Source organism: Bidens hawaiensis, unplaced genomic scaffold (genome assembly GCF_021521415.1).
Source record: "Bidens hawaiensis isolate Kalapana, Puna unplaced genomic scaffold, B.hawaiensis_p1.1 tig00002525_1, whole genome shotgun sequence".
Taxonomy (NCBI): domain Eukaryota; kingdom Viridiplantae; phylum Streptophyta; class Magnoliopsida; order Asterales; family Asteraceae; genus Bidens; species Bidens hawaiensis.
The window spans coordinates 1,470,428-1,614,606 of NW_027491138.1; the positions used below are offsets into that span (position 1 = coordinate 1,470,428).

The following is a 144,179-nucleotide window of genomic DNA, read 5'->3' on the forward strand; positions in this document are numbered from 1 at the left end:
AACTCGGCTTCAAAATAAAACAAATCATTAGACTAATAAACTTCTCATTCCTAACGTTTACGGTTCAATTTTGTGTTAATTCAATCGTTATTGATAATCGCCAAGAAACGAGGCATACTGTTTCAAAGCACAAACTGTATGCTGCAACAGCAGCAGCAACAGCAACAGTATTTTCAAAGATTAAATTGAAGTTTAGATGAGCCCGAAAACAATTGGAACCCTAGAAATTGGGAGTGGGACAGTTCAAGGCTCGTGGCTAAACCATTTTGTCAACAGTGCATCAGGTTGGTCAGTTAATTAACTAAGTCTCTTATATTTCAATTGAGGGTAATTTGGTAACTTTTTATGTTGTAGGTTTCACCTTCTTTCTGAGTTTGATGAGGGTAAACGAAGCTGCAGGCGTAGGCTTGCGGGCCACAACAGGAGAAGAAGAAAAACTCAACCAGAAGATGCTGCTTCACATGTATTAAACGAAAATAATAAAAGCAACTCAAGGTATAATTACCAAAATACCTTCTTCGTTTCTTTCTTCCATTTTTTCAATAATCTAATATTTGTGGTTCTTTAAATATTAGGAAACACCAAAAACATAACCAGGAGTTCTCCACCATTACGAAACAAAGACCAACTCATGCAAATCCTTAACAAAATAAGCTCTTTGCCTATCCCACCAGTTCCAGGAAAGTCAACTAATGTTGACCAACACAGTCAAAAGGTCAACACCATGGAGTTGTGATGGTTTACCATCAGAGGCGATGATGACATGCTTGGTAAGCATATATTGTTGTAATCATCAGCTTATTATTTTCTCAGTATATTTGCACTCTTCACGTGCCAAATTAATTATATTGCAGTTGATTCTTTAACATTGAAAATTATCTATTTACGTAGTCAAAACAAATGTGAAAGCATGGTATTAATGAATTTTCATAATTAATAAAGAAAATAATTATACCTCTGTTTAATTAACTACTATTAGTTTAAATTTTAAACATAAATTTGATAAATTTGGTGATATAGGTATGATTATATTAATTAATAGATACTATTAATTTAGTCATATCGTAATATATATGATTTGGAAACAAATTCTAATCAGATTATTTGTAGCTGAATATTAGGAGATGTATTAAATTTAATTTGTAGCTGAATATAATTTAAATAATTGATATTCCTTCAACAACAATAATAATTTAATTCAAATCCCTATTTAATCTATGGTGTATCTTTACCTATTATAAGTATAATACAACTCATACGGTAATCATTATCAATATACAACCATCCCAATCTCTGGTACAACCATCGATACCTTTGTTTCTTCAGCATCCACCAATACGTGTTTAAAGATCCAACCAAACCTTTCAATCTAGCTACATACGGTATGTTAGATTATAATATTTATATTTGCTGATGTTACTGTTAGTATTGTTGGTTGTATTATAATTAAAATCAGGGTATTAACCTCATGAATCTACATTGGTTAATCTATATGACCATGAATCACTTTGTTCGGTTCGGTTTTTCCAGTTTTAGTAGCAAATCTGAAACCGAATTGGAATATTTTTTTTTTTAAAATATGTTGAGTACCATGTAACCTCAACATGGTAAAACACCACTCTTTGCATGTTCTACACTTAGATAAAATTTGACTTTTAAGGTCAACCTTTTTAATATTTGTAGTTGAAACGAACACCATACGTCATCTTTTAAATTGGATCTAAACATCTTAATATGGATAGAATTAAATTTCACAGCAAAATCACTGCCATGAAACCTATCTGAAACCGAAATAAACCAAACTGAAAAACCAAATCGAAACAAAAATTGTAGGTTTGGTTTTATGTTTTTGTGAAGACCGAAATTGTGGTTCAGTTTTGTTTTTGTGTTAGTAAAAACCGATAAAATTGAACCGAATGTACAGATTTTTACTTTTTATTTTTTTTATTTCAAGTAGTTTATATGAATTTAATAAATATGTAACTCATATGTTTCTGGTGAAATTAATGCTTTGTTTAATTGTTTTACTCAACTGCCGCTTTGTGCTACTGTCTGTTGATGATGTAGATGTGAATTATGATTTTATTGATTTTAGAAGTTAGTTCGGTTTTTGGCTTCAGATGTTATCTGTGACATTCGTCAATTTTTTTGTTTCGTGTTCGTATTGTAAACCCGACCCGTTGGGTCGTTTCGATGTATTAAATATATTTTAATAAAGTGATTCCCGACATTTAATGTTCTTTATTCGTTGTTCGTTGTTATAAATTCCCGAACCTTAATGTTAACCGAACCGCGCGAGTAAAACGCGTAAATAATCCAAAACCGAAGACCTTATAATATAAAGTTTGGGCAAAAAGTGTAAACTCTAAAAACATATTATAGCTTAAAAGATATTAAACATCATTTAAAATGTTTATGAAACTGCAGGGTCTAAAGTGTAAATAATATTTAAATTATATTATTAAATTAACCCAAACCCTACCCGCCCCCCCCCTTCCTGCCCCGTTTTTCCGGCCACCCTCCGGCCGCCGGAATCTGCGCCGGAGGTAACCCAAACACCACCAAACTTCGTCGTTTTAACCGAATAAACATGTAAACGCGTTTCTCCGTCAATATAAAACATTAACCAACAAGTTAATTGCGTTTATTCGCCGTAAATAGACCCGTAATCGTCGCCGGAAATCACGGATTCACCATTAATGCAAATATCGCGTATACGCTCCACCCCGTAGTATAAATAGATGCCCAAGCTTCATTACAACTCGCTCATTCCTCTTAATCCCCCTCTAATACACTGAGTAATCTGTAATTGAGAATTCTTATAAAATTCTTTTCCGGCAACTGGGTTTCGGCCAAATCTTAACATCTAAAGGTAATTGATATATGCTTTTTAATGTCGTTAAACCAATAAACAAAACCCCTAAACTAATTAAAACGAACATGAAACAGATTCCTCAATTGAAATATTAGGGTTCATGTTCTTATGATGAAAAAGATGAATCTGAAATACTACACATATATATATTTTCTTATACCCAAGATGAATTGATCTTGTAGTCCAACTGGTTAAACCCGTACATCATAACCATGAGACCCGGGTTTCGCGTTTTTGTTTTGGTCCAATAACTATTATTAACATTATTATCAAAAATCATTTAAACTGTTACTATATTTAAAGAATGGAAACCATAACGTTAACGAATAGAAGACCCAGACCAGTTGGTTAACACTATAAACCTGTATCACCGAGACCCGGGTCAGACATATGCTTTTTCTTTTTATTAATTCAGTTTAATCAATTAACGATTTTAATCATTTAAAAATCATAATAAATTTATAAAAACCTTTTTAAATTAAATAAAAATTATGTAAATTAACTATAAAATATATCTCACCATTTTACATATAAAAATCAAGTTTCTCGTTTTCATAAGTCGTTATTAAAAATCGTGTAATAATCGCAAAGTAAACTTTTATTCTCTAAAAATCGTTTTGTTAAAGCAACAATTATATTTTCGACTTGTAAACAATAGTTCAAGCTTTTCGAACATATAAACTTTGTTTTCTCGCCATTAAAGTGCTTAAATTGTACTAATAACCAAGTCATCGTTAAAACATAAATAATAATATAATAATGTAAGAGCCATAAGATTCGTAATAAAATTATAAAATAATAACTAAATTCTAAAAATTTTTCGTGCAATTAATCAACTTTAGAATCCCGTTAGAATAGCTGTTAAAAGTCGTGTTTATTCTTATTTATAGTTTATACGGATTGACCGATTCGGTTTCCTTTGACGCCTTCAAGTTATTCTTATTCCTTTTTCACTACAACTACTAAGGTGAGTTTTTCACCACCCCTTTTTAATGTTTTAATGTTTTGGGGTAGCATATGTATCCTTATAAAGATTCAAGTGTTATTTCTTCTATTACAAAACTACAATTCGTACATGGACTTGTGTGTTACTTGTATTACTTGCACGATTGGGAAGCCTCATTAAGTATGATCATACGCCCCCCTTTGCACTCTGGTCCATTTGTACCGAGTGGAAAAGGGCCTCATTATCCAAGTACGTTGGTTGTTACCAATTGGAAAGGACCTTACTTGTGCGATTATCCAAGTACGTTGGTTGTACCAACTGGAAAGGACTTGCTCGTTTATCACATGTCTATGAATTGTATGGTTTTTATGTACGTATTTAAACTGTGGAAACTCACCAGCTATATTTATAGCTGACCATATTTTATACATATGTTACAGGTACCGTGATTAGAGGTTGAAGTATTGAAGACACTTAGATTACTTAGGGTATTTCAATAAAAGAACTATTGTGATGGTTATGTTTTGGTTTGAACTTGTATTGTTACTTTCGAACTTGTGTTACTTGACCTATTAAATGAATTAATGTTATTATGGTCACTTAATAGTGCCACGTGTGTTTGAGCAATCTGTACGTCACACTCGGACGTTTCCGCTTAAGCCGGGGTGTTACATTATCACTGTAGGTATGATCTAATATGACACGTGATAGTATAGTCTAAACATATATGATTAATATCTAAACATTTTAATATGGATAGAATTAAATTTCATAGCAAAATCACTGCCATGAAACCTATCTGAAACCGAAATAAACCAAACTGAAAAACCAAATCGAAACATGAATGCTCCAATAAAAAGGTTCAGTTTTGTTTTTGTGTTGGTAAAAACCGATAAAATTGAATCGAATGTAAAGATTTTTACTTTATATATTTTTTATTTCAAGTATTTTATATATGAATTTTGATAAATATGTAACTCATATGTTTCTGGTGAAATTGATGCTTTGTTTAATTGTTTTACTCTACTGCCACTTTGTGTTGCTGTCTGTTGATGATGTAAATGTGAATTATGATTTTATTGATTTTAGAAGTTAGTTCGGTTTTTGGAAATTCTTTTAGTTAAAAGTTTTTACTTCAACTTTGTCACTTCCTTAAGAAAATCTACATTTGGATACAGTTTTCTACTTTCCATTTTTGCCCAAAAATCAATAAAAACTCAGTGAACCATGATCTTAATGATGCATGTAAACTAATAATTACTCTCCATGTAAAAGTTGCACTCTTTTGTGACCTAAATCTTTTTACGTGAGTTTGGAATGTTGACCCCTTTCTCATAACTATTGATTTTTGTGATGAAGTTTCGTGGGTTAGTAAGATATGAAGAATTTGGAATTTGTATGTGTAAAGTGAATATACTATAATCCTTTTTTAACAATTTCATATTCCAGCACACATGAAAAACCAAAACTACACCATATGAACAATATGATCTCAGAATAACTCTTTTAAGGGTAAACTAAATAAACAAAATCATATTACAAAATGATAGTTCTAACAGTAGCTTTTAGACTAGCTATATGTTTGATTGTGTAAACCTAAACTGTATTTTAGACTAGCAAAAGTAAATCGTATGAGAAGAAAATTAATTTTAGATAGCAGAAGAAGAAAACATGTTTCAATGCCCAATACGGTCACATCATCAAATTCAAACGCTATGATTACTACCGGAACTTCTTCAATTACTCATTTAAACATAGGTATCTTAAAAATTAAATTTTATTAGCTTTTGTTGATTTAACTACTAACACGTTTTTCCCATACATTTTTAGGCATTGAAACAGACATCTCCGCGACTAAACAGAAACGTATAACTAGGAAAATAAAAATGGATGGCAAGCAAAGAGGGGAACGTTGTATGCCCGAGAATAACGAATTCAATGGAATTTCCAAAGGTTGGTTCACTTATGCGATGCTTTTACATTAATTAACACATATTTAGTATTAATTATCATTTTTAAATTTTTAACTGCAGATTACTTAGATCATGGAAACCAGTCTGTTGTGTGTGAGATGTGTCACGCTAAACTATGGGACGACGAGGCTAGAAGAGGCAAACGAAAAGAAATAAAAGTGACTTATAGTTTGTGTTGTCATAATGGCGCTGTTGAGCTACCACCACCAGTTAGATCGGACCCAGAGTATGAAGAACTATTTAAATCAAATAATGCTAAAAGCAAGTTCTTCCTGAAAAACATTCGTCGCTACAACTCCATGTTCTCTTTTACTTCTATGGGAGGAAAGGTTGACTCGTCAATTAATAAAGGAAAAGCTCTTTATGTGTTCAGAATGAGCGGTCAAAACTATCATGCTATTGGCAGTCTGTTACCAAAGGATGGGACGAAGCCAAAGTTCTCACAGCTTTACATATATGATACAGAAACGAAATTCAAAACAGACAAACCATTTTTAGGTAAACATATCAACATCTAACCATTTTCGGTTTTAAATCAAACCAAGGATTACGTTTATATTTATCTGTCTATACTAATACTAATAGATGTAATTTCGTCAGAGACACCAATGCCGATACATCAGTTGCCGAAAAGATGCTGGATACTGAGATTATTATATGGTTGAAAGAAATGCTTGATCGTCAAAATGTTTTAGTACAAACTTATAGAATGGCAAGAGATGTTTATAAGCAACAACCTGCTACGGATATGAAGCTACGCCTTATATGTAACAGGCAACAAGATGGCAGAACATACAACCTTCCAACAACTTCAGAAGTTGCGGCACTAATTGTAGGAGACATCGAGGAGTCGTACGAGCCACGTGATATTTTTGTTAACAAAGTGGGAGGCAAATTAGAATATATGAATGAGCTACATCCTTCGTACGTGCCTCTTTAGTACCCGCTGCTACATCCTAATGGTGAAGATGGTTACTGAACTCAAATCAAGCATAGAGGAGTTGAAGACGACGACGGTAGCAAACGACCTTATACTACAATGAGAGAATGGTTTGCGTATATGATTCAAGATAGGGTCGGCCAGTTCTCAAAAACTCTATACTCAAGAAGGCTATTCCAACAATTACTGGTTGACGGTTACACGATGATTGAAAGCGAAAGGCTTTGTTTTATAAGAAGTAAACAAAAAGAACTGAGGTCCGTAACATTTGAGAACCTAAAATCTCTAAAGGGACAGGGACGTTCGGATGTCACAAACGTAGGACAACGCATCATGTTACCCTTTTCATTTACAGGAGGAGCTCGGTACATGATGCAAAATTATTTAGATGCCATGACCCTCTGTAAGTGGTATGGATACCCAGACTTCTTCATCACAATAACATGCAATCCTAAATGGCCAGAAGTCAAAAGATTCCTTCAAGACAAAAATCTTAACGCATATGACAGGCCAGACATATTGTGAAGGCTATTTAAAATAAAACTTAACTCCTTGATGAAAGACCTGAAGAATGGAGATATCTTTGGAAAAGTTCAAGCAGGTACAAATAGTATACATCTTAATAACACAAAAAGAATTAATTATATGCTAATATATTATTCGTATTCCTACAGCTGTTTATATGGTGGAGTTTCAAAAGCGTGGTTTGCCTCACACCTATATTTGTCTGTTTATGCAAAAGGAAGACAAACTACCAAACGTAGAGCATGTCGATCCGTACATCAGCGCCGAGATTCCTAATAAGAACGAAGATCCTGAATTATACAACCTTGTGGCTGAGTTGATGATGCATGGTCCTTGCGCACATTATAACAAGCCATGATCATGCGCTATAGACAACAAGTGTTCCAAAAACTTCCCAAAGAAGTTTCAAGATGAAACGTCAATAGATACATATGGCTTTCCTTTATACAGAAGACGCGATTCAGGCGCAGTTGTCGAAAAATCAGACGTCAATCTTGTTAACCGAAGCGTCGTACCATACAATAAGAAACTCTTGAAACGATACCAGGCTCACATAAACGTCGAATGGTGCAATCAGGGTTCGTCTATCAAGTACCTATTCAAATACATAAACAAAGGCCCTGATTGTGCGACTGTGTACTTCTCTAACAGTGGAGAGGATGAAAAGAACACAGATCGTAATGTTGATGAGATTAAAGAGTTCTATGACTGTTGATATTTCAGCGTGTGAGGCATCGTGGCGTATTTTCGGATTCGATGTGCATTATAGAATACCTACGGTTATGAGACTGCCTTTCCACCTTCCTGGTAAACAACAGGTGATTTACGGTACCGAGGACGATATTGATAATGTGTTGGAAAAAACAGATACCATTGCATCTTCAATGTTCGAATTATGGATGAAATGCAACAGCGTTGATCGGGAAGCGCGTAAACTAACTTATTCAGAATTCCCGACGAAATTCGTTTGGCACGACAAACCGCACGGCTGGCAACGAAGAAATAAGGGATTTTATATTGGCAGAATCCATGCAGTATCACCCGCTCTTGGAGAAGCATACTTTTTACGAGTCCTTTTAACAGAGTGAAAGGACCAAAAACATTTGAAGAAATACGTATCGTTAACATCCATACATACCCTACTTTCAGAGATGCATGTTATTCCCTTGGATTATTAGACGATGACACTGAATACATTTAGGGAATTGAAGAGGCAAGCATTGCCGGAACAGGTGCTTACCTGCGTTCATTGTTTGCTACAATGTTGTCCACTGATAGCCTCTCTAGGCCTCGGCACGTATGAAACAGCACCTGGAAACTTCTGTCTGACGATATCCTCCATAGGCAAAGAAAGCTATTAAAATCACCAGGTATATGCTACTAATTACCAAATCATAATTAAAAAACAATATTTATGGAATTACATGATGTTTACCAATAACAACCAAATAAAACAACGGAATATCATTAGTGTTTAATCAATATATGTTACCTTCTAATTATTTTTAAGCATCATACTCTAAAAATAACTAACAACCTTTTACAGATTTACAGCTGACAGAAGACCAAATCAAGAACCTTACGTTACTCGAAATCCAGAAAATCCTACAACAAAACAACTTAAGTTTAACAAGGTATGAGACAATGCCTTTCCCTGATGAAGAGTCCTTATCTGTTATCAATAATTGCCTTGTTCTTGACGAGCAATCATACGATCAACAAACAGAGAGAACAGAATTTGAAAACCTATTTACATCGATAACCTCAGAGCAGAAAACTATTTTTGACTTAATAACGAAAGCCGTATAGCAAAATAAAGGTGGCGTCTTTTTTGTTTACGGTCACGGTGGGACAGGGAAAACATATTTACGGAAGACATTGTCTTCAGCAATACGATCCCAAGGTAATATTGTTTTAAACGTTGCATCAAGCGGAATCGCATCATTATTGCTATCTGGAGGTAGGACGGCACATTCCAGATTTCATATTCCGATTAATCTAAACGAGGACTCATCTTGCGTAATGGAATGAGGTGCGGATGAGGCTGAATTATTAGAGAAAACAAAGCTAATAATTTGGGACGAAGCCCCAATGACCCACAAACACGCATTTCAAGCTCTGGACAAATCTTGCAAAGATGTCTTATAGTCAAATTCGCTATTTGGAGGAAAGGTTGTTGTCTTTGGAGGAGATTTCAGACAGATTCTGCCGGTAATTAAGAAAGGAAGCAGGCAACAAATAGTAAACTCCTCTATGTGTTCGTCCTATATTTGGCATCATTGTCGTGTTCTGAAATTAACAAGAAACCTAAGGTTAACAATTGGTCAGCCATCGGCTGACATAGAAAAGTCAAAAAATTTTCAAAATGGCTACTAGACATAGGAGAAGGTAAAGTCGGTGGACCTAATGAGGGTACGGCAAAAATAGAGATACCAGATGATTTACTTATTGAATAATGTGACGACCCTATCATAAAGTTGATTCAGTTTGTCTATCCGGACATTCTAAATAGCAGCCAAGACCCTACATACTTTCAACACAGGGGGATGCTTGCACCAACAAACGATGTTGTTCATGAGATTAATGATCATCTTCTTGAATTATTTCCTGGTGATCCGGTCGAGTACTTAAGCTCAGATTCTGTAGCTAAGTCCGACTACATAAATGGAAATGTCGATCCGATTTTATACTCTACTAAAATACTTAACGGTCTTAAAATATCCGGACTGCCAAACCATAAGCTTATGCTAAAAGTCGGCGTACCCGTGATGCTTCTAAGAAATATCGATAAAAAAAAGGGATTGTGCAGCGACACTAGGCTTCAGGTTGTTTCTTTGGGTACGCATGTAATCGAAGTGAAAATTCTTTCGGGGAATAATAATGGTGAGAGGATTTCTATTCCAAGAATTGCCATGACACCTTTCGATAAGAACATAGCATTCACGTTTACAAGACGACAATATCCCTTATTGGTTTGCTTCGCTATGACAATAAACAAAAGTCAAGGGCAGTCATTAAGTAGGGTGGGGTTGTACTTAAAGAACGATGTCTTCTCATATGGACAGCTGTATGTCGCACTATCAAGAGTTACGAGCAAAAAGGGTTTAAAGATACTGATTCTTGATAAAAATGGCAATCAGACTAACAAAACGACAAATGTCGTTTTTAAGGAAATTTTTTCTTATTTGAAATAAACTTAATTGTTACCAATTACAATATTGTGATTTCTCAATTTAGTACAATCTCTTATTTGAAATAAAGTTAATTTTTATCACTTAGAATATTATGATTTCTCAATTTAGTACAATTTTATAAATAAAATTTTTTGAATTCATAATGTTTACTAACAAACGTATTATAAGGTAACGACTCAAACTGGGCTAAATTAATAGCTATAAAAAATTAAAAGTAACCCGTGTGACACGCAAGCAAAAAGCTAGTTATATGATATATTTGGATACAGGGTAGGAAATTGAATGAGAATGCTCTTATTCCATCACTTTAATAACTTCATAATCCTTTTTTAGCCTTCCTATGCAATATATAAACTTTGTATTTAAACGTCTAAGAATATTACCTACCCATCGATGGATGCCAACGAAGATTTTCTTGGAACAAAATTCCATACCTACCAAAAGTGGATTTAAATATACGTTCGGCAGGCGGCTAAATGCTACTCTCCACCAATACTAACAAACTCCCGTAAATAACTAGAATGCTATTAAGTGTTTTAACAAATTATTAATTCTCAACTCTCACTAAAATATGAACGGTTCACATCTCGTGTTTTTAGAAAGGGTTATATATGCGGGTAGTGTGGATGATTCCAACTGCTATCCAAGAAATAGATGAAAGGCCCTCAATTCCTCATTAAAGTAAAACGTAAGAGCTTACTTACATATGAATTGAATTAACCTAATTGCTTCCTCTTAACATAAAAACTAAACTATTTAACTAATCAACCACACAAACTTTTATAAAAACCAATTGGTTATAATTTATAAGCTTGGTTTTGATTCATAAGCGAACAAAATTGACCTGTAATCCCTCTTTACATTAAATTGCAACTCTACTTCTACATTACATATTTTTTTTTTGACAACAACATGACTTGAACCCTATTTACATTGATCTATGGGAATGCATGCACTTAGTAATTCAAGGGATAACTACCCTGTGAGGTTTGTGCAAAACGGTGGGAGAAAACGACGAGGCTCTACTTCGATATGTAAACATTAATGGAGGATAATAAATGAAAAGGGTTAATTGTAACAATATGTTACAGGACTAATGGTGTTCGCATGTAGATAAGTACTTGATTAGACCAGTATTCGCATATTCGCTTAGGTTTGTATCCACATACAGGCTAAGAGAATACTTGGAGCGTGCTGTACTAGCTAGATATGAGCGAATACTTGATGTATGCGTATACCAGAGATAAAGCGAATACTTGGTGTGTGCGAATCCTTGCATGCGATATCTTGTCCGTGAAATACCTTAGACAAACAAATATTAAGAGTATTCAAATAATAGAACTTAACAATTTATATATGAACTTTGCTCAAAGTCAGTGAGAAATACTGAGATTGCATTTTACTGACATGTGAGTTCTAGATATCCTTATTTACTTGCTTTGGGGTGGTGCATACTGGGAAGGTTAATGGTTGTACATTTTCCTAAAAATATGTATTTTTTAAAGTATGTTGTTATAACTTAATGCATGGTTTAGATCTATGTTGTCAAATGTGGACGTATGGTCCTTAGGGGTGCATGTTAACTATGACAGTGGAAAACAATGCCTTTGTGGTGTTGTTTGCAATTGTACAATTGTGTAATGTTGAATGATGATGATCATTTGTATGGAGGGGATTACGACCTTGTATGAAATATGAGTAAATTTAGACAACTAGACTTTTTGACTTATAACTTAAGGTATATATGCTTGAATGTTTTGTACTATCGTAGTACGTAGTTGTTATTTTTCCTATAATAACTGTTATGATTGTATGAATGTTATGAAAGGTAAAACTCACTCAGTGAGACTGCTTTTTGTATGCACATCTAGTTAGCATGTGTATGATCGTGAAGAGCATAGTTGGCATTGAGGTGGGGCTACTTGAATGAAGACTAGCACCCCAATGTTTTGTTTAAGTTTTGTTACGATTCAAACTATTTCTTTGGTTTGTGTAAGGATTATGTATTTTCAGGTAAGAATGATGTTTATGTCTCCGCTACAAGTTTATGAATTTCTAAGTTTAAGAACTATGCTATATGTATAAATCTAACCATTGAAACATCTCAGATTCGAGGCATTCATTAAGGGGAAGCTATACATTTGAGAGGGAGCTACCAAATCTCTACGAATATTTACAAGGGGGAGCTTCCTAATTTTTTATATTGACAAAAAGCAAGAGTCAAATAAAGTGAATCAAGAAGTGTGACTTGAAGAAGATGATGTTGACACGGCTCTTTTTTTTTTTTTTTGTAGGCATCAAATTGCTTAAAAGAGTTAAAATGACCGAGATGAAAATGGAACGCATCATTTTACGCATTTCAAAATACAAAAGGAAATCTTACAAAAACATTTTCATGAACAAATCTTGAAATTAATTTACATGTGTGGACAAAAGACAGAGCAAATAAAATGTCCAAGTTGATGATGACTAGAAGTCGACGGTCGATGGATCGACCGTGGAACCATCCGATCAATATTGGTTCATGTGTTTTGTTTTTGTGTCTATAAATGGAAGCTTTTGTTCTTCACCCCTTTTTCTCTAAACACACTTATATATACGTCTAATATTTCTCTCCATGGGTTCATATTTAACCATCAAATTGAAGAGGAGAGATCATCAACAAATTAGAAAAGTCGTGCAACAACTAAATATAATATTAATTCTTGTGTTGTCTTTGTGAGGTGATTACTACCATTTTTTTAGTGCTTACTTAGTGAGGGGATCACCATACTCGGATGATTTAAGAGAGATGTGATCACAACCTATTGAGATTAGGAAGACATTTTTACAAGGCGATCACATTTTTGAAACACTTCAGTGTCGGTTATCTCTTCTGTTTAAGAGAAACGTTAGCAGAGCAACTCTGAATTGGAGAATCAGAGGGATGACGAAATGTGTAATGGTAACATTTATTTGAACCTTTATAAATTAGCTTTATCCCTTAACTCTTTACATACTTGCATAAATAACTTCTTGAGTTCTAAATCGAGAGGATCTTCATTGAGTTCTTCACTCGAGTGGAGTTTTCTATTTGGTCGAAATTCTCTTGCTCTAGTAGATTACATTTGAAGACGATCTAGAGTATCAATCGTTGTCAAGAATTATAAAAAATTAAAGATATTATGAAGATTAGTTGATAAACATATTCTAAAATTAAAAGAGTAAAATATGATATTTCACTAAGGTGGTGTTTGTTTTTTGAAAAAAAATTTGCAGAAGCTTTTCTGCCTGTGCCACACAAACCACGCTCAGACATGAGTTTCTGCAGAGTGTTTGTTATTAAAGACGTTTCATTAAAAACATCCACGCTGAATCTTCTTGGTGCAGATCTGGACCAACCTATTTTACATCTTCTAACATTTTTCTGACCTCATAAACCATCGTTCTTCTCCACAGACTCCAACATTCGAGGCGTAAACCTACTGTACCCTGATTCACTACCTCTCGTCCCCTCTACTCTTGCTGCCGCCACCGTCTGTCGCTTCTACCGAACTTCGACGTTAACTGTTAGTGAAATTAGCAACCTTTGAATTTTTTATTTGCTACAATTTTTTAATGAATATAATTTCAATATTGTATAACTATTATTTAAATCTCAATGTTGAAAAACTCTTTTAAGTTTAAAAAATTGGTTTATTTAAATTTTAGTTAGTTTAGCAGTATGCAAAAGTTAAAGAAACAAGCAGCATTCTTATTATAGACTGCAGATCTATGGTTCACCTCTTCTTCTACGGGGGTCTGCAGATGTAGTCCACAGATTGCAGACATTTTACCTCTTAAAAACAAACTGCACCTAAATGAATATGTAATCTAAAATGAAATCTGACTAATAAATCTTTTAAACACACACACATATATCTTATATATATATATATATATATATATATATATATATATATATATATATATATATAAACGAAACCTTTAAAAGCTTTCTAGTTGCTTCCTACATTCTCTTAAGTCACCAGATTGTTTTATTTGTAAATGGAGGCTTCTCATGCATTTGACCCGAATTCACGGATATGGGTCTCACTAAACCAGATAACCCTTAAACGGGTTATAACATCTCATTATATTAAAAATTAATTTTCAGCAAATATTTGATATGAAAATCCTATAAAATAGAGATATACTAAAAATTAATATCCAATTTTTTTTTAAAACGATATTACTTATAATTAAAAAACAATTTTATAGTAAAAACAATAAACAGGTTATCGTCTCAAAAAACCCAGATGATTTTTAAACGGGTGATAACATCTCATTTATTTGTGAAACATCATCAAACCTTAAGTATATTATTAACTTCCTTACAATAAAAATAAAATCCAAAAAATATATAAATATTAGAAACGGAAAACGAAAACAACCACAATAATACGGAGAATAAAACCTTATGTATGTGTATGTATTTGATTGTTTTTATAGTAGTCATGTATTTCATTTATTAGACGATTGAAACACTTCATGCATGAAATCTAACTAAAATATTTGGGTTGCATTGTTGAAACATTTAATGCAGAAGGGAGGAGAAGTAGAGGCAAACCTAAATTGACTTGAGATGAGTGAATTAGGCATGATTTATTAGAGTTGCACTCTCTAAGGAAAAGAAAATGGTCCATGATATATATGAATTCTTGAAGACGTAAGATAAAGGTCAAAGATTTTTAAGAAATTACATACATGCGTTTTCGCCGTGTCAATGGGGTTCAGATTCTAGTACTTTTTAGTCGGACTCTTCACGTGATTATCTTCCTATATTTTTTATCTATATGCGTTTTATGATGTATGTATTTCAGTGTTTGCTATACTACGTCACCCTCAACTTTGCATTATTTGTTTTGTTATTGCGTGTGTGGATGTTGTTTGTTTTTTTGGAGTTGATATATATAAGTTAAGAACCAAGTGTGATCATTAGACGGTCCAATATTTTGATTAGTGTTTAAAATAAGAGCTAACAACTATTATTATTATTAACATGCGTGCCCATTGATTTGTATGTAATTATGTTATACTTTACTATGTGTTGTTATGGAAGGGGTTAGTTAATCAAAAAGTGATATCACATAGAAAGTGGAACATTAATTCACCAATTTGAAAAAACAAGTATTGGTGTATAGTGGAGTTAGTTAACTAAGATATTAAAAACAAAAGGATGATTGGCTTAAATGCGAAGTGGACCCCACCTTTTTGAGCCCTCTTAGGCGTTACCCGGTTAAAGAGAGATGGATAAGGAGGGCGGCGTCATGGATGTCTAATGGCTTTTAAGGTTGAAGGTTGTGTTATGTTGCAGAGGTGGTGAATTAATGTTCACGAGTCACCCAGCCTTCAACCTTAAAATCATTAGATAGGGCTCCAAATTAATTCATTCGCTGATAATAAGATGAACACATGTTTATTATATAATGTTTATATATTGTTGTCTAATTAGTTACTTTTTATCTCAAAAATTTAATTTAATAGTATAATATGATCATATAATTAGGGTGCTATATTACACTACGTATCTAAAAACTTTTTATTATATTTTCTCAATTTCTAATGTTTGAATGTTTCTTCACGCGTTGATTTTTTTCTTTTTTTTTTTTTTTTGAATGTTAATGCTTTCCTTCTACTATTTACATTAAACCGCCATTGTCAGGGATCGAACCCTGGACCTCTCACCCAAAGGCCAAAGCCTTTACCATCCCACCAAAGGGTTTACCAACTTTGACAAAGTTTCAAAATTTCAATGATTGTGAATTAAATGTGACTTAGTTTTTCAATCATCAAATTATATATGGAGATCGGATATTCGAGCTTTGATTAGGTGTGATTGTATGAAATTTGTTGTTATACGATTAACATTTTTTCAGCTGCGATTCTGACCAAGCAAGGATGATGAAGGGAAAATTTCCAAAATAGCCCATCTAGAAAATGAGTTTCCAACTTTTGTCCCTCTAAATTCAAGTTTCCAGTTTTGTCCTATAGTTATCTTGTCGCCGACGACGTGTTAGAGAATACCGACGACGTGTTACTAAACGAACCGGAGAACGACACGTGGCCGGAATCTGGCCGGAATAGGTCGTCGACGATGTGTTTCCGCGGCCATTTTATCGCCGACGATATTTTATATCACGACGTCAACGCCGGGCTGCCATATCTGACACCCGTGTTCACATCGCCGGCGACGGCTTGCCGGATCTCATGGCCGGCGACTTGTTAACAAAACATAGTGTTGAAGATGTATTTCCGGTGCTAACGTAGGGTCGAAGATGCATTTCTGGTGCTAACTCAGGGTTGAAGACGCGTTTCCGGTGCTAACGTAGGGTAGACGATGCGTTACCTTTTAAACCTAACAACTTCCATCTGGCCCATCTCTGAATTAGAACTCCCGCCAACCTTTCAACTTCCATCTAACCCATCTTCTATCACTTAACCAATTTGCGCCAAAGGTTGGTGGGAGTTTTAATTCGGAGATGGGCCAGATGGAAGTTGTTAGGTTTAAAAGGTAACGCATCGTCTACCCTATGTTAGCACCGGAAACGCGTCTTCAACCCTGAGTTAGCACCAGAAATGCATCTTCGACCCTACGTTAGCACCGGAAATGCATCTTCAACCCTATATTTTGTCAACAAGTCGCCGGCCATGAGATTTGGCAAGCCGTCGCTGGCGATGTGAACACGGGTGTCAGATATGGCAGCCTGGCGTTGACGTCGTGATATAAAATATCGTCGGCAATAAAATGGCCGCGGAAACACATCGTTGACGAACTATTCTGGCCACATGTCATTCTCCGGTTCGTTTAGTAACATGTCGTCGGTATTCCCTAACATGTTGTCGGTGACAAGATAACTATGGGACAAAACTGAAAACTTGAATTTAGAGGGACAAAGTTAGAAACTCATTTTCTAGACGGGCTATTTTGGGAATTTTCCCTAAGGATGAATGCTTGAGTCACCTTAGGCTATATATATATATATATATATATATATATATATATATATATATATATATAGGGTTGAGTTCAATGAAGAAATGAAATTAAAGTGAGAAGTTGGAGAAATCCTTTGAAGCAATCAGATTGCTTTTTTTTAATATAATTAATACCAGGGGCATATTAGTAGTCCTAAGAAAATTCTTAAATATGGTAAATATTAATTTTATTAAAACAATTTAGACTTCTCACATCTGGCCAAACAACATTCACAACCGGCCAAACAACATTCAAAACATTGTCGCCGGTTTATAACAACCTTAACCACCGTTCCTCATCTCCTTCTTCAACCTTCATCCATCATCCTTAAAGAATCTTCTGCAGTCTTCTTCTACAGCTCCACAATCCGCCTTTGATTCCTTTTTTTCTTAATATCCTTTTCTACATTCCCCATACGTGGCACTTTCATAACAAAATCATCATCTTCCCCGTCATTTGTTGTTGATGTCCCTTCACCGACTCTCCTATCACCACCTATTTTCATCCCAACACCACAAGAATAAAATGTTATCCCAACTGACTAAGCGTACTCGAACAAGTATTACAAAATTACCTTTAATGGACAACAATTCCACATCGTGTTCAATAGGTTATCAACTACATTATCAAATAAATACCTTATTAAAACATGTCCCAACAACACATAACAAGTTTAAAACACTAAATGCTCTACATTCATTACCTCTACTTCTCTTTTTACCACGACTATCACTTACATCCTTCGTCTTATTGGAAACCATTTCACGTTCTACGTACATCTGCATTACGTTCAACCAAAATATAAGTAATCGAATGCCATGCATATTGACCTTCACAACATACACACTGCTTTTTATACATAAGTGTTGTAACATCTAGAAAAAACCCATATTTATTTTGGACTAAGGTTGTCAATTTTGAAAGTTGAAGGATTAAAATAATCTCAAAATCAAGTAATGGGAAAAATGAGATAAGAAAAAAATTAAGCATCTTATGTTTAAGACCATCCTACATGGAAAGATGGAATAAAAGAGAAACATTCCCCATGGGTATAAATAAGGAATGAAATTTTCATCCCATACGAAAACAAACAAAGAAATGGAAGCTCTTTATAAGAAAGTAAGTTTCCACAGAAATGTTTTAATGTGGCTAACCACTCTCCATAGTCCTAGCGGAGGGTGCGAAGCACCCGATGCGCACGGACTCGGGCGATGGGCGTAATGTGGCGTTTTGATGGCGCACTTTGCACTTCGCACGCTCGCATCGCCGTGAGCCACATAAGGGCCGCTTTAGTATTTTTGGATAGTACAAGGACTGGAAATGAAAATCTGAAAACAAGCATCTTCGCGATACTCGAAGTTTCGGATTTAGCATCTTCCCGATACGCGAAGTTGTATCTCTGCATGCGTGACACATGGAGACACGTGGCAGCGCCTGGTGACACGTGGCAACCCTACCGCTGACTCAGAAAAGCTAGTGCATCTTCACGATACGCGAAGTTGCAACATTTCAGCTATAAATAGAAGGGTGTTCGGCACATTCCAACTCACACCAACCACTTCACTTTTCACACGTTTTGCATCGTTTTGCGTGCCAACCTCGAAAGGCGTACCGACCTCGTGAAGCGTGCCAAGCTCTGAAGCTCTAAAGGTTTAGTGGATAATGCGCGATATAGAGTATAAGTGCCGCTCGATCAATCATAAGCATTTAACTCCAAATAACCCATACGAGGTAGGGGTTCTGATTAAGTTATTATTTTATTATTATAATAGCTTAGACCATAGTCGGAGGTATAGCCCGAACCTTGATCACTGTTAAGTATAATATAGCTTTTCATAAGCACAGGTTATAGACAAAGTAATGTTATAATCTAGCTTGAAACAGGTTATAATCTAACTATAGTTTCTTCATGATTAAGTAATGTAATCATTTATATACAAAGGGTATAGTTAAAAATAGTATTTCTTAATAATTAAGAAATATACTATTCATTCACAGGTTATAAACAAAGTAATGTTTCTTCTTAAAGAAGAAACCTGATATAAATGTTTCTTCCTGAAGAAGAAACCTGATATATAATTAATAAATAAATAAAGGGACTAAATGTCCACATGTTTTATACAAACATTAAATTATCAAGGTTACAGCAATATAAAACAGACTACGAGGTCTGAAGCTAGATTGTAGATCTAGATATTTATACAAATGTTATTCTCGTACTATAGGTCCGAGATAACAATCAATCAATCAATCAGAAAGCTGAAAACAGAAACAGGAATCAGTAACAGAAACTGACTTACAGACAGGGGTCAGTAACCGAAATTGATCAAATATACATGAATCAGTGTTAAAAAACTGATTACAATCATAAAAGGTGAATACGCCCCAACCTTTTACAACTCTTTTAGAGTCTGAACTGTTTACATAGGATTTACGAATTCTTAAAACTTTGTGTTACAATAATGAGAAACGGGCATACTCAAATTAAAAGTATACATGTGTCTAGATCCATACATACATAGTGACTCGGAGTTCCCCGAGGCCATGCATATCATCAAACATGCCTCTGGAAGTCTCCGAGACTGTTCAGAGAAATGTATAGTGTATATGATTAATTGTACATGTACTTAGGTTAATTGTAACCCAATTGAGTTGGGTGCCTAATGAGTATTGTCACAAAGGTATTATTATTGTTTATGCAATGGTATTATAGAGTCAGCGTCATTCACCGGCTGTGTGCTGACGTATTTTTCCCCACATTTCAGGGAAATTGTAAATAATAGAACTGACAAGCAAGACTGATAGAAGATTGGAGACATAGTCATTAGAGGTGATCTGATGGCTCAGATATTTTATTTAGAATATTATTAATAAATTATATTTTCAAAAGACAGTTAATTAAAATATCAAACGGGTATTCTGACCCGACATTTTATAAATAAATATTATATTTTAAACGACTTCCGCTAATAACCCGCAACTTTGATATATTTTTAAAACAGATACCAACTAACGGGCATCGCACCCAGGCCCTAAGTCGAGGTGTGACAAGTGTGCTTACTAACATCACCAACACACAACTCATAGTCTACATTACATAAAACATAATTAGATTACCCACACATAAAAACCAGATAAAACGCAATATTATTGAATGACACGAATGTTAACCTTCACAACCTACACCCCGACTTTAATACACTAGCTTGCAAAGTAACACAACTATCATAGTCTACATATCCTACATCAGAATCTACGTTACCCACACATACACATCAGATAAAACGAAACTATCAAAATAACACACATAATTTACATTACCTTCACATACTATCACCTACATAAGCTACTAAAATGAGAGTCACTACAACCCTTAACAATCTTCCTACACAGAAACCCCACATCTCTGTTTCAAGCCAAAATAAGCACAAACATCATCTACAAGTACCAAAGCTAACTACCTGCACATACATGATTTCTTGTTTACAACTTTACCTTTTCCTTTGGACCCGATTTGCGACTTCACCCAAATTTTCTTTGAAACTCTTCTTTCACTACCACTTCCTGCATATAAAAATAAAATATCAGACTACATGTCTCTTAATTAATAACGAATCTGACTCAGTTATAGCTTCAAATAAATGTACCTTTCTTCGAGGACATCTTCTTCATCTTGCTGTTACCTACACATGGGAGAACAACAATTCATTTTTAGTAACACCCTACATTTTACACATACATAAAAACCACACCCGCACACACCATGTACCGCTACCGACTATCACCTTAATAACACTATTCAAGACGATCTCTCATAACAAACCGACTAAGAAATGCAGAATATTATGGTTGCATGCACGAAACAAAAAAAAATCATCCAACATCATTGAAAGAACAAGGAGGAACGAACGAAATCCCTAACCTTCGAAAGTCGTCGTAGATTGTCAGCCAAACAAAAAATAGGTTTTCAATCAATGATTTTGCTTTATAAGCTCTTTCAGCAACACTATTTTCTGATATAGAAAAGATTTCTTGCCACCGATTACAATGATTTAGTGGTATTAGCCGCTTGATTCTAGTGTGGGAAGATAATATCGGCAATTGACGGATGATCGGATTGATATGATGACTCTTCTGTAAAGTTGGGATATGACGAATCTTGTGTACCTTTGGAATATGGAAGGTCAAATGACAGTTCTCTTATAACTAGCAAGTTTCTACACAAAGGAGATAATTTCCTATGTTGATTTCCTCCATAAAATGACTCCTTTACCATTTTCCATTAAAAAATAACTCTTAAACCTCCATAATTAATTACAAAACTGCCACATTAAATGTAGACCTTTGATCATTATATATAGAGGTGTTCAAAAGTATCCGAATCCGAATCCGATTTATCCGATAATTTGTATCTGAACTATCCGAAATTTCGGATATCCGAACACCGGATATCCGAAAATTCGGATTCGGATAGTATTTTTGGGATTTTTCGGATAGTTCAGATATCCAAACTATTCGAAATATAAATTTAATATATTTTTATTTTTAATATATAAGTTAGATTTAACCCTAATTTGAAAAACAAACATACACCACTCATTCTTTCAGCCATTCTTTGTCTCTAGTCTTCATCTTAGATATCTCTTCCAATCCATCCGCACCTCCTCCACTGCTCCACCCCCGTCCCCCGGCACTCTTCCGTCATCAGTCACCATCTCCGTCCGCCACTTTAACTCTTCCATATGCACCAAATCCACCATGGCTTCAACATTTGTTTCTCCATTCTCCATCTTAATGGCTTGTATTTTGAACCAGGATGTTATTTACATGTTTAGTTTGTTGGATAATTGGATTGGAAAACCATGTTGTTAGATTTTAACAATTTTTTTTTCTTTTTCTTTTACAAGATTTTCTTTCGGATATCCGAATCACTATCCGATCGGATATCCGAAATTTCGGATATCCGGTTTTGAACACCCCTAACTATATATATACTTTGCCTATATAGGGTTAGGTTTCATTCTGTACTTTGTCTATATATATATATATAGGTAAGGTTAAAATGAAAACCCATTTGAGTTATGAAAACCCTATGTAACATTGTTTTTTTTTAAATGTTTTGTTATTTTTTAACATTTTTTTACTAATTTTTATATATGTTTTCAGGAGATAGAAAAAGTTATATTTATATTTACATTTTTTATTCACTTTAATTGTGGACCACAAGATTTAAACATTAATTAAAAACATGTGATTGAGAATAAGTTTCTAGAGTTTTCACAACACAAATGGGTTTTCATTTTATACTTAGCCTATATATATATATGGGTCACCACTGATATATATGTAAGATCGGGCAAGATGCCAAAGTCTAACACTATGACCAAGCTAACGAATATTTGTGACCGTCACTAAAGACATAAAAATCCTCTTCAAATATTTGCGACTCTCATTTCCTGTTTAAATATAATTAAATACTCAGATTATTTAAAATTAGGCTAAATATTTATACAAAGTTTACTAAATTTTATGACTTCTCATAATATCCATTAAACTTTTTATTTGATGTGACTTTCATCACTCATGTCAACTTCTCATCCGGAATTTCAGATCTCCCACTCTGGGCTCACCCCACATCACACCTCTTCTGTTTCTGGGTCGTTTGGAATTGGAATCTACAGACATACGCTTCCCGTTCCATAACACTTCCTGTCGGAGGAAAGCTCCAATTAACTAACTATATCCTTTGATTAGCGCAAAACGCTAGATTAGACCACATGCACACTTCGGTCTCTTCTTGATGATCAACCCCTTCGTGGTTTATGTGGGAAATTGAGTTGCCATTACTACGAAACAGTAGGGAAAAAAAATATTTTGTGCAAATAACTATATATATATATGTTTAAGTTCAGGAAAGAAGTCAAGTTATTGTGAGAAGTATGAGAAGTCTATTCAGCCAATCAGATTTTTAGTTTTTTTATTTTCTTTTATTTAAATATGGGGGCAGTATAGTAAATGAACAAATGTAATATATATAGAAACTACTTAATTATTTACATGTTTATATATTAACATTATATTTGACTTATAATTATTTAATTATTAACGTAATATTGACCATATCCAGAAATTAAAACCAGATCATATTGAAGATAATCACCCCTCAATTCTTATTGTTATCCACATAAAAAAACAATAAAATCTTTAATTCAAACACAATAATCCTACATTAAGAATCGTACAAATTCTCCGATAGATTGTATTGAACTCGATCTTCATTCACCACCATTTATCATCAAAGAATGTCCTCACCATACCTATTTTTAGGCGCTGATTGACATGGTAAGTATTCACAATACCAATACATTTACCTATACTCAACTACATTTAAGTTTTTTGGTATCACAATACCAATACATTTACCTACACTCAACTACACATGCTACATTTTTTATCATACACATCCTACACTACCATACATTGTCATATGCCATACAATAATAGTCCACATCCTACACTACAGATACGATACACAAAATTTCATACACATCCTACACTGCATATACAATACACAAAATTACATGCACATCCTACACTACCATACACTATCACACAATAAGAGTTCACATCCTACACTACAAATCATACACATTTTAAAGCAAACATTCACATACTATACAAAATATAAATATCCTACATTGCTACACACTAAATATCTTCTCTAAACACTAGCACATTTGATAAACATAAACATGAGAATCTGGAAAGTTTTTTAATTATTGAAACTACAACTAAAAAAACAAGTGTAGGTTTATCATGTAAGTGTAGGACATTTAAAAAAAATGTTTGGATTTTTTTCCCGTGATGCAGTGTACAAGTTCAACCAAAACAATATAAATTTTCAACTTTCATATATTATACTAATTTTATATAAATGCATTTTTGGCAACTAAGATGACAAAAGCATGATCAAAGGAATTCTCTTAGACAAAAAGTAGGTTTCTATATTTATTATAAGAAGAAAATTACAAGACTATCCTTTTTTTATTAAAAATCATTAAAAGCGGTTACCATTAATTACAAAAATGCCATAACCAATGTATTCATAGATCATTTTTAATCAACGGTTAGAATTCACTTCTCACAATAAAATGATTTCTCTCCTGAACCATCCCTTATGTATATATAGGCTAAGTATAAAATAAAAACCCATTTGAATTGTGAAAACTCTAGAAACTCATTCCCAACCACATGTTTTTAATTAATGTTTAAATCTTGTGGTCCACAATTAAAGTGAATAAAAAATATAAATATAAATATAAATTTTTCTCTCTTCTGAAAACATATATAAAAATTAGTAAAAAATGTTAAAAAATAGCAAAACATTTTTTTTTATGTTTCGATGTTTTGTATTAAATGTTACAACATATATTACATGTAAAAAAAAAAAACTGATGTTACATAGGGTTTTCGCGGGTTTTCACAACTCAAGTGGGTTTTCATTTTATACTTCGGGAGTATAAAATGAAAACCCACTTGAGTTGTGAAAACCCTATGTAACATCGTTTTTTTTTTGTTTTTTTTTTGTTACACACGTAATATATGTTGTAACATTTAATACAAAACATTGAAAACTAAAAAAATGTTTTGCTAATTTTTAACATTTTTTTACTAATTTTTATATATGTTTTCAGGAGAGAGAAAAAGTTATATTTATATTTACATTTTTTATTCACTTTAATTGTGGACCACAAGATTTAAACATTAATTAAAAACATGTGGTTGAGAATGAGTTTCTAGAGTCAAGATTTATAATATTCATTATGTATATGCGTTGTGTTCTTTCAGGAGATAACAAGTAGCATACACTACAGTTAAAATGTCAACACCCTTTATAATAAGCATAAACATGCTTATATTGGCATTACTAATTGTAGTTAGTTCTTTTGTGTTTGCCTTTTTTTATTATTCTAAAATATTATTTATTAGTAGTTGTACCGATTTAGTAAGAGAAAGTAAAGGAAGGAATCTACCTAATATTATTAAACTAACATCATTTTTAAACACTTAGGGGGTGTTTGGTAGAGGGATTTGATTGGGGAGAAATGGAATTAGAAATATTTCTTTTGTTTGTTTTCCACTTTTCATTTCTATTTCTCTTTCTATTTCTCTAAAACTAGAGAATTCCATTTCTCTTTAAAACAAAGAGAAATCCATTTCTCAGTAGCCTCCTCATAGCATGTCACCACCTCGTCTCCAGCCACCACCCCGTCTCCGGCCGCCACCTCCTCTCCAAGTCTGAAACCGCCACCTCGTCTCCTAGTCTGCAACCGCCACCTCGTCTCCAAGTCTGCAACCACCACCCCGTCTCCGCCATTCGCAGTAGTGAACACAGAGATGGTAACCGGTTGTAGGTTGCAGGTGGTACGGGTGAACGGAGATTAGGGTTTCAAGTGGTGGTTCGTGGTAGGTTAGGGTTTTCAGATGGTCGGGTGATTGTGGTCGCAGGTGGGTGACAGTGGTGGTGGAAATCGGCGGTGGTTGCAGGTGGCTTCTGATTATCATCATCATCATCGCCACCACAACCACCACCACAAAATCTCCAAAGAAACAGTGATGACAGATATGAGCCTCCTTTTTCTATATCTTATGTTCCAAAAATTTGAATCTTTTTAATTTCTTGTGTACTGTGGTTGAAGATGGGGTTTGGTGGCGGTAGCCGGTGGTGGTGGGCTGTGGTTGAAGAAAGGGTTGTGGTGGTGGTGCTGGTGGTGTGGGGCTGTGGTGGTGGTGGTGCTGGTGGTGGTGGGGCTGTGGTGGTGGGGCTGCGGTGGTGAGTGGTGTCAGGTTGGGTGGAGGTGGGGTTGGGTATGGTAGAGTTCTCTGTTTATTTTCTCGTGTACCAAACAAGAGAAATGATTCTCATTCTCCATACCAATTCTGTTTCTCTACAATTCCATTTCCATTTTCATTTTCATTTTCTCTCCATTTCCATTCTCTGTACCAAACACCCCCTTAGCATGTTCTTTTTGTTATATTGTTAGAGTTTCCATATATACTAAGCCATATTATAATATCTTAATAATTAAATAATTTAAAACTAAATAATTATATTTTCTGGATGACCTGCATCTCTTTTTAATAACCCGGATCATCGATTCAAGTTAATCGAATCTACCTTTTAAATTTAAAAAAATGTTCGACTATTAATAACAATAATAAATACATAAATTATAGGTTTCAACTCTCCTATTTTTGTTGCGTCTTTATGAAATCATTTTTACATTAAAAACCGTTTGACTATTAATAACAATATTAACTAGATTAACTTTCAAATTTTAAATTTATGTGCCAACTGATTACCTTGAATGACATTGAGAATAACTTTCATTTTGAAATTAACTAATAAAAAATATTTATGTTATTACTTCTCTCTATATACTTTCAGTTTTACAGAATAAATTTCACACCACATCTTTTCATCTATCAAATTCTGCAATTTCGCATTTCTTTGTAAGGTTCATTTGTATTACTCAAATTATTTCATTCATTCATATTATTGACATCGTTCATATATTTTAATTATTATCAATTTAATACCTTGTTTGCGTTCTTATTATTTTATTACAAACAACACAATGGAGCCAAAAAAAAAAGACAACCATGTTTAATAAGTTGGATATGCTTAAGAATGATTGTTTTGTCAAGGTCCGTATATTAAAGTTATTGCGTCTAAAGGCCAATAACAAACCCGGTGAATGTTGATGAAGGAGCGATGTTTGGCACGTTAAAGGTTGATATGTGATGGACGTTGGAGGCTCAAAATAAATGCAACACTTGAAGACCTTTTTTTTTACCTTTCAGTTTTAGTGTGTTTTGTTTTCTAAGACAATTTCTTCATGTTTCGAATTTGGTTTGATTTGTGTTGGATTTTTATATATCGTCTACATTTATGGTTTGCTTTATAATTTAGTTATTTTATGTTCTAAGGTAATATGTCAAAATCTAAGTCTTTAAAATACCCGGTGTTTGGAAAAGTAAATGTTTTTAAATTTGTTACACTTAATTGTTTTAATTATCTTACTTTTCAAAACATACTTTTGTAACATTTGCATTTTATTGTCTTTTTTGTGTGTTAAAAATTAGATTACTCATGTTATATGATTTTTCAAATCATTAATAATATTAAACATTTTATTAATGTCAATATAGTGATCACCTCGATAATTTGTACTCAACATGTTATCTACTATTTGCTAATCAACAAAAAAAATTTTATACTCACAAAAACCATGAGTAACGAAAATGGATTATTTATCAACTATAAGGTGTGATGTTTATAACAAATTTTTAATTCATCTTGGTTAAATATGTAGTCCATTAAGCCTTAGTCAATTTTTCTTATCAAACGTCTCTTTGATTTCCTAATTGAATATGAATATGAATATGAACTCATGGTAAACACATGCCTTGTTTTACGCTTACTACACACTTATTAATTTATGAATTTTAAATTTTTAACTTTTAATTGTGTTTCTAAACATTGTACTTCGTATCTTATTTTGGTTTATCTTTATGTCTGACAATAATTTCCTTTCGTACCAGTATTATTTACAACTAAATATCATGTTTTCGTCCTAAAAAACATATTACAAATTACAATATAATATAAAATTATATATGTTTCCTAGACGATTTCTATACGTCCACCCGTGTCGTGCACGGGTCAATAACCTAGTACTAACTATATATGAAACTGTTTTTTTTGCTTCTATATATGAAACTATACATTACAATTAATATAGTTATTAATTCTTTTTCTGCTTCTTCTTGATGATAATATACTACAAATAATAACTATGAAACTATAGGAAAAAAATAATAAAACGATTGAAATATACTACAAATAACTATATATAATTACATTACAATTAATATAGTTATTTATTATTTTTCTGGCTTCTCTTCTTGATGATTAATATACTACAAATAACTATGAAACTGTAGGAATAAATAATAATAAAACGATTAATATATATACTACAAATAACTATAACTATATATAATATTTTTCTGGCTTCATCCACGCACATCGATAGGAACACGTAATTAGCCATTACTTGTTTAACAAATAAAGGACCCACACATCGATCACTTGGTTACAAGATTTTCTACACAACTGGCATCCACTATATATGAAAACCAAAGATTCCACGTTTTAAAGAACAGCGGTTAATGCATATTGGTCAACGAAATCATTTTGAAATTTCACGAGCTGCCAACAGTTTAGCAGCCTCTTTGCATCTTAAACCTACTATAAATACATGCAACCAACATACCAATTCTTCATCATCTGAGGTTTATAATTAATAATTAATAACATTTTAAATATGAAGAACTTCATCACCTTTCAAGCTCTAGGGTTTCTTCTCATTCTTTTATCCATCCATTCAGAAGCTGCTGTTCTTAAATATACTTTTGTCGTAAGTCTCGTGATCGATCCGCTCCATATATTGGACTACATAGCATATGCATTATTCAAAATATGTTTTAGTTACTTAAATATATAATTAAAACTTTGTGTTTAAATATAGGTTCAAGAAACCAACTACACGAGGCTATGCAATAACAAGAGCCTCTTAACCGTAAACGGACAATTCCCAGGGCCAACCATCACGGCTCGTCGTGGTGACACCGTCATCGTTGATGTTATTAACAAGGGCGACCACAATATCACAATTCACTGGTATAAATAAATATATTATTTTATTTCATTTGTATGTTATTTTATTATTGAAATACTTTATATTTATCTATTTTGATGGTGTTAAAAATATAGGCATGGAGTGAAAATGCCAAGGTATCCATGGGCCGATGGACCGGAGTTTGTGACACAATGCCCGATCCAACCCGGGGCTAATTTCAGCCAACAGGTTTTGCTCTCCAATGAAGAAGGCACGTTGTGGTGGCACGCGCATAGCGATTGGTCACGAGCCACCGTACATGGCTTATTTGTCATTTTACCTAGGCTCGGGACTACATACCCGTTTCGACAACCTGATGAAGAAGTACCTGTTGTCTTAGGTAATTTTTACCTTTTGCATGTCTTAATTGTGTTGCTAACAATTTAATTAGGCTTGTTGGTTTAGAAAACAATTGAAATTATTTTGACAAAAGACCACAAAAGGTGAACCAAATGATATAGACAAGAGGGAAACTTCAACATGCAATTGTATAATTAAATGACAACTATTTTTCCAATTAAATCTCATAAAAATAATATTTACAGATGTGAAAGTTCCATCTTTTACAAGAACCATAATTTTTTATATAAAGGTATCACTTTTATTGTTTAATATGTATATTTTGTGTTTCAAGACATTCTAGATAACTTGTACTTGATTTTCTTTGAGATCGATGTTGATATTCGCTTTGACATAATCGTTAGTTTCTATATTTTATTGTTGTTTGAAAATTCGTAGTCTTAAAATATATATTTTTTGTCTGACCACAATGAAAGGATTATACGTTACTTTAAGTTAATCTAAACGTGCATACATGTTTGGTTATTCTCCTCCTCCTTAAGAAACCCTTCTATTAATTCATTTAAAAGAAATATAACGTTGAATTGTTTTTCGAAAATATAAAACATTTCAATTATTTTAAATCAGACGCAATAAAATAACAACGAAAAATGCAGGTGAATGGTGGCAAAGCGATATACAAACTGTGTTCGAAAATTTCATAGAAAGTGGCGGAGATCCAGCGATCTCCGACGCTCTTACCATCAACGGTCAACCTGGAGATCATTACAATTGTTCCGCTTCAGGTTTAATTTTTTGTTATTGTTGTTATTATTACTACTACTATTATTTTATTACTACTACTGTTACTATTACTATTACCATTATTTTATGATATCGAATTTTGTTTATAGAAACTACTAAAATAAAAGTCACTCGAGGAAAAACATACTTGCTACGAATGGTCAACGCGGCCATGAACAACCTCGCCTTCTTCGCCATCGCAAACCACTCCCTCACCGTCGTAGGGTCCGACGGCGCGTACACCAAACTACTTACCTCCGATTACATCACCATATCGCCCGGTCAAACCCTAGACCTTCTCCTAGAAGCCAATCAACCGAACAACCGCTATTACATGGCCGCAAAACTGTTTAACGGCCAACAATCCAGTAATTTCGACACCACCACCACCACCGCCATCATCGAGTACGCCGGAAACCACACTACCTCAACCCCTCCGGTTTTCGCAACCCTTCCACCATCCAACGACCGCAACGCATCCTTTAACTTCACCGCAAGATTACGCAGTTTAGCTACCCCCGAACACCCAATCGACGTACCATTAACGATCAAACGAACACTTCTTTACACGCTATCAATAAACGCAATCCCATGCGCGGCAAACCAAACATGCGAGGCCATACGAAACACCGCACGGTTCGCAGCAAGTATTAACAACATAACATTCGATATGCCTTCGACGTCGATCCTGGAAGCTTACTACCGAGGAGTAAACCAAGGGTTATACGGGAATGATTTCCCGGACGTTCCTGAGTTTAAGTTTAACTACACTCAGGAAAGCGGTTTGAATGCGTCGTTGAGGGTGCCGAAGGTGGCAACCGGAGTGCAAATGCTGAAGCATAATGAGACGGTGGAGCTGGTGTTTCAAGGGACAAACTTGGTGGCCGGAATTGACCATCCAATGCATCTGCATGGGCATAGCTTTTACGTGGTGGGGTCTGGATTTGGGAACTATAATAGGAAGAGAGATTCGGTGAATTATAATTTGGTTGATCCACCTCATATGCAGACTATTGCTGTTCCTCAGAATGGTTGGACTGCTATTAGATTCAAAGCTAATAATCCAGGTAATTAGTTTATATATAATCTTTATTTTCTACTAATGGTTTGTCTTTTAGTATAGATAATAATAATAGTTGACAATTTGATAATGGTACTCTACCAAACTTTTACTTTTACTCGGATTATCATCATGCATGCATGCACACACTTTTGATATTTATTAATTACAAAGTTGTAGGTAAATCGGTAATTAATGAGCTGAAATTTTGGATTAGTGAAGTTCAATTTGTCTAATATATATTTAGCCAATATTAATCTTTTACAATATTCCTTTTAATGGTGAAAAATATTTAAAAAGTTAAGGAATCAACATTGTTTTAGAATAATTACGAAAACTGACTATTAAATTACTAAGTATAGTAGTTACTTTTTTGGTGCCCTCCAAAGAAAAAAGTAAATTTGGTTAGTATTTTAACTATTTAAATTTCATATCCTTATTGAATTTTTTTTGTTATATATTTTAGGTGTATGGTTTATGCATTGTCATTTTGAACGACATGTGAGTTGGGGAATGGGGATGGTATTTATAGTAAGGAACGGTAAAGACATCAACGCTAGAGTTTTGCCACCACCTCCTGATATGCCCCCATGTTAATTAATTATATTTAAGCATTTATTTGGTAATCGTACGTATGGTTTGTGTGTTTATTTACTTCTATATTGTATTCTCTGCAAATAGTTTATTTCTTTTTCTTGGCATTTGAGTTTTGTTTCGAGTTGTAATAAGTTGGTACATTAGTTACGATTTACCAAATATATACCGAATTGTAATAGTTAAGTTGGTTATCTATAATATTAATTAATATAAAAGTTTGCATACAATCTCTTGCAGTCGATTAATCAAATTCATTTTCTTGCAGCAATAAATTAATATTTATGTGTATTAATCCGAAAATTGTAATTTGTACATGAATCATAAACCCCCGTCTCAGATATACAACTATCGTCTTTGAAATTTGAATTGCATTATAGTACTTTTAGTAAACTGGACTAATCCAAAATTTGTAATTTGTACATGAATCATAAACCCCCATCTCAGATATACAACTATCGTCTTTGAAATTTGAATTGCATTATAATACTTTTAGAAAACTGGACTACGTACTTTAGTAGCAATTATAAAATCATACAAACTTACTAAAATGAATTTAATTAAAATGTGTTTCATTTACAATAATTGCTCGATCATATAATGTATTTCGTATGTGAAAAAAAATGATTCATACGTGCATGCATAAATGACGAAGAATGTGAGAATCGATGAATGTGTGCCTAAAATTAAATGATTGGATGTGAAAAGAGTAACAAACAATGTTTTAAAAACCGGTATGAACCGGCCGGTTCAACCGGTATTACCGGATTTTGTATAGAGACCCGGTATTTTAAGCCCGGTTTTATTGAACGGTTTGTTAGATCTTTGAACCGCCGGTTTTTTTAAAATACCGGTTTGAACCATCAAACCGGTTTTTAGCCCAATATTTTTTTAAGTCTTTAACTGCTGTTTGTTGGGTTTGCGGCCCATTTTATTTAACTTTCAACCTAGTAATAACTGATAACTCATAGCGATTATAGTCTGAGAAGAGTAAACGTCAATTCCCTCATTCCCATTACAATCGATTGATAGCAAATCCAAGGTTAAATTCTAACCCCCTGTTTAATAATTTTGTATGTTTGATCGTGAGGTAGTATGAATATATATTAATGATATGAAAAACTGAAATTGATGCTTATTAATCGATTATATACAGTGCTCATGCTCAATGCTTACATGAGAATATTATATGAATTTTAGTGTACAAGTTGTGTTAAAGCATAATGGATTGACAGAATTCCGATGTCATAAATCTATTTCGCACATTTATTTTAAAAGAACTTTGTTTAAAAAATAATTGCTTTTTTATTATTTTTGAATATGGATTATCTCTTGGATTATATTTTATAATGGAATTGCATATTTTTGGGTTATATTTTTAGTTAAAGTTGCATTATATAAAATTATAGGGTAAACTATACAGCCCGGTGCCCCGGTTGAACCTTCTGGTACAACCCGGTTCAACCGGTCGTACCATTTTTTAGCCAAATCCGGTACGTATAAAATACCGGTTTTTAAAACATTGGTAACAAATACTTAAGTAGCAATAGTCTAAACGTTTTGTATATCAAGAACATGTTAATTGATAAAGATTAAAAATATATATTGCATAGGACATAAATGATCGAATCAAGAACAAACCTAAGGTGACAAAATTAGGTTGTAGTGTGTGACTGAATGAAAATGTTGTATAGTGAAGATTGATTATTAAAATTATTTAAATACTCTTTTCTTCTCTTATAAAAAAATCAAAAATATCTGATTCAGGCTACTTACTTAATACAACTTAATTAGTCAAAACTTCTATAATCACAAGTAAGCATCTTCATGATTGTTCTAATTAGTTCCTTCAACCTTTGCGACTTTCATCTCTAATCGGTGCATCTAAAACATCGTTAACTGGGTTGCAGTTGGAGCGAATTCATGAATTTTTGTTAAATGATTAGAATCATTTGTGGGATCGTTCTCCAGTATATGGTAGCTTCTTGTTTAATATAGTTCAACACATGCATTAGATGACCTAACTCAATCTAGTAAAAGAAAAAATTGGTGATCTGACCCGGTGAAAATCTTTCTTAATAATTACAAAGACTTGAAAGTTTGTGACGCCTCGGAGAAATTTTGCGAACTTCACAATTATCCGCATTTACTTTAGATGTTTTTTTTGAACGGTAAATTTCAATAAAACAACTAGCAAGAAGTTAGAAACCGAACAAAAGAAAACAAGACTACAACATAAAATTACACCAATCTTTCCACAACAAATTTTTGAAAGACAAACGATTTTTTATCCAAAGAAATCCCAACGATTTAATATCTTCCACGGTTTTTGCGAAGCAAACCGTCTTATTTGAAAAGATGACTTCATGAGAATGATCCCGTATAAAACCCTGTTTTTCTCAGTCCCCAAATTGCTAGTTTCATAATAATGTAGCAGGTCGCTTATCGAAAAAGGCATATATGGGAGGAATGTGACACCAATTGCTAAGAAATTGCCAAACTAATGTGGCAAAATAACAAGAGGTGAGGAGATGATCACTCATTTCTTCGTATTCTTCACATAATCTACAAGTCACCGAACTCACCTCAATGTTTCTTTTGGATAAAGCCACGAGGGTTGATAGTCTATCAATTTCCGTCATTCAAGATGAATGTGTCTTTGTAAGTTGTAGTTTATCCATTGACTTCAGATAATGTGTCTTTGTAAGTTGTAGCTAGAATTATACCCTTTTGTTGGCTTTATTATTGGGCACGAGAGCATGCTCAACGTGTTAGTTAAGATGCCGTTATTATTTGATAAATTATGAACCATAGGGATGCAATTAAAAGCTTGGATCTGAAAGTCATACGAGAGAATCCTGATTTTAATAATATAAATGAAACTAGTTTTAGAGCCCGTGTTACACACGGGATAATTCAAATTATAAAATTATAAGTAAAATAAATAATTACATGGCGTATATGAAAAAAATGTATTACATCTATGCTTGTATCTATACAATGTGTACATAAATTGATTTTATTTATATCACAAAATGGTTTTTTTAAATGAACTTAATAAAAAAATGTCCGTGCAAAATCGTACCCCAGAATGCTTCTTTCTATTGAAAAATTCATTCTCGGTGTCATATATGTATAATTGAAAGAATTCTGGTTATGAACCAATTTCGAAAATAAGACTTCTCATACGATAGTAGTTATAACCACTCAGCCTAAATACAAAAGAGACGTCACCTTTATTGATATATTTATCAATTTACCACCCATCAAAAAAAAGTAGGATATTAAATTGTAACAATGGATGTTCTTCAAGAACTATGTTTTTCTAAGCTACACCATAAAAAAAGATTTTGATAAGTTTCAGAGGGCTTCTCGCAATTGAAGGAAAAATTAATGTTGAGATAAATATTTGAAATTTGATAAAAGTTAGAAGCATTGATAGGCATGGGGATGGCATGTCGAAAATGTTTGCAATCTTTTCTTAAGTTTTAATAGTTTAGGGAAAAATAGTTAATTTGCCAAATCCCAAACCTTTTGATTATTTCAAAAAATGTCCTTAAAAATAAACTTGAAACCCTAATCAAGTTTAAAATTATAACTTTCATACTTTTGACAATTTAAAGTCAACACTTTGAACCCATAACAAATTTGACGATAAATCTATTTTGCATTCTCACACTTTTAAAAATACTTAAATTTTCATTTTTGACCCGTAACAAAATTTGACCTAAATGTAGTTAACTTACCAAACAATCTATTTACCAACTTTTAACCTATAAAATCAAATTTAACATCCACAAAAAACCAAAATAATTTTCATTTGAGAAACATGATTTGTTGTTAATTTTTAAAATTCACCAAGTATTTTGAAATATATAGTAAAATAATATGTTAATATTTATATTTATAAAAATATATAGATATTATATAAATATAGTGTAAAAGAAAATTGAATAATTATTGCTTTATTACATATATTAGGGTATATTAGTTTTGGATGAAAAAAAATTATGAGAATTAACCAAAACATAACAAGTGCCTCCATTTACTTTATTAGAATAAGTAGATAAGAGTCACATATATAAATCCCTTAAATACTAAATCGCTAAAATGAGAAACGTGGTGGTTTCAACATTGTTTTCTCTTTTGCATCATATGCAACTTTGCTAATACCAAACTAAGTCAAAACATATGACAGAATATTGTAAGATAATAAAAGACATCGTGTTTTCCATGACACTGAATCGCATACTCGTCTTCCCGAAAGACATCTTTTTTGTCTCTACACATGATTCTTGTTGAATTTGGTATAAACGAAACCGAAAAACCTTATCCCATCAGACGTCTTTTAAATTTAAGAAAACCATACATTCATCATTTTTATGTTGTTCCGGCTTGGCTAACATCACAACATTTGCTCCACTTTCACTGGTTGTTTGCCATTGCTTATTAAATCTGTTTATCTTCAAAATAAGTAATTTCAAACCACTTGTTAAAGCTGCTTAGTGTTATAGCAAAGCACAGTAAGCAGTTTTAATAAGCAATGCGAAAGATTATCAAAAGTCTTCATCGATCTTTCTTAAACTCACCACCCTATTCAACCCAACCCGACTTGTGTGCACGAAACAAGATTCCATAAGTAAAATTGTCGAGATTCGTATGCCAAGAATACAACTTTCAAAGGCTTGAAATATTTCGTCTTGTGCTTGCCTGCACATTTCAAGAAAATGTATAACTAAATAGACCAGCTGGCAATCATCACATGATAAAGATGATAACTTGAATGCTCTGTTATTCTTGTTCTTGATTTAGTTGTTAAAGCATTTTAATGCTATTTCGGTTGATTCCTTCTAATCTGTGCAAAAGGGGAATCTGTATATGATGGTAACCTTTTATGATATCTAATCTGGTTTACCGTACATTTTCTTCATATTATTATTGCATTTTGTTGGTGCATTCATTGTAAATCATACTTCACTTTCACTTAATGATAATCATGCATATTTAATCATACTTTGATTATGAGAGACATTATTGTTATTGTTATCCAAAACACATTTCTTGGATCATCCTACCATCCCAATCCTTGATCCACTTTTGGACCTGTTTCAGTTTGCAACATGACCAAATAACATTCATACGCATGCTTGCTTTATGATAAATGCCGTTTGTCATTCTGCTTTTAGATAAATACGTATTCCATATATATCATATGACCAAATACCATATGATATATAGGTACAACTTTAACAAATGCATACTTCTACATGATATATTTTTAAGTTCTGAGTTAATGTGTATGGATAGACTTTAACAAATACATATTTCCATATGTTGACTCTAACCATGATGTTTGAGATGTGTGTCGGTTTGACTTTAGATTTCCATCGGGTCACTTTAAGCTTCAAATTCTTATGGATTTAACGATTATATTGACAAAATCGTTAATAGTATTGTTTCGTGTTATGCTACCATGATATTCCTGTGAAAGTTCTAGGCTTGACATCCAAATTCAAACTGCAGTTTTTGATAACTTTGAACTTTATTTGACTCGATTGCTATGCAATGCCTTATTCTGTGAATTTGAATGATCTGAAATATAAATATATATAGATATCGATTCTATCTTGTATATTGACTTTAACAGTTTCTATACCGTTGTTTATACTTTCTTAATGTAGAATTCTCTATAAATCTCATTGTTGTTTTGACTAAACAGTTTTGACCCATTACCTGACACTTTTTAACAAATGCTCTTTTTTCGATGAAATGTTGGTTTTTTTCGTGAAATTAATTAGTTGCGAGGATAGGTAATCCACCTTTGGACTTCAATACGGACTTTAATTCAAGTTTATAAAAAATCAACATTTGAAAAAATAAAAAATGTGATACTCAAACTTGTATAAAAGTTTGAAATCAACATTTGAAAGAAAAGTTGATTTCTCAGTAAAAAGTAAACCATATACAAGAATCAAACCATACCTTCAAACGAAACCTTCCATATCACACAAGACGAAAGCCAACAATCTCCTGAAGACCAACAACACATGTGTGTGAAACACCAGCTTAAACACTTCTTTTCGCATATAAATCACCAATAATCCCCACAATTACAACCACCATCCAAAAACCTATGATACCTATTAACATCCCTCACTATAATCTCCCTCTCCACCACTCTGCTTATATACTTAAATGCCTCATGACAATCCCTACAAATCCTCAAATTCTTCACAATCCTCAATGCCTTTCCTTGTGGTGCCACGTCAACAACCAACCCAAACGCTAGCGCCAGTTTCTCACTGTGATACCAAAGTGCTTCTATCTTATCCTCTTTCCCTACGTCATGCAACATTTGATCACAAACAGGCACATACCCTAATTTAACTATTTTCTCCATTAACTCGTTTAGCTTCGTATAAATTTGTTCAGTTAGTTCGTGTCTTCGGTCTCCTGCTAAAAAGACATGAACTTGACCACAAACTTCAATCCAACTCAACCCACCTTCCTTTTTTACCCTCCTCTCTCTCATCAATTTTCTAACTTCTTGCACTTCATTCAACCTTCCAGCACCAGAAAACGCATTTGCAGCAATCACATAAGCCGAATCGTCTTGTGAGTCGAGTTCTTGTAGCCTTTGACTCGTTTCTTTGACCATTTCAACATCACCGTGATGTGCACTGACTGACAACAAAGATCTCCACATTGCAGCATCAGGTTTATGATTTTGCATTGTTAAAGCAATATTTTTAGCCTCGTCTAACCTCCCAGATCGACCCATTGCACTCACCAAACACGTGTAATGCTCAATCCACGGCTCTAACTTGTACTCCACTGTCATTTTCTTAAACCAATGTTCGGTTTCGTTAACCAAACCCTTATTGCAAAAAGCTGTCAGGACCGATAAAAAGCTATATTCATCAGGTGCAAGACCTTGAAACTCCATTAACGAAAACAGTTCCAAAACTGAACCTTGATCCCCTTGTTGTGCATAGCCAGACATCATTGCATTAAATCCTATAACATTCATAACCGAAGCAAGCTCATCAAACACTAAACGGGCCTCATTAACCATCCCACATTTCCCATACCCATCCACTAGCGCCGTCCCGACTATCTCATTCAAATCAAGCCCATTAACAACCGAATGGGCATGAACCATCCTACACTGTTCCAAGGCAGCTAGCTCCGCGCACGAGCAAAGCGCAGCCGACACACTATCAACCGTAGACCCAAAACCGCAAGCTCTCATATCATAAAAATAAGACAAAGCATCCACAGATTTGTCGTTTTGAGCAAGACCGACGATCACCGACGAGTAACAAACCGGGTCTCGTTCAGGCATTTCATCGAACACCTTACGTGCATTCTCGGGTCTGCGAGATTTGGAATAAAAATGAATAAGGGCAGAGGCGGTATAGGGTTTGGAGTCAAGGGAGAGTTTAATTGAGAGAGTGTGAAGCTGGAGGCCAAAGGATAGAGAGGCAATTGAGGCGCAGGTTTTGAGAAGAATGGCTAAGGTGCGCTGGTTTGGGAGAACTGGGTGACGGAGCATGGAGATGAAATGGGTTAAGGCTGCGGGAGTGTTGGAGTGGCCGGAGATGAGGGATGTCCATGAGACGACGTTGGGTGATGGGATTTGGTGGAAGAGTTGAATGGCGTTGGAAGCTTGGTGGGATTTGAAGTAGAGGTTGATTAGATTGTTCAGGTGGAAGCGGTGGTCGGAGGTGGTGGTGGTTGTTGTTTTGATGAGTTGAGCATGGATCCGGCGGTGATCCGGTTCCATGGTTTCCGGCTGAAGGAGTTCCCTTGAGGATATTTGAAACTTTATGGGGGTGTTTGGGAATTGGGATTCCTAATTTTTACATTTTACCTCATGAGTTTGAGATATGGTAAAAATAGACATAAACATGTATTTACATATTTCTCCTTGCTAAACTTTGAAATTACGTATATCTCTAAACCATGTTTAAAGAGCATTATATATTTTGCATTAAAAACTTATATTTTAGGAAAATACGTAATTTCAAATGTTAGAAAGGGAAAATATTTAAAAATCCCTTTCATAAAAACAATAGGAATAAATCCTAGGTAGCGTTTGGTATGCAGTAATAACAGTAGGAATGGAATGATTCATTACGTGGGAATGAAAAATGTGGTGTTTGATTGCTCAATGGAATGGAATCACCCATTACACATGGAATCCCATTCTATCAAAACCATTCCTTCCCACCCCCCCCCCTTCTTTTTATTCATTTCATTCCTCCTTCACCCTACTTTCTCAACACCACCACCACCTAACAACCACCACCACCACTACCATCGACACCACCACCAACTCCGTCGACACCACCACCGCCGGCACCACCATTTTCGTCACCGGAGTTACCACCATCGCCATTGTAAGTTTTTTTTTTTTTTTTTGGTTAAAAAGTATTTTGAGATATGAGTGTTTTTATTGTTTCTATTTCATTTCTACAATTTTTTTTGGATAACAAACAATAAAAATGAATAATTGATTTCATTCCCATAGGTTAACCAAACAAGAAAATGAAATGGTAATGATCCATTTCATTCCCTTGTCCATTCCATTCCTTCTTCAATTCCATTCCTCTCTTATTCCATTACCTCCCTCATTCCATTTAATCCATGAATCAGATTTACGACACATCATCAAATCACGTTAATTACAATTTTAAAAGGGATTGAGGATATGATTGGAATCCACTGTAGTTTTTAAATTTATTAAATAGCACATTATTATATTTTTGTCAGTTTCAAAATTTATCAAAATGCTTCAAATAATTAAATTATTTTTATTTTATCATTATGAACTTTGAATTACTAGTTTCCACTTGTTTTCCATAATAAAGAATGAAAAGATGATATTAATGTGTTGTTATTTTGTAAATAGTGTGTTGTTAGTAAACTAAAACAAAACTCACTTCATATAATCAAATTGCGTGTTGGTTTCATTATTTAGTTGTGTTGGTTTCATTATTTTGGTGTCGTATTGGTTTCATTTGTGCTGGTTTCGTTATTTTGTTGTGTTGTTTTATTCATTTTGGTGTTGTATTGGTTTTATCATTGTTGTTTGATAGAATAGTAAAGCTCGTCCTTTATGTTTGCATATTTTTTCAGTGGATGTTCTTTAGCCAAAAAAATGTCAGGAAACATCTTTCATGTTTAAATTTTATAACGGTTTACGTCCTTTGGTCTAGCGTTATTACAACCTTTTTCTTTTCTTTTTTTAATTTAACTGAGATACTAGTATCTAGCGTTACCCACCGCAAACTATTAAAAATCATACCAAGTAATTTTAGGAAAATAAAGATTAAATGGGCAACTATATAAAGATACATCAATTTTTTTGTTAAACTATAAATTTCATTAAAACAAGGTCGGAGCCAATAACTCGTCCACAACCCCGAGAGGGCCAAACTACAAAGCAACTTCATTAAGACATACTTACACCAATTGGACCAAATCACCGACTTACAATTGGACATATTTTTTAGCCGAATAAAGCCTAAAGACTTGATACCGTTAATTATAACTTCTATGTTCACCTGTTTACCTTCAAAAATCTTCTCGCTTCTAGCATTTCAAATCCTTCAACAAGTGATAATCACAGAACACGTCCTTATCCCCACGCCCCTAACCCAACATTCAAATTTAACTCTAAAAGTTCTCGAGCCAGAAAACAAACAAAAGACTAACAGAGGGATCTTACACCAAGCGCTTAAAGGATCCCAATTCCCAAACAACAAAGGCCACCATACAAGCTGTGAAAATATGATCGGACGCTCCAAGTCATGATTGCATAACACACAAAGGCGTTCTGTAACCTAAACATTTCTGTTATGTAACTTTGTTTTAGTTAGAATTTTACCTATCTTCGCACTCCAAAGAAAAATGTTACAGTTAATCAAAACCCATTTACTTCACTTTATCACATAGTTAAAGATATATCATAGTAACATCAATGTAGTTATTTATTCATTTATTTTTAAACGGCTAACAAGTATTGAATGCCTAGGTACTCCGTACGGGGTGATCAATGGCAAAAGGCCACTGCTAGCTGACAACCTAGCCATACAGAGCTCTTAAGCGCCTTCAAGTTATCTCTAGTTCTAGAGAAAACTCAATAAAAACCGGATACTCTCAGAATTAAACTGGAGTTCGGATGCCGGTTAGTTAGTTAAGTATTAAAATTTTACTCCAAATAATAATTTTAATTTTCCTTTTCAGATAAAGAGAAAGGGGGAAGCAAAACAATGGTTTATTCATTTGAGTGTTGAGCAGTCCAGCCAGCGAATCCACAACACACACAAGATTACAACTAGTACAGCTGTCTTCTACAGATCTGATTCAATTTCATGGATCCATTTTGACCCAAATCATCTCTTGTTGTATCATACTACTTGTGGGTTTAACAACCAACTAATTCAAGTTTAGGGTGATGGTGTTTTGGGAAGGTTATGTGAGCGATGAAGTGATGGGAACATTTGCTCCTATTGTGGTCTACTGGTTCTACGCTGGCTTCTTCCAGTTGCTTCCGCCGCTCGATAACTATCGCCTGCACACCCGCAAGGAAGAAGATGCCAAGAACTCGGTTCCCTTGAGTTCAGTCATCAAAGGTGTCTTGCTGCAACAGCTGGTGCAAGCAGTCGTTGCCCACCTACTGTTCTTGGTAATTAATTTTTACATAAAGCTTTAACCTTTTGCTTCATATTATGTATAGTTTCATACCCTTTTGGTTAATTTGCAGATGGGTGAGATTTTAGGTTATTTTTAGATCCTTAACAAATAATTTACACTTTTAGGTTAGTTTAGAGATGATGGTTTCATGATTAGAGTGTTAGATGTATGTTGAAGTTGATTTGTGTGCTAATGAGTTTTTAGGTTTATTTTAAGATTCTCGAGAAATCGTATGTTGTTTGCATAGGCAGACCGTGCTATATGTGTAACTTTTGTCCGGTAAAGCTATCCCTCTATGGTCAACGTCTACGCGTTTCTATAATTCTCATGTTTGGTGATCTGATAAAACGTGATCTTGATTGTTGTTAGTATTACGGTGGTATGCTTTTCGTGATTATAATCGTGTGCCACGCGAGTGCATTCTTGAACGCTTTGGTAACGTCTTGGAATCTTGCTTAGTACTGCTGCAAATCTGCAATTTTCTCAAATTATCGTTAACTTTAAAGGATGCATTAGAAGTCAGTTATTGGTAGGGATTTTATAATCTTGGAACATCTATTTCTGTTATTCAGATTGTTCTAAAAGGCAAAACCGACATGAAATTTTCACAAAGTTTATATTGCATTCTCTATTTTTTAGATTAAATGTCAACTCAACAGAAGTGAGAACAAGAACACGTTTTTAATTATCTATAAGGAATATATATCATTAATCAAACTATCTTTTTATGCTGATATAAATAAATCTGCAGGATACCAAATATTGTACCTATAAAAAGTTAGGATTTTTCATTTACATTCTTCTAAAAGCTCAAAATTTGATCTACAATCATATTTGCTTATCGAAAACACTAAGCATATCATATTTATAGAAGTTAATATTTTTTAGCGTTTCAAAGGATATATATTAAATGTTTGACATCTTTGTTCGTGTCCTATGTAGGTGACATCACAGACCGATTTGGTCGGGACTGAAGTCCAACCGTCGATCCCCGTTCAAATTTTCCAGATCATCATCGCCATGTTCGTGATGGACACATGGCAATATTTCGTGCATCGTTACATGCACATAAACAAATTCCTTTATCGCCACATTCACTCACAACATCACAAACTGGTTGTACCATATGCGATAGGGGCACTTTATAATCACCCGCTCGAGGGTCTACTGTTAGACACAGTTGGTGGGGCCATCTCGTTTCTCATTTCAGGAATGACTGCAAGAACTGCAGTTATATTCTTCTGTTTTGCAGTGGTTAAAACCGTTGATGATCATTGTGGACTTTGGTTACCGGGTAATCTTTTCCATATATTTTTCCAAAACAACACCGCTTATCATGACATTCATCATCAGCTTCATGGATTAAAGTACAACTTTTCGCAACCTTTTTTCCCAATTTGGGACAAGATTCTTGGGACCCACATGCCATATGATCTCATAAAACGACCCAAGGGTGGTTTCGAGGCAAGACTATCTAAAGACGACTGAGCCAACTCTGTTCATTACTCCATTTTATTATCCTGTCAAGACGTCGGTTGACCGAGGCGACTTGACATTGTTCTTTAATTTATATTTATTTTAAGGGAATCATGAAGCACAATCAAATGATCATGCTAGTAAAGTCTCTCAAGTTTAAACTCTTTGATTGTGCTTAGTATTTTGATTATTCTTTCTTTTTTTTTTTGTGTTTTTGTTGTTTAATTAGTTTATGATTTAACGATGTACTGATGGTTTGTAACTTGTTATTAGAGTATGTTGACTTTTGAGTAATCTAGAACTCGTGTGTCATTCGTTTGACATTTGTTCTTCAAATGGAAGAAGACTATTTCATCCAACGTTAGTAAATGTTCTGAAAAGGATACTAATATGCTATGTGACCTACTATCGTTAAATCTCAAAAAGAAAAAATATGAATTGCCTACTATTAAGAAAAACGGAACAAAATATAAATTTTCTTTTTGAAAAAATTGGACATGTATTTACTTTCAATGGTTACTGTTCTACAAAGTTAACTTTTTTCTATAATTGTAATAAACTAGTGTTAACCCGGTGCGTTGCGCCGAGCGGGCCGGTAAAACCCGTGCGATGATAAAAACACAAGTGTTGTCAGTTCAGATCGTTGAGGCGTCAATTTGACGCGAATTCGATTGGTTTCAGTTATATACGTTATGATACCAGGACTAAAACAAAAAAATATATGAAAATGGAGGTGGACCAATGGGTTGCCGTTATCGGTAAAACTCAAGCGTTGATTAGACCCGACCATTGTCGAACCTAGAAGTTGAGGCGACGAGTTTATGCAAATTTGGCCGGTTTCCATCATGTCGTTATTGTACCGGAACTAAAAAAAAAACAAACAGACAAACAAATACAATTGGCATTCAGTCGGTTTCGTTACATTCGTCACGGTACCGGAACCAAAACAAAAGGTGGTAATTCTACGTGAATTCGCTCGGCTTCCATCACGTTCATTACGATACCAGAACTATAAAAAAATTGATATTCGATCGATCGGTTTCGTTACAGTACCAGAAGTAAAACGAAAAAAAAAATGTCTTGACTAACATGGTGCCGCCAAGTAGGGATGAGATTGGGATGGTACCGGTACCGATCCCGAAAATCCCGATCCCGAAATTCGGAAATTGTTGGTATCGGTACCGGTATTTCGTGAAAAATTCGGAAAATACCGGTAACGTACCAAATCGGTACCGGTACCAATCGGTACCTGTACCGAAAACGCTCATCCCTACCACCAAGTGACCCAATGAGGGGCTTGACGGCACCAAAATTTTAAGTTATATTATATAATAATTATATTACAGTTTATTAAATGGATAATAACTTGTTCTTCTGCATTAATGCCTTGTACATGACACTTGAGTCGGGACATCGGAGGGTTTAAAGTCTAGAGTTCAAGTCCTACACACACAAATAAATAAATACAAAAAAAAAAGCTATTGTCGTTCATAAAAAATGCCATGTACAATTGTACATGAAGCAAATTGACCAAAATACCATTTGAGTTAAAATAACTCCAAAAGTGTTAGTGAGTAGAAATTAAAATGACAAAAAAATGAAAGCCAGGCTGTCTTGTAGAAGAAAAAAAGTAATAGTTTTAGCCAAACTAGAATGAAAGATGAACTTAAATCTAATTGTGACAACAATGTTAATTATTATTATTATTATTATTATTATTATTATTATTATTATTATTATATTGGAATGATAACAATGTAATTTCGTATAAAATTTAAGACATCTAAGACAAAATTTATTGCATAGGAATATAGGATACAAGTCATTTATGCAATAGTTTCTAAGTTACCCCGGTTTAATAAACTTTGCCTAACTAATACATTATTTAATGCATATTAATTCACTACATTAAATACAAATATTTATACACATTTAATAATAATAACTATTATTATTATTTAAATAATAATACCCAATTATAAACATTGTTTAAAACATGTCCGGTTAGATTATACTTTTACGAATTCATCGCGACATGAGGCCCACTAGTAATTGTAGAAAATGAATGTTCATGACTCCTTGATAAAAAAGACATTTTGAGTTAGGTTATTTAGCAAAGAAAAACTTAAGTTTACAATTAACAAAAATATTTAGGGGTTAGCTTGGCATTATTTATATATCTGAATTTTAAAGATTAAGTATTATTTTTAAAAAATTTTGTCATCTACTCGTAGGTACTATGTAAGACTTGAACCAAAGACCTTCCAAACCTTTATAACCTAAAAATGTTTAAAAACTTTGTCTTTACTAATTGACCAGCAATTAACCCCATTAATTTAAGCATTAATTATTAATCATAAAATAGTTTCATATCTTTCTGACGTTAATGCTTTAAAAACTAATAACTTTATATGTTTTCCCAATATGATTATTTTGACATTTAATTTGAATAACAATAAAAGCATAATTACTAATAATAAAATAGGATTTGCATATTGAAAACATATCCAATTCTGTTAAGTGTTAAGGCATCTCATATACAACTAATTAATCACATTTTGTATATTTAAGTTTAATTATTTCATATATATGGCACTTAAAATATTTTCCTAGATGCCCATATTAAATACAATGAGACACATAATCAGTTTGCTCACACTATATGTCTATATCACTCGGAACTATATAGAACTTGTGGGTTTTGACTTTTGAGTGAGGGCTCTGGTCTGGCTACGATGGTGTTTTGGGAAGGATATGTAAGTGATGAAGTGATGGGCACATTTGCTCCGGTGGTGGTCTACTGGTTGTACTCGGGGTTTTATCAGTTGCTACCATCCGAAATTCTGGATAAATATCGGCTGCACACAAGGAAGGAGGCAGATGCGAAGAACACAGTGCCAATGAGCTCGGTTATCAAAGCCGTGTTGGTTCAACAGCTGGTTCACGCAACGGTTTCCTACCTCCTCTTTTTGGTATGCTATGCTTGTTTGATGTTAGGACCCAATCCGAAAAACTAACCCGACTTGAAGAACCCGAACCCGAGAAAAGACTAGCCCGAACCCGAACCGAAGTAATTTGGGTTGGTTCTCGGGTTTGATTTATAAGTTTCGGGTGAAAAGGCGAATAAACTTTTAGTTTTGAAATTAAATATATTTTTAGGTATAATAGTTAAGTCTTAGCCACTAAAGTTATCAAAATCTGGCTTTAATCGGCTATTGTCATTCTAACTATTATAGATCGATTGTTTATTATTAATTTACGTTTTCCATTTATTACTAATAGCAACAGAAATCGAACAACCAAATCACGCCCGATTGAATACAATTATGGTTCGAGTTAGTTTTACTCATCTTTTGAAGTGTTTTATCAAGTTATGTTGGTTTGTTATTTGATTATTTGCTTTATAAGCAAAAAAGAATATGTTGTTTTAGTTTTAGGTTTTTTTTTATTTTTTTTATTTATAGGATACTCGAAACCCGATTAACCAAACCCGAAAAAACCCGAACCCGAATTACCCGAACCTAAAAAACCCGTGAGAGATTTGGGTTGGGTTACGGGTCAAGATTTAAAACTTTGAAACCCGAAAAACCCGACCCGAAAAACCCAAAACCCGAAAAACGAACCCGAAGAACACCCGTATAATGATGTTATGCTCTTGCGATTGTTTAGTTGTTTGATCATGATGGTTTCATAGTTAGATGTATGATGAAATTGACTTAATCTCTACTAATAATAAGATTTTAGTTTAGAAATCATATATCATGTTTACTGAAATAACAAAACATTATAATTGATAACGTAATTTATTTTTTACATTTTAAAAGGTGTAAACTGTGGTTTTCGTTAATGTGGTTTGTCAAAATCTGCAGTTTTAGTCCAATAGTTTCAAATTTGCGATTTTCGTCCATGTGGTTTCATTTCACTTGCAATTAAACCCGAATTCACTAATCCCGTTAAGTCTAGTCGTTAAACCCATCAGCGTGTCCTTCATGTGAGGGGCAGTTTTGTCCAAGCCACTTCGCGTGAGGGGCTTGGGTGTATTTTGGGGGGGAGGGGGAGAGACAAAACTGCCCCTCACGTTAGGAACACACTGGTAGGTTTAACGACCAGACTTAACGGGATTAGTGAATTTGGATTTAGTTGCAAGTGAAATGAAACCACGTGGATGAAAATCATACATTTAAAACTATTGAACTAAAACCGCACATTTAGACAAAACACATGAAAGAAAATCAAAGTTTACTCTTTTAAAAGGGTTAAATGTTGATATATATTATATAATATAATGTTGTACCACGTACAATCATTTGACAACTATGTTGGTGTACTATATTTGTAGGTGACATCAGTGACAGATTTTGTTGGGACTAAAAGTGAAATCCTGCAGCCACCCCTCATCGTACAGATCTCTCAGTTCATCATTGCCATGTTTGTGATGGACATGTGGCAATACTTCATGCACCGGTACATGCACACAAATAAATTCCTTTATCGACATGTCCATGCTCAACATCACAAAATGGTTGCCCCTTATGCAATAGCCGCGCTTTATAATCACCCCGTCGAAGGTGTATTTGACACAATCGGTGGCGCCATTACTTTTCTTGTTTCGGGAATGACTCCAAGAACCGCGATTGTATTCTTCTGTTTTGCTGTGGTAAAGACCATTGATGATCATTGTGGACTTTGGTTACCAGGCAATCTTTTTCATAAGTTTTTCCCAAACAATACTGCTTTTCATGATGTTCATCATCAAGTCCGTGGAACAAAGTACAACTTTTCACAACCTTTTTTTCCAATTTGGGACAAGCTTCTTGGGACCTACATGCCATATGAACTCGTGAAACGACCCGAAGGAGGTTTCCAGGCAAGACCAATATCCAAATACTAAGTTTACTATGTTCGTATTCGATCAAGATTTCGGTTGACCTGGCATTGTTCTTTAAATTATATTTATTCTAATGGATTGTTTATCACAAACAAATGAATTTGCTATTAAAGGTTTTCAAGTTCAATTATATGGGCATGATCAATGATGATTAATGCATTAGGAACATGATATTTGAGTGTCTATATATTGACAATTAAGATGATCAATGGACTGAACTAGTGATTCGGTATTTAAATGCTAGCTTGCAATGTTTTATGGCCACCATTATAAAGCTAGCTTACTAAGAGTATAGATGAGTTGAGCCGGGCCCAAAGTCGATTCTTTTAACTTAAAAGAGCTCAAGCTCCGCTTACTTCATGCTCTATGACGAAAGCTTGAGTTCAGTCCGTAAATAATTTTATGAATAATGGGTTTGCTTATATTCGTGAGCTTAGTTAGGGTTGGTGTGTGAAGCTTATCGAGCTAGCTGGTTTATGCATTGTCTGATTCAAGCTTTTAACGAGCTGATTTCAACTTTTTATATAGCTAACAAACAGCCTGGCTTGTTTGTTTATAACTTAATAGTCTACTGTTGGAAGAGTTTTGATGGGGTGTGTTCTTTGTCTCTTTTGTTGATAAAAATAGTCATATCATAGAACAGTTTATTCACTCAATGAGAACATAAACTTCTTAGATTAAGAACTGGACCATACAAAACTTCTGAATCAAATCTATGCGACCTTGGATTGTTGTTGCATATTCAACTCCTGTTGTAGTTGTGACTGCTGTTTTCTTGATCTACTCAATTGGTTAAGGAAGCTTTTCTGATGGTATGCCTCTAGGAATTTCTGCTACTTTCAACTTCATGATTGTATTCCAGGCTAAGCACAATATCCTTATGCACACATTTCACATGCTAGGCGTAGCTAGTTTATTCGGCGGCTCCCTATTTAGTGCTATGCATGGTTCTTTGGTAACCTCTAGTTTGATCAGGGAAGCCACAAAAAATGAATCTGCTAACGAAGGTACAGATTTGGTCAAGAAGAATAAACTTATAATATCGTAGCCGCTCATGGTTATTTTGGCCGATTGATCTTCCAATATGCATAACCAACCCTAAACAAAAACTATGCAAGATTTTAAGATCTTGTATGTAAACTAAAACACCAAAAATTGATATGTAGCAAGTAACTACAATATTACAACTACATCTGCATAAACTCGCACTTTCTAATCAAGATCAGTTACTTGAAGATTATCAGCGAAGGAGATGGTGATGTTGGAAATAACCCATTAGCATGGCCTTGAGTACGGTTATAAGTTTACCAAGATGGCATAACCAGTCCCTGACAATTACTTGATGGCAGTAATTGTAAACGATAAATACTTGAGGGGGAATTCTTGATTACATGTAAATACCTATTAATTGTGGAAGAGTTAAAGGAACTAAAACTAATTATCATTAGTATAAATATTTAGTATTCCTTAAGAACTTTATATAAGAACATCATAAGTTTTCTTCTTCATTGAACGATCATTCATCAGATTAATTAAGGTATCATAACGGGAATCAATCATGGCTTCATCCTCTTTATCAAAGATCACGATTTCCACAAGTAATTAAGTATACTCAGTTTTACGTACAAGAAGTACATTGTCCAATATCAACCAATTTAGTTTATAGGTAACTAGATATAAATTATTTAGTTGAATCATAATTACAAACTAATTATATAATGATTAATCTACATTAGTTGCTAATTAACTAATTTATAATCTCACTCAAGTAGAAACCATTATCATGTTCATTTCACCAAACTCCAGTGAGGATCGTTTTGAGTTATATCATATGATTCTCTAATTTAAGTCAAATAGTGCAAAACTGAAGTATCACTAGCTTGCTTCATGTTCCACTGGATTGAAGCATGAATTCAGTTGATTCTAAACCTCTCTGTACTTGAAATGAAATTGCATGACTATTTGTAATTTTATGACTCGATTTTCGAGGCATTTGTGCATTACCATACTCATACGGGACTTGAAATTTGTTTTAAGAAACGTTCGGCCACAACCGTCAATGATGATATGTTTGTTCTTGTAGACAAAAGATACTAAGAGGCATGGTTGAGGTTCTTGTTGAAGACAACGATTCAAGTAACTTTGTTTATACTGAGTCGTAATTTTATATTTATTATTATTCGCTTGTTTGAATACGATATTGCACAAAATTATTTCCTAAGAATAACGAGGGTATTATTATATTGTTTATTAATTTTAATAAAGAGAACCTGTTTTCCCTGCATTAACATATGTGCGTTTGATTTGCAAAAGATCTGTGGAATTGGAAAACTTTCATTGTTAGCGTCTTTGGTTCATAAAATTATTGGAATTTGAAATACGAAAATTGAATTGAATCAAAATGTTCCTTTATGTAAAGGAATTCAGTATTTTTTCCAAATTATGACAACCCTATTGCCGCCCCTCGCACACAGCAGTCACTGTTGATGCTACAACCCTGGAAAAGTTTATATTATAGAATGTAGAGTTAGCATCCTATAAAGGTTTACTTTCAAAAGGTTATTTACTTTCAAATCCCTACTAAGGTTGGTTGTAATAAAATATATGGCTGCTAAAAGAAATTCTATAAAGGTTAGTTCAAATTAAAAATTATACAAATGCAGAAGAAAGAAACGATAACGATTCATTAAACAAACTAGTTATTTATTCGCGCGTTGCATTGTGAATTCAGTCGGTATAACTCGGGCGTTGCAATGACGAGTAATCGTAAATTCGGTCGGTATTCGCTGTATTCGTTACGACACCGAAACTAAACCTAAATAAATACACTTAACATAAAAACAAAAAACAAAAAACAAAGTTTACGTCACGATGTTTATTCGGTCGTTAAAGCCCGGACATTAGTAAAACCTGAGCGTTGAAACTCAGGTGTTGGTAAAACACATGCATTGGTAAAACCTGAGCACTATGGCAGTGATTTGACGCAAATTCGGTCAGTATCAGTTATGTTTGTTATGGTATCGGAACTAAAACAAGTACACACATATATATATATAGGAGAAATATAGTTTGAAAACCCTCTTGAGTTGAGAAAACCCATGAAAACCCTATGTAACATCGTTTTTTTTTTTTGTAACACGTAATATATGTTGTTACATTTAATACAAAACATCGAAAACATAAAAAAAAATGTTTTGCTATTTTTATTTTACATTTTTTTAGTAATTTATATATATGTTTTCAGGAAAGAGAAAATGTAAGAAAACTTTAACATTTTTTATTAACTTTAATTGTTGACCACAAGATTTAATCTTTAATTAAAAACATGTGGTTGAGAATGAGTTTCTAGAGTTTTCACAACTCAAGTAGGTTTTTATTCTAACCTAACCCCATATATATATATATATATATATATATATATATTGATGTGAACCAACGAAGTGGTATCGGTCTGTAAAACTCAGCATTGGTAAAGCCTGAGCGTTGAGGCAATGACTTCACACGAATTCGTTCGGTCTCCGTTACATTCGATACAATACCAGAACTAAAATAATATAAAACAAAAAAGCATTGAAAAAACCCCAGCATTAAAGCTACGCGAGTTCGGCTAGTTTTCATAATTACTGAGCCCACAAAAGAAATGAATATAAGTTTAAAAACCTTAAAAACCAACACATAGGAAGGGGAAAAAAAGCTAGTGGAACTAAAGAGGCAAGTAGTTGCTAACCAACTCACCACCAAACACTCATGTTTTTTAACGTTAAAAACAAATCCTAAATACGAATACAACAAAATCAGAAAACCAAACTGTGACGCCAAGCTTCACTTTTACTATATATAGATAAGAAACCGATTTAAAATATATAAGATACAAAAAAAGTGAGATTTTCCCAATTTTATTTATTAATTATTTAGTTTCTCTTGATTAAACTTCTAAAATTATTTAGTCAATTTGGTACACATCACGTACCCATATTTATTATTTGAACCGGTATCAAAATTATTAGAGATTTGGAAGTAGAAAAAAATGAAAAGCTTTACAAAAAAAGGTAATGTATAGAATACCCGTACTTGAAGCATCTAGATTAGATGGTACGGTCTTCTTCCATCCCGTTCCATTTATTTATTATTATAATTATAATCAATCACTCTCCCTTGATAGTTGATACAAACCGCTTTGATATCCATTTTGCCAAATTCCAGTTTCAGTTAAAAATGAGGTATGCATCGATTTCATCTTCAATTGCTAATGCTATCTAATGCCGTTACTGTAATAATTCGATTTACAGGCGTTTATTATTATTATTATTATTATTATTATTATTATTATTATTATTATTATTATTATTATTATTATTATTGTAACTATCTGTTTTCACTTGTTCAACAATCGACTGATTCATTGCGGTGTAATTTTAGGGATTCTATAATCATGCTATCATGCTTGTTAATTACATACGAATATAATAAATGTGCGTGATTTTGAAGATCGTAAGTATCATGATATAGTTTTGATGTATCATTGAATGCTATGCCGAGTTGTAGTTTAAGTAGGTATAGTCAAACATTTTGATCACTGCGAGTATTATCCTCTGAATCGCGGTAGTTAATCTTGTTCTCTTTATAAAATTTTGCTAGTCGACATCCTACTTTGAAGTGGGCTCAAAGGGCTGATGTGTTGTTTATCACAATCGATCTGCCTGATGCTAAAGACGTGAAGCTTAAGCTAGAGCCCGAGGGTAAATTCTACTTATCTGCTACTGCAGGGGCTGACAATAATTTATCTTATGAAATCGACATTGAGCTTCATGACAAAGTGAATGTGAATGTAAGCATGATTGATAACTCTATTCAAATTTTAAACTGTTGTGGATTGTGTGTGAACTAATAAAAATGGAAATTGTAGGAGAGCAAGGCGAGTGTTGGGTCGAGAACCATTGTGTACCTTATCAAGAAAGAAGAGAGTAAATGGTGGAATAGGCTTTTGAAGCAAGAGGGAAAAACTCCAACATTTGTGAAAGTTGATTGGGACAAATGGGTAGATGAAGATGAGCAGGATGAAAATGCTTAGTTATCTTTGTGTGATTATTAGCACAATGTAAATTAGGGTACTATAAACGAGCCGAGCTCAAGCTCTCTTGAGTTAACAAGTAGAACACCAACTCGGCTCGTACATGTTTTGATGATAACCAACTTTGCATTTGCTGTCCATTTGAATATGCCAATAATGTGGTTTCTGAGTATGCAGTTGGAGCTGATATGGACTTTGGTGACGTTGACTTTTCTGTGAGTACAGCTTTTAGATGTCTTGCAAGTGATTTGTTACAACTTTGATGAAGCGTTTAACACGAGATTATATTTGCTTTTGATGCAGAAACTTAATCTAGGAGGCGGTGAAGCAAACGGTCTTGATGATGGTAAAAATTTCTTGTTTCATATATATTTGTGATTACCAACTACCACTCTTTATGACTAGATGTTAAATATTAGTGAATTGGTTATAAAGTTGCAGGGAGTGATGAAGACAGTGAGACGGAAGAAGAAACGATAGAAGAGGAAAGTATTGGTAAAAAGGAAGTCACACCACCTGTTGGTAGCCAAGTTGAGGCGGGAGCTTGAGCTATAAGATTTGGTTGAAAATGATGATAAAAGTTCTGGCTGTGCTTAGTTTTGAGTTTATAAATATCATGAAAGTGTTTGGATTTCATTTGTTTTTGTGTTTACTGTGGTGTTATTGCCAATCATTGTGAACTGATTTTCATTCCTTCTTGACCTGATTTTGATGTCACTATGATTCAACTTTTTACCTAAAATTTGACAACAGATTATAAAAGCCTCATGTTGACCCTTTTTTTTATAGTTAAGCTAGGCAAACTAGTTGAAACGGGTTCAAGTTAATACCTATTCTGAGCAAAATGAGGTTGGATCTAAAATTGGTCTTGGTCTATATGAAGTTAGGTTAAACTCAGCTTTCTTAATAAAGTGTATCAAAATAGATTCATCTATCATAGGCTTTTTATAGGGGTTAAGGTCATAATGTACTCTAACCCCTCTTAACTTCACATTAGTCATAAGCTTCTTATAGGGGCTAAGGTCATAATGTACTCTAACCTCTTTTAACTTCACATAAGCAACACATCATTCATTTTTCTCTCTTACACTCCATCTCACCCAAATAAAATGGTTTAATTTATAATTAATAACCAAAATCAATTAGTAATTAATACATATTGTTCCTTTTAACCCGTGAAAAACATACTTCATGGGCATTTTTAACAAACTTAACACTAGTGGGGAGTGAATTAATGCATACTTAAAGTGTCATGCTATCTTAACTTATATTGAACGCTAGAATATACCCCATAGCCTAATGGTGGTACGTGCTAGAAACAAAACAAAAGCTATCAGCTAACTTGTTCAAACTTCGAACCTCTTTTTAAGTTAACAAGTTTCATTGCATAGTTGTACATTTGACCCATTGTCTAAGTTGAATAGATTTAAATTGACTCATTGTCTAATTTAGGGCAACTCAAAAGGGACCTATATACAGTTTAATTTGTTCAAATCAAAGAATATCTTACAAAAACAGAAGAAGGTATCATAATATATGTATGCCACAAAAATCAAAACCATGGTAAACATAAACTCTCATTTGGCATCCAAATTTATGTATTCAAACACAACATAAAAAGGAACTTAACTTCATGACAAATCGACTACGATTTTCTGGCCTCAGGCAGGGCCATGGGCAGCAACTCGGAAGAGGGACGCAAGGTGCATACCATCTCCTTCGTTTTCCCAAAGTACACCTGGAACAAATTGCCACGTCAGCATAAATAAACAAGCTAATTGCCACCTCAGCATGTAATGAACAAACCATACCTGATCAAGTTGATTCCTCAGCTTTCCTTCCAATTCTTCTATCATCTTTCCCATGTTGCATAGATGACCATCTTCAACAGACAAGTCTGCTTTCATCTGATAATTAACATGATACATTGCTCTTATCAACAGACAAGTATTTTGTTACAATATTGCATGTTTCGACCTCAGATTTTAAAACTGCAATCTTAGTCCAAACATTTGTGAGAGGATTGCACGTTTAGGCCCTACTGTTTTCTCTTTTATTTATTTGTTCAAAACATAATGTTTAAACCCTAACTTGGAAACGCTCCAAACATGCTTGGGAGATATATATATATATATATATATATATATATAGAGAGAGAGAGAGAGAGAGGGGAGAGAGAGAGAGAGAGAGGGGGAGATAAAAAAGAGAGAGATGGCTATGGGTTTAACATGTGAGGGTAGTTGTGTCTTTTCAAATTCGGAATCCTAAATTCCAAATAAAATAACAAGAACAATGTTTTCTGTTTAAAACTACCAATTAACAGTAGGGACTAAACGTGTCACAAATGTTTAATGTTTAGACTAAGTTTGCAGTTTTAAAATTTGAGGACCAAACTTGCAATATGACAGGCCAGGGATCATTTTTGCAGCTTTCTCTAATAATAATATGAATTACCTGTCTCCTTATTGATCCTGACAAATTAAAAGTGCCAGATGTGTCACCATTTGTAGTTAATGACAGCATTACAGTACTTGTTAAACAGTAATGAGCCACCCCTTGTGCTTCTGGCCCCACCTGAACAATAAGCCAACAGTTGGAAACTTACAATGTAGTAAAAAGTTGGAAAATATTGTTTAACATAACAAATAATTAAATAAAGCAGATAATAATACCTGAATAACATGTATAGCATCCCATCCACCTTCATGGAGATAACCTCTTTTACCATGTGCATATTTTGATCCATCTTTAAATATCAACAAAATTATTGCAAATTAGTTCACGTTAATTATGCAAAAATAAAGTGCAATTGTTACATTTTAAAAAGTTAAGGAATTCAATTAGGGCTATAAACCAACCAAACATTCAGCTGGCAGTTCGGTTACGGCTTTACGTTCGTCCATTCATAAACAAACGAACATGAACAACGAATTCTGTCTGATTAATTATATAAGCGAGCTTGAACAAAGGTTACGTACCTACGTTCATTCATTTATGTTCATGAATGTTCGGTAATGTGTTTGTTAACATTCATTTGTCTACTTCGTTCATGTTCGTTTGCTTATGTTCATTCATTGAAGACTATATTCTATATATTTTAGTTCATTTCTGTTCATGGACGTTTGAACTCCGTAATGTGTTTGTCTGTTAATGTTCATTCATTAAAGACATTTTTTGTTTATTATCTAAGCATTTGAACAGTTCATAGTTTTTAATTTTTGTTAACTCACGATCATTCTCTGATGACTTTAAAGAGCCAATGTTGGTTATGAACATGATATCTAAGTATACATATGTTTTTTTGTTTATGATCTAAACATTTTAACTTTTAATGTTTTTAATTTTTAATTTACTTTTGTTCTCAGATGAATTTAAAGAGCTATTGTTGGCTATTAATGAATATTATGTCTAAGCATTTTTAATTTAAATTAATTTATCTTTTGGGTGGTTATGCTTAATGTTTGAGATTAACCCTGCTGGTTTTTTTTAATTTTTAAATCGATATATGTTCATTTGTGACTTTCGTTCGCTGTTGATATTCATTTTGTGTTCACTTATATTCATTTAAGTCCGTTTGTGTTCGTTTAAACTTTAAGTTCGTTAGTCTTTGTTTGAAAGGTAATGAACTAACACAAACAAAATCATTTCCTTGACAAGCGAATACAAACATAAAATTCGTTTCTTAGGTGTTCTTGAACCGCTCATTGGTGTTCGCTTAAGTTTGTTTATCTTCGTTTAGAAAGTAAACAAACAAACGAACTTAAAGCAGAAACTAAGTTAAGGACTAATGAAACCTTTTTTAATCAAGAAGCAGGCTGCAAAGCCTTCATTATCATCCTCTTCCCACAAATAAACCGATGATATACCCCCTTCATAATACCTAACAGACAGTTAAATCAACAATGACAACAAGCCATTTACAAAATTAGTCAGTATTAAGTCAGAAGCTGAATACAAATTAAGACGAGGTGAGTAAAGGACCTCACTGGTCACGATAGACTGTAAATATCTCATTTGCTTCAACTTCTAGCCTCCTTAACTCAGATGGTGGATAAATCCCCTCTTCCAATGGCGGATGGTATTTATTAGACCAAGGTGATCTGCAATAAAATATAGAAAAGAATAAATGACGGAAAACAATATAACAATATCAAAAAGTTAAAAAAATGTTCTAGAAACCATTGATGGTATATAATTGGATCTTTGAGGTGAACATTATCCTCACAATTATATAATTAAATGTGGTACAATTGATATATACAGAATCAATACAGTTGGTTACCTGTAAGAGTCAGCATCTCTATTGTACTCACATAAGATGAACTCTTTTGCATTATCCACATCACACAAGACCTGTTTCGCAGTGTAAAATGCCTTAGAGTTAAGTTGCAAAACAAAAGATAACAACAGGATTTATAAAAGTGTCTGCATTGATGCATATTTGTTAGAGCGTTATGTTTGACCTATTTAGACTTGTACGTATTAACTTGACACAGCACAGCCGAGCTTTAGCTTGTTTAAGGTACTACGCAAGCTCGAGCTAAGCTTTTGCTCATTTATTAAAGTATTTGTCAAATATATAAAAATAATTAAAAAGGTATATAAATTAAACTGTTGGACCGATTTAATTCAACAACACCTGCGCACATTCTATAATTCCTCAAGGACTACTACTATGACTGACATAAATAGAAATACATTTGCAAGCAAAGTTTTAATGAGCAGAGTATTATTCACCAAACACATTTCCATAACAACAGCAAAGAGGATTTAGAAATAAAAGCTCAATTGAATTGCATCTGATAAAATATCATCCATCATCCGTGAGAGTTATGAATTCCTAGATCTAAAGTCGGATTAGGAACCCTAGGAAGTCCGATATAGAAACCGTAAAAGAGTAATATGAAAAATAATAATAGTTAGGGTTTGAGGACCTGAAGAGGCTGATCGATTTGAGAGAGCAGATCGGAGGAGTGGTCCGGCAAGAGGCTGAGAAGAGCGGAGAGAGCGGTGTCTGTGTGCTTTGGAGGCATTCGTCTCATCAATCCCATTGCTGCCTCCATTCAAACTCTCTCTGTTTGTTTTGATCTGAAAGAATGGAAGAAACTTTCCCTGTCTCTCAACCAACCACCCACACCACACTACTGCTTCCGGCTTTTCTTTTTTTATTTTTCTTCTTTTTGTATATGTAAAAGGTTTAGGTCTGAAATATCTTGCAAAGTGTGTGAAAACTCTCGCAAATAAATCCTGAAAATGTGTATTTTGGGGATTTTTCCTTTAATTTTGTTCTACATTCTTAGCGTTTTCAACTTTCTGTTTGCCTTATAAAAGCTTGAGTTCAAGCTCTTCTTTTAAAGTTTAAGCTCGAATTGTAAGTAGCTTTTTAAGGTGAAGCCTGACTTGTGAGTAGTTTCATTTTCGTAGGTATTTTGGAGAAAAGATATGGCATTTTTGTATGAAAGATTGAAAATGTTGGAGATTAAATTTTTATTTTTTGGAAAGGAAAAGAAAAGGGCATGGTTACCAACAGTCATAAGATTAGAATAATAATATTTTTAAACATCAGTCGACGACCAGTTCATGTCGCCCCCTTATCGCCCGGGAGGGGGGGGGGGGGTTCTCGCCCTATGTCGCCTGAAATCGCCCCACATATCGCTTAGTACGCTTGGTCTTAGATAGTTTGCGGTGTAAGGAACATGCTTGATATATGATTCTTTTTTGCATTTAGAATTTAAGTTTTAGTTAGATGTAACTAAAAAATTAAATACAAAGAAAAACATAAAGAATAAGCATTAATGAATTATTGCAAAATAATGAATCAAGTAACTCACATAGTCATCAGATTTTTAACTTTCTGTGTTAGCATTGATACATTGCCATTTCCAACGTAACTTATGACAACATGGTTAAACTTTTAAAAACAACTTTGTAATGTAAACCTAACACAAAGGCGCACTATTTTTTTTAACAATAAACTTTTTCAGTTAAAGTCTCCTTAAGTTTGCAAGTATGATTTAAACTTACCACCTCACTTTTAAAGAAACACACACCATATTACTAAACTACTAGATCATGAGTATAAAAGCAAACTAATACAAGAAAATATACGAGAAGCCTTTGCTTTTATTGGTAAGTAATTGCAATAAATAATACATAAATGAAAAAAATACAGTTAGTGTGAAACCGTTGTACCCATTTTGATAAGATAATAAACTATACATTAGTAAACCTACAAGAGTGAATGAAGCGCTCATCCCACCCCAATCGTCTTGCTTCAGCCCCAAACGAGACAAGCTGGTCTTGCCGCCCACCCCAAGCCATTTGGCTCCAATTTGCTCAACTTCCACCTCTTTTCTTCTTTGCCTCCTCGAATCGGTGTGGTGGCCTCAAGCCAAGCAGCTTTTGTTCGGGCCCAAAGAATACCAGGCGGTGCCCCCGATGGTCCCGAGACCTTCACAAACTCACCCCTGATGTCACTCCGTTCACCCTAATATAATATGATAAAGGTCATTTATACCACTATAAAATCATTCATAACCCATAATAACTAGTACCTTACCCGTCAACATCAGCGCGGGAATGCAACGACTACTTTTAATTTATATTAAACCTTGTCTTTAATTTAGAAAATAGTAAATTTATTTTCCTAAATCCTCATGAACCGGAAAAACGACACCAAAATGAATCGTATTTTCTTTGTAAATCACAAAAACATCAAAATCATATTAGAATTTATAATTTCCGTTTACAATAGGTTACAGATTTTTGATGTTTGAACATATAAAGCAATTGTCAAAAACCATTTTTAGTCACCTTCAGACCAAGTTCATTCACAAGATTTGATGCTGAGAAACTCACCTTTGACAGTTTGACCAACTCCACACATATAAGGACACTACAAATCAAGAGGCGAAGAACATTACAATAAGGAAGGATTAGATTTTTTATTTATTTATTACAATAAACAGTTTAATACACAAGATATAAAATTGATTTAAGAATGCTTACCGGAATTGTAATCCGTCTATCATGAAATGCGAGATCAAATTCAAGGAAACATCATATAACATTGAAGCTCATTTCACATCAAATTCACAGCATAAATGCAAATATACTTACTAGAACATAATTACATATGTAACAAACAGACTTAAAATGTGTTAATATCAGAAAGTCAAAATAAAACAGGTAAAATTGAGTTCGTGCTATTTTTCAAGTGGATTAGAATGGGTTGGTGTTATTTTTCAAAACTTATCATAATGGTTTTTTCAAAAGGGTGAAAATGGCGTATTCCTTTCAGCCATAATCAAAGAATAAGTTGAGATAAAAGATAAGAACTTCTGAACATATCCAATGTCGAGCTAGACGAGTAATCTGCATCGCGTGCGCCACTCGGCACTGTTGGAAATTTTGGACAATAATTAATATTTATTAGTATTTGTTTACTAATAAATAAATTAGTAATGTGTCCAAAGAGTAAAGATGAATGCGATATCGATACTCTAAAGTGTGTAGTTGAGAACTTGAACATTGGTAAAAAGGGAAATAAGTTTATCCCACATTGGTAGAATGCTTGAAAGCCGCGTTAGTATTTTTGGTGGTTAGACCGGGTACTACGACAAGTGTCGACATGAGGAACGACCTTGTGAAAAGTGTTGGTTGATTTGATGAGTCAGCATGCCATGTGTCGCAACCAGGGAGTCAGTGTGCCACAACATGCCATGTGTCATGACTGAAGGTGAGTCAGCATGCTAGGCGTCATCTTCTGGTGGTCTGCGCACCACACGCTGCCATGTGTCCTGTGACTCATCACATGAGTTGCTATATATAGAAAGCTCGGGTGAGCAAATTTGGACACTGAAACACCGAAACCCGGATAAGTCACATCATGTATACATGATCGACCTGACCACACAACGCCGAACCAGTTCATGTTCTCAATTCCAACTCTCATGATCCCGAACTCACGTTACAAATATGGTCCGGGTGCTAGGGTAATCCCGACAGTACATACTGCTTTGGCTATTGTACCCTGGGAAACATACAGGCTCACGAAGGTGGCTCGAAATCTGTTTTAAGGGACCTCTGTTTAACAGAAATCCTCAGCCATAACCGGGAACCACAATTTGTTCAATCTTGCAGCTAGATGGTTTCAGGTGATCAAGATGGGTTCACCAAGCGAAGGGGCATACAAGAAGACATGACTCGGAGATGATGCTCGGATCTCGGTGAACACAAGCTAGACGATGTGAGCTTGGTTCTGGTGCGGTTTCAACACGATGATCAACTCGGCTTCGATCCAGTTTCAACTCATCCAAGAATTCGGCGTTCGAGCACAAGTTAAGGACCTCGGTATGAATCAAGACATGTATATTGTTATATTTGTTGATATTCTTGTTTAAATTTGTATACGGTATATGTACTACAATTTCCCAATTTTGTATAAAGAGATGATTTATTTATTTTACTGATATTGTTTAATAAAATCGTGACCCATGTCCTACAATCTTAAAACAGATTTTGAACTTTCGCAAGATTTTTTTAACAATCATAAAACCTTTATAAAGGATATTGGGTTCACAGAAGTTTAAAATTATTAATTGGATTTTTATAAATATTTGCTTTGGGAAAAGTTTTTTGTAGTACAATTGAGTAAGGATTTGTGATTGGAGTACAATACGTAATCCGAATACCGTAATACAAAATGAGTAATTTGATTCAACCGTTTGGAAACGATTTTTGTAATCGTATGTGCTCTAACTATAGTGTTAGAATGTTTTTTTAAGTCGCGGGGTTTAGTAGTTAAACCAATTTTGTGATCGTTTATGTCTAAATCAAGTAGAAACGGTTCATGAAAAAACGTACATTTTAAAACGATTTGAAGTGGTTTTTAGTAAACCATTCGTTCGTGCAAATGCTAATACGCTAATGTACGTTAGATCGAGTTTAATTTATAATCAATACGTTTTTTGTAAACGTTTCATCTCCTAACATGCGGGTAGGAAAATGATTATAAAATATTGTGGACTAAACGACTCGTTTCCTAACATGAGTGTTAGAAACAATTATTTTGTAAATAATTCAAATTGTTTTTTTAAACATCAATCGACGACCAGTTCATGTCACCCCCTTATCGCCCCATTTATCGCCCGGGGGGGGGGGGGGTCTCGCCCTATGTCGCCTGAAATCGCCCCACATATCGCTTAGCACGCTTGGTCTTAGATAGTTTGCAATGTAAGGAACATGCTTGATATATGATTCTTTTTTGCATTTAGAATTTAAGTTTTAGTTAGATGTAACTAAAAAATTAAATACAAAGAAAAACATAAAGAAGAAGCATTAATGAATTATTGCAAAATAATGAATCAAGTAACTCACATAGTCATCAGATTTTTAACTTTCTGTGTTAGCATTGATACATTGCCATTTCCAACGTAACTTATGACAACATGGTTAAACTTTGAAAAACAACTTTGTAATGTAAACCTAACACAAAGGCGCACTATTTTTTTTAACAATAAACTTTTTCACTTAAAGTCTCCTTAATTTTGCAAGTATGATTTAAACTTACCACCTCACTTTTAAAGAAACACACACCATATTACTAAACTACTAAATCATGAGTGTGAAACCGTTATAAGCAAACTAATACAAGAAAATATACGAGAAGCCTTTGCTTTTATTGATAAGTAATTACAATAAATAATACATAAATGAAAAAAATACAATTAGTATGAAACTGTTATACCCATTTTGATAAGATAATAAACTATACATTAGTAAACCTACAAGAGTGAATGACGTGCTCATCCCACCTCAATCGTCTTGCTTCAGCCCCGAACGAGACAGGCTGGTCATGCCGCCCACAAGCCATTTGGCTCCAATTTGCTCAACTTCCAGCTCTTTTCTTCTTTGCCTCCTCGAATCGGTGTGGTGGCCTCAAGCCAGGTTGCTTTTGTTCGGGTCCAAAGAATACCGGGCCGTGTCCCCGATGGTCCTGAGACCTTCCCAAACTCATCCCCGAAGGCACTCCGTTCACCCTAATATAATACCGGGCCATTTATAACCTATAATAATAATAATAATAATAATAATAACGCTATATAATATTCATCCAACATAATATCTAACATCACAACCGCACTAACCACTACCACTAACCGCTTGTTCGTTTACCGGCCGGCTTATCGACGATACCATAAACCACAATGGTGGAAATCGAAGAAACCGAAGAACCACCGAGAACCACCACCCGAGAAGAATCACAGCCACTGTTAAACAAATCAGAGTCAAAATCCCGCACTAAATCCGTCCGAACCAAGGTCCCGGAGGTAGAAGTCCACCTCTTCCGGTGCGGCGAAGGCCCGATCGATACCTTCAAATCGAGCTTAGGAGGCTGGGATCAAGATCAGCTTGAAGTTCGAGACATATTAGACAAGTATGGGTTCAAATCGGTGTATGCTTTCAATATTCAGTCAGGTAGAGGCGTTCCCATCAGGTTTAACCCTAAAAATGGCCGATCTATACTGCCGTACAAGGATGGATCCGTAATTCTAATTGATGGAGAGCCTAAGGTAATTTATTATCATTTTCCCCTAATTTGTTGTTATTTATTGGTGGTTACTGTTTTATTATTAAGCCCTAATTGATTGTTTGATAGAATTATATGTAAGCTTAATGTAAAAAGCATCATAGTCTATTATTAAATATATAGAGGTGTGATCTAGTGGAAATTAGGGCATCATTTTAAGTTAAATTATATAATTATCACATGAAAACCGGCAATCGCTTCCTGATTCCAACTGTCGATGACTTATCCACCATCTTTTCCAAAATCTACCTTCGTGCCGGATATCATTAAATACGCTCAGAAAATGCCTTTAGAACAGCAGACGGTAATTATGAGTTCCTCGTTATGCCGTTTGGTCTAACAAATGCTCGATCGACATTCCAAGCTGATATGAACGTATTTTTTGATGATATCCTCATTTATAGCCCAACACAAGGGCTTCATTATCAAAATCTATCTTTTGTTCTTCACACGTTGTTGGACGATTGCTACCATGCAAAAGCTTTAAAAAATATGTGTTTCGAGTACACCAAATTTACTTTCTAGGGACATGCCTGCTGGAAAGAAGTATTGATTTCACGTTCTTATCTAATCGTTGAATGAATGACAAAACACCGAGAAAATTCGCCCCATGTTATTCCGTCTTCTTCTTTTCATTCTTGGAAGACTTCACCTTCTCAAATAAGTTGTATGACTGAGTAATGAAAGTATCTTCTTAAATTGGAAAACCATGAATCTTATAGAGTAGTTCAGTTTTTTATATTAACCGAAGCACTAGGCAGTTATTAGGGACTATAAAATCAGAAATTAGAATAAACGTGGCTGCTGGAGAAAGGTATGGACCAAGGCCACATCAGAATACCTCTTGTTAGATAGTTTATACTATTATGGGGAAGTCGGGCAGAACTGCAGACTTTAGCTTAAGGTCTTAAGCGTGTTCTTATTTTGTATATTTAGCATATGAATACTCTTATCTTTTAACATGTAGGTTTTAAACTTGTATGCATTTGCACAAACATATATTTTTAGTACATGAATGGTTCTTTTCTTTTAGTGTTGGACATGAAGAAAACTGGAAACAGTACCTGGATTCGAATTTGCACTTCATCGCAAACATAATCTCAAATCAAGAATCAAAACTGGAACAGAGAAAAGCTTATCTCGGGCCATGAACTATATAAAACTAAACCCTCCTTGTACAATATTAATATCAATAATTAACAATTCGTATGACTGTATGAGAATCATATCTCCAGGGATAGACTCTATTAGATGACTTTACAGATAAAATAGGTGGGTGGTTTAGACTCAGCTCATATCCAACAGCCCTATTTTCTTGAGAATATTAGTGACTTGTGTGACATTGTTGCATGCCATGATGCAAGAAGTGAAAAGATGGACCAGTTCAGTAACAAATAATAATGTTATTATATAAATAATTAGAGAGATATCAATTTGCCTGTTAGTAAAATAATTTAGAAGGCTGTACACATTAAACCGACTCCCATTTCTTCTTGCTAAGCAAGCATTTTTTATATTAATTTTTCCGTATGTTTTTTGTGGGTTTGAGCAGGACTCGTTGATAAAGCCAATCACAAGGATCCTAGTTGGTGTTGCAGTAATAACCGCCCTGATAATACTGGTTATGAAGGAGACACCAGGATGGGCTAAAAAGTTGAACTTTACTGGCGTCAATTTTAACGTCCCACCATGGGTCCTAGCTTGCGTGGTTATCGTTTTCACTCGTCTGAGGAAGAGAACCCGTGATTTCTTTGCCAAACGACATTAGTTTATAATATATGTTTAAGTCCATGGTACGTCACCGCCATCATAATCTTAAAACAAACATTTCATAAGATGGTTTTGATGCAATTTTTGTGGTTTTTGCTTGAAAGAATCTTTGTTTCTGATAATTTGTTATGGTAATACTGGTTTGGGTTCATTTCTGGTTGAATTTGTCTTCAAGGGCGAGATTGGTAGTTTCTTTTCTTATTGGTCCATAGAAAGTTATTAAACATGCTATTGACTTTTGTAAGTAAACCACATTGAAAAAATTTATACCAGAACATAGATGGATTTAGTGTTACAGGTAGATTTAGTGTTGCAAAAGTGTATAGAATTTAATAAAGCGTTATTTGAAAACAAACAAAATATGTTACATCTGTTGAAACCTTAAAACAAACATCGACAACGATTCTAATAATCCCTTTTTGTTTTAGCGATGGGATCTAATTCAATAGCAGAGTTCTATCTTCAAGTTGGTTTTGCACCAAGCTTTACATAGCATGCCTGGTATTTTGTCAATTATATTTGGATCTAGATACAATGTATATTTAGTGTTTTATTCTCTAAATTGTGTTATGACGTTTTAGGGATTTCATTACCCATGTAAACATTTTCAGAATCTTTAAGACCGACAACATGTCTATCTTTATGTAAAGTTAAAAAGATTAATATCAGGATTCGAAATTGATTTGCATATAAGAAGAAGAAACCTATGCATGGCCCAACTGCAGATTAACATCCCACATAAATTTTTTCCGTTTGGCTCTTTTCCCATGAAGTTGTTTGATTCATTAGGTCAAGTCTTAATTCAAAGCTCAGCGAATAAAGTGACTTTGCATACATAATTACGTACAGGCTTTTAATTATTTTTGCATGAGCTACTCCTATTTTGATGGATTGCTAAGGAGTTTTACCTTAATTTTTTAAGAGTTTGCTTTGTCTAGCGTTGCGGGTTCGAGTCTTATTATATGTCATATTCTTGGATTTAAGCCCTGGTGAGCACTATTGGGTGGACTAGGCTTGCGACATCCTACCTCCTCGAGAACCAGTATTAAAAGAAAATTTTATTTTCTCATGAACTATCGGATCAAAATATTTGATTCACATGCATAACTTCTGCCTGAATAATTTTTTCACGTAACTTTCGTGTGGGCTAAATGATAATTTCGTTAAGATTATTTTATTGGCTCATGAAGCATTAATTAAATTCGTATTATTTCACATGCAAAGTTCATATCCCATCTCTAACTAATGTATTTTCTCTCCAATTAATATATATATATATATATATATATATAATTACACCAAACTAGTTACATCTCTAACTAATATAATTAATCAAATTGTAATAAAACACTATTGTATATATATGCAATACACACTATTGCATATACGCACTACATCGACGGTTTTTTTTCCTTTTTTAGAAACAATATCAACTTATAAGTAGGATGAAAGAAGAAAAGTTATAACATATCTTTTTTAAAAGAAAGTTAAAAATAACTTTTATTAAGTTATCGTGTTTTTTCTATAAGAGTAGTTTTCATCTGAAGCTTCCCCTATATATGTGTAACGTAAAACAGTATCAAATTAATAATTAAAATTCAAAAGACTTACAAATTAAAATTTTGTGGTGTAGGTAAGGCTGGTGCTGCAATCAGTCAAATTATTCAGGAAACTTGCAAAACAGTAATATAAACAAGGACAGATATTCTCAACCGAGAAAATAGGGGGAGATGACCGATATTTAGGAAGCCAATTATCAGTCAATATCGTCAACAATATTGGCACCTATATTTGAACCCATATTTTGCTTGGGGACCCATATATGACCGATATCTCACCGTTATTAACTGCATAGGATACCATAGAATAATTGCCCGTTTAATCTTGCTCAAGCAATAGACCATTCAATCGAAGTTACCGGTTTCTCACCAAACAGAGCGTAATACGAGCGCAATTTGTAAATTATAACTGAGCGTAATCAATTCGTTTTAAGTGACCGTAATTTGATAGTTTTAATCCAATAGAGCGTAATCAATTCGATTTGAAACCATGCGTAATTTAATATCATGATTAGATAAGCGTTCTTCAATTTATCATCAATTTGAGCGTAATTGATGATAATAGCGTAATTGAACATCGAACTTGATTGACTCGATCATTATGATGTTGAATAACATCAATTGATTTCGAAATTGACGAGACGAACTTTGAAAATATTGAATTGAGCTTAATTACTTTAATAGAACATATTGAGCAATTGATTTCATATTAGTTTTTTTGAGGCCGTTTATTTATAAAAGTTTACCGTTCAAAAAAAGGGTAATAAATCCGTTGAGCATAAATTAACTACTGAGTGGTAATTGATTATTGAACGTAAATTGAAAGATCTAGGCATGTGCCAAATGTAATTTGATAACAACCTAATTTGAGCTATAAACTGATCACAAAATTCAATTCGTTTTCTCCCATCCTTCAATATCAATTGAATGATACAAAATTGTTCGGAAATTTGCTGTCATCGAATCTCTATCTATATATAATATTAAAACAATACATTTTACTACATTTCAATTAGATGATTTTAGTAATTTTCATAAATAAGAATGTATTCCTAGAATTTTCTTATCTAACTAATATATTAAAGCAAAACCAATTTGTCCACTTGTCCTTCTCCTAGGGTGTCCACCTAATGTTCCATGTCATCCACTTTACATGCTTATAATTTCCACATAATTAATCAATTAATTTTAATCCTAATGCTAATTAACATTTAAACCAATATATAACACAAGCATTGGTCAAACTTAACATTTAAAGTTTTGAATTCATAACTTAACATTTTTAACCAACCTAAATATAAAAAATTTCAATGTTTAGATTACATCGATACAGAAGGCAAGCGGGCAACAAGATACGCCGCTACCCCCTTTTTGAATTGCAAAACCCAGTCTTTTAAAAACTGCATTTGCTGATCTCCGAGTCATAACATTACTATGCATGTCCCACTGAACACGGGTAAGTAACTCCACAGCTTCAGGCACGAGGAAACCAACAGTGTCAAAAGCAAAAAGAATAAATACATGTTGGTTGTCAAGACATGCCTTAATATTTACTTTGACTTTATTACATTTTTAACTAATATATTAAAGGAAAACCAGTTTGTCCACTTGTCATTCTCCTAGACCTAATCTTCCATGTCATCCACTTTTCATACTTATAATTTCCACATAATTAATCAATTAGTTTTATTCCTAATGCTAATACTTTTACTATACTGTTAAACAAAACAAGATATCCACATGGCCTTTAAATAAGATGTACATAAGATTACAAGGTTGCCATCTCTAGAATTGCCACATAATTCACTAATTAATATTTTTTAGAATCATAACCATACTAATTAATGTTTTCTGAAATCATATCCAACTATTTCCTTTCAAATGATTTAAAAACCGATTTTTTACTACAATTAATTGTTTATAACTAATTTTTGCTACCTTTTTAATATGACTATTACTTTAGCCATTCAATGATTTGTACATTTATACAGTTTCTCATTCACACCATTTATACATATTTTTCATACATCTTGTAGTGTTGCAGAAAACAACGTAAAGAATTCTTATGATAGCTATAACGGTGTGTGTGTGATGTTTGAAATTTTTTCCACCCGTATATAACACGGGCCACTATCCTAGTAATTTAATAAATGAAAAATAAAATTTAATATTCAAGAGTAGACGCCCTCTAAATGCAATCAAAGCTGGTGGTAAATTTCCAAATTTCCATAATGTCAAATTGGACCTCAAGTTCTACAGCAATAAATCACACATTCACATTAATTATTATAAATTAACAAAAAAAAAAGCATGAATATGTATACACACATATATACAAGCGCATTATTTGCAGAACCAGCAGTATATTGAGAACCGCATAAGACATGCACATTTTGCTTGAACGAAAAAATAAAATTAAAAATAAATAGCACTTACCCTATAATACCATTTTCTAAAATAAATGTTTTTGCTTTACACACTTATTTGATTTTTAAAATTTCATAGATTATATTTATTAATATGTTTAAAAAAAAATTTCAACCCTGTTTTTATATTTCAACCCGTGTCGTACACGGGTTAATAACCTAGTGATAAATAATTGTTTGGAAAATTCATTCGATTCACGTTTACAGTTTGTATCCATTTTAAAATCAAACTAAGCTCAAATATTGGTCGGTAATTTTACGCTAGCAATTTAAAATCAAAACAAAATTTGAGCGTAATTAGGAAGGGATTCATTTCAATACAATTTCTTGTTTTTGATTTTTTAATTTGAAACAAAATCAATTGTGATTGCCGAATAGAAGGTACTTCTTTACGCTCATATATACGGGAATCATCTGATTTTCTCAATTATGGTTTTGATTACGGTTGGATTGACATGTAATTTTGTATTACGCTCAATCAATCAATTGATTGTAACCGATTAATTAGCTTGCGAAATTAGATTTAGGTTTATTTACGAATCTACAACCACCTGATTTAATTTAAAGGTGGAATCTACACTCAATATTTTCTCTTACACAATGTACAACAACTTATCATTGTAAGGCTATCTGTTGTGGCCTGCCACCCATTGTAAGGCTATCCGTTGTGGCCTGCCACCCAGCTACGAGCAGCCTGGTGCGAGCCACGTCGGCCAAAACACCACGACGTCCTCACTTCACCACTTGCGCGAGCGGGTGCCACGACTCCAGGCGAGCGTTCTCGCTTGGGCTAAAGGAGGAAAATTAATGGGTTGGCTCGCAAATGGATGAATTCAGCAGGCGCAAACGACAACGGGGTGAATTTACCGGTGGTGTGACCAACAAGGGTTGAAGGGTTGGATCCAGTCAATGTCACGTAACACAATATGATTGGATGAATTCAGAGCCAACTTTAACAACAAAATCATCTGGTCTCTATATTGGGAAAAAAAAAAGTTAAAACTGTACTTTAAGAAAAGTAAAAAAAAAGTTAAAACTGTACTTTAAGAAAAGTAAGGATGGACTTAACTCTTGTCGCTTTTCACCTGCAGTCACTATTGACTTGTTTGTTAGGTATAGAAAGTAGACGTGGCTAGGTTGCACTTGTCGCTTTTGAATTGTTTGCTCGATGTGGTATTTATGATCTCAATGTACAAAACAATTACTTGTTTATTATATCTGTGTCCAAGGATATGTTCCTAAAAAAAAAACCAAAAAAAAACACACTAATTAATGTTGTGTTAGTAAAATGACAATTTTACTGAGGTCAAACTATCCAAAAAAAAAAAGATGACTAAGTTAAATGCCGTGTTAGAAAAATGATCAGTTGCCCCCCTGAACCCTCTCTTGGTTCTGTGGATGCATTCGCACATCTAGCACACATTCAATGCATAGAATATGTATAAAATAATTGCAAGTTTACAACAAATTGTGTATAAAATAGTTACTTCTACACTGTAAAAACTTAATAGTGGTTTCACTTTTAACTTTTGCACGTTGACATGATATACAAAATGGATTTATTAAACTAATTTTAAAAGACTTTAAAAATAAACAAGTTAGCTAAATATGCGCCGACTCAAACTTGTTTAGACTCAAACTCAACTAGTTCAGCTAATTGTGTTTGCGATTGGGAGCTGAATTTGACTTAAACTTGTTTAGACTAAATCCGACGTTGTAAATTTCGTGTATCTATGTTATAAGTTAACCATCAATTCATGACTATACTTACCAATAAAAATATGAAATATGTAATTGTGTGTTATCAGCCTATCATCCCTTGTAAACATTTTTAATAACTAAAAAAAAAGTATGTTCCATGTATTTTAGTTGAAATAACCTCTTAATGCGAGTAAATAATTAAAGGCATAATTGAATTTATATGTTAGAAAAGAATAAGTATGAGTTGTATAACCGTAAACTTACACTGTAAATTAAAGTAGACTACGAATTGACATTTCAACAATGAAAGAAATATGTTTTGTTATTTACTTGTCTTCTATTGTACATTATTGAATTTTTTTTGAGTCAAATCCTTCTCTGACAAAATTTCCACATGAGAATGAGCGCACATCCAGTGAACCTATTATATATATATATATATATATATATATATATCATCCTCTTTATTTTATATATCACCAAACTTTTTAAGACATGGTTGCACTAAAGGTGGCGATGGCGGCATCCACGGGAACCTTAGTGAGGACGCTGTTTACCGTGTTGTTTTGCGTGATGGTAGCTTCGTTTATTTACTTATTCCTTTTCGGCGACTACCTATCTTGTTTTGACTTGCATTCAAGGTAATTTACATAACAGAGCTTATATTATCTTGATATTAATTAATGACACGTATAGCAACAGTTCTTATTTCTCGACTGCGTGTTGTCGCTGAAGCCGGGCTACGAATTCATCTAATAATATTGTGTCATGCAGCGCTGACTGGACACTCGCTGAAGCCACTGCTGAAGCCGCCTGAGCCTGTTGTGGTCCAGGCGAACGGTGGCTTTAGCAAATTATTTGATTTTTTTTAATATAACTAAAAAACTATTTATATAATATAAAAAACATTAAACATCTTAATAACACAAAAAAATACAAATTAAAAAAAATTAAATATCCTAAAAATATAAAAAAATTACAAATTTAAGAGTAAAAATACAAATTTATTCCCGATCTCTGCCGTCTTCTGCTCTTCGCCTTCGTTCTTGATCTGCTTTGATTTCCTCAAGAACAAGCGCTTGTTCTTGTTCGAATACCTCTCGGCGCATGGGGTCAAGGTTGGTAAAATCCTTGGTAAGAAAGTCTAACTTCCTAAATCTGTCTTTTGAAACTTTCACCCTAGCCGCTGCCTCGATCCTACTCGATATTTTGTGTACATCTTCGACAAATTCCAGATCAACCTCGATACTTGTGGTTGATCTTTTTCCCTGGTCCCTTCCAGGTGATCGTCGTAGGACCTGTGGTTGATCTTCTTGCCTGAACACGTTTAGTTCGATCCCTACATGAGCATCTGAGCTACTAGATGAGACAGATGCACCGGACGAGGTAGATTTCATATGCTTTGTCATTGAACCACCATCAAGGTCCAATGCAACTAACTCGACCCATTTCGAGCACGACTTGAGTATTTGCCACAAGTCGTCCTTGTCCCACGTTTTTACCATTCCGTACTTGTTGGACACTTCGGCTTTTCATTCGTCGCATGCGAATTTGTAGACTTGAAGATCATCGCTCCCGCTCGGTCGCATACAACGATTGTTTCTGTTATGTAAATTTATAAAAAAGTCCGACAAATTTGCGAGTTTCGGATCATCTTCCCGATATCATATTGTTGTACGGTCCGCACTTAGCACCATCCTATAGAACAATTCTCGCACCTTTCCCTAAAATATACGGTGCTTTTGATAGTCCGCTGCAATTAAATAAAGATAAGTTCCAAACGAATTTTTAAAATTTTATACGAAACAAAAAAAAAGGTTTAAACCGGCTTGTCGATCTTCAGGTATTTCAACCCAAGCACGACATAAAGCCTTTTTCTCCTCTTTTAGCCAAGGAGTTGCTTTTCTTTTTTGAACGACTTCCTCGGCTGCTCGACTCGAGCCTCCCGCTCTTCCTTGGTTCTTTTTTTGGGCTCGTTTGCCCTTGGCGGCCTCTTTACGAACCACTTGTATCTCTGGAACAAAAAAGTCGGGAGACGGTGGTGGCATTTGACTCAAGTTTTGTTCCATCTCGGTGGCGCCAAACACGTTGTCGTTGTCTTGACCAAAGGGCATTTCCGGTCGGTAGCAACCAGCCAACCACCCCATTGTTCCATCCTTTTAAAAAGGTAGATGAGTAATATGGAATATATATTTTTTGAAGTAGTGTAGAGATAATTGAGAGTGCCGGTAATTTTTTAAACTTAACGGTGGTTTATATAGGTAAAAAATAAAAAAAAAAGTTTTTTTTTGTTCTAACCCAAATGCAACGGTCAAATAATGAATCCCGATGCCCAAAGTTCTCTTCAGCCACCACGACTCCACTCGTGGCCGCTCGCTCGCAGCTCCACTTGCAGATGGCCGTTGTGGTTTTCGCTACTGATGTGGCTAGTGCCACTCACTCGTGACTCCACAACACAGAGTCTTAGCGCCATGCAGGTAGTCAGGTACACCGCTGCCATGCGGGCAACTTCTGAAGTCCTCTATTTCGGTTACTTGTTTCCAATAAAGATGAGAGAGAGATTAAAGGGGAACACATAGTGCTATGTAAATGAAGGTTTGCATTAAAAAAAATGAAAAAGAAGGGCGTGGGCTGTTTGAAGGGAATGAAAAAAAAATTACTTCTGTTTTTTTTTTGAGGAAAGGAGTTAGCAATTTACTTTATAATTAAAAAAATTATTAACTCTACAATTTACTTTTTTAATTCAAAACATGAATTTTAAAAGTTGAAATGAAAAAGAAAACAAAAATATTAACACCTATTTTAAATTTATAATTTATTTTAACACTAGCAGCATGATCTAATGATGTATTCCCGAATTTAACTAATATAAAAAATATACTTTAAGTTATATATATATATATATATATATATCAAATCTATCAAATCATATATTAAATTAAGGGAAAATTCTTAAAATAGTTATTTTTAGATAAAGAAGTCCTAAAATAGTCCATTTTTTTCTTATAATTATTTAGAATTTGAACTTGAGAGAGACTTTGGGAAAAAAAAATTATTACGATGTAGCAGGCCAAATCTTAAAAGAAAGGGAGGGAGCATGTAAGATTTGAGAAAATATTGAGGGTAAAGTTCAAATTTTTTGAAATATTAAATGAAAAGTTCAAATCTTTTCTAAATCTTTTTTTCTTATAAAACAGTCTCACAAGACTGTTTTTTTACGTTTCCTACCTGTCCAGTTTATATTTTCAAAATCTTGAAAAAATATATTTTTTACAATTATACCCCTAAACCAGCATCACTACCTTGAACCACCACCATCACCGAGGCCGTCGCCCCCACCCCATCACCACCATATGGTAGTGACGGTGATGGTGATGGGGTGGGGGCAACGCGTCGATGATGGTTGTGGTTCAAGGTGGTGGTGGTTCAGGGGTATAATTGTAAAAAATTTATTTTTATAATAATTTGAAAATATGAACTGGCCAGGTAAAAAACATAAAAAAACAGTATTAAGAGACTGTTTTATGAGAAAAAAAGTTTAGAACATTCGATATTTCAAAAAATCTGAACTTTACCTTTAATATTTTATCAAATCTTACATGCTCCCTCTATTTCTTTTAAGATTTGGCCTGCTACCTCATAATAATTTTCTTTTCCAAAGTCTCTCTCAAATTTAAATTCTACATAATTCTAAGGAAAAAAAGGACTATTTTGTAAATTATCTCATTAAAATGGGTTATTTTAAGAAATTTTCTCTTAAATTAATGCCGTTCAAAATAAGTATGTCAAATCAATTTGTAGTCCACTAGTTGCTAGACATGTGGCAAAGAAATTTAGTTGCAACTGGTCATTTGGAGACGTAATTTCATGCAACTTCTGGGAATGGAGACTCGTCTAATTAAAAAACAGTAATATCTTATGAGAGCCATTTTAACTCATAACTATTTTTATATAATTCATTAATTTGATTAAAATACATATAGATTTTAAGAATTAATTTTTTTTTCAGAAAAATGATATTAGTAGTATTTTGTCTAAATGCCTAGTACACATATGCACATGTTCAGTTTTTTTTCCCGTCAAACATTTTATTTTTAATTCGTGCGTATAGCATGCATGATTACGTTCATGTGTGATTATTGTACTTTATACGTAATTTTTGTCCATATTTACAATTATGACATCACGTATTATGTTTATGTCACCATGCTTTTTTTAGTTAAAATCACTCTTGTGCATTTTGTATGATAAACAATTATGGTACAATAACCCACACACATATGGATTTATTTAAATGCGACGTAGAGCTTGCAGAATTAGTTAAAATAATTATAATTGATGTAATTTTGTGTGTCATTAAGATGAAACAACTTAATAAATTGAACTGAATATATATATTCTCAAATTTGTTACAGGTGGTCGATACAAGTAACGGCAGATTTTACAACATATGTTGTTGTCATAGGGGTATGATTGCTATTGCCTCTTTGCCAATTAATTGTATTTGTTTCATTTAGTTTACTTCCGCTAATACAAAACCGTAATTTTAAAAGCTTTTATGATTTAAGGTAGTCATTGAATAAAATTTATGCAAACACGTGTACGTCATTGACGTGGAAAAAGAAAACTTTTCAATATATATTGTATTTTAACCTTTTGTCGCAAATTAAACCAGTATATAAGACTATTAGGTATGAAAACCGTTTTGTCAGTGAAAAGCTGAGGTGACGGGCGGTGCCGCTGGCAAATACCACCCCTCCCTTATTGGTGCCACCCAGCGGTGAAGAAATTGGTGAAATTTCACCTAATAAAACACCGCTTAAATCATTGAGAGAGAAAAAGATGCCTGTAGAGGTTGAAAAAGGTGTAAGGTTAAATATGTCACACCCCGCCTTCGGGCTTAGGCGTGTGACTCACAGTTGGTACCACTTTTGTCAATTTATCAAAGTTTGTAGTGGAAAATGTTATTTTAAAATATTTACTTACATAACATAGGGAATTAAATACACTTGTTTGTTTTACAAAATTACTTGTTTAAAAACAAGTTTAATATATATATATATATGCCTCAATACAAAATTAGCTAAGCCACCAGCTGTAAACTATGTCTAGTGTTCTTCTATCTCTACTGGCATATCCTTCACTATTCCTTACTCCTGGTTACCTGAAAACAGTTTCAAAATACGTCAGCTATATGCTGGTGAATACGCTGACTCAATAAAACATTTCACAATTCGTAATGACACAACATCAATAGTGTTCAACGACTCAGTGGGTCTCAATCCCATTTCATCGGAACTAAACATACGCACAAACCACATAATCGGACTTCACTCGCCCTAGAAACAGTCACTTGCCTCATGGTCAGTATGTCTGTAGTGTGCCCACTACAGTACATATATGTAATGATCTAGACATTTGTATTTTAGTCTGAGTGTTTAGTACTACCTTGTATCAAAACGTTTTAGAGGATTTGAACCAACCCTCATGCAAATATTTCCATAACTCTTTTACATATGGATAACAGTCCATAGTTTTAAAGAGTAAATATCTTTTCAAAATATACAGTACATAGACGTATTCACGACATAAAACATTTCACACTATAAAAAGGTTTGGACGTATTTACCTTTTGATATATCAATGTATCTCACTGACAAATGCCTGCTCTTTATCTCAGACCTATAGTACGAGAATAATATTTCATAAATAACTAGCTCTACAAATCTAGCTTTTAGACCTTTAGTTTTTTTACATAATCTTTACCTTGATGTTCTTTTCTTTTAGAAAACCCATACGTATACTACGTTTCTTCATGTACGAGAATAATATTTCATATATATATCTAATTTCTTATTTCATAAGAAATATATTTACACGATAATAAAGAATAATATTTTATCCATAATCTTATCTTATAAAAGCTTATTACAATTACTTATCTGATCAAGGTATAGACTATATTCCTGACTAAGGTCTAAGCCATATAAAATAATAGCTTAAGCAGAACCCCTACCTTATGCGGGTATTTTATTTGCCTAAGCTTTGCGCGAGCAGCACTTCTACTTCCTTATAACGTACTGAAGCTTAAATCGTCAAAACCTTGTTTCGAACTTGCTTAACACATCTACGAGTCGTTAAAACTTCAGTTCTTGCACGAATTACGAGAAATCGAGACCACAGAACCTCACAATGGTCGGGCACGTTTCCCCAAGGTTATGTGTGTGAAAGTTAGTGTGAAATTGGGATGAGAATGCTTCAAACCCGTAGCCCCCTTTTATAGGCAAAGTTTTGGGGACTGTCGCGTAGCGCAACGCCCTTTTCCTTGGGCCGTCGCGTAACGCGACGCCGCAATTCACAAGATCTTGCCATGTGGTTGATCCGGTTACTTAACCGGGTCATCGCATAGCGCGATACCTCTGGACCATCGCGTAGCGCGACGCCCCTTTTTCTAAACTCATGGGAAACTGCATCGCATAGCGCGACGGGTCTGGAAATCATAATTTTTATTTTTAGTCCTTGAACTTTAGTATCTTGTCACTTCTTGGTCTATCTTCCACAGTGCCAAGTGCGCCATCAAAACGCCACATTACGCCCATCGTCCGGGTCCGTGCGCGTGCGCGTCGGGTGCTTCGCACCCTCCGCTAGAACTAGTGAGAGTGGTTAGCCCCATAAGAACATTAATATCAAAAACTCCTTCCTTATAAAGTGCTTCAATTCTTTTCCCACTTTCCTTACTTATTCCCTTAACCTAATAGACTTTCTTTTCTTTATCATACCTTTCCCATTACCTTTCTCATAATTATTTTTGGTTCTTTATCTTTATAAACTTGTCAAATTTGGACCTAAACTTTGTGGGTGTTACAAAATATGAGATTGTTATTATATCTAGTCTTTGTTTCGGCTGTATATTTTAGGACTGGTACCTGATAGAATGGTAGGGAACAAGTAAACAACATAATGAGACCTCATATGGACTGAATAATGACCCATTTTGTATTTTGACCTAATTTTATTTATCATTTGGGCCTTATATGATCGGTAATACGGTTGGTTTAAGATTTTGGTTGCTTAATGCTTTTATCCTTTAGTAAGCTATACTTTAAAAAGGAAAAATAATAATTTGTTTCTAATAGATATAACAATAGGGTAAGGTTAAAATAAAAACCCATTTGAGTTGGGAAAACCCGTGAAAACCATATGTAACATCATTTTTTTTGTTACATGTAATATATGTTGTAACATTTAATACAAAACATCGAAACATCAAAAAAAAATGTTTTGCTATTTTTTAACATTTTTTTACTAATTTTTATATATGTTTTCTGGAGAGAGAAAAAATTATATTTATATTTACATTTTTTATTTACTTTAATTGCGGACCACAAGATTTATAAATTAATTAAAAACATGTGATTGAGAATGAGTTTTTAGAGTTTTCACAACTTAAGTGGGTTTTTATTTTATACTTAGCCTATAACAATATACTTTTAACAGTTATAATATATATATATATATATATATATATATATATAGGGGAGGGTTCAAATGAAAACCACTTTCTTAAAAACTATAAAAACCACTCTTAACCAATCATATTATTTTGTTTATTGGTTTTTATTTTTATTTATAAAGGGCATATTTGGAATTTTTGTTCCTATCTTTTTGGAATAAGTCATCTCTCCACATAGTAAAATCACATAAAATCCCATAAAAGTCGTTCCAAAAGAAAGTAAAACCACCAGTACCACATAATCTCAAATGGTGATTTGGTTTTATGATTAAAAATATAGTGATATTCAAATGTCATTGTTCAAGAAATAGGTCTCACCATTCAGCCTCTTGAACACATCATCATCGGAAAACATCGAAAAGAATGAGCACGGCCGCCTAAGATTGACGACTCTGCGGCGAAACCCTAGACACAACCACCGCAAACTACTCATTTCCGTCACTACTGAGTCGATCCATCTCTTACAGCCGTTAACCATCTTCGATCTGCTCCTAGAGGAACAACTCTAGAAACTGTCCTTCGTTGGAAAAAGGACCGGAGTTTGAGACTGTTCAACACCGTCGCAAGATTTTTTTAACAATGTGCATCCTTTTCATCTCATTTATTTCTGATGCATGCAATTGGTATTTAGTTTGTAACAATTTCTTCTTTTAAATAGTGTTTGGTTACGGTCTTATTTAGATTATTTTAAATCATTATTCAATCTAATGTCCAACTGGCTAGTTTCATGTTGGTGATGTTACGTTAAATTTTGCGCTTATTCTTTCGTAGTTTCTTTGTTTATTACACACATATATTGTCGAAACATGAAATGGATCTGACCTGATCCATGACGACGTTTCCACGGATTTCGAGATGAACGAACCACGTCTTGATCTTCTTCTCCGGTTGCTTGAGATCTGCGATGGCTTTTCGGGGGTGTGGAGGTGACTGCTAAGAAATCTCGAGGATCTCTTGTTTACAGACACAAAAATAGTATGATGGTGGCCCTTATTGAGAGCAACAAACCCCCCTAATAAGGAGGTGGAGACCTCCTTATATAGGGAGCCTCATGGCCACCATCATGGTATCCTAATGGGCCTAGCCCAGTTAGGGTTACCTCCACAAAACCCCCTCAGCCCAATAACATTGTATTAGTCCATATAATAAAATAAGCCAAACATAATAAATTTAGGGTCGTAAAACCGGGTTTAGTACCATACCCCTACAAGCCCCCCAAGTCCAGTGTTGCTCCTAGGCGTGCAAGCGTTTAGGTGGAGCGCTGGACTTCGTAAGGTGTGTTAGGATATGAGGCGGCTTTTTCCCTTTTCTTCGGCCTTGTCTTTATTGTCTTTGAGTTTTGAGAGGTTTTCTCCATGATGGTGACATGTTGTGATCCTTATGATAATAATGGTGCACTGGCATGAATAAGATATAGCACGCATCATAACAATAGTGGCGCGGGGCCTGATAAAAGATAGAGCGCGCATCTCGATAATAATGTAATGCAATTCGCGCGCGAGGTAGCTTATGAGCTATAAAAAATAATGAAGCTTGCGCGCGAGGCGACTTACGAGCTATAAAATAATGAAGCTTGCGCGCGAGGCGACTTACGAGCTATAAAAATAATGAAGCTTGCGCGCGAGGCGATTTACGAGCTATAAAATAATGAAGCATGCACGAGTTGCGGCTTATGAGCTATAATATGATGATAATGACTGGCCCACAAGGGCCTCTTCTACGCAGGATGACTATCCCAACTTGTTTTCAAAATAATAATGGAGGCACAATCGGCCAGATAATAATAATATCCTAGGTGCTTGTGCGACTCGTAGCCGAACCTGCAAAAACATATCAACTAAAAGTGGATGTATTACAAGGTTCCCATCCTCGGGCAAATTATGAGGTGTGCCCAACCTACGTTGGCGCGTGGCCGTTTGGGATATTATTAGGCTCCCGCCCTAAGATTCGGATGTCTTCCATCGCGATAATGTAGTGGTGGTATACCACGATAGTCCCCTAGTTCATTGCTGCTAAATAAGGTTGTCTTTATCCTGATTTGGATTAGACTATTGTCTCATTTGTTGTGTCGCTTACGCATAGGTTTTGGCTTTGTGTCATGCGCAGATGTTTCATGCGCTTGCGCATAGGCTGTGTCATGCGCCACGCGCAGATGTTTCATGCGCTTGCGCATAGGCTGTGTCATGCGCCACGCGCAGATGTTGCATGCGCTTGCGCGTAGACTTTGTGTCATGCGCCACGCGCAGATGTTGCATGCGCTGATGTGATATGCGTGAGCATGTGATGCGTAAGCATATGTAATATGCGTGAGCATATGTGATGCATGAGCATATGTGATGCGTGAGCATATGTGATATGCGCCACGCGCATAGGTTTTGGCTTTGTGTCTTCATGACATCCTGATTTCAAGCCTCGTCTATATCTTGTGGGTTGACCCGCCCCGCTCGATGTTAAGGCGGGTGCATACCCCTTCAAGCCCCCCAAGTCTAATGTGTCTTGTCTTTCGCGAGCGAGGTAAGAAATTAGACTTAATAGTTTGCCTCTGCACGTTCCTGCCACCATTTCGAACATCTGGGATGGTTGCATGGAGTTCGTAATTGCCAGAGTTAGCGTTGAACTTCAAGAAGGTCGCATGCGTTCCGTGACGGCGGAGTTTTACCCACCGGATCAAGTTGGTGGAATGTGATACGCGACTGCGCGCAAGCATCATGGCGGTGCGCATGTAGAGTGGCGGAATGGTTGATCCGCGGTGGCGCGCATGCGACGTGGCTTGTGTTATAAGAGGTTTAATTATGATGGCGTATTGAGCGGAGCGGAGCCGCGTTCGGTCTTGTATTTGGCGCGAAGCCGTATGGGTTTATGAGGATTCGCAACCTTTAAGTTTGGCGCGCGGCCGATGGCCGTATGGGTTTATGAGGATTCCTAACCTCTAAGTTTGGCGCGTGGCCTTATGGGTTTATGAGGATTTCCAACCTTTAAGTTTGGCGCGTGGCCTTATGGGTTTGAGGATTCCCAACCTTATAAGTTTGGCGCGTAGCCGTATGGGTTTATGGGGATTCCCAACCTTTAAATTTGGCGCGTGGCCTTATGGGTTTATGAGGATTCCCAACCTTTAAGTTTGGCGCGTGGCCTTATAGGTTTGAGGATTCCCAACCTTTAAGTTTGGCGTGTGGCCTTATGGGTTTATGAGGATTCCCAACCTTTAAGTTTGGCGCGTGGCCTTATGGGTTTATGAGGATTCCCAACCTTTAAGTTTGGCGCGTAGCCGGGAGCGCGCATGCATGGCGGAGTTGAGCGCGCATGCATGGCGAGGAGAGCGCGCACGCATGGCGAGGTTGAGCGCGCACGCATGGCGGAGTTGAGCGCGCATGCATGGCGAGGATGAGCGCGCACGCATGGCGGGGTTGAGCGCGCATGCATGGCGGAGTGTAATCGCCGGGAGCGCGCATGCAACCCGCTGTGGCGGAGAGTAATCGCCGGGAGCGCGCATGCGACCCGCTGTGGCGGAGAGTAATCGCCGGGAATGCAGAATCTGAAGCTAACCCCCAAGGCTTTGATTGCGCCTTGCGGGGAGCTTTGCTTGCTGAAGCTGTTTGTGAAGATGCTCCAAAGATATATTCATAGATTTAGAGATTTTGAATATCCACATCAGGTAGGTTTTATGTAAAAACCAACAGATCTGAGAGGATTTAAAGGTCTATGAATATGAAAACGTGACTATTGCTCAAACGAACCCAGATCTGAAAAAACCATAACTAGATCTGGTATATTTCACTTAGAAAAGCACAGATCTAAAGGTTTTCCCCAAAGTTTGGTGGTATTTCTCCTTGTATATTTCTAGATCCGGAAATATTTTTAGATCTGCGGATTTTTGGACTTCCATAGAACAGATCTGAAAGAAGAAATCATAGATCTAGAGTATTTGATGAACAGATCGGAGGACCGAGACGAAAATCTAAGGGTAGCTCGTTGCGGTCCCATGGATGGCGCCAATGTCGAAACATGAAATGGATCTGACCTGATCCATGACGATGATTCCACGGATTTCGAGATGAACGAACCACGTCTTGATCTTCTTCTCCGGTTGCTTGAGATCTGCGATGGCTTTTCGGGGGTGTGGAGGTGACTGCTAAGAAATCTCGAGGATCTCTTGTTTATAGACACAAAAATAGTATGATGGTGGCCCTTATTGAGAGCAACAAACCCCCCTAATAAGGAGGTGGAGACCTCCTTATATAGGGAGCCTCATGGCCACCATCATGGTACCCTAATGGGCCTAGCCCAGTTAGGGTTACCTCCACAAAACCCTCTCAGCCCAATAACATTGTATTAGTCCATATAATAAAATAAGCCAAACATAATAAATTTAGGGTCGTAAAACCGGGTTTAGTACCATACCCCTACAAGCCCCCCAAGTCCAGTGTTGCTCCTAGGCGTGCAAGCGTTTAGGTGGAGCGCTGGACTTCGTAAGGTGTGTTAGGATATGAGGCGGCTTTTTCCCTTTTCTTCGGCCTTGTCTTTATTGTCTTTGAGTTTTGAGAGGTTTTCTCCATGATGGTGACATGTTGTGATCCTTATGATAATAATGGTGCACTGGCATGAATAAGATATAGCACGCATCATAACAATAGTAGCGCGGGGCCTGATAAAAGATATAGCGCGCATCTCGATAATAATGTAATGCAATTCGCGCGCGAGGTAGCTTATGAGTAACCCGAAACATATATGTAACATCCATAAACTATGTGCATGTAGCTTGACAAGATACATATACGTAACGTGATACATATACGAACTTCTACAAGCTACATATATGTAGCATGTCGAGTTTTATATATGTAATATAATGTACGTAAACATACATAAGTTTATTCCACCATTTACATATATGTAATATGTAACTTAATTTGTATGTGTTTTTTTAGTGAAAAGATCTAGGTATTATTTTTTAATTTCCATCCATATATACTAGTTTGATTTTTTGACAAGAAATTAGAAGAGAGGAGCGAGAGAATAGTGAAGAGTAAATATAGGAATATAATGGTTTCTAAATTAGTGTTTTTTTCCCTGCCGGATTTACCCTTGCCTTATTAAAATAATCACATTAAATTTGCATATATTTACTTAAATTCCATTGACTATATTAGCAATGGCCTAGATTGATTTAAATGGTTTTCTAGAAAACTATGGTTTTCATTTGAACCATCCTCTGTATATATATAGGATCAGGATCATGTGAGAACTTTTTGGGAATTGAGAATCATTTTGGATCACAAAAAAACCCAAAAATAAAAAAAAATCATAAAACAAAAAAAAACATAAAAATAAAAAAAGTAAAAAAACCAAAGTTCTTATTTATCATCCCGGTTTCTAAAAAAAACGTAAAAAAAAATTCTCGGTTCAGCTAAATTATACATATATGTATAATTTGTACATATATGTACACATATGTTTTTTTTCCTATACACATATATATAATTTAAGGTAAATGAAAATGTACATTATATAACTAGAGCTTAAATGAAAGTATACATATGTGTATAGGTATAATACGAATTAAAAAGAAAAAAAAATCGGTTTTTTTATTATACATATATGTATAATATGTACACACATGTTTTTCCTATACACATATGTATAATTTAAGGTAAATGATAATGTACATATGTGTATATTACGTAACTAGAGATTAAATGAAAGTATACATATGTGTATAGGTATAATACGAATTAAAAAGAAAAAAATTTGTTTTTTTTATATATTTTTTTTAATGAAACCGGAATGAAATATAAGAATTTTGGTTTTTTTACTTTTTTAAAATTTTCGGTTTTGTTTGTTTTATAATTTTTTTAATATTTTTTTAAAGGGTTTTTTTTAATGGTTCAAAATGGTTCTCAAAGTTCTCAATTTGTCAATGGTTCTCTTAGGATCCTTACCCTATATATATATATATATAGTGTACGGTTCAATTTGAGTAGGTTTGGACTAAAACCGAATAAAAATCTAAAACTTCGGTTCATATATATTAGCTATAAATCAATATTTTTTATTAATTAATATTTTTTGTGATATTAGTTTAGTATATTAAATTTAAAATATATTAAATTAATTTTTGATATATAAAGATTATTATTTTATTTGAAAAAGGAAGAATGTGGTTAATTGGTGACTATTTCCATTGTATAGTAGAGTGAAGTGTGGTATGATGTGACAGTGTAAAGTAGGAAGCAAAATGGCATCCACTGATAGTTTAACAATAACAGCTAATAATAAAATAAAATAAAATAACTGAAATACAAATAAAAATAAAATTATGTTAATATTAATAGTGTTTATTCAAATAATAATTAGAATATTGTGTATGAAACGCATAAGAACTTCTTACGCAAGGTTTGCATAGACAAATGCATGAAAACTGGTTCATGCGAATGGATTTTTTGGCCATTTATTTTGTAGCCAATACCCGTCACAAAAGGTCATTTTGCATTATCATTGAGCGTCTTTAAAATATCTATTGTAATTCATCTCTTATTGATGCTATATTTATAACTTTCCGGTTCAACTATGGACTCATATGCTCTATATATATCGATATTCTTTAGGCATGGGTTGCATACAAGGAATCAAGTTGGATTAGAGCCGTTGTTGTGATGGTTACAATGTATTTTATGGGAAGGTGATCTTGTTTATGCTTTCTTCCAAGTGAAATGTTTAACAAGTTCCCCACGTGACCATAAGTTTTCGATAGCATATTTGTTGTGTAACTCAAGAGCTTTGCCCCTATGTGCATGGGCCCATGACCGGCTCAACCTCTTTGGCGCATAAAGAGATGTCTAAAAACGGGGCCTTTATTATAAAAAAGTTATTTTGCTTTCACTCCAAATAAATCAAGATATCATCATTTTTTTAAATACAGAAGTAATGCAGCCTACGTATTTAAACGAATAATTTACCCACTTGTTTGAAAAGGCAAAATAACTTTTACTTCATCTTTCTACAGAGAGAGGGGTGATTAGATTTTCAATATGTTCACGGTACTCGAATATGTTCCTTGCACATTTCTGGTCCTAATTCAGTTTAAACTCACTCAAATTACATACGCCAATCCAAATTTCAAATTACAGATGTATAATTATTAATTTTGTTATAAAAAATTCGAAGCCTTGAAAGTGAGGGCCTAAAATCATAACCGCATTTCACTCCCCATAAGTTCGGCCCTACGGGGCCACATGTCAACTATCACACAAATTGCCCAATAACAAAATTTATTGTATTCATCATTTTTCACCTAGATCCTAACAAGACTTGGTATAGTCTAATTAAACGCACCTTTTCTTTTTTAATTTTTTTATAGCGTTAGTAGCATTGGATACATCCTTACGCAATTCTACAAGTTGTCACCTGAAGAATACTCGAATGACCCATTATACTTTTTGTTAGCAAGACGTCAAAAAAGGTAATGAATAACAGAATACAGTGTACTTAACTGATATCCTTCTTGAACTCCCTTTTTGTTTTGGCATGCAATCTTTTATTTGCTTTAAACGTTAATTTTAGGTTAATCTTATGATTGTTACATGCATGTGCTAAGATATTTACATCTAATTGGATTCAAATATTTGCCTTAGGGAGGTTAGCAAAGGACCTTCAGTTGTTGCTGCAAGGATCATCTTTTCGGTATTAGGTTGCTTGGTGTTAGGAGTTCTGATTTACACGATTATTATTGAGTTATCGCCATCCTACAAATACTTTACATCGTAATTATTCTAACTTTTTTCACATGAAATTAGTTAGTATCTGGTTGAACAGAAACCTAACCTTAATAGAGTACAAATTAATGTTGATCGACAGGTGCGTGGCAACAAATTCAATCGACATATATATCCACGTTGTGATTTTCTCAGTATGCCTTTTTACACTCATCAAAGTCTATCAGAACTTACTACTACGCATATGTTAATAGAATACAGTTATATTGAAAAATATAATCTGGAAATGAAATTGGGCTCTTTCTCAAATGACCAATTTGAAAACCAAATTGAGTATTTTCGGTCGCTTTTATGGTCGCAAATCATGTTTTTCCACTAATTTGCAACCAAGTGACGGTCACAAAAGCCTCCGTCGGCATTCCTTTTTTGTGACCGCCAGTTATTTTGTGGCTGGTTATAGCGACCTTAATAGCAGTCGCAATCTTTGCGACCAGGTTGCGTCCGGCTCTTTTTGCGATGGGGTGGCAACCACTTTTTGGCAACTTGGTTGTGACAGTTTGCAACTAAAAATACATAGATGTAGTTATAAATACATAACAACTAGATTAATGTATTTCTAATTTGTGTTTGTTTATTAAGAAAACAAACGTATTTGTTTATATTAATTTGCTTATATCATAAACAACTGGTTTACGAACTTGAACAACCACAAACAAACGGAGTAAAAACAACTAGAAGTAAATGAAAATCCAAACATAAGTTCTAAACGCCATTGTAAATCAAACATTTAAAAAGTAAACAAATAAACCTAAGTTTTGAAAATATTTCGGGGAGATAAAATTTTGAAAATATTTGGAAATACATTTTTGTAAAGTACAGACATCGGTAGAAAAATACAAAAATTCATGTTGAAATATTAAAGTCAAAATGGGCTGAAAGTTTTGGAACTACAAGTTTTAAAATTTCACTAGGTATGGGTTTCGGCCTTTTGGGTGATGAACTTAGTTTGTTAGCCCAAACCAGGCATAAATTTCTTTTAAAGTTTCACGGCAAATAAATAAATGGGCATTTACGTATTTCTCCTTCCTAATTTTGAAATTACATATTTTCTCAAACCATGCTTAGAGAGCATTATACATTTTGCATTAAAAGCTTTTATTTTGAGGAAATATATAATTTCAAAGGTTTAGAAAGGAGAAATATGTAAAAATAACATAAATAAAATATATACGTCTTAGCCTTGTAGAAAACATTTCTCTATTACATTTTTTTTATTAAAAAAAAACAAATAATTGAACACCGTTGTTTACTAAAAGATAGGAGCTATTTGCCGATTTTGAAGAATCTTGTTATGTATTTATACATATATCGTGTACTACATATTGCTTTCGATCACAGGTGTGGATAGCATACAAGGAATCAAGTTGGGCGAGTGCTTTCTTTTGGATAGCTTTACTTATATGTTTTAGAGGGTAAGTGAACAACTCATCATGATTAATAGGTTTGATTATGCATAAGAAGTCTTTTAATTGTATTAAAAGACTAAAGTATGTGTACTCAAGTTCTTCATCTTATATAACTTTGATTTTATCCACATTTCAACTCATTTGCTCATATCTCAATACACAAACACATTAACTCATGTTTTCGAAACTCTGCCACAGTGTTACTATATGTGCATACGTAGTGCGGGAATTGCTCTATTTATCACCTCAGGAGCCCGCCTCCCTAATAATAGTCAAGAGCGGCAAGAGGCAAGTACTTCAACGAACCCAATTTAACAAGTAATTTAAATGGTGTATAACTAGATTCTATTGCCTCCAAAGGGGATGTCCTAATGGTTGTAAAATAGTTAGTAGTAAGGACCTCCTCTCATCCATGTTGTGAGGGTTAAAACTTTGAGAGTGATGTTCGATATAAACAAAAAACTAGATTCTATTATAGTATATAAGGTCATTCATTAGAAAGTACAACTTTCAACACCACGTTGTAGAAAGGGAAAATTATGAGAATGTCAATTCTAAAGAGAGTATTTCGATCATGAGTAAATTTAAGAAACTACTAGTCATGAGTAGATTTAGAAGAGAAACTAGTCGTTACAGGTAGATTTGGGTGAATATTTAAAGAATTCTTCGCATATGGGAGATGATAGTCCAGATACTCTCTTTGAAATGAGCATTCTTAGATTTTTTTCCTTGTAAAAATATCATGATATGAAGTAAAATCATTTAATTATTATATATAAACTTTTTTTGAATAGACATAACCAATAGTGAATAGTCATTTCATTGATCTTCACCACCTTTTGCATGTTTAAAACACAAATAAAATATTTGACAAAAAAATATTGCGAATAAGAAGATTGTTTAATAACTTATAAAATTTCTCCTTCACAAGCTTCGATTTTTTTCTCAAAGTAGCTGGTTTAAAAAGAAGGAAGTGGTTTCTAAGTGTCTGACAATAGATCAAATTGATTTTAGGGATCCAGCCGTCTGAGATGGCTGAATCACGTTTATTTATTTTAATGGTGTTCCATGTAAGCAATGACGTGTACATTTGTTGTGACTAGATCAGTTATCTGAGACGGTTGGATCCAAATTTATTCCATTGAACATACTTTTGCCAAGTGGCAACAAAGCTGAAACCAGCCATCTGAGATAGCCGGATTGAACTCCGTATTTTCAATTATTGCAAACTCACAGGTGTACTGCAAAGATGATTTAAAATTCATGTAGTGTAAGGTGGCATATGACATCTTTTGAACACCATACTCACTATTTTCATACAGAGTAAGTCATGAGAGTATATCCATTATACAAGGAGAATTTGATTTTACAAAAAAACACCAATATTCTTTTTCCTATATATTTGTTCAACCTTCAACCTTTATGTATTCCACAAGTGCAAATCGTCATTAAAAATTTATTAATGTGAGGTAGTAACTTGAGAAATATAGGGCAAACGTACTGGTGTTCTTTAGTAGAATCAAAATTATTCTTGTATAATGAATAAATTCTCATGACTTACTCTGCATAGAAATAGTAAGTATAGTACTGTTCAAAAGATGTCACATGCTATCAACTTACACTACATGACTTTGAAATTATCTTTGCATCTTCAAAGAAGTAAACCCGCAAGTTTGCAGTAATTAAAAATACAGAGTACAATCCAGCTATCTCAGATGGCTGGTTTCATCTTATGCTGCCACGTGGCAAAATTATGTTCAATGGAATAAATTTGGATCCATCCATCTCAGACAGCTGATCCAGTCACAACAAATGTACGCGTCATCGCTTACATGAAACACCATTAGGAGAGAAACATGATCCAGCCATCTCAGATGGTTGGACACCTAAAATTCATTTGGTCTATTGTCAAGACACTTAAAAACCATTTTTATATTTTTAAACCTACTACTTTGAAAAAAAAAATCCCACAAGCTCCACCTTTCAATTATACGCTCATCGAGTTTAACTTCAATCTTAATCTCTAAAAGTTAAGAGCATGCATTTCAATAGCTTATTTATCTTCAGTTCTATAATTACATTTAAAAGATGTTATATTTTATTTCTTTTTTAATTAAATAATATTTTTTTTATATTTTGTAACCATCATTGCTTAGGGACGTCGCCCCTAAGTACCAATATGATTATAAATTATAATAAAATCAAATAAGTGTGCACTTCACACCCGACTTATTTAGATTTTTATATTACAATTAACTTGATCGACAAATTTATCCCTAATTACACTAAAATCACTAGCTGACATTTGGAACTTTCACACGTTTTGCCACTTGTCACTCTGACATTAACTGACATTCTATACTCTCTAATAAAAAGCTACAAGTTTTGCCACTTGTCACTCTCACATTAAACCTTATCATTTTTCATAAATTTATAATAGTAAAATAATATTTACCATTCTTAAAACTTATGCTTCAAAATTTGTTAATTTAATATTAATTCCTACTTTTTTTAAATATTTGATATTTATAATAATCTTTTACTTTAAAGTTGTTTTAAAGACTATTGCACGATGACTGTGTATTAATAATGTTTAATATGTTTATTGTTTCTTGTATATCGATTATTTATTAAATATTGTATTTTCAATAATTACCCGTATAGTAGACGGATTACACACTTAAGAACTAAGTTTTGTTCAAGCCTTCAAGAACACAATCCACTGTTAAAATCATGGTCTCACCATAATATAGTCAAACAAAAACACCCAGAAGAAATTTAAATATTTTTATAAAAGGTGTAATATAAAATTAATATACATGAGCAGATTGTAGGTCAGCCATAAATAATATTTAATATTAACCGATGTGAAAAATAGACTAGCTGGCCGTGCTACTACTACATTATAGACTAGTTTGAAACCCGTCTACTGTATGAGTATTTTTTAAAATACAATATTTAATAAATAATCGATATACAAGAAATAATAAACCAATTAAACACTATTAATACACAGTCATCGTGCAACAGCCTTTAATACAAATTTAAAGTAAAATGTTATTATAAATATCAAATATTTGAAAAAAGTAGAAAGTAAATATTAAATTAACAAATTTTGAAGCGTAAGTTTTAAGAATGATAAATATTATTTTACTATTATAAATTTGTAAAAAATTGTGAGATTTAATATGATAGGAGCAAGTGACAAACTTATAGTTTTTTATTAGAGAGTATATATGTAGATTATACGATCTAAAAATCTAATCTATATTTAGAGAGGACAGAGTGGGAGCTGGGAAATCCTTGGGAAACACCGTGGCCGGCCGAGAGCACCACCACTGAATATGAGGTTTTTTTCCTGCATGGAAGCCAGGGACTAGAAGCCGGTTTCTCCCTATTCCAATTTAAGATTTTGACACGGTTTGAGAAAAAATGATAAAATGACACGGTCATATTTAAGGAAAAATGGAAAAAAAAGCTAAGAAAATGTGAAGAAAGATGATGTGTGAGATGCGAGAAAATTAGTGGGGAAGACACTACTTCCTCCTCTCTAATACAAAATGAATTATAGTGCATCATGCCATAGTGCAAAAGCTAGTAATATTTAGTAACTTTGCGAGTTTTAGAAAACTAATAGATTTTAGAAACCAACTTAGCCCTGTAATTAGAATGGATGAATCTGTGTTAAGGGTTGCTTGGTAGCCTTTTAGTAATTTCATTAACAGGCTACCTGAATTTGTTAAAGGTAGATTGTGTTTGGTTCATGTTAAAGACACTTCTTATTGACTCATAGAACTTCTTAATAATTAAGTTATAATTATGCTACATCATTCAGGAGCTATCTCTTAATTAGTCAAATTTTAGAAACCAACGTTCATAGCAGCCTTATAATTTTTATTAAATGTTCCCCTTATTATTATATTTTAAACTTAACTTTTAAGATTCTCTTCCTTTCAATATTTAACCACCCCATGTTTATAACCACCGATTTATAAAATTTTTTAGTTGTCACATGTATAATATATCTCTATTAATGTATATGTCAAAATTAGGGTGCTACAAGCCTACCACACTGCTGTTACAGTTATACGCCTTTTCTTTTTCAAGTCATCGTGTTTACCATACCTTAAGAAAATAACATAATTAATGTGTATAATTTTGCCTTTTAGTAAATCTTGTAGTGTTTGAATACATGATTCCAAGAAATTAGCTCATGTGGCAAGACGAGACACATTCATGAGCACCAATTAAGATAAGGGAAAAGTTAACGTTCAAACTAAAAAATTGTATTAAACATGCGAATTAAATAGTGTAATTATATATATAAGTAGTGTAATCATGTAAAGTAATTGTTTTCTATGCAGTATTTTGCATGCATTGCAATTACACTATTTAATTTGTATGTTTAATACGTTAATTTAATTTGTATTTGATCCAAACCCATTATATGTATATACATGTTATTTTCTTGGGGGCTATATATGTACATGTATTCAATTTGACATTACTTGTGGAGTTGTGGACGTTGACCTTGTATTGAAATTAACTTGAATACATCCATGCACAAGATTGATACGTATTTTGTTTGGTTAAATTTTAACTGTGCAGCCTTTTCTTGTAGAGATTTGCATTCTAGTGATCCGCCGCTGTTGACGCATTTCAATATATGACTGCAAGACGTGGCGCGCAATGGTTTGGTTTTACTTTTTTATATATAATAATTGTGGAGTTGGGAGTACTGGTAAGACTTAAATGTCGTAACATCTTGCTTTGGCTTTAATAATTGTGATGTTGGATGACTATATAATCGTGGACCCATCTAGGCATAAAGTATAATGCTTGTTTGATAAAGAAAATAGTAGTGAATGCTCTGCAATTTTCTTTCTTCTTTGCATGTATACTGGAGTGTGTGTTAATTTCTTTCTTCTCTATATATATGTACGTAATTAAAAAATGGCTTATGGATCAATATGTTCTTTGTTTTATTTTCAAAGGGGACTCCCCACTAATTTTCTATATGAAAGAACAAATAATCAAACTGGTGCTGAAGTCTTAGATGCTTCAATTCTATAAGAAAAGACAACCATTTTCGGGTTGGTTCGATGGTTCGGTTCCGGCAATGTAGCAAAATGATCTTATTAAAACAAAATTATTTTAAGCAAAATTAAGATTGAATAATCAACATACGTCAAGGGAATGTGATTTGGTGCCAAATCAACACTTAGATAATCTGAATATACAAACATAGCTATATAAGAATATGCAATTTTATCAAGTTAGCCAATCAAATGTTATGAATGGAAGTCAAACTCTGTTTACTTGTTATTTAACTATATCTTATGTTCTTTGTATGGTTCTCAAAGTTCTCACAATTTATAGTGATTCACAAAAAAGAATGTTATACTAAATTATAAGTCAATTTAGTGAAAGGTGTGAGATACAAACAAGTAGAAGGCAAAGTCAAGGGTAATTAAGATTAACCGCAACACATAATTTGAGGGAATGCTATCTATTACGGTACAACGTCATCCTAAGAATATGATAAGTTTTTTCTCGACTTTGTGTAACGTTTAGGAATATGATAAGTTTTTTCTCGACTTTGTGTAACGTTTATATTTTCTTTATTAAGTAAAAACTTAAATCTTTTGTTGTAGGGTGTTGAGTAAGAATGTGAGCCAAGGAGTGATGAGTGTTTTTGGATGGCACTCCAAAAGTGGGCCTCAAGAGGCAGGGAGTCGTCGATTGTATTAAAGCATGTTATCCAAGGGCATATCATGATGTTAAGTTTTTTTCCAAACACAATAACTCATTATTTTTTTGTTACTGTGTTGTCAATTCTTCATCGAACTTTAGGATTTCCGCTTCTTCACACAATCTGATATTTTTTGGTAGTTTGTTAACACAATTGAATTTATGCTAGTTATTATCGTCTGCTAGTTGGCACATTTGTGTTAACTCGACTAGCTTATTAATTAGTTACTAATTAGCTATGTTGACTATCATTAACTTTTGTTGAACGTCGAATTGAGTGTTATCAACTAACTTCTAAATTGCACCAACTAAATCATAAACTACTTTTTGTTTGGGTAGAACTCAACAACCTCTTATCTAAAACTTTTGCAGCTTTATCATCAGGGCTAGTCCCACATGAAGGCCCCTTTGATCGAGTTGTCTTTGGAACAATGAGTCCACCACCACTGCCGCGACCACCACCACCTAATAGAATTATTACAAAAATTAAACAAATGCATTATATATAATTAACATATTATAAATAACAAGTACTTTGGATTACAAAATATATAAATGTCGTGAACACATACTTCATATATAAGTTTATTTTTTTAAACTAAAATATTATATAATTTGTTCTTTTACTTAATTACGACAACTAAACTAATTAAAACTAGTTTTTCTACCCGGCGCGTTGCGCCAGGGCAGTTGGCAACACCCCAGCGTTGAAACCCAGACGTTGGTAAAACCGAGCGTTACGACAATGAGTCGACACGAATCCAATCAGTACTGGTTACGTTCGTTACGATATAGACACCATTGGTAAAATTTGAGGGTTTAAACCCAAAAAATTAATTCGTCAAATTAACATATAAAAACTAAACAAACACATAAGATAAAAAATATTTGGTTGGCAAACCCGGGCGGTGGTAAAACCCAAGCCTTGTCGGTCACGAGCATTGAGGCGGTAACCTGACATGAATTCAGTCTGTTTTGATTACGTACCTTACGGTACCGGAACTAAAAAACGAAAAAAATATAAAGCTTAAGATGGACCAACGACCAATTGGGGGGGGGGGGGGTTCGGTCGGTAGTGTTTGTCGGTCATGGGTTTTAAATAAGGCCACGAGTCTACGCAATCTCGGTAGGTTCCTTTTAGATTTTTTATAGTCCCGGAACTAAAACGAAAAAAAAAATTAACATTTGGTCGATTTCCATTACGTTTATTATAATAACTAAACTAAAAAAATCACTGACCAATACGGTGTCGCCAAGTGGCCCAATAGACGACCTGGGACACCAAACTTGTTAATTATTATATATAGTAAAATAGTTAAAAGTAGAACAGTACGTAGCGGTATAATTAAGAACTCACACCAAGCAAATGCATGTTAAATTGTTAATGAACCGCTCCAACATGTGGGTACCAACCTAGTTAAAATTAAATTAAAAAAAGACCCAAGGACAAAACATTATTGCAAGCATCAGGAAGATAGCGACAAGAATGTGGACATTATTGCAACAGTGACTAACTATAACTTAACTTATGCCAAAGAAAGGATAAACATGAAAATAGCTTCTGAATAGGGCAAATCGCTTTAGAACTGATCCCCACAAGCCCTGATTCTTGAGCAAATGGCGGCCGCATCGGCGTTAGTAGCATTGAAGAGTTTGTTCATTGTATTGATGTGTATAATGGCAGTTGCACTTGCTTGCACATTAGCAAAGGATGGCGACTCGTCTTGTTTCGACTATAGCGCATTGTAATTTAATTACAAACATGGATTATATACCTCTCAATCTTATTAATAATGTCTTTGTTAGTAGTACTTGATGCTCTGATTACCGCAAAAAGTTGTGAATCCTAATTTTCGTGTTACGATTGTTTCTTTGAAGTTAATAACTAAATGCTTCTGGCCTGTAAATTGAACTATTTGTTCTTCAATTTCTTTGATTTATGAGTGCCAATTACACCTGTAAAGGTAAGTGTCTTAAGCCATCTTCTCTTCATTTGATGCAGGTGGACACAAGTGATAATTACAGATGTTTTCGTATTTATAATTGCTATAGTGGTGAGCAATTAACTTCATTTACAAGACTAAGTTTTTGTTTCTTTGTTATTTAACAATTCTCCTAAATCATATATGAGGTTGTTATGTTTTGTCTCCCAAAAAAGATCGAGTTAAATAATTTGTACACAAATCTGTTTGTATACTTTTTTAGGCTTGGTTTTTCTACAAGGAATCCAGCTGGATCAAGAGAGTTATTCTTATAATTGTGATATTTTGGTCCGGAAGGTAACTTATTTTTGCTTATGAGCAGCGTGACATGTTTCAAAACATACAAGTTTAGGTATTTTATTCCAATTTATTTTTTCTCTTTTACAGTTTTGTTACATGCGGATACATTACTTGGCTGTTGTTCAAGTTGTCACCTGAAGAATCTTTAAAAGATCCAATATATTTTGTGCTAGTGAGACGCCAAAATGGGTAAGAATAAAGGACAATGCAAACCTTTACATATAATGTGCTAAGGTATGTTCGTAATTCTAATTTTATTTATAAATGCTACTTAGGGACGTCGATAAGGGACACGCGACACAGGCTTCTCATGTAACAGCAAAAGTAATTGTTACTGCAATAGGTTGCTGCCTATTGGCGCTAATAATTTATGCGTATATCGTTGATGGATCTCCATTCTATGTGGAAGTACTTACGCCGTAAACTTCTTTTTTTCCCCCCCTTTTTCTCTATCTCTAGACAAATGTAAAATAGAATCATTTGCCGTGTTTAAAGCATCGTAAACCCGACATTAATAAACTCTCGCAGATGCATGATAACCGCATCAGCTGATACCTGCATCCACATTGTGGTTTTCTCTGTATGTCACCTACCATTCATAAGTATTTGCTGATTTAATTAACTACTAGTACTTATACAAGTGTTGATTAATTTTAGGTGTGGATAACATACAAGGAGTCAAGTTTGATAAGCTCTGTATTTTGGATACTTGTACTTGTATGTTTTAGTGGGTAGGTATTCATCCAAAAAAACTCACCAAGGCTTTTTCACTCCCACACACATGGGACATGACCATTAGTTGCATTATTAGATTCAGATCATCAAAATGATACAAGTTTACTGCCTTTTGCTGATAATTAGTGTTGTTTCTTTTGACAGCATTGGCATATGTGTATACTTAGTGCGGGAATTGTTCTCTCTCTCACCTGAGCAGCCTGTTTTCTTTATACTTTTCAACAAAAATAACAGGCAAATTCAAGAAATTCCCTCTCTCTCTCTATATATATACATATACATATATATATATAGAAAAGAGTTAAAATAAAAATAAAAAGTTTTTTAAAAATAGTATGGAGGGCATAAAATTAAAGTTAGGAAACCATGTAGCATAAATTCTAGATTTTAGAAAACTATTTGGTATTTTGGAAACGATTAATCTCAACCACTAGATTCTATATCCAAGTGTCTAGATTTACTCGTACTCTTCCTAAAAATTCTTTTTTTTTTACTTTAACTCACCCATATATATGATAATGTTATAGAAGTGTTTTTGAGTATTGATCATGTTTAATATAACGTTCAACAATTATACAAACTTTCTGTTAAAATACTTTTGTGAGTATTTCTTATTTTGTTTAATTATCTTTTCTTGAATACTGTATCAAATAGGGAGTCCCCGTTCCATTCGGATTCAATTAACTGTTCGAAAGACCTACATAGCGTATATACATTTGAAAAGTTAATTACATCTACAACCAAAATGTACCTATGATGGGTTTTAGGCTAGTATAATTATAAAGTTTAGGCCCATAAAAACCTGATCTGCTTTATGGTTATAAGTTTTCTCCATACCTTACCATAGCTTTGCTAATAGTGGGATTTAGTGAGTACGATGATGATGATGTTGCTAATGTTTGTTTCTTTCTTGGCCAATTTCAAAGTTCTTGATTTCTTTTGATTCTTGCAGAGATATGATCACGTCAAGCGGTCCTCTATTGGTGAAGCATTCTTATAATGTATAAGTACGATTTGCTACAATAACGTAAGCGTTTCATTAATTTTTCTTTTAATGATGGTAGCATTTAGCTCTATGCTGCTGAGGACTCAAGTCTTACTTGAGATGCTGGTGTAATATATAGGGTGTGCATGGGTTTACTTTTGTTTTAAAAACGTGCACTATTGTTACGTGAATTCTATGTGCCAAGTAATTCTATAATGGGCAGTGTCTGATGTATTATAGATCTCTTGTTGTTGTTTTACATATGCATAACTAAAGGTGCCAACGTTATACTATGATACTCAGAATAACGACATTTCTAGATTAACAACATATGAGAACCATCCGAGAAGAAACTTATCATCAGGAAGATTTTACGAGAAGAAAACGTTTACCATAAGTCTATATTAAGCTTTGAAAGTTGGAAATACAATACGAGAAATTAGAGAGCTTGCTGATTACAAGAAGGAAATCTTCTCCTATTTATGTTTTTACTTCCAACCTTATTTGGTTTAACTTGTTTTCCAAACACAAATGACTGACAAAAAAGATATATAGCTAATGCTTCAACATTGAATAATTTTATATTTACGAAAAACATGTAACAAAGAGGACACTGGATGTCCTAAACGATGGTGCCGGTAGTCTTGAGAAAAGCAGCAAAAACTGGCAGAGAAATAACTCGGGAATGCACTAGAGTGGTAAGCGAATAAAGTGACCGTAATTTAAAGTCACATTAGGGCATGATGGCCGGTCCAGTTAATATGTTTATTGAGTTTTATAACTGTAACCAACGTGACACTAGAAGCGGATAGTTTGACTATTAAGTCACGAGCCACGCTAAAGAAGAATACCACGAAGAGATGAAAATTGATTTTAAGTAAAAGCATGCGTGGAATGTCATTAAACATGAGCGAAAATGGGTCTAACCGATTCTAGGAAGAAGACTTCAACTTCGGGAGACTGCCCCACATCAGCTCCCGACGCACATACAAGCATCAATGTCAATTTCGAGAACAAAACTAATGAAGTGGTATTCAATGTTGCTAACGAATTTGAAGAGAAAATTGAAGGAAAACTAAAAAGGGAACCGGGTGTTGTGCCAAATTGAAGGTTTTTAGGGAGGTTTGTAATCCAATGCGGCATGCTAATGTGCAGCCGTGTAGGTTTTGATTTAAGCGTTGGAGATGCTTTTAGATTAAAATTTTGTTTGGGCTTGGAAGTTGCAGATATGGCACAGTGTGGATTGTATGGTTTTGTGGAGGGGCGATAACATACATGTGCTAGTTTGGGTTAGGGATGGACAGAGTTGTTCTTGGCATCAGATGGGTTTTGGTGTAGGTGGTGTAACAACCCTGAAAATAGGGTCTGGAATTAAAACAAAAAAACAAAACAAAACAAATAACGTGTCACGAGTAATAGAGTAACCGGCAATCATCTTCATTGAACGATTTATAAAAGTTCACATGTAATTGATTCTAGTGGATGCAACCCACTAGCTCATGGAGAGTTCACGGATTCGGCCCAATCATATTACCGAGCGGCCCAATGGATAAGTACCGAATGACAAATCCCAATTACTAAATGTGTAGGCCGAATGACACTAAAAAATGAACTTAATCGACAACTAGTGGGGCAGGGAGCAAAACCCTAGCGCCTGATAGCGGTCATGCAGTAAAATCCTAGCTTTGATTTTTGGTGTGTGGAACTGGTTGAAACGTGTTCTTATGTGATCCAATCAAAAGCCGAAGCCCTAATATGTCACACCCTGACCTACGGCAAAATATGTTGGACGAGACTTATTGATCGCTCATAAGCTCGAGACACTATTTAATTGTAGCAATAATTATTAATTTATTATAACCAACTAAAGTACATCGGTTTAAACAAAACAATCCAAGCATAATCCAAATAATAATAGCATGATAGCTTGTCCATTTATAATCTATATAGCCTAAAGGTAATTCTAATGTCGTCACAACTTGTAATCTTCAAGCTAGCTGAGACAAAACAAATCAAAACCGAGGAGATTCATTAAATAAAACATAAGTACAATATGCAATTAAATAAGGTCTTCGGTAAATCCTATATTAGAAACATGTACTTCAAAAACTTTAGGTAGAGATTTTAGTCGTCGGATCCACAAGTATATTATTAGTACTTATATACTCAATACAAAGATTATTTTCCCCAACTCATGTCCGGGTGGTAAAAAAGAGTTTTCAGATGGTGGTAATGATGGGTAAAAAGGTGTTTGTGTAATTCCCTATCTCAAATAACAGATTCCACGTGTCAAACCCAAAAAAAATACTTTGTGTTTGGGTAAAAAGGTACTTAACTTCTAGTCAACAACCTAAAACCATTTTTTTTTAAATCACCTCATCCAAAAAAAGTTGCCACTTTTGTGTTTATACTTTGACTAACTAGTTATGTTAATATTTATATATTTGGAACGGATATTTTTGCACTTTGTGACCCACTTTAACCTAAAGTACTGCGAGGACATTATATTATAAATATAAAAAAGCAATTGCGGTTTAGAATTGACACTTTCAGTCATCTATATCACCAGCACTCTGTTTCCCCACACACTCAAGCAAAAATGGCAGCGTCGTCGTCAGTGTTAGTAGCATTGAAGAGCTTGTTCATTGTATTTGTGTGTATAATGGCAGTTGCGCTTGTTTACTCATTAGCGAAGGATGGCGAGGCGTCTTGTTTCAACCCACGCGCATTGTAATTTACAAACTTAAATTATATGTCTCTCAATCTTATTAACAATTTGTCCTTCAGTTTCTTTGATGATTTATGAGTTTTTCAACTGCTACTTCTGGTTTCCTGCGAAATTCCAAATAGAGTTCCAATTGTTTCGCAGCATGCAATGTAATTGGAATTGGAATTTCCGTAGGATTTGGAATCGGAATGAATTGGATTTGGAATCTGAACATTCCAATAGGAATTGGAATTTGAAGGAATTGAAATCCAATTCCATTCTTGATTTGCTCGTTTGACAAATGAATTGGAATCGTTTTTTTAACGGGGATAACGGCGGAAACATTTTAGTTTTTGATTTTTTTGTTTTTTATTTATGTTTTGCGTTGTGATTTTTTTAATTATTTTTTTAAATTTTTTTAGAGGTTTTCTATTAACATCAAAAACCCGTCAAAAAAATATTAAAAAATAATAATAGTAAATTCATAAATCAAAATATAAATCGAAAACAAAAAAAGTAAAAAAAACTAAAATGTTTTATTCGTTACTCTCGTTAAAAAAAGCTCGAGAAAAGATTCCAACGAATTCACTTGAAATCCTTTACATTTTGAAAGGATTTACAATCCCTTTATTTCCAATTCCTTGACAACCAAACACACCAAAATGGAATTAAAATTCCAATTCCAACAAAACGAACACGCCATGTCATGGGATTTTAATTCCAATTCTTTTGAATTCCCACGAATTCTGTGAAACAAACACGCCCTTAGTGTTTTAAGCCATCTTCTTTTATTTTGTTGCAGGTGGACACTAGCAATGATGGCAGATGGTTTTGTATTTGCAGTTGCTATAATGGTGAGCAAGTTAATTTCATTTACAAGACTAAGTTTTTGTTTCTTTGGTATTAACTATTTTCCTAAATCATATGAGGTTGTTATGTTTTGTCTCCCCGAAAAGATTTGTACTCAAATCTGGTTGTATACTTTTTTTAGGCTTGGGTTTTCTACAAGGAATCCAGCTGGATCAAGATAGTTGTTCTTTTGATTATGATATTTTTGTGCTCAAGGTAATCTTATTTTTGCTTATGAGCAGTGTGACATGTTCCAAATCATATAAGTGTAACTGTTTTATTCATTTTTTTTTGTTTGTCTTTTACAGTTTTGTCACTTGTGGATACATTGCTTGGTTGCTCTTCAAGTTGACACCTGAAGAATCCATAAAAGATCCAATATATTTCGTGCTGGTGAGACGTCAAAATGGGCACGCAATATATATATACTACTTAGAGTAACCACATAAATCACTTCTCTTCTTTTTATGTAATAGTAAACGACAATTTCATCAAATAATGTGCTAAGGTATATGCTTCTAATTTTAATTATATATATTTCATAGGGATGTCGATATGGGACGTGCGACACGATTTTCTCATGTAACAGCAAAAGTAATCGTTACTGTAATAGGCTGCTGCGTACCGGGGCTAATAATTTATGCGTATTCAGTTTATGGATTTCCATTCTATGTGGAAGTACTCACACCGTAAACTTCTTTTCATTTCTTTTGAGTTTTTTCTAAAATATTAAACATAATGTTTTTTTTTTAAATCAAGTTGGACAAGTGCTGTTTTTTTCCATTATACAAGTGTTGATTAATTTCCAGGTGTGGATAGCATATAAGGAATCAAGTTGGACAAGTGCTGTTCTTTGGATACTTGGACTTGTATGCTTTAGTGGGTAAGTATTCATCCAAACTAGTGGACATGAACACAGAAAGTCGCACCTTTGTGGTTCGGCAATTTACTGCAATTTTCTGTTAGTTAACTAATATTGTTTATTTTGGCAGCATTGCTTTATGTGTATACTTAGTGCGCGAATTGTTCCATCTCTCACAGGAGCAGCCTGTTTACTTTATACTTTTCAACAAAAGTAACAGGCAAGTTCAACAAACTCTACTTGTATCTATCTATATATAAACTAGGTTAGTATCTCGTGTGATACACGGGTTGGATAGATAATATTTTGATTTTAATAAATGAATATAAAGATTTATAAAATCGAATAAATTACAAATTACAGAAGAAAAAAAAAAGAATCATAATGATAGTTATCATAAATCTAAAAAAATTGTTTATATATGATTGTGCATGCCTAGCTAGTAACACTTGAATTATATAAGAAAAGAATATCATTAATTAAATATTTTGATTCGTAAATATTATAAAAAAAACATATGTATTAACATATTTCCATATAAAGTCTTTCGGGATGCATCGCAAATTCGCAACCCTGAAGAAACTTGGTCCTATTGAAAAAGTCTGTAGAGGTGTATTTGCTTATGCTAGCATCATTAAATTATATATGTTTGATTTACAAACAAAATATGAGAAACTACCAAAAAGATAATCAGTTGATTATGATAAATGGGCAAACCAATATAATCTTAACAAAAAAATTACTCATGCTAAACTATGAAATACATATGATTATCCGTAAATGAATACATCTATTAATTTTACTTATATACTCTTTACAAGAAGTAATATAAGTTAACTTTGCAGAAAAGTTAGTTACACAAATAAGAAATAATATATAGATATGTAACACCGTTTCATTTATTATATAAAAAGAACCTTATTACACAATTCATCAGTTATATCAACAAAGTAGACATGTTCTACAAATGCATAATTATCGGTTCTTAAAATTAGTCATAAGCGTAACATTTATATCAAATTTATTTAGTTTGTAAAGTCTAATCAACTTTTTCCCCTATTTGAAAATTACATGGGAACCATATGGGAACAAACATTGAGCAGATGTAACATAATAATCAATAACAACACATATATATGGTGATAGAAATTAGATACTACTATTTAACAAATTCAGTAGTATTGTAAAATATTTAAGACATTAACCAGATTATCATAAATTTAACTAAAATTTAACATGTAAACAAATCTTTAACCTTAGAGGTTTATTATCGAGTTTTGGAGAAATCATGAAAGTATTTACAGATAAATCGACACACCTGAGATTTGATAAACGAAATAGCTTGATATTATGTGATTGATTTTTTATTCTCCGGTAAATATTTCAAACTGCAGTTTTTTGTGTCTGATATCATATAGGGAGAAAGTCAATCGCGTCAAATATGATTTAGGGAGGCACAAAAAGTCAGCATGTGTGTTATAAATTATATGCAAATTAATATAATTTTTTTACAACAAAGGGTTGGTTACGGGATACCCATTTATCAATTTTGATCATTTTTTTTATTAAAGAAGTAGAGTTTTAATGATTGAAAATAAAAACTTGCAAAATGACACAAATATAGACATATATACTCTCTTTCACTACATGTGATTATATTTTTAATGCATAACGTATAAGGGTTTATGCGATTCTCACAATTTTCTACTTCAAGTTAGTTTTGAACTGGACACTTGTATATATAATATGACTGGCTAATTATAAAGATTACAGTAATATTTGATTCTTTAAGCTAAGTCATTTAATTTTGATTTTTAAATAATGATGATGATGATGATTCATGGAAGAATAATAAGCACTCATGTGAGTCATGCCCATCTCCTGTGAAGATACTTCCAAGGTCTCATAATAAGAGTGGCATATTTAATGAAAGAGTCGGTTACGGAACCATTTACCAATTTGATTATCCTTCTATTTAAATAAAGAAAAAAAAGGTTTTAATGATTGGAAAATATTTTGCCAAATGGCACAAATATAGTGCAATTAAGTGCCAAGTGGCACAAATAGATTTTTATATATTATAATAGTAGATATATATATAGGGGAGGGATCTTTTGATAACCATGTTGAGTTTTAAGAACTTAAGAACTCCATTATATGCCACACATTTAAATAAATGAATTAAAATATGTGGTTGAGATTAAATCTGATTATAAAATCAAAGTAGGAGAGAGAATAAAGATGTAAGTGGTTACACTAATTTTTACGTCCGTTACACATGTAAAAAGTCGACTCGGTGTGCAAAAAATTTCTGTAATTTTTTTACATGTATGTAACATACATATATTACTCGTGTGTAAAAAAATTCAAAAAAAAAATTGTTACATCGAGTTCTTTCGAGTTCTTAAAACTCAAAGGAGTTCTCATTTGAAAGAATAAGGTGTCGTTTTCGTCCTTGTAGTTTGACAAATAATGCGAATTTAGTCCAAAAGGTTTATTTTTTGCATATAGACAATCCACGTTTCCTAATTCTTGCCAATTACATCCAAATCACTAACCCCGTTAAATTCAATCGTTAAGTCAGGGGTAGACACGTATTTTCACTCTTTTTTTATTATATGAGTAAAGTGTCAAAATTGTCCCTAAGGTTTGGCCACATTTGCGAATTTCGTCCAAAAATATTTTTTTTTCGCAATTAGACCCTCGATGTATCGCAACCGTTGCCAATTTCATCCTAATTGTTAACATAGTCTAAATTCAACGTTAACTCAGGGGTGTTGCTATCCTTTTACATGTTTGTTTACATTATTATTATTATTATTATTATTATTATTATTATTATTATTATTGTTACTACCACTGTTCTGAACTAAACCCTTTATATGATTAAAACAAAGAAGAATAAATACACAAACGCTATATTTGATTCAAACATAGGAATCGTGAGATGTTATATATGTCATCGAACAAACACATAATAATAATAATAATAATAATAATAATAATAATAATAATAATACTGTAAACAGACATGTAAAATGACAGTAGCACCCTGAGTTAATGTTGAATTTAGACCGAGTTAACAACTTGGACGAAATTGGCAATGGTTGGGAAACATCGAGGGGCTAATTGTGAAAAAAATATTTTTGGACAAAATTCGCAAACGAGTCCAAACATCAGGGATATTTTGGCACTTTACTCATATAATAAAAGAAAGAGTGAAAAGACATGTCTACTCCTGACTTAACGATTAAATTTAGCGGGGCTGGTAATTTGGATGTAAATGGCAAAAATGGGGAAAAGTGGATGGTCCGTATACAAAAAAATAAACTTTTTGGATTAAATTCGCATTATTTGCCAAATTATAAGGACGAAAATGGCACTTTACTCCATTTGAAATATTGCCATATATATATATATATATATATATATATATATATAGCGATGTTAAAATAAAAACCCACCTAAGTTGTGAAAACTTTAGAAACTCATTCTCATCCATATGTTTTTAATTAAATTTTGAAACTTGTGGTACATAATTAAAGTTAATAAAAAATGTAAAAGTAGGAGAAGTTATAATAAGAAGTGAAGTGTGTCTAAAAAGTGTAATAAGTAATCTGGTGCGTTAGATTAAGTGATCTGATGGTTTAGATGGAAAATGTGTTTTTTATGCTGTGTGTTTTATTTTAATACATGCTTTATAACACTCCAGAGGTATTATCGTCAAGTGTGTTATATTTTATATGGAAGCATTATCAATTTATAATTATCATTTTTTTAATCCAAATTTAGAACACACTATCAAGAACATAACAAGATCTATAAAGTGTGTTTTAATAAGAAATGATCAAAATTTTAAAAAAACACCAAATTTTAATTAAAATTTAGAGCACAACGCCAAGAACGCCAAGAAAGCCAAGAACAAAAACACACTTTTATTAACAAAAACACACTAGCCCACTCCACGACACGTTATTCCTCTTTGGCATTTCATCAAACAGTTGGCGTGCAACCTACACTTTCCCCAACTTCACATACCCATTTATCACCGCAATCCACATAACATCCTAACTCCGGTGTCGGCACTCCGCTAAACCACAACATCGCCATCACCCCACCATCACACCAAGAACCCCAAGAACATCAAAAACAAAAACAAACTTTTATTAACAAAAACACACTAATCCACTCCACTACACGTTATTCCTCTTCAGCATTTCATCAAACGGTTGGCGTGCAACCTACACTTTCCCCAACTTCACATACCCATTTATCACCGCAATCCACATAACATCCTAACTCCAGTATCGGCACTCCGCTGAACCACAACATCACCATCACCCCGCCATCACACAAAGAACGCCAAGAACGGAAAACTTGGAAAACTCGCCAAGATGAGATAAGTAGACGGTGGTCGGAAAATACACAGACAGTGGCGGTCGGGAAACTCGGAAAACGAAAAATACACAGACGGCGGTGGCGGTGGATAGTTGACCTGATTGGTGTTTGTGGCTGGTTGAATAGGGTTGAACACGACAGTGTCTACTGAACACGGCGGTGACGGTGGATGGTCGAATAGTTGATCGCTATGGTGGTGATGGATAGTTGAACGACGGTGGTGGCTGTCGGTGGTTGTTGGATAGCCGCTCCTCTCTCTCTCTCTCTTGTCGTCTGATGGAAGATATGAGGAAAAGAAAAGGGAAAACATTTTTTATCTTAATATAAATAAATTAACACTTAAATTAATTCCAAAAATAACAAAACACATATAGACCATCCTACCCTCCATTGTAATATTTCATCCAACGGTCCATATCACTTATTACAATTTTTAGGAAAAAACCACTTCTTATTCTAACATTGTTCTGTAAAAGGAAATATAATTTTTTCTCTCTCCTGAAAACATATATAAAAATTAGTAAAAAAATATTAAAAAATAGCAAAACAATTTTTTATATTTTTTAATGTTTTGTATACAATGTAACAACATATATTACATGTGCACAAAAAAACGATGTTACATATGGTTTTCATGGGTTTTCACAACTCAAATGAGTTTTTATTTTATACTTCCCATATATATATACAGGGGAGGGATATTTTAAGAACCTTGTTGAGTTTTAAGAACTTAAAAACTCTATTCTTGGTCACACATTTAATTAAATGGATTAGATTATGTCGTTGAGATTCAATGTGATTAAAAAATCAAAGTAGAAGAGAGAATAAAGATGTAAGTGATTACACTAATTTTTACGTTTGTTATACATATGTAAGAAGTCGACTCGGTGCGTAAAAAATTCTGTAATTTTTTTACGTATATGTAACCTACATATATTACTCATGTATAAAAAAATTTCAAAAAAAAATTGTTACATTGAATTCTTTCGAGTTCTTAAAACTCAAAGTGGTTCTCATTTGAAATCTTATATATATATATATATATATATATATATATATATATATATATATTATATTTATATATATACATACTAGACGGGTGCCCGTGCGATGCAGCGGGAACACAGACTGTTGATAATGGTTTGGTTTTAATTCTTAACGGTTCTGTTTCGGTTTATGATGATAAAAAATCGCTACTAACTGTTTATTTAAAAACCGTCAAACCAGACTGCAAACACCGCTACGTAAATGATAATTTTTTAACTAAAAAAACTAAGGGGATATCATACTCAAATTAAAGAGAATAAAATTCTCGTTTTTATGGTGCCGTTTTTTTAAAAAAAATATTAGCGTATAAAAAAATTATGACCGTTTAAAAATCATGAGTGGAAGTTGGTTAAATGTGAAATTAAAAAGAATATATGGTTAAAAGTTAAAAGGCTAATGTTGTAATTATCACTTAAAATTATAAAATTTAATTAAAGTTGAGGGGGCAATATTGTAACTATGTTTAAACATTTTCTAATAGACTATTTTACCCCTCTTCAACATGTTATGTAAGTTGTACCATTTGTTAATTAAATTGTAAATTACTTAAAACCTAAGTGTCTTAATTTGCCCATAATTCATTTGAGAACTCAAAAAAAGTTAAGAACTTTTAGGAACTCTTAAAAACCAAATATTTTTTTAACTCTTTTTATATATTAACATTATTTGAGACTTGTTTTATCATATTTATAAAAAAAATTTTGATTACATATATAAATCACAGGTTACACATGTGTAAAATTTATGTGAAAAAAATTTACATATGTGTATAAAAAAATAGATTTGCGCAAAAAAACTAATTTTTATAATTGTAATCGTAAATATAGATGTCAAAAGTGATAAAATTGCACTTAAATAACATTAACATAAAAAATTTTTTATAAAAAACATTGGGTATTAAGAGTTTCTTCAAGTTCTTAAATAATTTAAGAGTTCTCAAATGATATTAATCCTATATATATATATAGGGTAAGGATCAGAAGAGATCCATTGGCAAATAAGTACTTTGGTTATTTTATTTTTTTTTTGTGGTCCAAAATGATTCTTATAGTTCTCAATTCCCTAAAAGTTCTTGCATGATCCTGATCCTATATATATATAGGGTATATATAAAATAAAAACACACATGACTTGAAAAAACCTTGCAAACCCAATACTTGGTTCTTATGTTGCCACATATCTTTTTTCTCCTTTTTGATATAAAATCAATTAAGGGCATTATTGTATTTTCCCTTTACTTCTTACACATCTTTCCAAGTTAAAAAAAAAAGAATTATGTACTTTGACCATATGTTTGCAGATGCAATTTCTAAGGAAAAAAAAACTTAAACTTTTATAACATTTATTCATATTTAGTTATCTATTTTGTATTAATATTGTCTAATTATATAAATTATATATATAATATTTTATTGTAAAGTCACCATCTTCATCATTTCTTTCTTTCATATCCTTCACAAGTGTAAACGTAAATTTATATTATTATTCATTCATTCATATATTTTTTTTCTTTGTGTTATTTTATTACAAGTTTGATTATTATTTTTAATTCATTGTTCACCGAGATCCTTTTATTTAACGATACTAAAGACTATTAATTTTTTTAATTTATAAGTAGCGAGCCATTACAATTTTTTACAATTAACATTACATTTTTTTAGCATCACAATTTTTATAATTAATATTACAAATTTTTATAGTTAACATTACAATTTTTTATATGTAATATTTTTGTATATGTAACACAAAAAATTTTGCACTAAAAATGGCGTGACGACCAAAAGTTACATGCTATTCACTAAAATGATGTAACAACTAAAGGTAACAACATGCTATTCACTAAAAATGATGTAACAACTAAAGATAACAACATGTTTTACACTAAAAATGATGTAAGTAACAAAAAGTTATCTGCTACGCACTTAAATTGATGTAATAACAAAAAGGTATAGTATGTTATGTACTTAAAATGATGTAATAACTATAGGTTACATTATGTTTTCCACTAAACATGATGTAACGACAAAAAGTTATATGTTATGCACTTAAAATGAGTTATTTATAATTGTTATAAAACATGCAAATAACTAGGGTTTGCATAACTCATATTTGTCTCCCCTAATTTTAAATGATATTTCTTTAAAATATTAACATTTAAAAAAATTATAACCTACGATATAAATTACTAATAGCATATATAATCTTAACTGAGAAATGCTATGATACTAATTTCTTATACAAAACAACTATGCTCGTATTAAGCAATAAAGAAATAGAAATAAATATAAGAATCAATTAATTTTTAATGATATTTCATACTTGTAATGTATTATAACAATTTTTTTTAATTGAAATGACAGTAAAAAAAATAAGTAAAACCAACAACACAAGAAGTTACCAGAAAAATAAATAAAAAAATTAGCATGAATATATAAAACAAATAAATGAAAGTTCGATTGAATATGCATAAATTAGGAAATGACATGAATACATAAAAATTATCATGAATACATTATCTCAAAAACTTTAATTTTGGAAGGTAAATTCTATGTTTTTATATTAAATAAATCTGAATAGGGATTTTGAAGTAAATTAGGAAATCATGTGTGTGCTAGGAAGTAAGTAAATAAATAAATGATTATTATTAATGAATATGCATGTGCCTGTTCTTTGTGTCAGTACTCGGCATGAAAGGAGAGAAAAAGAGTAAGCTTTGATGTTCAAACTACCCTTAGTTGTCCTTTTTTAAGTTATTTTATTCCATCTTTAATTTAAATCTTCTCTTTAAATCTTGGCCATTGAAGATGTAAGATCAAGGGTTATAAGTAGGTTTCTAGAGTTTTTTCATTTAGGAAGGGTTTTCATTATAACTCTTCTCTCTCTCTCTCTCTCTATATATATAGTGTTGAGTTATTCTACAAAGGCCAATAAAAATAAAAGTATGAGAAGCCATAGTTAATTGACATGTGTCAAGCGGGACCAAAGGTAAAAGGGTATAAAAGTAACAGTACATATTTTTTCTCTCGATATACAAGTCATATGTCAATTCTTTCATCATTTTAAAACGTTTATAACTTTTTCATGCAACATTAATTTTAAAAAAAAAATTCACCATAATAACACGCGTTTTTTTATCTTTAATATGAGTATGACTTTGTTATATAAAAATCAAACAAAAATTACGTCATTATGTCATTGTGTCTTTTCGTCATTGTGTTTTTTTTTGTCATTATGTCTTTCAAATCATCATTGTGTTTTTTTTAAATACTAATAATACGATTGTGTAATAATAATACGTAAATATAATGATAAAATAACAACAAATTATCTAATACATAAAACACAATGATGAATAGATACTACACAATTACATGAAACATAAAACACAATGATGAATAAATATAACGCAATGACCCGAAACGTACAACACAATGGAAACTATATGTTACGCAATGACACGAACGTAATACACAATGAATAAAACACAATGATAAGTAAAAAGACAAATGATGAGAACAAAGATACAATGACAAACAAAAAGACACAATGACGTAATCTCTGTTTTAATTTTTATCTTTACTATGAGTACCAATTTATAACACAATGACCATAATTTATAACACAATACATAGAAAACCCAATTTAAAAACACAATAAACAACCAATAGCACAATATAAAAACCCTACTTAAAAACGCACTAATTTTTTTTATATATATAACAATATGATACTCATATTAAAGATAAAAAACGTTTGTTATTATGGTGAAATTTTTAAAAAAAATAATGTTGCATTAAAAAGTTATGGAGGTTTTAAAATGATAGGGGAATTGACATGTAATTTGCATGTGGAGAGAGAAAGTCTGCAAAAGTGGGTTATTACCTTTATGCTCTTCTCATCAATTTGTATTCTTAAATTAATCTCCACCATCCAAATTTAAGATTAATGGATTAGATTCTTTCTCACCCTTCTCATTTTTGTTGTTATTTGTATTTTAATTTTACCCTATATATATATACATATATGGTAAGGATCCTAAGAGAACCTTTGGAAAATTGAGAACTTTGAGAATCATTTTGCACCACCAAAAAATCTCTAAAAAAGTATTTAAAAAATTATAAAACAAAAAAAAAAAGAAAACGAAAATTTTAAAAAAGTAAAAAAAACCAAAATATTTATATTTCATTCCGGTTATATTAAAAAAACCGATTTTTTTATTCGTATTATACCTACACACACACACACACATATATATATATATTCATTTAATCTCTAGTTTACGTAATGTATACATATGTACATTATCATTTACCTTAAACTATACATATGTGTATAAAAAACATATGTGTACATATATGTACATATTATACATTTATGTATAATTTAGCTAAACCGAGAAAAAAAAATTTTTTTTTCATTTTTTTTAATTCATACTATATCTATACACATATATATACTTTCATTTAATCTCTAGTTTACATAATGTACACATATGTACATTATCATTTACCTTAAATTATACATATGTGTATAAAAAACACATGTGATACATATATGTATAATTTAGCTAAACCGATAATTTTTTTTCGGTTTTTTTTAGAAACCGGGATGATAAATAAGAATTTTGGTTTTTTTATTTTTGTGTTTTTTTATGATTTTTTATATTTTTGGGTTTTTTGTGGTCCAAAATGATTCTTAAAGTTCTCAATTCCCAAAAAATTCTCACATGATCCTGATCATATATATATATATATATATATATATATATATATATATACAAAATGATTCTCAAAGTTCTCAATTCCCAAAAAATTCTCACATGATCCTGATCCTATATATATATATATATATATATAGGGTAGAGTTATAATAAGAAGTGAAGAGTGTCTAAAAAGTGTAAGAAGTAATCTGATGCGTTAGATTTGGTGATCTGATGGTCTAGATGGAAAGTATGTTTTTTAGGCTGTGTGTTTTATTTTAATACTTGTTTTATAACACTCTAGGGGCATAATCATCTCAGTGTGTTATATTATATATGGAAACACTATCAATCTATAATTATCATTGTTTAATCCAACTTTAAAACACACCACCAAGAACATCACAATATATGTAACAGTGTGTTTTAAATCGAAATAATCAAAATTTTAAAAAAAAAAACAGATTTTAATCAAAATTTAAAGCACAACACCAAGAACACCAAGAACAAAAGCACACTTTTATTAACAAAAAACACACCAGTATTAAACACACAAGAACTTATACATTCAGATTACAAGGCATCAAACCATTCCTCCCCCCCCCCCCCAAACACCCATTAAATACACACACACATTAAGGTTCGTTACATCAGCCGTTGTTATAGACGAGTAGAAAGCCGCCGGCAATAGCGCCAACTGAAGTCAACAGTGAAACCTCCAAAATTAGAAGAACAACCCCCCATATAAAAAGCCCTTGAACCACCCTTCGGTGAAACCCAATCTCCACCACGATGGCAGTGAGGACGGCGGCAATGGAGATTGGGACCATTGGTTGAACGCGGCGGTGGTTGGCTGAACACGGCATTGGATGGTTGAATGGTTGAACACGATGCTGGCGGTGGATGGTTAAACGACTGTGTGGCTGATTGAACGTGATGGTGGCAATGGATGGCTGAGCGACGGTGCGGCTGAACTCGGCGGTGGCGGCGGATGGTTGAACGCAGCGGTGGCGGAGCAGAAGTGTTTTTTTCCCTCTTTTCTCCTTAAGACATTCTGACCAATTGTCATCCCTTCTTCCACTCTCGACCTCCATGTTTTCCATGTTTTTTTCCAGTTGTTGTTGTCTCTTTCCGGCGGTGGTGTAGCAAAGAGGCGGAGCAGGACTAGTGGACCTCCTGTGGATGTCAAATTATATTCGTTTTTAAATGTTAGATGAAAAAAATTGTTAGGATTACTAATATAGAATATATGTAAATTAAATTAGTAATTAATTTATATAATTAAAATGATATGGTTGTTTTCATTTCCATAATTAAAAAGATATGGTTGTTTACAATCTTGCCCTTATGTAGCACATTAGATCTAACGGTCGAAATCACTTATTACACATTTTAGAAAAATACTACTTATTCTAACCTTGCTATATATATATATATATATATATATATATATATATATATATATATATATATATATATGGGTGATGTGCTAAAAGTAATTATTAATTTATTAACTAAATAAACACTAATCTAGACACTAAGTAATAATTCTAGACTCTTAACTTAACTAAAACTACTAACCGGCAAGTGAACCGATCGACTCTAGTACAGCTAAGTAAGTCCGGATATCGAACCCACAGGACTCTTTAAATTACATAAACTAGCTAAATTAGACTCAACTACATACACGACTATTTATTTATATTATTGGGGGGTTTTACTAAAAACTAATCTTAAACTAATATTAAATTAATCACTAAGACTTAAAGATGACTTAAACCTAGAATTAATTCAGATGATGACAAACAACCACCTAGGCTAGAATCCCTTAAGTTTCAGTTATCAATTAACCGGGAAAATATTTAGTTATGGAACTGGGATCGTAAAATGGACGCTTAAAAGAAAACCCGAACAGGACCCCTGACCCTTCTCAAGAAGACACCTATGGGTTTCTAATAAGTTTTAACACTCACCCGTATTAAAAATCAAGCTTCCTTACGGTCACCTAATTACTTACAAACTAGTTCCTTTATACGAAATCCTACCTTACAGCGCGAAAATCAAAGGCAGTCTAATATATTCCATTGACTCGATAGATAAAGTTAACCAATCAAACCTAGACGGACTCCTTTCGAAGAACTAAATCTAACAATCCTGATCAACAAAAACCTACCAATAACCTTGCACCTATTTACGTTAGCAGCACACTTAGGTTTATTTGATTAAATAATATTATTCCTATGATCTTATTCGAAATTAATCATAAAATAGTCAAAGACACAAAGTAAATGACCTAGTAGTAACCTATCTTAATGGCAAACAATAATCAAGGCAACTATGGAATAATAAAACTTAATTAAACACCTCAAGTACACACACGCATCAATTCAATATAATTAAACCTTTTACTAGTTTATAAAACTATAACGATAAATAAAACCCAAGCCAAGATCAAACGTCAACAAAAGTTCATCATAAGCCTAGGCGGTCTAAGGGTTTAGCCAACAACCATACTCAAGAACAAACCAAATAAATAAGATTCAAAAACTGAATTCATAAAAAAAACAAATTCAAACCAAATATTAATGATGTTTGGATGAATAGGTGTTGAACCCTGACGCTTTCTTCTTGAACCCTTTCTTCTTTAATTTTCTTCTTTGTCTTTCGTTCCGTAGGGTTCTGCCCTTTTATGAACGGCTGCCCAACTCCTCCTAAAGTTATATAACTCTTTATGTTCTCTCGGGCCCATCCCTTCACAGCCAACCTCCCTTTTATAAGCCAAAATTTCTTTTTAACTTTTGCTTTCTTATTTTCAGTCCAGCCCAATAAGCAGGGTATCATCTTTGTCCAGCTAAATAATATTTGTGGCTAAAGTCCACTAATGTCCTGGTGGGCTGGTGACCAATTTCAAAAAAATTAGATATCCACATACTAATTTAACATATCATTAAAATTCAATTGATTTAAATCCACGTTTTTTTATATTCAGCATTTTTCTTACTTAGCTCATACTTTTATTTCTTTAGAAACTCATTATACATAATACCCAGTAAAAATATTAGAATGTAATTAAACGATCATGTAAAATGTACCGATCAAATACGAGTAACTAACATAAACCGATCAGTAGTTATTATTGTTGAGTTGATTTACTCGTTTTAGCCCGTTGTCTCTTAGAACCCATTAAACCCATATATGAACCAAATAATAATAATATTCAATAAAAACTTTTTTTATTGGCTAAAAAACACTTAAAAGCATAGGTAATATTTATATAACAATATGTATATTTTAGACTACATCAAATCCCACACTTAAACCTTTTTCGTTCCTGAAAAAGTATTTTGCAATGGAATCATAATTGGGAAAAATGGTATTAAAAACATATAGGTTATCTTAAAGTTCAGATAAACGTAAAAACCGCGATTGTCGATATTGTTGTCCACTTAAACCCAGCTACCAGCCTATCAAGCCTCCACGCACATTAAGCATTTAAGTTCATATGATATCAAAAACCTATGGGTCTCATACCTTTGGAGTTAAGATCCACCTACCCCATCTCAAGCATAGTAAAAGACAATTAATGTAACTAATAAATATTATAGTTATCTATTTAATTAATATAACTAATCACATTATTATAATTGAAAAATATTAAGAATTCATTTATTTTTATAACTTATTTTTTTCTCTTTTGAATTTTTATCCTACACAAATACAATTTATTCATACATTAAAATTTCTTTTTATCCAAAACCAATTTTTTCCAACTCAATATATTAATATCCATCAACACGTATTTACATTGTGATGAATAGAACAAAAAACTATCTTACACGTGTTTATATTAAATATCAACAAAAAAGTACACAACCTACACAAAAACATATAACCTACACTCGAAAAACATATAACCGACACACAAAATTCAGCATCAATACACACGCACGCGAAAACGTATAACCTACACACGAAAAACATATAACCTACACTCGAAAATTTTATCCTACACATTTAAATACAATTTATTCATACATTAAATATTTTTTTCTCTATCCAAACCCAATTTCTTCCAAGTCAATATATCAATATCCACCAACACGTAGGTACATTGTGATGAATAATACAAAAACTATCTTACATATGTTAGCATTAAATATCAATAAAAAATATACAACCTACACAAAAACATATAACGTACACTTGTTCTAAGAATAAGAAAACATATTACCTACACACGAAAAACATATAACCTACACACGTATAGGATGTGTGTATCTTTTTCTAGTTTATATAATTGTTGATGTCGAATTACATATGTAAGTTGTATACTTTTTTGTATGTTGAACGTTTTTATTGCTCAAAACAAATGTAGGTTATACAATTTTGTGTATGTTGTATATTTATTGTTTATATTTAATGAACACATTTGTATGATATTTTTTTTTATTATTTATAACAATAATTTTTCTAAGTATATCAATTGAAAGAAAAATATTATGTTTTGATATTTGTTAATTAGAGAGGATTTATTTTGTTTATATTAGTTGTATTAATTGAAAAGATAGGGATTTATTATGGTTATATTAGTTGTATTAATTGAAGAGAGAGAATGCATTTATTGTTGCATTTACATCTTTTTCATTTATTTTTAAACATTTAAAACATAAAATAAAACTAGTGGTCCATATTCATTTCTCTCATGAACTTAAGCATATATATATATATATATATATATATATATATATATATATAAGACAAAATATCAAAACTAGTCCTTTATGTTTGCACGGTTTTTCAATAGTTGTCCTTTCGCAAACTTAATAATAGAAAACATACCTTATGTTTAAAATTTGTTGCGCAGTTGGTCCTTTTCACTAACGAACGTTAAATTTATCATTTAAATCATCTCAATTGCAATGCAAATGAGGGTAATTTAGTCATTTTACTTTACTAATAAATTAAAACAGTATTAAAAATATAATCCTTCATTTCTCTCTCTCTCTTCACTCTTTCTCTTCTTTCACACTCTCTCTCTCTACACCACCACCGCCACAACCCCCGACGACCATCCACACCACCGGATTACCACCACCTAAACACCATCCCTAACCAAACAGCCGACAGCCAAACTCCGTCACCCGCATCTACAGTTTTCATCATCGTCACCACACCAGACGAACCGCCGTCACACACCTCACCACCGTCTACCCCGATAAAGGCAGCGACACCGAAGACGATGGCACTGAATCAAATCAGCTAGCAGATACCATTCACCGAAAAATTGATTTTGTTGCTAGAGTGCTCGAAATGGTACTTGGTTTGCCTGGAATGCTTATGTAGGTCTCATTCTATCATTCCCCTAAATTACAGTGTCTTGAAATTGTCGTTTCTCGCTGGAAAAAATTGATGCTTGTAGTCAGAACCCTAGTTCTTGGCCCGAAATTGCAGTAGCTATACACTCGATCTCCCACCGTCCTAGCCACCAGTACCACCTACCACCGCAACCACCACATCTGAGCCTTATTACCTATCGTTGCCACCTCTCTATCTTCTCTATCGGTAAAGATTGCTCCGATTATGTTAAATTGTTGTTGTAGGTTAATTAGGTTTGGTGGATTTGGGTTCTCGGGTCGAGTTATAGATCCGACAAGGGTGGCAGTGGTTACTTATGGCATATGCGGTGGTGGAGGAGGGTGATTTTGACAGTGTTGGAGTGGTTGGTAGGTGAAGGCGGTGATGGTAAAACTATAAAGGTGAACGATGGTGTTGATAGTTGTGGCAAGTGGATGGTTGCAGATATATGGTGGCCGGAGATGATTTAGAGAGAGAGTATGGTGGTTGCCGGAGATGATTTAAAGAGAGAGAGAGGATGGTGGTGGCCGGAGTTGGTTATGGTGTAGAGGGAGAGAGGGATAAAGTTGCAGGTTTTAGAGAGAGAGAGAGAGAAAATTTATCTTTAAATATTTTCACTTTAGCTCAAAGTTTGAGTTATGTACACGAGTACTCTCTCAAGGAGTGAAAGACGAACTTACCCTCATGTGCTTTGCACATGATTGATTTTAACGAAAAAACTTAACTGGGTTAGGGTCAAATGACGTAACGTGATATGGTTTTTAAGCATAAAGGATGTTTTCTGTCATTAAATTTGCGAAAGGACAACCATTGAAAAAACGCACAAACATAAATGACTAGTTTTGATGTTTTGTCTATATATAACTAATTTCTCTCTCTTCACTTACCCAACCCAACCCAACCCAACCCAACCCAACCAAATTTTCTATATTCATTAGCAATCTAACCTTCACTATTTTTTATTAAATAAATAAAATTTATAAATTTTGTTTTTCTTATTAAAAGTGACTAGAAATATAAAAAATAATTTCTTTATGTAAAATAAACAATATATATTTAATATAAAATTATTAAAATAATAAAAAAAGTTCGGTAATGATTAATATTTATTTTATATTAAAAAGTATATTTTTAAACAAACTCTATTTTTTACAAAATTTATACCGGTGTATTCAAAAAAAAAGTTGAACAAGACAATGTTTTTTGGTTTTTTTTAAAATTTAATCATTAAAAGTTATTAGAAAAAAATAATATTAGAGTAAAAACTAATTAGTGTGAAAAGAAAAAAAGAAAAGAAACTAAAAACATGTCCATAAAGATTGTAACATGTGGAAAACTCAAGCTTGCAAACTAGTTTGGTGTATCAAACTAGTTTGCTATATATTCTTGCTTTTTTAGTTCTTTTTTAATTTAAATATACAGTTTGGGTTTACCAATGAGAGTGGTCTCATGCAGGTATGATAGTGTTATATAAGTGTTTTCACTACTGATCATGTTTGCCCACATACTAGATATATAGATGCTGCTGATGCTTGTTTCTTTGCTGGGCAGAATTTTATATATATTTCAAACTTGTTGATTTCTTTTTAATCTTGCAGAGATATTAAGTCAATTAGCGATCCTCTATTGGTGAAGCATTCTAGGGTGTAGGTGCGGTTGTTTTCGGTTAATAATAGCAGCATTGAGTACCATCTAAGGAGCTCAATGATGTTGAGGATTCAAGTCTTATTGAGATGTATGTGTATAATTTATGGTGTGTATGGGTTTGTTGTTCAAAAACGAATAAGCTTTTGTTTTGTTGATTTTCATGCATAATAACTAAAGTGCTAACCTTTTTAGAAAAAGAGAGTTCCTGGGCATCAAAACATAGAAATCTTCTTAGTTTTTATGTCCATGGACATAAGGACCTAAATAAAAGGTTTGTTCTTTATGATGAGTTATATGATTATAATTTTAGCTCAAGACATTATTTTGGTTATTAACAAAAGCCAAGTTAAGCCTATAAGAACCTAATTCTAGCCAAAACCTAGCCGAAAATTTTGGTATTGGTTCAATGGGTTGTGTCTACCGTATCCGAGGTAGCAATAGACAAGGCGGCAGATGTGACGACGGTGAGCAGTTAGAGATTCCATTTACATTTATTTTGGTTGAATTCCTTCACATTTTGAAATGATTGTTGAATTGTTTTGCATGAAAGAACTTGAAGGAATTATGCTTTCTGTATATGATATTATGATTAGCTAGGTGTTCTTAACACTTTGATTTTACCGTTTTGGGACGCTCACAAGTTTATCTTTTAGATTTAGTGTTGTTACCATTGCAAACGTAAATGATACCAAATGAATTCGCAGAATTGCATCTTCGCCGTAGCACGCCGGGTTTTGTTAATTGGCTGTTATTTTTTTTATTTAATTTTAGTGTCGGTACTGTGCAACCGAACAAGGCGGGTACAAAACTAGTTTTATATATTTTCTAGAGGCTGAGTTAGCATGAAGAGGCTACACAAGTGTCGTAAAATCCATACAACTTTCGATAAAAATAACTTAAACGCTACAGAAAATTTAAATTGTTTATTACCGATTCATTATGATAATATTATTGTTAGCTCCATTGTTTTGATTTCTGAAAATTAATTTATTGTAAGTGTGGCTTAATAATTTAAAAAGGATTAGTTAAATGTAAACATGTCTTTTAAAAAGGATACAGATCATCCCATTCACACCACAATCAGTCTATCCACCTCACACACAGCAAAAGAATGGCGATGTTAACAGTAGCACTCAAGACTTTGTTCAGCTTATTGGCTTGTGTCATGGCAGTTTCACTTGTTTATGCATTTACCGCCGATTACTTCGCTTCTTGTTTCGACCCAAAAGCCAGGTAAAAGTTTGGATTTATATTTGACACGGAATGCTTTTTGAATAATAAAATTAGAAAAGGAAATGCAAATGCAACTTGGATCTGCCGAATCCACTTAACCCGACCACCACCCCACTGATTTATATCACAATTTTCTTCCTTCAAATATCCATCACATCTCACAAAGTTCAATTCAAACCCATTTCAGATACAAGTCCAGATCTGCATTTAACCCTCGATCGATTTTGGGCTCGGGATTCGAGCTAGCAACCTTGCACAAGGCCTTGCTCAAATCCTTCCTTAATCCACCGAAAGTGACACAAGTGGGGATTGAACTTAGGTCTCCACTGTGCTGCAGAACCCAAGCCTCCTACCACTAGGCCATAAGTGGTGAATTCTAGTTGGATTTACTCGGTAGAGCTAAAATTAGTATTACATTATAATTGGGAAAAGTATTTGAGTATGACTAGTATAGTTTTTCTGGTATGAATAATTAGACCAACTAAGGGGGAAGGGACATTCATAGTACTACTCATGCACATATCCACAAATACCCAAAAACCTTTTGTTTTTAATTTGGTTGTTAGAAGTTAAAGGGAAAATGATGTGAATTTATGTGACAAAGGTTTACCACATGAGTTTGAAGCCATACACATGTATACAGGTGACGGTGATTTTATCACATAGGTCAAAGCTTGCCATAGGGTGTCTCATTCTCCCTAATGAGTGGTTTTATTAATAAACAATAAAAAAGTAGTAAGGAGATCTCACAACATATCACATGTTTTCATATAAAATACATCAGCTTGGCTAGATCTAGTTTAGTGTAGGGAAGAAAGAGTTGTGTGGGGTTTTCATTAAATATTAAACTTTCCTTGCAGAAAGTTGAAAATTCCGGAATGAAAAGGTTGAGACCCTTTATCTGATGGAATTTAAAAAACTTTTCAATTTTGAATGGGTAAAATTTTAAAATGGACCAAGAGAGAAAAAATGGTCCACTGATCTTTAATATTCTTAAAATGTCTCAAGAAATTTAGACTAGGACGGCACTTTGGGTAGCGTGTCGACGAGATTCCTTTGCCAATTATAATCTGGCACGTGTAAAGTGATTGACAAATCCGAACAAAAGTTGAAAATGTTGAGGGAGCCGTTCATACTTTTTCATTAAATCTTCTTCTCAAAAGTAGTCTTCCCAGACGGTTTTTTTATGTTTTCTACCTGCTTCATACAAATTCTTAACTTTTTGAAAATTGTTCCTTTTGAATTTCGTTTGTCAAGTCATATTTGAGAGGATTTTGTTCCAATGAGACGAGATCCATATTTTTGTTCTTATAAGTTTATGAAGTTGATCTTCATCCGCAATATTTTTGTTCGTCATCTCCATTTCTTTTAAAATCATCCTTTGATCCATATTTGATCTTCATCCAAAATTCGTGTGGAGGTTATTGATATGGATCCTGGGTTCATTGATTCCTATTACGACGGCAACATAATCTCAACGTTCCGGAACGAGTACATTGTTCAAAGATGGATCAAAGGATGATAGAAAAGAAATGGAGATGATGAACAAAAATATTGCGGATGAAGATCAACTTCATAAACTTATAAGAACAAAATATGGATCTCATCTCCTTGGAATAAATTCCTCTTAAATGCATCTTGGTAGACGGAATTCAAAAGGAACACTTTTCAAAAAGTTAGGAATTTGTATGGAGCAAGTAGAAAACATAAAAAAACTGTCTGGAAAGACTGCTTTTGAGAAGAAGATTTAGGTAGCGTTTGATATGCAGCAATGACATGAGGAATTGAATGATTCGATGCGTGGAAATGAAAAAAGTGATGTTTGGTTGCTCAATGGAATAGAATCATCTATTACACATGAAATCTCATTCCATCAAAAACCATTCTTTCCCACCCCTCATCTTTTTTTTTTCCATTTTATTCCTCTTTCACCCTGCTTTCTCAACAATACCACCACTTAACAATAACAACCACCACCACTACCATTGCCGTCGCCGCCACCACCGACGCTGCCACCTCCATCGCCACCACCGCCACTTTACAACCAGCATTACGACCGCCGCCACCACCATCGTTGCGGTAACCACCGCAACCATTGTTATCGCCTCCGCTTGGCCATCACCGCCGCTACCACTGTCGCTGCCTGACCGCCACCACCTGACCGTCACCTTACCAATGTTACAATCGATTGACCACCGCCACCACCACAACCATCGCCCCTATCGCCTGACCGCCACTATCGTCACTGCCACCACCATTTTCATCACCAGAGCTACCACCACCGTTGCCATTGTAGTTTTTTTTTTTGGTAAAAAAAAATTATTTTAAGATATAAGTGTTTTTATTATTTCTATTTCATTCCTACAATTTTTTCGAATACCAAACAACATAAAGTAATAATTCATTTTATTCCTATAGCTTAACCAAACAAGACAAATGAATGGTAATGATTCATTTCATTTCCTTCTCTCATTTCATTCCCTCTCCATTCCATTACCTCCAACCAAGCATACCCTTAATGAAAAAATATGGACGGCTCCCTCAATATTTTCGACTTTTTGTTCGGATTTGTCAGTAACTTTACACGTGTCAGATTATAATTGTCATAGGAACCTCGTCGGAACGGTACCTAAATTGTCGTCCTAGTCTAAATTTCTTGAGACATTTTAAGAATAATGAAGATTAGTTGACCATTTTTTCCTCTTTCTTCAGATGGTTAATTAACCATTTTGAGAAGTTTCCCATTCCAAATTCATCCCGTCACTAAGACTATCGGGTGTGGTCTACGATTTGCCGCTGGAGAGGATTATGTGGCAGGCGGTGCCAGCGGTGTTCATCACCCCTCTCAAATCGATGCTTCCGGCGGTGAATTATCGTTGGAGAAATCACCGCTAACATTGCCGCTATATTTGACAAATTCTAATACTAAAATACTCTTATTTCCTAATATATTCTAAATTGAGTGTTTTGTTAACTTGAAAACCCAAAAAAATAGAAAGAAGGTAGAAGAAGATGAAGCTTGAGAGAGAAGATGGGAAATTTGCAGAGAAAATGTCAAAAGGGGTTAGGTTGAGTGTTATTATTTTTATATATTTTAATATTATGTTTTATTCATATTAATATTAATAATATTATGTTTTTTGTTTAATATTTTACGTAGTTTTTAATATTTATTTATTAAATGTAACAGTCGTGTTTAATATCAAATCTATATTTACTTAAAAAATAAATTAGTTGAGTTATATTAAATTAATTTTATTATTTACTTTTGTTATAGTATTTATTTTGTTATATAAATAACGTAAAATAATAAATAAAAAAATTTGAACAACCAACTAAGTAACGCCGGGTACTCTGTACATGCCCCCCATTGGCTAAAGGTAGCCCGAGCCGGCCACGAGTTCGGACGGACGGAGCCCCTAGCGGTCCATCTATTGAGGGATTCCCCGGATAAAACCCGACCTCCACGCCCGCCAAACGGCACGACAGCAAGGAGCCGGTAAAACCGGGTGAGATCAGGACTCGAACCCTGGCAAGCCAGAGACATCCCTCATATCTCTCATATAAATTGGTGGTAGTGCGGTTTGATCCCCCTACCTCTCACATCCCCCTACCTCTCACTTGTAAAGTGAGTGCTCTACCATTGAGCCACATCCAATTTACGTTAGTTTGAGTTATATTAAATTAATTTTAGTTATATAATTATATTTATTAAAAATGAAGGGAAGTGGTAAAATGGTAACCCTTTTCTTGATATTGAGAAAGAGAGTAGAGTAAAGTGGAATGTGATGTGACGCTGACTTGACACTATAAAATAAGGAGCAAAATGACATCCACAACTTATAATCTAACTAAACATATTTTTGTGAAAAGTTTAGTGATTCAAAATTCCTTTTCCATCAGATTCAGTGAGCGTTTTTTAAAAAGTTAAAAGAGGTCATTTCCGGAAAAAGTCGTACTTGTTGACTTTATTTCAAATAAATAAATATATATACAATTATGAGAGGACTTTGGCTTTCAAAGTTGTTCATCTTGTTTTACATGTTGTACCATTTTCTATTTAGTTTTTTTTAATTAGCCAGTTTCTATTTAGTTATAAAGTGGTAAGCGCAGTTTGATGTTACTACACGTGCGCCCCGGGTTCGAATCCGAGCAGCGTCATTTCTTATTTTTATGATGAGTTACTTATTTTATGGTTTACTATGTTTTTTTTATCGTGCCAAAAAAATTAAATTGCTAAATTACTTTTTGAATTTATTTTTTCAAACATATTAATTTTTAGTATTTTGGCATTGAAAATTTTATTTTTTGGGTTTAGTGTCGGTACCATCATGAATCTAACCGATACCAACCAAATACGTGTAAGCTACCAATCGAATGCATGTCGTTTTAAGTATGTTTTTCTTTTGTGTCATTAATTACCTACGCGTGTAATTACTATTTTGAGTGTTCACTATTTTTTTTAGGTTTGGTATCGTTACCGTAACGTATCTAATTACCGATACCGATCCGTGCAACGCGCGGGATAAGATACCTAGTTAATTACAAATTTGGGAGGAGTTAGCATTGAAGGTGTGTATATTGAGCTTCTTAGTTTGGACTTCATTTTATCTAATTTTATTTTATTTTATTTTATTTTTTTTGCTTTATACTTTTGACACAGTATTAATATTTTTCATAGTTTGCAAACATGTCACAAAATATTTTTTTTTTAAGTTTTAACCTCCAACATTTTTCCACTTTCAAATTTGGTTTCCTATATTTTTCATCTTTTAGAACTTTTTTTGTTTAACAGTTCGGTCTAAATTTAAGGAGTTAACACGCTGCAACGCTTGTGTGTGGTTCATCATTTTTATGTCCATTTTTCCCGTTTAACGGTTCCGTCCAACGCGTAGATGTTAAGTTGACTTGGTTATTTATTTATTTTTTCTTTTTGTATATATTACGCTTCGGTCTAATTTTTGTGTGTTAACACGACGCAACGAGCTTTTGTGCTTCAACATTTTTTACGTCTAATTTTTGTTCGGTTTTCTTAATGGTTAATAAAAGTTACTAGCCGCTGGTTAGGGAAGGTGACCAACACTACAACAAAAACAAGTATTTGTTACGGTCAAATCGGTAGCTATTTCGTGGCAAACACCCATCTTACTACGGATTGGCTACAGATTTGGGTCGTACCTACAAGTCTCGTGACCAAACATTGATTAATAGGTAATTTATTCCATTGATTAACCAAACATTTTTTTTCATTCCTCCACGATAATCTATTTCATTTCACTTTATATTCTCGTTTTCTTAATGACTATATTACACAAAATCAGTCTTTGACGGGGTCTCATGACCAGCTTAAGAGGAGCAATACCACATTAACACAACTTCAATGTTTTTTTTTTCACTTTTAACATAATTTTCTTTTCAATATTGTGAACGGATTTTGCTATTAAATTTTTTAGATTATGTTAGCTATTTTTAAAATATTACGTTTCTTGAATTTCATATATATATATTTTTACTTTATTTCATTTAATTATTTTAAAGATTTTTTTTATGGATTATGAAACCAATTTTGTTTACATTACTTCAATTAGTTTTATAATATCTATTTTCTCGAGTTTGCTATGGATCTTGCTATGAATTTGTATATGTTTTTTTTTTCTAATATCTTTCTCGATTTTGCTACGAATTTGTCCAAATTTTTTTTGTAATACATATTTACTCGATTTTGCTACGAATTTTGCTGTGAATTTATTCAAGTTTTTTCGACATACTTACTTTCTCGATTTTGCTATGGATTTTGCTACGGTTTTTGCTATGAATTTTATTTACGACGAAATGTCAGTAGCTAAAGCATAGCAAAAAATTTTCGTAGCTAATCCGTAGTTAATTCATAGCAAAAGTTGCAATGGATAATATTCGTAGCAAAAAATTGGTGGCAAATACCTGTTTTATGTAGTAGTGCAAAGGCAGTGGCACTGGTGGTGATGATGGTAACTTCATACTTTCAAGTTGAGTGGACGTGTAAAATACCCTGTTTTAATACTAATAAATAAATTAATTGTTAGATTTTATGGTATAATAAAAAGTTCTCGTATAAAATTTATATATGTCTAAAAAGTGAAGAAAAATTGAGAAAAGTAAAAAAAAAGGTGTACTTTTTTAATGGCAACTCACAAACACCCTCTCTATTTCTAAGATGCATTTATTTATCGAGACATGAACTTGTAACCCTTAGAAAAACAAACTCATATCCAATTCTTTGACATCGCTGGTTAAAAACCATCTGATGGTAAAAATTACTTAAGCATGTTGATGTTGATGACACTAAAATTTATTGCAGGTGGATGCAAGTGGGATTGCTGGAATTTTGCGTAGATGTTTCTCTTATAGCTGTATGAATTTTCATTTCATTTATAGCCCAATCTTTTAAAGTTCTTAGTGTTCCTTGGTTTCACTTTATTTATAAACCAATATTTGTATGTGGTTTAAAATTCAGGTATTTGCTTCTTTTTTTCACCAGTTGAACTCATGTGTGGTTATTTACTTGTAAATTTTAGGCTTGGTTTTTCTAAAAAGAGTCAAGATGGATCCTGCGAGTTTTTTTTATATTTATATTATTTTGGCTCGGAAGGTAATTTTTTGATCCTTTTTTGCATATTTGTTAGCATTGTAATATATATTAATCATCCAGTATTCAACTAAGAAAAGCATTTGGTTTGGGTTTAATGCATGATAGGTTTTATACCAGTTTTTTTAACAAAAAATTACTACATCATAGTTGTCTATTACGGGATCTAAACCCTCACTATTTGGGAAGCCGTTTGATAGGTTTTATACCGATTACTAAAATTATATAGACAACATGAAAATGAGATATTATTCCTATTCGTTTTTGTTGTTTTTGCAACACATATTTATACGTTTTTTAGATTCCTATAAACCATATAAATAATTAATTTGAACCGAACGAGTTTGTGTTAAGTCAATTATTTTATTTTGTACAGTTTTACTATATGTGGATACATAGTTTTACAGCTCTTCAAGTTATCACCCGAAGAATCTTTAAAAGATCCTATTTCTTTTGTGCTGTTGAGACGTCAAAAAAGGTAACAAAGTTCATAACATATGTTACATACAGTGTAACAATCAAAAAACCCAGCGTGTAACAATAATTTTTTTAGCACAATGTAATGTTAATATCATCATGTAATATGGCCATGATTTTATTTTTTTTTAGTTTATGCTTCTCCAAGGCCATATTCTTTGTAGATTTATATTTGTAATTTTGCTAGCGATGCCATTGGACACACGTGGCGAGTTTCTGTTGTTACAACAAGAACAATCTTTATTTTACTTGGCTGCTTGATGCTGGGTTCATTAGCTTTTGTCTTTGCCATAGATGGATCTCCATTTCGTGCAGAAGTGTTCTCACCGTATGTATATTAATTTCCTTCTTTTATTATCTATTTGCACTTCATTTTTAAGTAAAATAAAATTTTAAATAATTTTCACAGGTGCATAGTACCATTGCTAACTGACTTCCTAATCATGCGTGTCGTGGTTTTCCCGGTACTTATTTATTATTTATTTGTATTTATGTCCGTACTTATTTATATTTACGGCAACAATATTAAGGCATGGATAATTGTTGTTTTCAGGTGTGGGTAGCATATAAGGAATCCAGTTGGAGAAATGCTTTTGCTTGGATTCTTTTAATCATATGTTTCGGAAGGTAACATCATCAAAAAGTACATTATTTTTATATTATTTTAGGAATTTTTTAAATTTGCCTTTGATTTATTGTACCGTAATAGATATAATGCTGATATTTATTGTTTTTTTTACAGTATGGCTTTGTGTGCATACGTAGTGCGAGAGTTGTTCTACCTCTCACCTGAACAACCTGTTTTTCTTATACTTTTCAACAAAAGTGGCAGGTAATTAAGTCCAACACAAAAGTTGAATTTTTGGTTACATTGTTTTGACTTTCATGCTAAATATTAGTAAAATCATTTTTTTTTCCTTAAAAATTTTGAATTTTGCAGAGAATTGATGTTGACTGATCCTTTACTAAATGGAGAATGACAATGTGTAAGTAGGATATGCAACATTTCTTTTCAAGAAATGATGGATTAATCTTAAATAAGTGTTATTGTTGTTTTGTCTATTGATTATCCATAAACACTAATATCACAAATGTAGTGGTATTGCTGCTTTCTTGATTCTCTCACATGGGAGTAAGTTATATTTTTGGTCTACGTGATTTTGTCAAATATATGGGTTTATCTCACACTATGTTGCTTGGCAACCTCTATATCAGTAAGTACTTGTTGAACCAATAAAAAACGTGAATGGTTAAGAAACTTCGTGTCAGTACTGAGTATACCGATATGGCGATGATTGGTGGTGGGTCGAGAAGGTTGTGCGTGAGTGACATACTAAGGGTTATGAACACATGTGAAATAATAAAGGGGCAAAATTTATATCCATAATCATTGAAACTTAATGGGTAAGATTTGTTGACTGGTTTGGAGGTGTCATTCTGATGAACCAAATATATTTAATGATAGATTGATTCAAAGATAACATATTAATAGAATCATTAAGAAGTTGCTAAACATCCGCTAAAACTATTTAGACATTCTGCCTATGTGTAACACCCCAATTCAATTGGGTCGAAACGTTTGATATCAACTTAATAGCTTAAGCATTAATAAATTATACAACCTCAATTCTGCGTCAACATATTATCACAGGATTCACATGGACACGAATTTGGTCAGTATCGTGTAAGTAAAGATAGTAATAATACTTTTTTTAGTAATTTATTTTTCGGGTTTAGTGTCGGTATTGTAATGAAGCTAACCAATATCGACCAAATTCGTGTTGTTGTGATCGTATCGTGTACAAGTGTCAGTATTGTTTTGGGCGTTACAAAAGTATTTTTCGATTTTAGTATTCGTGTAGTAACCAACTTAACTGATGCATGCCGAATTTGCGTGGTCGAGCCGCCGCAACGTAGTGGGTTTTCTCACCTACTTTTTATCAGTATGCATGAAACGCAATTTTACAAGTACATAAATTAAAACTGAGATTATCAGTACGCTAAAGCCTCTATGCATACAAGTTGTAGAATACCAAACGTGAATTATATCAATAAAGCTAATCTTCAAAATTTACTATTCTAAGTTTCTTTAAATGATAAAACTATATATAAAAATGAAAAAAAAAAGAAAAAGAAAAAAGAAAACGCTTATATTTAGAAAATCGTAACGAGTAATTTTAATAAATTTGTCATGTGATTACTTAAAATCACCGAACACATCATCATCATCATCATCATCATCATCATCATCATCATCATCATCGTATTCAGTAAATCACACCAATGACAAAGCTATGATAGGGTTAAAGGAGGGTAAGATGCAGACGACCTTACCTCTACTTCGTAGGAATAAAGAGGCTGCTTCTGATGAGACCCTCGACTCGATAGTAGTTTTGCATCAAGCCTTGGACATAAGACACATAACACTCAATCATCTGGACACCATCCGAATGGTGCATGTACCATTGTCTTTCGGCTATCAATGCCACCACATTATGCCTGATAAATCTTCCGCCAAGATTAATGCAATTTCACTTTTATCCGTCCAAGAGTTCACACGTATATAAATTGCATGCACTGCAATATGGGCGTTTGTGTAAGTGAAGAGGTAGGTCCCAGCAGAGCCCAGTTGGACCCGCAAGACTCACCTTGAAGAGGGACGTCTGCGCAAAGACCAACTGGTTCCGCAGGACCCACCATGCTCAGAGAGATGAAGACCTTACGCGCAGTACGACCAGCTGTTCCCGCAGGAAAAGCCTCCCAATGGTGAAGTACCCCGCCTGTTCCCGCAGCTGCGGATACAAGCCATCAGGGAAGGCTACCCGCACTAATAGCAAGGCTACACGCACAAGGCACTAACTCTCAATAATTCAGTAATGTCACCTGAAGAAGGAATGAGCAAGGCGGGAATACTCCCGCCCAAATGAGCCAGTCCGTACGCTTCTGGAGGATCTTTTGTACTATACCTGCCAAGGTATGGACAAAATAGACAAGATCTGACCAAAGCAGCCCATGAAGCCTGGTTTTCAGATACCAGACGAGTGGATAGTGATGAAAGCTCCACGTGATACAAATACTTATGTGATGGATATGAGGTCTACTGAAATGGCCACGGAAGAATCATGTTTAATGACGAAAGCAAGCGAATCGGAATCCGAACTGTGGCACAGGAGGATGGGGCACATTCATCTTCGGAAGATGAACCACATTGTCAGGAATGGACTTGTGATGAGCGTTCCCTTGAAAAGTTTTAACTTTGAAGACAAATGTATAGCATGCAAGAAGGGAAAACAACACAAGAAATCCCATCTCACCAAGAAGGTCAACTCTATTGCCAGTACTCTAGAACTGCTTCACATGGATCTCTTCGGTCCCGTATATGCAAAAAGTCTAGGAGGTACTTCTTACTGCTTGGTGATCACTGATGACTACTCGCGATATTCGTGGGTATATTTTCTGAAATCGAAATATGAGACGGCTCAAATGGTGAAGAATTTGATTACCAAAGTTGAGAACGTCATGGGTAAAACAGTTAAGTTCATCAGGAGTGACAATGGAACGGAGTTCAAGAATTTTGAGATGGAGATCTTCTGTCTTCAGAAAGGAATTGAACACCAATACAGCGCTCCGTATATTCCGCAACAGAATGGAGTGGCTGAAAGGAAGAACCGAACTTTAATTGAAGGAGCCAGAACTATGCTGGCAGATTCGAAGCTTCCTGTGATGTTCTGGGCTGAAGCAGTTGCTACAGCCTGCTATGTTCTGAATAGAGTGTTAACTGTTAAGAGACTTGGTAAAACGTGTTACGAGCTTATGCATGGAAGGAAGCCCAACTTGAGTGGTCTTGAACCATTCGGGTCCCCTTGTTCGATCTTGAAGACAAATTCTAAATTTGGCGAAGTAGCCGATGAAGGAATCTTAGTCGGTTATGTTGTTGGTACTCCCAACAGACGTGTCTTCAATACTTCGACCTGCAAGGTGGAGGTGGTGTGTAACACCGACATCACAAGTTACCAACCGCCAAAATCAAGCAATGGACCTGCTGAGCTTTTCGACTATGTTAAGCTTTTTAAGTCTTTTAACATACCGGATTTGGAAATTTCTGAAGAAGAAGAAAGAGTTGCGACGAAGATGATACTTGATGAGGAAGAAAATCTATTGCAAAGACAGCTGATTGATAAATGTCAACCTTCCACATCAGACTCTATCGATACCCCTGCTGCCTCAACTGAAGAAGAATTTATCAATCCATTTCACTCTCAGCCAGAAACAACCATTGACGAGCTCTCTTCTAATTTGGAAGATAATTTGCATATCGGTTCTGTTCCGACCACGAGAATTCATAAAGATCACTCTTTGGATAATGTGATTGGTGATGTGTCCTCAGGTGTACAAATGAGAAGTAGCTTGAATGAACACACCTGTGTTTATACAAGCATTAAGGAGACAGGAATAATCAATGAATGCCTGTACACCTGCTTTATAAGCCAGATTGAACCGAAGAATTATCAAATGGCTTTAAAGGACAGCTCGTGGGTCGAAGCCATGCAAGAAGAGTTGGCTCAATTCGAGAAGATGGAAGTTTGGACTTTGGTTGAAAAACCAAAGAATGTGCATGCGATAGGCACAAAATGGGTGTTTAAGTGCAAGAGAGATGATAAGGGGATTATTATAAGAAACAAGGCGAGGCTAGTCGTTAAAGGTTTTAATCAACAAGAGGGGATTGATTATAACGTAGTGTTCGCTCCTGTCGCCAGGTTGGAAGCCATAAGATTGTTTTTGGCGTTTGCTGCGTATGAAAAGATGAAGGTGTTTCAGCTAGATGTGAAGAGTGCGTTTTTGAATGGGAAAGTTGATGAGGTTGTGTATGTTGAGCAACCTCCGGGTTTTCCTGACCCAGACTTTCCAGATCACGTGTACAGGTTGAGCAAGGCGTTGTATGGATTACATCAGGCACCTCGTGCTTGGTATTCAACTTTATCGGATTACTTGCTCGAGAATGGTTTTGAAAGAGGGAAAATAGATAGCACGTTGTTCTTCAAAAGAGATGGAAGCGACTTCCTGCTGGTACAAGTCTACGTGGATGACATTATATTTGCTGCGTCAAAAGTCTCCATGTGTCAGGAGTTTGAAGCCGTCATGAAGAAAAGGTTTGAAATGAGTGCTATGGGTGAACTAACTTTCTTTCTAGGATTGCGGTTGATCAGAAGAAGGACGGGATGTTCATTCATCAGACGAAGTATGTTCATGATGTGCTCAAGCGCTTCAAGATGGAGGACAGTTCTCCATATGATACTCCAATCTGCGTCAATCACAAATTGGGTGCTGAAGTAGACGGTGATGCAGATGTGGACCCAACTCAATATCGGGCAATAATAGGTTCTTTAATGTACTTAACTGCATCTAGGCCTGATATAATGTTTGCTGTTTGTCTTTGTGCACGTTTTCAGGCAAATCCAAAAGAATCTCACTTGAAAGGTGCAAAGAGGATACTGCGGTATCTCAAGGGCAAGCCGAAGCTGGGGTTGTGGTACCCGAGAGGAGGAGACTTGGAGCTAGTCGCTTACACAGATTCTGATTACGGAGGGTGCAATCAGAGTCGGAAGTCAACAACTGGAGGATGTCAGTTTCTTGGTGGCAGATTGGTGTCGTGGCAATGCAAGAAGCAGACTTCAGTCGCAATTTCAACCTGTGAGGCAGAATACATGGCAGCATCCAACTGCTGCTCTCAGGTTCTTTGGATTCAACAACAGTTGCGCGACTATGGTCTGAATTTCTTACTTACTAATATTTGCATTGATAACACAGCTGCTATCTCAGTAACTAACAATCCCGTGAAACACAGTAAAACTAAACATATTGACATACGTCATCATTTTATACGGGATTGTGCTGAGAAGAAACTGATTGTTCTTGAAAATGTGGATACGCTTGATAACTTTGCTGATTTATATACTAAAGCGTTTGACAAATCCAGATTTCAAAACCTTATTGAACTGACTGGGATGATCAATCCCGAGTAATCATGTTTTTAATGTTTGATTTAAAAAAAAAAAAATTAAATATGTCACTATCGCTTAAAATTATGTCGGTTACCTCAGTTTGAAGGACATGTCTTAGGATATGTTTGGTCCTCATTTTTACTTGTAGAATATGAGGATAGCCATTGACCAGATGACTGAATGTGACCGGGGCGGTTATGATGAGTTTTTATTCTTTCGCTGAAAATTAGTCGATCATAATTAGTTAGAAGGACACATACTAGTATGTGGTCGGTCCAGCTGATCCATTGGATCTTCGGGATAGCCGTTTACCTGAAGACTTTGAATCGATCGGGGCGATAGAATTCAAAATTTTTCGGGGAAATGAAATTACTTTTCAAGTCTACTACTTCGTAAGAAGTTCATTTGCTATGTTTAACAGAAAATTGATCCAACCTTGGAAAATGATAGTTATACTGATTCTGTGTGCTTAACTAGTGAAGTTATTAGGCTTAAAAGGCTTTAGAACAGTCATTATATGTCATGGTAACTTTTTAATGGTGCGTAAAAGTAGATGTGATACATACTAAATTTACTTGATTTTACGTGGAAACTCCTTAAGAGTTTTGCATGTCTTCATATATATCTTTCCGAATGATAGGCAGAAAAGTGATTACCCAGTCATACACGAGCCCGTAAGTGTTCTGATTCCCATGAAGATAGCGTTTCAAGATACAGCAGTGATCCAGATTCGGGACTTGCAGTTAATTTCTACTTTGAAGTCTATGTTATATTCAAAAAAATAAATAAATAAATAAATTGAAGTTATTGAAACATTTTAGAGATGACAAAATCAAGACTTCACAATCATTGAGCAAGAGAGAAGAACGGGAAGCAGATCAAGAATACTTACAAGTTTAATCAGACACTATGGGTCGAAGTCAATTCGGGGTGACTTGGGGAAAGCCAAATACGCTTTGAGAATAGATAAGAGGCATCAAAATCTCTGAGTTGTTGCCCACTTAAATTTTGAGGCTTAATCGAACCTAACTCGTATCACAGAAACGATGAAAACCACTTTAAGTTATACCTGCTTACAACCTGTCTCTATATGTCATAATACAGCTAAACACGGATCTATGTGACAGTCACGTAATTAGTATGATTCATGTTCGGATCTTTTCTAAAACGTGGTAGTCCCTAACTAAACTGAAATTTGATCCCTTATACTTTAAATTTTTTAAGTTTTTGTACTTAGATAGTTTTATGATTTTTTAACTGGTTACTTAGAATTGATCATGTCATTTATTTCTTAAAGGGAAGTTTTAAAGAGTTAATTGAAAAATGTTCAAATTATAAGGTTTGATTTTGTAAATATAGGCGATGTTGTTAAACAGGCGAAGTTGTGAATAACTTCGCCTAGGCGAAGTTATCCGTAACTTCGCCTGTATAATCCAGACCCTATATAAGGATGTTCAAGAGTCAAACTGTTCATCACTTTTCAAAAACAGCGAACTTATCCGTATTCTCCGGCGAACTTACAGATTTTCCGGCGAACTTATTGTTTATTTCGATTCCGAGTTATTTTTCCCAGATTTCATTAAGATTCAAGGTTCGAGATTTCGATTTATCATATATTCCATGTTCATTCATGCTAATCAGGGGTCGTTTGGACCGATTTCGAAACCTCGGACCATCGGAATTTAAAAACCGATTTTCAAAAACTTATTTTTACGTGTTAAGAACCACTTTGATCGTCTAGATAACCTTAACATCATGTTTTCCGGATTCCTTAATCACGAAATCATCAACTGCACGTTGTTCCATAATCCTTACTGTCGCCGATTCAGATTCAGGCGAACTTAAGGTTTAGGCGAAGTTATCCGTAACTTCGCCTGAGGCTTATCTTCGCCTGAGGCGATGTTGTCATTAACTTCGCCTGAGGCGATGTTGTGATGAGGCGAAGTTAACATTAACTTCGCCTAGATCAATTTTACTGAATGTTAAATAGACGAACTTAAAGCTGAAGCGAAGTTGTTCCCAACTTCGCCCCACCTTTAACTTCGCCTATAAAGAGTTTATCACAACTTCGCTCATGGTAACAAAGCGAACTTGTGCTAAGTCTTAATGTTTAACTAACTTGGTTCGTTTGTTGCAGATATGGCCGCAGTAGCTGGTGCTGGAGGTGCAGGAGGAGACGATGGTGACAATCAGAGGCAATTTTTCCCGGGACACAATATGTACATCACCCTTGACCCGGAAGCGAGCGGCGTTGAGGATTACCGCGAGGTTATTACCTTCCTCATACGCTCGAGAATTTTTCATGCTATCACGACGACTTTGCCGATATCCTTACCAAATATCGAAGACTTTTGGCAGACGGTAGAATACGATTGTCGTGTCGAGCCCCCGGTCATGCGAGCGACTGTGAACAATCAACAGGTTCAGTTCAATTCTGAACAGATTCGGGTGGCATTACGGTTTGGAGAAGAGATGAGGGACGACCCAACTGAGTTTGTGGCTCCGTTTCGTGATGGAGCGTTTCTCCGAATGGGCTATTCTGGTCCATTAGGCGATACACAGAGACGGAAGGGTTTTCTGCTTGATCAGTGGCGCTTCCTTATGCACGTCATGATAGTTTGCATGTCAGGAAGGAAGGCGGGCACTGACGGTATGGGTGTGACCATGCAGTCCGCAATGACTGCACTGACTTACAATAAACGCTATAGTTTTAGTCAGATGGTCTGTTACGAGTTTGACAGGCAGAGGAGAGCGATGGCTCGTGAGCGGTTCACTATGTATCCACGTTTCATCCAGATGATATTGAACCATGTGGCTCCGAATCTACCTCAGAGACGACCAATCAGATACGTGGAATCTGTGAGCAAGCGTATCTTTGCTCAATGCCGCACTTCGAGTGCGAGGAGCAAGCCTGAGCTGCGTCCAAGGCATACTCCACTGTTTGGGTTTTTAATCAACCCAGAGTATGTTCCTGCTGCTGGGGACGAGTTCAGAGATCCTCAACCGCGACAGGCAAGAGCAACTCAAGCTGCATCTGCTGTGCCTGTTGTGACGGCTGAGGAGAATATTGATCTTGATGAAGTCTTTGGAGGTCAAGGTTATTTCGATATGGATCAAGTTGATACACATGAAGAGGTGCAGGTCTCTGCTGCACAGGGTTCGGGTGTGAGTGTTACTAGAGCAGCCACGTCGATGGCTGACTCAGATTTGGATGAGATCATGAATGATGGGAGACGGTTGATGGTGTCTCGTGAGAGAACGTTTGGGAAAAGAAAGAGGACGGAGGATGATGATGAGTCAGAAGAGGAAGAAGATATACATAAGCTGATAAGACGTTCAAGACGGGAAAGGACAGGTGCAGGTATGGGAGCTGGAGAGACTTCAAGGATGGTACGTTTCGCTCCGGCTGCACTGTCTGGTATGTCTATCGTTCCTACTTCTGTACAGGTTACAAGTACAAGCGCTGCGGATGTTCCCGTGGTGGCTACATCATCTGCTGGCATTCCATCTACCACTACTATCCAAACGTCGACTCCGGAGATTGTGTCTCTACCACATCCAACGCTTACTCAGTCGGTGGTTGATGCACGATTTGTAGAGTCAACGGTCGTCACTACTGCAGGGTTATCAGGTATGGTACCACCTGCGGTTACGCCTGCTTCTGATGTCTCGCCTACGCCTACTTCAGACTCAGAGAGAATAGCTTCACTAGAGCGGATCGTGGCAGAGCAATCTAAGACTATTCAAAGCCTAGTGGAAGCAAATCAACTACAGGCATCCCTCCTGGTTGAGCATGGGAAAATTATAGATGCCTTGAAGGAGTTCTTGGCATCTCAGGGGGAGATGAGCTGTAGAGGCGACGAGCTAAGTACGAAAAGAAGAAATGACCGAGACGATGATCCCAATGCATCGAAAGATGCAGGTGGTGAGTTGCCAAGAACTACTCTAGCTCTTGGTACTTCCACAGCTCAGGGGGAGTCTGCCAACGCGGCTGGTGGTTCTGGTGGTGATGATGTGGTAGGTGATGACGTGATTGATGCGTTGAAAGAACTAGATGATGATATGTTCAGCGATGATGTGTTGTTTGATGAAGATGTGCTGCCGAGTGATGTGATTGAGAAGATCGGTGATCAGATTGAGATTGAGAATGAGATTGAGGAAGGCGAGATAGTAGAGGAAAATGTCGAACATGACATTCCAGAGATTGAGAAGGCTGATATGGGTGATCAGACGGAAGTTGAAGATACTGAATGGGAAGAGCAGCCGAGGTGGAAGGAAGGATGCGCTCAATGGTTCGTCAAAACGAAGAAACCGGCAGTCCCTACAATGTTCAAAAAGAGTTACAATATTAAGGGTTATGCTGAGGCAAAGAAAGGGATTATATGCTGGATTTATGATGAGCAGTTGCGGCTCTTCGTGATTAAACGATATGATGGAGTTCAGTACCTTAGAAGAATGTTGAGATCGTTAAACACACTGCCTGAATGTGAGGTTAAAGATTTAGCCAGATTAGGGTTGATCAATCGAAGTGACGACAATATGGCTAGAATCATAGGGAAAATCGTATGGAAAGAGAGCATAAAGGAAAAGAAGTTTGAGCTGTTGAAACCACAGAAAGGGAAACTTGTTGAAGACAAGGATAGAGGTTTGAGAGCTGATGGAAAGCCTTGGATGGTTATGAAGTATAAACCAATCCGGTGCCTTAAAGAAGTACCGATGAAGCTTATGCCCAAGGATGTGCTCAAAGACCTAAAGTGGTGGTTCGTTGATTGTGAGACAGCGGAGGCAGTGATGGAATATGAGGATGAACAAGAGATCCTTAGAGTTTATGATCCGATGCATCTTGTTAACTTATCGCAAGATGATCTGAAGAAGCTTAACGAGAAAAAGATCTTTTATATTCCTGCTTGGAAGGATGAAGCAAGGAAATATCAAAGGGTTGTGTCGGTGTGCGTTAGAGAAGGAGTGCACGCTTGAAGTTACAGGATTACGAGACAAGAGCTGAAAGATCAAGATATGAAGCTACTGCCAAGGGGGAGTCTGTTGGTGCATAAATGTCAGTAGTTCATATGTCTAGTTTCTGTAATCGAGTCTGTAATATTGTTTATGTATTTGTTTGTTCAAGCGAAGTTGTCAACAAGTTCGCCTAGGCGAACTTGTTGAACAAGCGAAGTTATGGACAACTTCGCCTGAGGCGAAGTTGTCGTGTATTTATATTAGAGGTTACGGACTTGTTTAGGATTATTCGTAGTTGATCGTTTGTTGATTGTTTAAGGTTGTTCGAGTGTTCGGTTGTCTGTAACTGTGATTATATCACGTGTTGAGTTATTAATATAACGTGTGTTTGTTTGTATCGTATTCGTGTGTTCGTGTGTTTGTGTTCTACGTCCGTAACGATCACACAGGGATTCCGCACCTGTGTATATCGGGATATCTCGTGTGATCCGTTCAGGGAACCTACAGTCTTTACTAAACTTCATCACGCGCTTCAATTCAAAGAAGCTAAGTCTGGGCACTATTAGCGAAGATCTTGTTCGCGCTGCTTTCATCCAGGGCGCGGAAGACCCAGAGCTCATCCGCACCTTAACAGGTAAAAATGACATGCCATCCACATGGGATGTCATCATGACAGCAGCTAAACGCTTCGCGGAAACGGAAAAGCAACTGGGTAGAGATCTTCCCAAGAGCACAAACCTCTACACTCAAAAAACAAGAGAAAACAACGTCCTTACCGCCCGACAAAACAAAAAGAGGAAGCTTGGTATTTGGCAGTCAAGGGTAAACTATGACACCTCATCCGGCTCGCACCCTCGGTTAGACGGAAGGGATAACATGCAGTTGTTGAACCGGAACTCCAGATGGACGCCACTCACCAAAAGCGTCACCGAAATATTTGCCACCGAGAGGCTCCCATGGCCAAAGGCTCCAATAATCCGACAGCGTCACAACGCTGATCAGAGCAAATCCTGTGACTTCCACAGGACAAAAGGCCACACCACGGAGGAATGTGTATCCTTGAAGGACGTTGTCGAAGCATTCGTCAGAGATGGGAAACTCACTCTCCTCGTGGCGTAATGGACGCTAAGCAGGCTAATGCGTGTAGAACCCCAGTTGGGGAAAACACGGATGAAACTGCAGCCTCAATGTTGGAGACTACAAACTGCGTAAACGAGATTCCGAACCAGGTGCATATCGGCTCGAAAGGCTCGATGACACCCCCATCCCAAGAACATGGAAGAGAGCTCAATTACACAGGCTGCATGTAGATAAATTCCAAACTTGTAAAGAAAAGGCCTAGAGCCACTTCTAATGGAAATGATTCTCCTTATCACATTGACGCTGATGGTCTTACATTTATACTTATGATCTGACCACTGATATGCCGGTATTCACCGCATAAATAAGTGGGGAAGTCGTTGTGTGTGGAAGGCGGAAAAACCCGCATAAACACAAAAAATGGTAAAAATATCTAAGGAAAAGATGAGGAAAACCTTCACGCAGGTCAGTTATAGGTGAAGTTTGGTAATCCCACTAAATGAAAGTGACGGTCCTACCCGCACAATCATGATAGAGGAAACTGAACATTAACCTATTGAAAACCGCGTGTCGAAAGGTTAACTTATTCAAAACACTGATATGCCGGTATTCACCGCATAAATAAGTGTGAAAAGAAGTCGTTGTGTGTGGAAGGCGGCTAAACCCACATAAACACAAAAAACGGTAAAAATTTCTAAGGAAAAGATAAGGAAAACCTTCACGCAGGTCAGTTATAGGTGAAGTTTCGTCATCCCACTAAATGAAAGTGACGGTCCTACCCGCACAATCATGATAGAGGAAACTGCACTAACCGATTAACAACCACGCGTCGAAAGGTCAACTTATTCAGAACACTTGGAAAATTGCTAAGCTAAACTAAAGTATGCATGAGCGAATCATATATTGTTTATGAGGCAAAACAAGTGCCAAATTAAACTATAATATGCATGAGCAAGTCATACAACGTTTATAAAGCAAGCCATTAAGTGAAAGTGACGGTCCTACCCGCACAAACATTTATATTTCACAAAAAAATCAAGCATTACAAGAATGGCCAGGTATCTACCCGCCTACAGAAATGTAAATCTATCCTAACGGTGGGAAGGGATCTCAAGGTTCAAACTTCAGGACCATTCCCTCCAAACCCACTCGAACCCGCACCATCAGTTGGCTGTGGCGGTTCAAGGAAAGCCTTGAGAATAGTTAGCCTATCATCAGCAGCAGCAATTTCGTTCACCTTCTCCTCCATCGGATGCGGGAAGGCAGCATACTGGTTCACTGCTTGGTCGTAAGCAGCTTCAGTGTCCACGTCATAAAGAGGGAAGTTGGAAGGCGGGATGCCCTTCTCAACAAACCCCAGACCAAGCAGGAAACCAGCCTTTTCCCCATCCTCATGGGAAGCGTTGAGGGCTGCGTTCATGGCATCGTCATAAGATGTGTTCGTGAAGATCCGATGCACAACCTACAAAAAAAAATATATCAAACTTTTCTAAGTATAAAGAAAAGCGTAAAGATATTATGAAGCTACGCATACCTGCGATAACGCTTCTCGTAGAAGCCATTCCTTGGTGATCAGAGCTTCCTGGAGGGCAGCTTGAGCTTGGTCACGGGCGCGTTCGGCTTCATTTTTGTTAAGGTTGGCAAGCAACACTTCCTTAGAAGCAGCCTCTTCAACGCCCTTCAGCTTACGCTCAGTGTGGTCAAGCATACCCCTCTGGTCCAAGATCTCTTTGAGCTTTTTGGCATCTTCTAAAGCCAAAGCATCATGAGCCTGCTGAAGCCTTTCTAGTTTGACTTTAAGCTCCTCATTCTCAGCGCGCAAAGGCTCAGCAATGGCTTCAGCTCTGGTGGCCCTCTCGGTCGCGTTCCGCGCAGTTTCCTTAGCCAACCTAAGCTGTTCGTTAACAGCTTGGGTAGCCTTGGAACGGGCCTCGAGCCGGGCCTGAACTTCAACCTCGATGGCCTTGAAGGCCTTTTCCTCCTCCGCAGCAATGGCGGCAAGTCTCCTGTTCTCCTCCCGGATAGCCCGCGCCTGAGCCACTTCCTGGCTACGCGCCGCCTTTAACTTGTCGTTTTCACGACAAAGCAACTCGACGCGCGGCTGCATCCGGGCAAGGAGAATCCGAAGCTCATTCGTCAGCCTACCCTCCTTGTAGCTAGACATGGCTTCCCCCAACGCACCACTTGGGGCTGCGTGACGGGCCCACTCGACGCAGTCCACAGCCGTTCGAAGGGTTGTTCCCCGGCGGATGTTCCACCGTGGAACATACACCTCATTGGAATCCGAAACTGTAAAAACAAAAAACAGTTAGGAAAAGATGATATAAAAAAAAGGCCAAAATAACCCTACGCACCTGTAGGGTCGATAACAGGCCGGTAGCCGCCAAACCCATCACCCGAACCTAAGGGATATCCATCCAAGAGGTCAGGCAGATGGGAAGGAGGCAGAGATTGGCTAGAAGCCCCAACCCCTAACATACCTGATGAACCGGCCGGGGACAAGGTAGTCGCCGGTGCCGGAGGCACGGTTGAAGCCGCCGCGGTAGAGACCATCGGAGGTGAACTCACTGGAGGTGAACTCACAACCGAGGCCACCGCTGCGGAGGAGCCCGCAGAAAAAATCACCGCCGACTCAGTGAAGGATGCAGTAAAGATGGCACTGACAGCCGGCGGAGATGACGTCACAATTGGAACAGTTGCCTCAACGGGATGAGCAACTGAACCAACACTGCAAACAGGCGCAGCCGCCTGGGTCATCGCCTCGGGTAGGTTGACCAAACCTACCGTCATGGGTCTAGAGATGCTCCTTCCCGCTCCACTCTGGAATGCGGTTGCATCCACGCTTGCACGAAGACAATATTAAAAACAATGGCGGAAAGAATTGCGGGTAAGATTAATTTATACTTACGAGTTTTCTTGAGCTTGAAGGTTCTGACAGGCGGGGACGAACCCGATGGAGCCGGCCTCTTCACGCCGGTCACCGTCGTCGTACTGGGCTGCCCGGAGGTGACAGCTGTCTCAACCTCCGGAACAGTGGTCTCACCATCCCCCGGGTTCCCCACTGCCTCCTCGCTTTCGGTCTCCGAGTCGGACCGATTTCCCTGATCGGCGGTGGAGGCGACCTTCGCCTTGCCCTTCACGCCGGCAGCTTTCTTCTTCCTCACGAAGAAAGGCCCATCTGCGGATCCCTCATCAGAAGATGATAAAATTAGGGAAACTCCAGCAGAGGTTTGAGCATGAAGAGGGCGAGGGTTAAAGAATCCCTTACTTGGCCGCATGGCGCTCAAAATCTCGTGGCCTGGCAGGTAGACCTCCACAAACCGATCCGCCGTTTGCTCCAAGATGGGCAAATCGTTCTCATCAAGAGCACGAGTACCCAGCCGAGCGGGACCACCGCTCTCACGCGGTTGCAGAAGCGACTGCAAGTTGTTTCCCTCTGAAAATAAAAGAAAAACAGTTAGAAGAAAAACCCTAAATCAGCAAAAAAGACGGAGCATACCGTAAGGGATAGAGTTCAAACCGTATTCGAGGATGATGGGTACTTGCAGAGTCTCAGAACCGGCATCCTTCCATACCCGGCTCATCCCAAGCATCACCATCCCAGACTCAGCAAAGCGGTAAACCGGAGTCTGGATCTGGGAAATCTTGGCGAACCATTCCGCCTCTTGGTAATTGGAGGCGTGAAGG

At 34.4% G+C, this 144,179-nt stretch overlaps 9 protein-coding genes, 2 long non-coding RNA genes and 2 pseudogenes across 11 annotated transcripts; 11 read left to right on the top strand and 2 right to left on the bottom strand.

The window, feature by feature from the left end:
• Positions 1-5,707: 5,707 nt before the first annotated feature.
• On the top strand, positions 5,708-8,347 carry LOC143620067 (uncharacterized). Its single transcript, XM_077091853.1, has 6 exons — positions 5,708-5,774; positions 5,855-6,292; positions 6,397-6,684; positions 7,409-7,588; positions 7,631-7,936; positions 7,983-8,347. The coding sequence occupies exons 1-6, from the start codon at positions 5,708-5,710 to the stop codon at positions 8,345-8,347; spliced, it is 1,644 nt and encodes a 547-aa protein (XP_076947968.1).
• Positions 8,348-9,805: 1,458 nt separating this feature from the next.
• LOC143620068 (uncharacterized) lies at positions 9,806-10,453 on the top strand. The gene has a single exon (XM_077091854.1). It carries the CDS (start codon positions 9,806-9,808, stop codon positions 10,451-10,453), a length of 648 nt encoding a protein of 215 aa, XP_076947969.1.
• An 18,353-nt stretch (positions 10,454-28,806) lies between these two features.
• Positions 28,807-31,935, top strand: LOC143619897 (laccase-14-like). The gene is made up of 6 exons (XM_077091718.1): positions 28,807-28,933; positions 29,045-29,196; positions 29,290-29,534; positions 30,151-30,279; positions 30,388-31,344; positions 31,804-31,935. The coding sequence occupies exons 1-6, from the start codon at positions 28,841-28,843 to the stop codon at positions 31,932-31,934; spliced, it is 1,707 nt and encodes a 568-aa protein (XP_076947833.1). The 5' UTR covers positions 28,807-28,840; the 3' UTR covers position 31,935.
• Positions 31,936-37,986: 6,051 nt separating this feature from the next.
• LOC143620069 (pentatricopeptide repeat-containing protein At2g03880, mitochondrial pseudogene) lies at positions 37,987-39,717 on the bottom strand (annotated as a pseudogene).
• Positions 39,718-42,378: 2,661 nt separating this feature from the next.
• On the top strand, positions 42,379-44,239 carry LOC143619898 (very-long-chain aldehyde decarbonylase GL1-9-like). The gene is made up of 2 exons (XM_077091719.1): positions 42,379-42,624; positions 43,575-44,239. The coding sequence occupies exons 1-2, from the start codon at positions 42,394-42,396 to the stop codon at positions 44,118-44,120; spliced, it is 777 nt and encodes a 258-aa protein (XP_076947834.1). The 5' UTR covers positions 42,379-42,393; the 3' UTR covers positions 44,121-44,239.
• A 2,604-nt stretch (positions 44,240-46,843) lies between these two features.
• LOC143620070 (very-long-chain aldehyde decarbonylase GL1-9 pseudogene) lies at positions 46,844-48,999 on the top strand (annotated as a pseudogene).
• A 4,212-nt stretch (positions 49,000-53,211) lies between these two features.
• LOC143620071 (co-chaperone protein p23-1-like) lies at positions 53,212-54,069 on the top strand. The gene is made up of 3 exons (XM_077091855.1): positions 53,212-53,216; positions 53,635-53,824; positions 53,903-54,069. The coding sequence occupies exons 1-3, from the start codon at positions 53,212-53,214 to the stop codon at positions 54,065-54,067; spliced, it is 360 nt and encodes a 119-aa protein (XP_076947970.1). The 3' UTR covers positions 54,068-54,069.
• Positions 54,070-55,564: 1,495 nt separating this feature from the next.
• On the bottom strand, positions 55,565-59,161 carry LOC143619900 (F-actin-capping protein subunit beta-like). The gene is made up of 8 exons (XM_077091721.1): positions 59,002-59,161; positions 58,350-58,420; positions 58,054-58,167; positions 57,862-57,947; positions 56,740-56,813; positions 56,522-56,641; positions 55,879-55,974; positions 55,565-55,805 (listed from the first exon to the last, which is right to left on the bottom strand). Exons 1-8 carry the CDS (start codon positions 59,128-59,130, stop codon positions 55,713-55,715), a joined length of 783 nt encoding a protein of 260 aa, XP_076947836.1. The 5' UTR covers positions 59,131-59,161; the 3' UTR covers positions 55,565-55,712.
• Positions 59,162-64,239: 5,078 nt separating this feature from the next.
• LOC143619901 (uncharacterized) lies at positions 64,240-66,441 on the top strand. Its single transcript, XM_077091722.1, has 2 exons — positions 64,240-64,641; positions 66,211-66,441. Exons 1-2 carry the CDS (start codon positions 64,276-64,278, stop codon positions 66,424-66,426), a joined length of 582 nt encoding a protein of 193 aa, XP_076947837.1. The 5' UTR covers positions 64,240-64,275; the 3' UTR covers positions 66,427-66,441.
• Positions 66,442-76,527: 10,086 nt separating this feature from the next.
• LOC143619902 (uncharacterized) lies at positions 76,528-87,363 on the top strand. Its single transcript, XR_013151254.1, has 4 exons — positions 76,528-76,581; positions 86,230-86,303; positions 86,982-87,083; positions 87,256-87,363. It is a non-coding gene; the product is annotated as an uncharacterized LOC143619902 (long non-coding RNA).
• An 8,867-nt stretch (positions 87,364-96,230) lies between these two features.
• Positions 96,231-97,880, top strand: LOC143620073 (uncharacterized). The gene is made up of 8 exons (XM_077091856.1): positions 96,231-96,298; positions 96,556-96,607; positions 96,759-96,832; positions 96,923-97,024; positions 97,111-97,254; positions 97,364-97,415; positions 97,493-97,566; positions 97,715-97,880. Exons 1-8 carry the CDS (start codon positions 96,231-96,233, stop codon positions 97,878-97,880), a joined length of 732 nt encoding a protein of 243 aa, XP_076947971.1.
• Positions 97,881-102,062: 4,182 nt separating this feature from the next.
• LOC143619997 (uncharacterized) lies at positions 102,063-102,533 on the top strand. Its single transcript, XR_013151268.1, has 3 exons — positions 102,063-102,116; positions 102,254-102,327; positions 102,420-102,533. It is a non-coding gene; the product is annotated as an uncharacterized LOC143619997 (long non-coding RNA).
• Positions 102,534-121,214: 18,681 nt separating this feature from the next.
• LOC143619996 (uncharacterized) lies at positions 121,215-129,456 on the top strand. The gene is made up of 9 exons (XM_077091803.1): positions 121,215-121,352; positions 127,690-127,741; positions 127,907-127,980; positions 128,354-128,455; positions 128,642-128,782; positions 128,864-128,918; positions 129,008-129,081; positions 129,197-129,286; positions 129,395-129,456. Exons 5-9 carry the CDS (start codon positions 128,715-128,717, stop codon positions 129,432-129,434), a joined length of 327 nt encoding a protein of 108 aa, XP_076947918.1. The 5' UTR covers positions 121,215-121,352; positions 127,690-127,741; positions 127,907-127,980; positions 128,354-128,455; positions 128,642-128,714; the 3' UTR covers positions 129,435-129,456.
• Positions 129,457-144,179: the final 14,723 nt, after the last annotated feature.

Coding starts and splice junctions, on each gene's coding strand:
- LOC143620067 (XM_077091853.1), top strand. CDS start 5,708: ATGGATGGCAAGCAAAGAGGGGAACGTTGTATGCCCGAGAATAACGAA. Junction 6,293..6,396: donor AACAGACAAACCATTTTTAG/GTAAACATATCA, acceptor ATTTCGTCAGAG/ACACCAATGCCGATACATCA. Junction 7,589..7,630: donor GGCTGAGTTGATGATGCATG/GTCCTTGCGCAC, acceptor CATGCGCTATAG/ACAACAAGTGTTCCAAAAAC.
- LOC143620068 (XM_077091854.1), top strand. CDS start 9,806: ATGCTTGCACCAACAAACGATGTTGTTCATGAGATTAATGATCATCTT.
- LOC143619897 (XM_077091718.1), top strand. CDS start 28,841: ATGAAGAACTTCATCACCTTTCAAGCTCTAGGGTTTCTTCTCATTCTT. Junction 29,535..30,150: donor AGAAGTACCTGTTGTCTTAG/GTAATTTTTACC, acceptor CGAAAAATGCAG/GTGAATGGTGGCAAAGCGAT. Junction 30,280..30,387: donor TTACAATTGTTCCGCTTCAG/GTTTAATTTTTT, acceptor TTTTGTTTATAG/AAACTACTAAAATAAAAGTC.
- LOC143619898 (XM_077091719.1), top strand. CDS start 42,394: ATGGTGTTTTGGGAAGGTTATGTGAGCGATGAAGTGATGGGAACATTT. Junction 42,625..43,574: donor TTGCCCACCTACTGTTCTTG/GTAATTAATTTT, acceptor TGTCCTATGTAG/GTGACATCACAGACCGATTT.
- LOC143620071 (XM_077091855.1), top strand. Junction 53,825..53,902: donor ATGACAAAGTGAATGTGAAT/GTAAGCATGATT, acceptor TGGAAATTGTAG/GAGAGCAAGGCGAGTGTTGG.
- LOC143619900 (XM_077091721.1), bottom strand. CDS start 59,130: ATGGAGGCAGCAATGGGATTGATGAGACGAATGCCTCCAAAGCACACA. Junction 56,814..57,861: donor CTGCTTCTTGATTAAAAAAG/GTTTCATTAGTC, acceptor TGATATTTAAAG/ATGGATCAAAATATGCACAT. Junction 56,642..56,739: donor ATGCTATACATGTTATTCAG/GTATTATTATCT, acceptor CTTATTGTTCAG/GTGGGGCCAGAAGCACAAGG.
- LOC143619901 (XM_077091722.1), top strand. CDS start 64,276: ATGGTGGAAATCGAAGAAACCGAAGAACCACCGAGAACCACCACCCGA. Junction 64,642..66,210: donor TAATTGATGGAGAGCCTAAG/GTAATTTATTAT, acceptor GGGTTTGAGCAG/GACTCGTTGATAAAGCCAAT.
- LOC143620073 (XM_077091856.1), top strand. CDS start 96,231: ATGGCAGTTGCACTTGCTTGCACATTAGCAAAGGATGGCGACTCGTCT. Junction 96,299..96,555: donor TGTTTCGACTATAGCGCATT/GTAATTTAATTA, acceptor CATTTGATGCAG/GTGGACACAAGTGATAATTA. Junction 96,608..96,758: donor TATTTATAATTGCTATAGTG/GTGAGCAATTAA, acceptor ATACTTTTTTAG/GCTTGGTTTTTCTACAAGGA.
- LOC143619996 (XM_077091803.1), top strand. CDS start 128,715: ATGCTGGGTTCATTAGCTTTTGTCTTTGCCATAGATGGATCTCCATTT. Junction 128,783..128,863: donor CGTGCAGAAGTGTTCTCACC/GTATGTATATTA, acceptor TAATTTTCACAG/GTGCATAGTACCATTGCTAA. Junction 128,919..129,007: donor TGCGTGTCGTGGTTTTCCCG/GTACTTATTTAT, acceptor TGTTGTTTTCAG/GTGTGGGTAGCATATAAGGA.